The sequence below is a fragment of the Rattus norvegicus genome, chromosome 15 (genome assembly GCF_036323735.1).
Source record: "Rattus norvegicus strain BN/NHsdMcwi chromosome 15, GRCr8, whole genome shotgun sequence".
Lineage (NCBI taxonomy): Eukaryota > Metazoa > Chordata > Mammalia > Rodentia > Muridae > Rattus > Rattus norvegicus.
In genome coordinates this window covers 19,951,977-20,096,155 of record NC_086033.1, presented here as the reverse complement: position 1 = coordinate 20,096,155, position 144,179 = coordinate 19,951,977, and the positions used below count along the sequence as shown (strand labels likewise).

General features: G+C 43.5%; 5 protein-coding genes, 1 long non-coding RNA gene and 2 pseudogenes across 7 annotated transcripts in view; 2 read left to right on the top strand and 6 right to left on the bottom strand.

Moving 5' to 3' along the window:
* The window catches only part of LOC120093146 (disks large homolog 5-like), a 7,646-nt gene extending 4,519 nt beyond the window's left edge, over positions 1-3,127 (bottom strand). The window contains exons 1-3 of the mRNA XM_039093775.2: positions 2,740-3,127; positions 1,840-2,002; positions 556-687 (exon numbers count right to left, since the gene is read on the bottom strand). Of these exons, the coding sequence (XP_038949703.1) occupies positions 556-687; positions 1,840-2,002; positions 2,740-2,890 (446 nt within the window). The 5' untranslated portion in view covers positions 2,891-3,127. The remainder of the gene's footprint in view (positions 1-555; positions 688-1,839; positions 2,003-2,739) is intronic.
* Positions 3,128-19,631: 16,504 nt separating this feature from the next.
* On the bottom strand, positions 19,632-21,807 carry LOC120096939 (disks large homolog 5-like). Its single transcript, XM_039093776.2, has 2 exons — positions 21,127-21,807; positions 19,632-19,982 (listed from the first exon to the last, which is right to left on the bottom strand). Exons 1-2 carry the CDS (start codon positions 21,231-21,233, stop codon positions 19,847-19,849), a joined length of 243 nt encoding a protein of 80 aa, XP_038949704.2. The 5' UTR covers positions 21,234-21,807; the 3' UTR covers positions 19,632-19,846.
* A 15,530-nt stretch (positions 21,808-37,337) lies between these two features.
* Dlg5l9 (discs large MAGUK scaffold protein 5 like 9) lies at positions 37,338-44,528 on the bottom strand. Its single transcript, XM_063274776.1, has 5 exons — positions 44,354-44,528; positions 43,448-43,610; positions 42,163-42,294; positions 41,529-41,705; positions 37,338-37,927 (listed from the first exon to the last, which is right to left on the bottom strand). Exons 1-5 carry the CDS (start codon positions 44,502-44,504, stop codon positions 37,843-37,845), a joined length of 708 nt encoding a protein of 235 aa, XP_063130846.1. The 5' UTR covers positions 44,505-44,528; the 3' UTR covers positions 37,338-37,842.
* A 5,485-nt stretch (positions 44,529-50,013) lies between these two features.
* On the bottom strand, positions 50,014-54,024 carry LOC134478893 (uncharacterized). 2 transcript variants are annotated; one of them, XR_005493891.2, is made up of 3 exons: positions 53,683-54,024; positions 52,858-53,033; positions 50,014-50,774 (listed from the first exon to the last, which is right to left on the bottom strand). It is a non-coding gene; the product is annotated as an uncharacterized LOC134478893 (long non-coding RNA). The 2 variants fall into 2 exon arrangements; XR_010058253.1 differs by having other exon boundaries at positions 50,014-50,598; positions 53,683-54,006.
* Positions 54,025-66,230: 12,206 nt separating this feature from the next.
* Positions 66,231-69,035, bottom strand: LOC134478850 (disks large homolog 5-like). Its single transcript, XM_063274775.1, has 3 exons — positions 68,843-69,035; positions 67,940-68,102; positions 66,231-66,782 (listed from the first exon to the last, which is right to left on the bottom strand). Exons 1-3 carry the CDS (start codon positions 68,991-68,993, stop codon positions 66,647-66,649), a joined length of 450 nt encoding a protein of 149 aa, XP_063130845.1. The 5' UTR covers positions 68,994-69,035; the 3' UTR covers positions 66,231-66,646.
* Positions 69,036-69,306: 271 nt separating this feature from the next.
* Positions 69,307-76,829, top strand: Rrs1-ps5 (ribosome biogenesis regulator 1 homolog, pseudogene 5; annotated as a pseudogene).
* A 7,278-nt stretch (positions 76,830-84,107) lies between these two features.
* Positions 84,108-91,270, bottom strand: LOC120093162 (disks large homolog 5-like). The gene is made up of 4 exons (XM_063274774.1): positions 91,075-91,270; positions 90,170-90,332; positions 88,254-89,017; positions 84,108-84,706 (listed from the first exon to the last, which is right to left on the bottom strand). The coding sequence occupies exons 1-3, from the start codon at positions 91,223-91,225 to the stop codon at positions 88,882-88,884; spliced, it is 450 nt and encodes a 149-aa protein (XP_063130844.1). The 5' UTR covers positions 91,226-91,270; the 3' UTR covers positions 84,108-84,706; positions 88,254-88,881.
* A 10,016-nt stretch (positions 91,271-101,286) lies between these two features.
* On the top strand, positions 101,287-102,885 carry Galnt12-ps4 (polypeptide N-acetylgalactosaminyltransferase 12, pseudogene 4; annotated as a pseudogene).
* Positions 102,886-144,179: the final 41,294 nt, after the last annotated feature.

Genomic DNA, 144,179 nt, shown 5'->3' with positions numbered 1-144,179 from the left:
AGAGAGCCCCAGATTATAGTCCACGTCCACAGTAGCCATGGAGCATAACCTAGAGACAGGTCAAATGGAGAAAAGAGCAACATTCCAGAAGACTCAGGGCACTTCTCAAAAACCTGACACCATTGATTCAAGTTTTTCCTAGAAGTGGACTTAATCGTTATGTGTGCTTATATGTCCATTTTATTAGAATGTCCCTTGGAGGCCAATCTTTCTATGTGTCCTGTGTGTGTGTGTGTGTGTGTGTGTGTGTGTGTGTGTGTGTGTCCTGTCAGAGCCCCAGAGCATCAGGATTGATTGATGACTCCATCATTGTGCACACATTTTCTATGTACAGGATCCCTATTTGGGAAGGACAATGACTGATGAATCTCACAGTCTCTTTCCATTTGTTCAAACTATCTACAAGCGGTAAAAATCCTAGAGCCTTCCTTAGAGACAGGCTTCCTGGTCTGCTTCAAACACTATAAAGCCTGATCCTCACTTTACTTCAAAGATAAGAATGGGCTGACACATGCTGTGCCTAGTGCTGGGGTCACAACCTTGTAAGTTACTCACCAGTACCAGTCATTTTCCAGTGTAAGGTTTTTACATTTGACCAAAGCGGTATTGATCTGCTCGCTCATTTTCTTCATGTCGGTCATCACTTCCTCGTGCTGCATCATGAGCATCTCGGACTCAAACTTGTTCCTGTGGCAGGGCGTGGTCCAAGGATCAAATAACATTATGAATGAAGGATTCAAGAATTACATGAATTCAGACTGAATCCTGAACTACCCCAGCCTAGGACATGCCACGCCCTTACTCCTTGGTACTGGGTGCATTTGGTATTTATTCAGTTTATTATTATGAACACAGGGACAGCAGTGCCAGGAAACAAAAGCAGGGAGCTGATTTGCTTGAGCTCCCTGAGAGGGTTTGAAGGAATAGACTAGCTTGCCAAGAACTTTCGAGCGTCCTGTGCCACCATCCAGGCTCCAACTTAAACCCATGAAGACTATTCTCCTGTTCTTAGGTAACAATTCTCAATCATAGAATCTATTGCTACATGAAAACCCAAAGGAACATGGACAGTATTTACAGGGAAAAGAATTTATAGCACACACCAGGAGATTCCCATGTGTGTCCACCTGAGCAGATGTGAAATGTTGTACTGTTCAAAGTGAGGCTCTCACCCACATCATTATCATGCCATGGAAATTGACACAGGATAATTCTCAGGCCAAATCAGAACACAGAATACCCAGATCTTAAGTTATACACACAAACGCACTCACACATGCATACACACACATAAACTCACACAAAACACACTCTCTCTCTCTCTCTCTCTCTCTCTCTCTCTCTTTCATACAATTAGAATGCCAAATAAATACAAGAATGTGGCATTATCTCAAAATACAATGAATAAAATCAGAGAACAACAATGATACCCTGTTGACAGTCCAGTCACACACTGTGAGGCAGCAAGAGGGATTAGGCCCCTCCAGCTCTTCACAGGACCTATTGAACCCAAAGCACCTCCAGGTCAATTTCAACAATGATTGGTCATAATCAGAGCACCTAGAAATTCCCACAACCCAACACCTGTCCAGGCTACTTAAACCACACAATGAGAGCTCACACACTACTACCCTCATTCCCAGACTGTAATTCAGGCCACAGGCTATGATTTACGTTTGTAGGAATCAAAATAGCCTGTGCCACCACCATCTCATTCCCATCTGATCTTCACATTCTGATGCAATCAGGAAAGTGATTTTGACCATGAGGACACCCTGGAGTTGTAGCCTACTGTGATGTGAGGAAATGTGGATTTAACAGAACTTGCACTGTGACTACCTGTCATTTAAATTCTTTCCAGGGTAATCGGCCAGGATTCTCCTGAGTTCATCTCTCTCCTTCTGCACCTTGTGGAGAGCAATTTTGAGGTTCTCCAAACGCTTCATTCTCTCCTCCTCAACAGGTGTCGTGGAGGGTTGGGATGATGCTTTCTGATCAGACTCTGTAGGTAGATAAACACCAGTAAACAGGCATATATGTGGACATAGTGTCAAGAAAAACTATGCTTACTCTAAAACAGAAGTCTGAGGATGAACAGTCTACAGATACAGTGACTCCCTGACAGAGCAAGAAAGCGATCTTTAAGCTGAACTCAGCTCAGTCCCTGTTCCCCACCATCATAGACATATGGTGACATATGCCATCATAGATATAGACCACACCTCCTACAGCCATTCTTCTGCACTCAAATTCTAAAGCTGGCCTAAACAAGAAGAATTGGAGGACCTTCTCAGCTAATGTCTGATGTGAGGCCGGTAAGTCCTTGAGTCCAAACTGCTTAACATCTTGAATCCCTAGTCACGTGTGTTCAAGGACAAAGTAACTGAGACCTTGATATATGACCAGGAGAGTATCCCTCTTGGCATCAATGACCCACATAATCTACAGGACACTGCTGAGAGGAAGTGCTTCCACAGCCTATCCTGAGAGACACTTTGTTATTCTTACAGAGGCTCATCCTGGTATTCTTTGACACTGCCTATGACACTAAAGAGATCCAAGGAAAGCCCTTGACATATAACAGGTCTTGGTTCTCTGTCAAACTAATGATCAGAAATTGTTGAGTCTGGGTCAGCCATTTAGGAAGACTGAGGCTCTAAATCATACGTCCTACTCCTGGAAGGACCAGCTCAAGCCAACCTCCTCCAGGAAGCTCCCCTTGCCCTGCCCAGTACTCACTTGACCTCCTCAAGGACCTTTCCATTCGTCTTGTTCTCCAACGTGATAGAAGGCTGGCCTCCCTCTGCCTTGGTCTTGTCTCTGCATAGATATGATTGTCCCTCCGAAAGAGACTGAGGATCCTGGAGAACATGCCTCCTCGGGAACCCATTAGGAAATGAAGGGAAATGGCTCAGGCAGTTGGTGTCACCACAACACTGGTGACATCACAGAACATTCTAGTGTCTCCTGGATACAAGAGAATTTCGAGGGAAGACACCACCGGTGATATCACTGGGAAATGCCATAGCTTACTTGCTAACTACCTCTACCCAGACTGACCAGGTTCTGCAGTGGCTTTTCCAAGGACTCACTTTTGAGCTAGGGAACACCCATTCGCACACTCTCCTTCCACAACTTCAAAGTTCTCACTGCTTCATTACAGCTCAGTTCTGAGGACAGGGAGAGTTGGTTAAAGCCTTGATTTGGATAGAACATCTTTGTTAACAGCCAAAAATCTAAAGACCCTGGGTGAGGGAGATTCTTCTCCCTGAAATGTATACCCCAGGGTCCATGGATGTCACATATAGTCCAATTTCCACAGTTTTTACTGTTCCCAGGAGGCCAATATTTGTTCCTACACCTTTAATGTATGCAAGTTGGAGTACATTGTTTCATGGACTGTGCCTTGGGAGGGGGCATGGTTTCAATGTATTCACCCATGTTTTTTCCTGAAATCCCTGTCTTACAATCCCATTTTGTGCAATGAAAACTCCTGTTTCCTGAAAACATAGGTGCTCAGGTATAGGGCAAACAAGAACTGTAAACTTTCTGTCCATTCTTAAAAGTTAAAATCGCCAAAAATGAGGGAACTGAAACGCAAGCGAGAGCCATGGAGGGGCAGAATGCAGAGGTGCTGCTGGCCAAGAATGAGCAGGAAGAAGCAGAGAAGCTGTAGCACATCATGGTGTACAGGGAGCTAGAACTGGAGTTCTACCTGGGCAACCTGCTGGCTTCTGACAGCAACCCCTCGATGGTGCTGTGCCAGACCAGGGCCTTGCTGGAGGCCGAGCTGTGTGCCCTGGAGTGGGAAAACCCAGAACATCTCATCAACCAGCTGTGGAAGCTGCTGACCAAGGCATGGAGGAGGCGGTGGTAGTGTGCTTGCAGGAGCCTGTCACAGGCCTTCCCCGCAGGAAGCCACTGCCTGGCCAAGAGCTCTCCCTTGCTGGTAGCAGTAGTGAGCAGAGCTTTAAGGGCATCCATCCCAAAAAGAGGACCAACCTCATTTGGGATGAGGTAATGGTCAGTAGTGGTCCCTTGTGGCTACAAGCCCTCCCTGGATGACACTGACTCTGGTTTGCCTGAAGCCTCAGAGATAGTATTAACTTAACGTATGTATGTATGTATGTATGTATGTATGTATGTATGTATGTATGTATGTATGTGGGTGTGTGTATGTATTCATGTATGTGTGTATGTGTGTATGTATGTATGTATGTATGTATGTATGTATGTATGTATGTATGTACGTAAATATGGCAAAACTCAAAAAGCCAAACTAGGAATGAAGGAAAAATAAATTGAGAGTATGACACAGTTGAAAAAAGTTCTTGGTTTTGGTTTAACTTGTGTTTCTATGTTTAATGTAAAGAAGAATCTTTCTTCTTGTCTGAGTAGGTGTACCTTTTGTGTCCTACTGTCAGAAGGTGTGCTATGGTATTTGCTAGAGAATTTAATAAAGCGCCAGATGAATCCATAAATGTAATTTTATAAGGTTTTCAAAGAATGATGTTTTTTATGTAAAAGAAAAGCATCTGATATTGTTTCTATGAGCAAAGAATTGGCATCAATATTTCAATCTCTAGCTATGCAAGTGTAGATTTTCCAAAGTAGGTCTTAATATTACCTAAACAAAATTTCCTAGGCTTATCCAAGAGCTTAGAGTTCCTGTTTGTTTTACATGAAATGCTGATAAACTGCTCTGACGATAGCCATGTCCAGTTACAGTCCACTGGGCAGGGATCCTCACTGGTTGATCAGTAAAGTATTAAATCCCTGTCACAGACCTCATGCACAGCAGTTGGCTGGGTGCACTTTGCTCCTTGTCCACTAGAGGGAGACAAGCCTGAATGGTTTAATGTAAATGGAGATTCTCAGTAGCAATGGGCTCCTGCAGTGCTAAGATGTCCCCAGCAGAGCAAACCTGTCTGAAGAACTTCTCAGGGAGCAGGTGTTTCCTTAAAGCACTGAAAGGGGGTGCACAGGACACCTGAAAACTGACAGCACGTTCAAAGACAGTGCACAGAAGAAGGAACACATATCCTTGAGAAATGTAGAAAACCATGCAGCCTAATCACAGACATACAGACGCTGAATTAAATAATGGACGGCCAAGCAAAACTCTGTGACTTACAGGGAGGTTATTGAGATGTAAATATTCACGATCCTCTCGGAAGTTTGTCAATTTCTACATCCTTCCTGGATAACAGCCTTGCTACAGATACACTAAGAGCCTAAAAAGTCCTAGGGTGCCAGCATTTCCAACCTGAAATTCCATCCCAAAAGAAGAACTAGCGATGTTGTCAAAATTACATTTTAAATAATGGTAGCCTTACATTAAGTAGAAGAAAAGAAAGAAATGAAAGATAGTACCAGGATAAGGACTAAACAAACAAATTCAAACACACATTTATATACAAACTACTTACAGATGGGAATAATAAATATGTCTACAAAGATAATGTCTTGCAAAAATAAATCAAAAGCATGAATCACAGTTGCTCTTGTCCATAATTCTTTATGTTTTCCAAGATTTGAGAGAATAAGTATTCCTTTTACAAGAAAGTTCATTTGAAAAAGTGTCTAGAAGTAAACTGAGAAAATAGGAAGAAAAGGCAACCAGGGTGAGCTTTGGGTCTGAGGCATCAGAATGTGCAGAGGCAGGCAGACATGAATGAGGACAGCAGGCTTAGGAGCTTCATCTTGTCCCAAGTGTGGATTCATGACCCAAACCTCACAGAGAAGGTGCTGCAAGAGTGGCAGTTTTCACACTGGGGAGTAATGGGTGGGTCAGCAATAGGAGCTAGAGTACTGGCAGGCCCTGCCTTTTTATAACTGGGGGCTTTTAAATGAGGGCGGTTTGATAGATGGAGTTGGGGGCTCACACTGGGATGTGGACTCTGACCAGGGAGGGCAGGGGCAACAGGGTGCATGAGAGCATGTGTTACACCTGATACAGTGCTGCAGTCTTTGTACTGGACAAGGTCAGGAAGTAATGAATCTGTAAACAGCCTGGCCCTGGTTTTTCATGCCTTGAAACCAACCGAATCGGAGGGAGGGTTATTTTATGATTTATGTACTTGCAAGGGGACATAGAGACTCTATGTGCAGGGGCAGAGAAGCTTAGTTGAAAGACTCCCCTCAAAGATAAAAAGGAGTCAAAGGCTCTGTCCTCTAAATGTGAACAAAAACTAGTGTTAGGCACAGCAGAATTCAAACCACTAAGGGTAATGATTGAATTCAACTATGTGGCTATAGGATAGCACCAGGAGTAAATCCATCACAGCATGGTGGTTTTTGAACAAGCACCATGGCCATCAGAATACAAAGGGAAAGGCACAGAATCATGGGAAATCAAAGTGGTAATACCATGACACATGGCAGAAAGATTCAGGCAAGATAGAGCTGGATTCAGGTAGCAGGGGAAAAGGAGATAAGTACACAGTGGCTTAGGAAGCAGAGCTAATGGGATCTACCATGTGACTCATGGGAACCACCATGTGACTCATGGGATCTACCATGTGACTCATGGCATCTACCACGTGACTCATGGGATCCACCATGTCATTGGGGGCTGTGTACTTTAAGTTCCATTGCAGTTGACCACTTTTTGTCTCTGAGTGTCTGTGTTCCCATAAAATGCTTATGAATGGAGAAGCATGGTGAAAGAGTGTCTCTTCCCCTAAATTTCCAGTTTTCCTGGACAATAGCTTATGACTCCTGGCTGAGATTCCTGTGGATGTTCAGGAGCTTAAGTGACAGTTGATTGGCTTTGTCACTTCTCTGTTGCTGTGATTAAATATGTGTACAAAAGCAACAGTTAAGGGAGAGAAGTTTGTTTTGTTTTATAGTTGCAAGATGCACCACAGTGGAAAGTCAGGACAGCAGGAGCCTGAGAGCTGTTGTACTGACTGCAGGCAGAGAGCAGAGGAAGATGCTGGTCTTCAGATCACTTCATCCCTCTTATCCAGTCCACTGTCCCAGTTAACCACAGAGGGTGTGTCTTCACACTTCAATCAGTCTAATCAGAAGAGTTCTGCACAGCATGTCCCGAGGCTAACCTACATCTAGTAATGCCTTATATAATAGAGCTAATAATCAAATGATCTTCCACTTAGGTGCCTAGAGCTGTGTCTCCAGGGAGATTCCAGGTGCTGTCAAGTTGATGATCAACAAACACTAACCACCATGCAAACTATGAAGACGAGTTCTTCATTTAGACTCAAGCCTTCTTGCCATGTACTCCTAGAAGTTCAGGAAAGTAGAAATTCCATAAATATCAAAACCTGAATAACCTCCTCACTTACCAGTCAGGCATGCTAGACCAACACTTCTGAAACTGTGACCTGGACAAGCACCAGTAGCTTCATTACCTGGGAATTCTCAGAAATGCACATTTTAACCCTACTAAGTCTGTTCTCTGGATGAAGCCAATCACCTCCTCTCATTGGACTGCCTGGAATGGATGCTTTCTCTTCCCAGAATGGCCTCCAGGTGCAGCAAAGCTAAGTTCACAGCTAATTGCACTTGGGTGTTTGGGGAGTCCTTTTCTTGCCCTTCAAAATTACCTGACTTAGTAAAAAGAATCAGTAGGCGCCATCTGTTATTGACAAGGTGACCAATCCAGTCTTGAGAAAAGCAAGATTTAGAAATCACTTTAGTCTTGAAAATCAGTACTATGCAGGTATCTAGGTCTTACCATGCCCTGACAAAGAATCTACAAAATTCAAAAAGCTTGGTTTTTGTTGTTATTCCTATTACCAGAATGCTAAAACTGAGAAGGACTAAACAGGTGACCCAGGTGACATATAGAACAACATATTTAATTGGGGACTTTCAATTTCAGAGTTTTAGAGCAAGAAGATGTGGGATGAACAGCTGAGAGTTCCAGTGTTGATGAAGAAGTAGAAGAAACAAATGCTACCTGGGAATGGTGGGGGCCTTTGACGCCTCAAAATCCACTCCCACTAACTCACCTCCATCTTGAGTCCAGACCTTAAAGCTCTGGTGGTCTGGGAGTCCCCTGGAGCTGGAAAGAATGTAAAGGTCAAGAACTGCGATTGTTGTACAACCTGAGATGTTCCAGAGCCTCATGAATTCCCTTTGATGGTTTGCTGCCCAACACTTCTGAAGAATCTGACACCTCCACTCCACAAAAGGAACAAAGAAGGGCAAAAGGTGAGCTATGCTACAGGCATTCAAATGTTAAGAATGCTCTCCCTAAGGACTGGAGGAGAGCTAGCTGTCCCACACTGGAGCAATGCTCACAGCTGACTGCAGTTCAGAAACTGGAGATGATTGTCCCTGTGTTGCTGTGCAGAAAGGACTGGAACAGTAGCAAAGACAGTGGCTGCGCCCATTTCATTGGTGCTTTAGAGCAAGACACCTTCCGGAGAGGTTTCCAACTGAAAAAGTTCAAATGCTACCTCTGAGCCTTAAAATTTTATAGCTTAGGTAGAGTCAGATTTTTCTTGTTATTTTCAAATGAAGTTTTGAAGGTTTTCAAGTTGTTCCTCTAGAGGGAGCCCCAGGGCTTGAATATTCTGACAGTAAACCTCCCCAGGCATCTCCCCAGGGGTCAAGGTTTAATATGGGAACAGTTAGTGATTTTTACACAGCTCTTTTTGTTTGTGTGAGTGAGCTGTCCCTTGTCCACAACAGCTTTTTGTTTTCCTCAATGAGGAGAGTTGCTCATTTGTGAGCCATCATTAACTCAAAGTGAAATGCTTAAAAATATTTATCCTGTTAGAATAGGATGCATCTTTTTAACGACTCATTAAAAAATTAAAACAACAAAAACAAAACTCTGGCTTTTGAGATGTGTTATACTAATTCACATTGTTTACCTAGCTATAGTGCTACATAAACACTACTTAAAAGGAAAAATAAACTTGGTTTACATAAAAACAAAAAACAAAAAACAAAAACAACAAAAGGTTTCAGAGCTGCAGAGGAACAGCCTTGAAGGATGCTACTGACATGGAGACTCCAGGCTCAGCCTCAGCCCATGAAGAAGAGAACAAAACACAGAAATCTTCCTGTTCCTGCTAGCGCTGTGGCAGCCCACACCTGCCCTCCTGATGCTTGGGGAACTGAGACAGCAGAGCTGGAGTTTGAGGCTACAAAGGGAGGCCCTGTGCTTTCTCATTACCAAGCCTAGTACAGCACAACACAGCACAACTGTGAAATGGGTCTCTCCCGCTCTTGCAGTGGCAAAGGGAAATGGGATGCAGCTTTGGACAGTTCTCAGTTCCACCTGAGTCTCCCCTCTCCAGCTCTGAGCCCAGTCTCCCAGTTTGTTGGATGTGAATTCTATGATCCCAAATTCATGTGCAAAATCTTTTTCCTATAATTCAGCTTTTCATCAAAGACACTAAGACCCAGAAGCTAAACAAAAAGCCACAGCTTCTCAAGAACTTTTTACTTCTTTCATTTTCAAGGGCCCAGGCCACCATCAAGGAGACTAAAGCTGGGGTGGGAAGAGCATGAGAAAGACTCAGAGGTATTGGGCCTGTACTGGGAAGAGCTTTTCAGATAGCCCTGGAATGCTCTGAACTCACAGGCAGGGGATTTAAAAGTGGGACTCTTTATCCTGGTATCTAGATGTGGAAATGGCACTGGCAAGTCCTATTCGGGGATGGCTTGCCCAGGAAGCTTGGCTCAGTGGAGTGTAGAATGAATGCCAACATTAACAATATTCTCTTCCAAGTGAAAATGTCTGCATCAAGTTCTCAAAAAATCCTTTTGTGGTCCATTTGTAAACAAAAGACAGAAGTGAGCAGGGGCCAAGAACAGATGATATGAAAAACCTTTAATTATGTAATCCATTAATTAATCCATTGTCGTATTCTGTGCGCATATGTATATATGTGTTACTGTGCATATATGGAGGTCAGAGGACAATGAGTGAGGAGGTCCTCCTCCTACCACATGGGTTTTAGTGATAGAACTTGGATCCTCATGGTTGATGACATGTTCCTTATCCCCATTTCAAAAGTTACATTTATTATTTGTGTGTGGGGGGCAGTAGTTGTGTGTATACATGTTGTAGAAATTATTTAATCCCAACCTGGGGTTTCTCCCCTGCCTCTGACCACTTAGTTCCCAGGTAAAAGACACCCAAAAGCTTTATGCTTACATTAAGCCTTAATCAGCAAAGGACCTGGGCAGATATGGATCCTCTGGCTGTTATGTCTGTTTCCCAGCTAATAATCCCACTGTATAACTTGCTGTGTTTTGTCTGGGCTTCTCTTAACTCCAATTAGCCAACCACCTGACCCATGGTGGCTTCCTCCCCCCTTCACCTTCTTTCCCACTTGTGGTTCTTCTCTGATGCGGGAAGTCCTGGGAGGCTAAACCCTGCCTGTGCCCAGCTGTTGACTGTTGGCATCTTTATTCACCTACCAGAAATAATTTGAGGACACAAGTTTACATAGTATCACTTGGGTAAACATGTAGACTCTCCTGTCTCTGGGATAATCAGGCTGTGGAGGCCTGCAGTTATCATTACATTACAGAGCAATAGACCAAACCAAAGCATGGAGGTCAGGACCATCTGGTAGGAGTCAGGTTTCTGTGTAGGTCCCAGGAATTGAACTGATTACGTCAGGCTTGGCCACATAAGAACCTTTACCCATTGAGCTATCTTCCTGGCTCATGAAAAGCCTTTTACAGGCTAGTGTGGTCCCGTGGCTCTGCATGTGTGAGCTTGCATGTGTGCAGGCCAGAGGACAACCTTGGGGTTTACTCTACAGGTGCTGTCCACCATTTTTATAAAACGGGAGTTTTCATTGACTTGGAATAGGACAGCTCAGCTGGGCTGGCTGGCTAGGGAGGACATGGAGTCTCTGTCTCCCCAGCAAAGGTGTGTGCCACCAAACCAGGTTTATTTTTGATGGTATTTTAATTGGTTTCTTTTGTTTGGACTGAAGTTTATCATCTGAGTTTCTGACTCCATGGCTTCCCATGTGAGCAGGAGAGGACATGAAATGTCTGACTGATGTGTCTACTGCATATGACTGTCCTTGAGTCTAGTATAAAAGTGAACCAGAATGTTGCTTTTTGGCTTAGTCTTGCTTGGTCACACTCAAGGTTTAAGAGGAACTTCTTGAAGGTTTAGCTACACAACAAGGGTTGTATAATTCTATAAGTCCCTGATTCTTACATCTGAGATTACTAAGAATTTACCTCCTTTCACTTTTCCTGTTTTAGGCACAGTCTGAATTATGTACCTGAAATGTGGAATAAATTACTAATACTAAAATTGTTAAGTGTTTTTAAGTTAATTAGGGCACAGGCAAAGCTATTGGAAAAGACTGGATTGGCTGCAAATATTGAGACTTTTCCCTTGCCTGTGATAGCCCAAAATTAGGCAGCCAATCCACAGAGGGCAGAATTTCTTTGGCTATTCGGGGCCACAGGTCCCTCTGTCTGCTGAGCCATTCTCTAGGGTTTAGGGTTGACACTATTTTACTGTACTGTAGAGAAGTGTCATGAGGCGACTGCTCCTAGCTTGCCAGCGGCAGGGCACCCTAGGATGGTTCGCTCACTCTCACCACACTGAGATACAGTGAGGAAAATGTCCTCAAGCAAAGGATCCTGGTGCTATGTCTGCCAAGGGAGCTGCAAACCTGAGGACATGGACTTCATGGTCATTTTCTCATGAGAAAGTAACTTTCTTTATAGCTTAATTAGACAGCAGCACCTCGAACATGTCTAAGAGTGGATGGCTGACATGTTTCTCAGTCTGCAAGGAGGTTTGGGTCACTAAGATTCAAGATATGCTATGGCTAGGGAAACAGCTTCTGGAGAGAGCTAGAAACAGTGGGAAACTTTTATCCTGCTTTGTCTTTAAAAGAAGTTGAAACTGAATAAACTGTGCATTGGCTGACTGTGCTGTGTACCCTGTGTCCAGGTTAATACCTCCCTAACATGGGACCTCAATGTACCAGACTGTAGCAGTGAATTAATTAAACAGCTTTAGTGCAGTCATGGCACCTGCCCAAGAGTTCTCTGATTTTGAGAATGAAACACACACATACAGGCACACACACAATCAATGTCTGGACATTTCTAATCCTCCTGACAGCTACCATACACCTCCCTTCTACCCAGCATCCCAGGATTAACACCTTTTATATCTATGTTTTATCTTTGCTGCCTGTTACCTTCTGGGAAACACCCCATTCCCCCAATAGGGTCCTATTCCCTTCCACCTACATTGTAGGCTGCTTTCTCTCCTGTAGCTCTTACTCTGACCCTTCTAAGTCTGGATCATGGTGATTCCCTTCATCCTCCACTCCCTCCCAATCCCTTGCCCTGTCCTTCTGTCTTTCTGTCCAAACATTGGCAATGGCAACTCGGAGCCCTCAGGGACCCTCAGGTCTGGAAGTACAGCTTTTTGGGAGTCAAAATAAGACAATTATGAACACCGGATATTGATACTTTACACATACATTCTTTTTTTTTAAAGGAAAATTTGTTTGTATTGTTTATTTACATTTTGTATTTTTATACACAGTGTTAGGGGTCAGCATTTATTTTATCGGAGCTGGGGACCGAACCCAGGGCCTTGCGCTCGCTAGGCAAGCGCTCTACCGCTGAGCTAAATCCCCAACCCCACATACATTCTTGATATTGAATAAATCAACTATCTTTAAGAATATGGGAATTTGATCCTCAGTACTACGGAGGGTAAACATCATGAAGAAAATGGCAGACATTTTGCCTATGGACTCTGTTCATATGTTTCTGAACAAAACTTAGTCACATGCAAACTCTTGGTTTGAGAGGCACCTAGGAAATATAATTCATAGTTGCCAACTCTGTGCTCTATTGAAGATGTAGGAAATGGGAAGGGAAGCTAGAAAATAACAGTACAAACTCTCTCAAAATTCTCTGAGGCCTGTGGGTTTGTACTTCTAGGGTCCCTGGAGGCCTGCTCAAACCAGAGACCCAGGAGGCCCACCCAAAACAGAGACAGTACTACCTGACTCCCAGGAGACCAGCTGTCTCCCAGCTCACAGAGCTCTATATTCCTCCAATGAGGCTGGATCCAGTCAGAGACACTCATGACAGTTAACATCAGAGATAACCAGTTGGGGAGAGGCAAACCATAAACAACAGAACCCAATGCAAAATCTGCTGCTCACTCAGAGGACCTATAGGGCTCTTAGCAATCATCTATAACAGGATATCTCGTGCCCTCTTCTGGCCACTGAGAGAACTGCATGCAGAGAGACCACAGACAAAAGTCAGCCAAAGAACAATTCACCAATATAAATAAAAATGAATACATTTCTCTTTCAGAAAGGCATACAAATGTATGATCAAGGCAAACAGCACCGACAATGGGGACAGTCTGGCCCACGTCCCTTGACCCTTACACTAAACTGATCATACAGTTACACAGGTCGAACAATTAACATTCAGATTACAGTGAATATGTATCCCATTTGTCCTCATTGATCTGGATCACCTCATGCAGGATGATTTTACAAGACCCATTCATTGTCCTGAAAATTACATGCTTTCCCTTGTCCTTTTGTAGTTATTGATCAGCACTCCTGTCTGGAAATGCACCATGCTTTCTTTATGCACTCATCTCGTAAGGGACCACTTGGATATTTCCAAATTCTGAATATTATAAGAGAGCTTCACTGAACATGGTGGAGAAAGGGTGTCTATACTAGGATGAGTCTACATTAGGATATATGCCTTGGTGTTGTATCTTGAGGTTTACCCATTACCACCTTCCTGAAGAAACAGCATACTGGTTTCCAAAGTTGCTACAGAAATTTGCATTGCCACCAGGAGAATCTCAATGTTCCCCTTGCTCCATAAGCCAGTAGGAGTGAATTCTCTTATGTGTTACTATACTAAGTTATGAAAGGTATGAAAAAATATCTCAGAATAATTTTGATTGGCATTTCTGTAGTGTCCAAGGATAATAAATATTTAATATGAGTTTCTAAGTCATTTAAGTTTCTTCAACTGTATTATGCTTATGTATGTAGCCCATTTGAATTACGTTTTTTTAAATATAGTGTTTTAGTTTTTCAAATCTGTTTCAAATATGAGCCCATTAGTGAATGTGCACAGTGAAATAATGTTTACCAATTTCTGTAAATGGCCATTTAAAAAAAATCATTAATGACAAATTAGAAAATGCTCTCTCAATGAACTCACAGAATTGGCAGACAAGTTGTAAATAATAGAATTCATTACAAAAGTCCAGGACAGGGACTGGAGACATGGCTCATCTGTTTGAGAATTTGAATCCCAGAGGACCTAAGGGGCAATTAACAATTCTCTGTCACATCACATCCCAGTGAAATCCACTGCCCTCTGCTGGCCGCTGGCAGAATTGCATGAAAACGAATATGGGGAGGTGGGAGGGAGATGACAGGCATGTGGGGTAGCACCCACATAGAGGTAGGCATTCTGGGGAGAGAATAGGGATTGTATGGGATGAAACTGGAAAGGGACAGAATATTTGAAATATAGATAAAAATATCCACTACAAATTGCAAAAAAAGAAATAATTCAAAACTGTAAGACCTCTGCCCAAAAGAAGCTATGATATATATCAAAATGAACTCAGCAAAACATCATTATCAATAAAAGAAACAAACCAACAACAAAAATAGTAAAAATGTTCATTCCTCTACAATTGGTGGAATTCATTAAATGTTCAGTCATAGTTGATGCTATATTTCAAGGAATCCACAGGCATCAAACTCTGTGTGCCCTGAACATTTTATATTCCCTTACTGAATGTTTGTATTTCCTCTAATGTATTAGAGAAATACTTCTGTGTTTCTCCTTTGTTTGTCATTATGAAGGAAGCTAAATTTGTGAGCACAAGGATAAAGCAAGGATATTTTTCATCATGAAGGGGGGTTCCACAGAGTATGACACACTGTCTACATCAAGAGCACAGTTTCCTGTGCAGCTCTGGCTGGCTGTGAACTGATGATGAAGCCTACGCTGCAGGAAACTTGCAGAAAACCACTGTTGCCTTACACTTGGGCTGTTACAGGAGGAAGAACCACACACGACTAAGGACGGTCTTGTGAGTGAAGGGTTAAAGGTCACATTTTTATTTATAGACAAACATTAATTTATTCAAGAACATTTTAAATTGGGGAGTCAATGAGTTCAATGTATGTAGCCTAAGGAATATTGATTAATTAATATTAACTAAATACACTAAAGTTAACAAATGAATAACAAAACTTCAAACTTAAACAAATAAAACCAAATGCATAAAACCAAACTTCAAACTAAAAACCAAATATAACAAGTAAATTAGTCAGCATTCAATTCCTGCTGATTTTTCAACATATAACTCCAGCCTGTTGCTGGCCTTGGAAACACAGCAGAACGGCAGGTAAGATGGTAAAATCTCTTCAAGAGGAATGTAGACGCCTCATTCAGGGTGGTTGGTTGTTGATGGACAAGTCGTCAAAGGGTTAAACGTGAGGCGTGTTCCATGCCACATCTCAAGGTCTTTCAAATGCAGCCCAAGATTGGAACGGTTACAAGGACTGAGATGTGGGAGGAGTTGTCAATCTTTGCTCCCTCACTGCTCCTGGTGGACAGGTCTGTCTCTGAGAGCTGTAGTCCTGGTCTGGGCCATGGGCAAGCGTCTGCTGGAGTGTTCAGACCTAGGGGTGGAAAAGACCTGGTGAGGACCTGCCATGTCACTTCTCCCATACACAGCGCACAATTCAGCAGGATAATCCAGGATGATCTTTCATCTGAGGTCATTTTCTCATGCCCAAGACAGAAGGCTAAGAGATCCCACAGGCCTGCATATTTTCCCAGCTTTTAAAACTGCTAAAAATTGAACAGTAACAGCAGATAATTCCAAACGTCTATACATATTATATTTTAAAATCATTTAGCAATGTCTCAACGTCAGATGAGGAGAGATGTGACCAACCTAGAAAACAATAGGAAGGCCTTGGAGGCCTGTCCATCACTGAAATGAAGACTATCATTATTCCTCCAGTGCAGGAATATGCCTGGGGTCCAGTTAAAACCTCAATATCTGCAAAGACCCAGAGAAACAACATCTCAAGAAGTACATGCACACTGAAGTGATATTATATTTGGCAAGAATATCTGCATGGAAATCTTGCCAAGGGTAGGCATTGAACTCTAAAGGAAATACTCATGCCGAAAATAAACCACTCCTTTGTTTATGGGTATCGTAAAACTCTTTGTGGGGAGACTTAAAGTCACTGGGCTCAGGTAATACAAGAGAGCTCAGACTGGAGGGATCAGTACACAATAGCCAGAGTCTCTATGGATCTCATACACTTCATGGATGAAATTTCTTTTAAAATCGACAGGAATAATATTCTGAGCTGCTCCTAGCTGACAGATGCTGAGAACTATGGAGAAAGTCACACACCCAATAAGACAGTTTATAAGCACAGGGAATCTACTTGGGTCCTCTCATCCTATGCTTTCAATCATCTCAGTGACACCGAAATGATGCTGCATCTTCTCAGACAAGGCCTTTTGCTCAGTGACCAGTTTGTTCTGATTCAGGACGTCCTGCAGACTTTCCTCCATTCTCTCCTCATCCTGGTCATTAGAAGATTATATTGTCCATGGAGACATGCATGTATACAGACACAGACAGACAGACACCAAGACATACACACTTTTGAACTCACCCAAATATATTTGTTCACACAGACAAGCAGAGTATTTTGAAGAATGTGGTTAGTTTCCCAGTTAATGATAATAGAAGGGATCACCCGGTCTACTATTGTGCATAAGAAAAAAAAAACCTGGAATGGGGTAAGTACACAGTGAGCATAGGCTAAAGACAGCTCAGCCAATAAAGTGTATTCCCCTGAAAATCAGAAATTAGAAATGTGACATCTAGTCCTGGTAGCCAAGCCTGCTTAGCAAGGTCACAAGGCCGAGCACAAGAGGCTGATTCAGGCAACAGAGCACTGGGTGGGGGCAGGTGAGCCTCTTCAGTCCTCTGCTCACTGTTTCCCAGTGCATGCAAAGTGAGCTGCATTTTTCAATATGAGGTCCATTTAGGATACAGTACCTGACAGGGGAGCCAAAATACCAGCACAAACAGCTAGGAAATCTCCATAACCACAATCCAAGGTAAAACTTGTAATGGGATGCTATCAGATATATTTCGAGTGAGATAAGGCTGACTGATTCAAAGTCAAATGCTGGCAGGTATAATCAAACTCAGCCACAGTCCTTGGAAGGGCTGGACAACATTGTACCTTTTCACTTTCTGACTGGTGGACTTCTGGATAATTTTGCTTCATGGCTGCTCTGAGGTGAACCACTACCACACTAATGTGCCACAGTTTCTCTGCTGACACCTACTTCTTGTTCTGGAATCGCTGTGTCAAAGGTTGAACTTGCACAAAAGTTGTGCATGGCTTCTCACAGGGCTACCCATTTGACACCTCCAGCAATGTCTGAGGGTCATCACTTTCTAAACCCTCCTTATAGGTGATTTTCACTCAGTCAAATGATTTTGAATAACAATAGTTAAGAGCGCCACAACCCAACACAGGGTGAGTGCTGTGGACTATTCTGAGCCTAAGTTTCTGTCTGAGGCAAAGATGTGATTACACCTCAGCATAACTCCTGGACATCTTCTGCCTGCAGATTCAACTCTAAGCAAATTAATCTTTCAATTAACAATTTCCAGAGCAAACTCCAAAGCCAATGTATATTCAATCAAGTTTAGGCCGATCTAGAAAGAAAGTGGTGGCAGGTAACGATTAACATAACCAGGATGTTGAGAAGACACAACAAGCACGTGACCTTCCAGTGTTACTGCACACCGAGAGCAAAGGAGGCAGAAGAGCCCTGAGTCAGCACTTTCCACACTCAGGTACATGGATTTCACACAGCAGCCTCTCCTCAAATCCCTGTACCCCATTCCTGAGATCTCTCCAAGTATTGTCAATGTTGATGAATAGTTTTCCCACTGTAATAATTTCAATAGTAATCAAAACCCCATTAAGAACAGTTTAAACCTAATTGGAAACATTGTGTTTCCTCTTCTTCTCTCTTTTACATTTCTATATGTGTACATATAGACTAATACAATATATATAAATATGTGTCTGTGTTCAGAAACTTGTTGTGTTCACACACACACACACATATGCACAAACACACATATACACACACTTCTATATGTAAGCACCCATACCTCAAACACTTAAAACAAGCAACTCCCAATGTAACATATGTACCATAGCCATAACCATGTTCACACATCTGTGCCCAATGACACAAACACACACACACACATACACACACACACAGAGTCAGAGAGAAATGGAGAGGGGGAGGGAGGGAAGGAGGGAGGGAGAGAGAGAGAGAGAGAGAGAGAGAGAGAGAGAGAGAGAGAGAGAGAACAGAAATCACAAGTGAGAAGCAGAAAAGAATGAGGAGGCCATCCTTCAGGAAGCACAGTTGTTGAATACAGATTAGGCAAAGGAAATGTGTCAAGTGAGAGCGTAGACACTGCTGTCCATCCCTTATAGAGTAAACCTGTGTAGGGAATGCACTTCTTGGGCACACTAGGTTGAGAGAGTTGGAGAAAAATTTCCCTCTAACCCTCACATATCTCACACGAACCCTCACCCTGAGAGAAGCCTTTCTTACATCCCTGTTCATCCAGTCAGCTCCAGGACAGAAGCCACAGGAAAGAACACTAAAACACTGACATAGAACAGGACTGACACACTGCTTCTCAAGCTCTGTCACTGTAAACCATGATTTGGACAGGCAGAAGGGACCATTTTCAATGTACGGGGAAAAGGAGAGAAAGTCCACAAGCCCCATCAAACTGACAATGAGAGCCATTCTTTTGGCAATTGAACGGAACTCTAATCAGTTCTGTGCACTACACAGACGGCTACCACATGGCATCCCTCTAGCATAATGGCATGTAAGTGTGCAATGTGTGATCAACAGATCCCCCTTAAGGAAATGCATTTTCTAGTTGAGCAGGAGGACTTGGTTGTCAATCCTCCAGTTTCTTGCATGAAGCTAGGATCACAGAAAGTTTTGTAAATGGGCAAAGAAATGAACAACTGGATGAGACCTAGGAGAGTGTCTGGATAAGTTAGAGAAAGATTAAATTGGTTTGACTTGGTTTATGCTGAGATATCAGGAAAACCTGCCCTTGATGTTTCATTCATCCTACCTGAGGCTGCTTGTTACATGGATTTTCATACTGGCTTCCCCACAGAACCTTGTTGTTTCCTTAATGGATTCTTCCAGTGCAATCTGATCCCTTAGAAGCCCTTTGTACTCATTCCATGCTCTCTGGGCATTGTTCTTCAGCTCAAAACACTCAGTTAGGAGGGGGCAGAAGCTGCGGCTGAGACACAAAGAAAAAATGGTGAATCCCAGCCAGTCTCCAACTTCCTCCCACTTCTCCAAGTCCATTCCTCCTTCTAGGATCCTGATCTGAAGAGAGCCCCAGATTATAGTCCACGTCCACAGTAGCCATGGAGCATAACCTAGAGACAGGTCAAATGGAGAAAAGAGCAACATTCCAGAAGACTCAGGGCACTTCTCAAAAACCTGACACCATTGATTCAAGTTTTTCCCAGAAGAGGACTTAATCATTATGTGTGCTTATATGTCCTTTTTATTAGAATGTCCCTTGGAGGCCAATATTTCTGTGTCCTGTATGTCTTAGAGCCTTCCTTAGAGACAGGCTTCCTGGTCTGCTTCAAACACTATAAAGCCTGATCCTCACTTTATTTCAAAGATAAGAATGGGCTGACATATGCTTGCCTAGTGCTGGGGTCACAACCTTGTAAGTTACTCACCAGTACCAGTCATTTTCCAGTGTAAGGTTTTTACATTTGACCAAAGCGGTATTGATCTGCTCGCTCATTTTCTTCATGTCAGTCATCACTTCCTCGTGCTGCATCATGAGCATCTCGGACTCAAACTTGTTCCTGTGGCAGGGCGTGGTCCAAGGATCAAATAACATTATGAATGAAGGATACAAGAATTATATGAATTTAGACTGAATCCTGAACTACCCCAGCCTAGGACATGCCACACCCTTGCTCCTTGGTACTGGGTCCATTTGGTATTTATTAAATTTATTATTATGGCCGCGGGGACAGCAGTGCCAGGAAACAAAAGCAGGGAGCTGATTTGATTGAGCTCCCTGACAGGGTTTGAAGGAATAGACTAGCTTGCCAAGAACATTCGAGGGTCCTGTGCCACCATCCAGGCTCCAACTTAAACCCATGAAGCCTATTCTCCTGTTCTTAGGTAACAATTCTCAATCATAGAATCTATTGCTACATGAAAACCCAAAGGAACATGGACAGTATTTACAGGGAAAAGAATTTATAACACACACCAGGAGATTCCCATGTGTGTCCACCTGACCAGATGTGAAATGTTGTACTGTTCAAAGTGAGGCTCTCAGCCACATCATTATCATGCCATGGAAATTGACACAGGATAATTCTCAGGCCAAATCAGAACACAGAATACCCAGATCTTAAGTTATACACACAAACGCACTCACACATGCATACACACACACAAACTCACACAAAACTCTCTCTCTCTCTCTCTCTCTAACTCTCTCTCTCTCATACAATTAGAATGCCAAATAAATACAAGAATGTGGCATTATCTCAAAATACAATCAATAAAATCAGAGAAAAGCAATGATCCCCTGTTGACAGTGCAGTCACACACTGTGAGGCAGCAAGAGGGATTAGGTCCCTCCAGCTCTTCACAGGACCTATTGAACCCAAAGCACCTCCACGTCAATTACAACAATGATTGGTCATATCAGAGCACCTAGAAATTCCCACAACCCAACATCTGTCCAGGCTACTTAAACCACACACTGAGAGCTCACACACTACTACCCTCATTCCCAGTATGTAATTGAGGCCACAGGCTATGATTTACGTTTGTAGGAATTAAAATAGCCTGTGCCACCATCTCATTCCCATCTGATCTTCACATTCTGATGCAATCAGGAAAGTGATTTTGACCATGAGCCCACCCTGGAGTTGTAGCCTACTGTGATGTGAGGAAATGTGGATTTAACAGAACTTGCACTGTGACTACCTGTCATTTAAATTCTTTCCTGGGTAATCCGCCAGGATTCTCCTGAGTTCATCTCTCTCCTTTTGCATCTTGTGGAGGGCAATTTTGAGGTTCTCCAAACGCTTCATTCTCTCCTCCTCAACAGGTGTCGTGGAGGGTTGGGATGATGCCTTCTGATCAGACTCTGTAGGTAGATAAACACCAGTAAACAGGCATATATGTGGACATAGTGTCAAGAAAAACTATGCTTAGTCTAAAACAGAATCTGAGGATGAACATTTCTACAGATAGAGTGAATCCCTGATGGAGCAAGAAAGCTATCTTTAAGCTGCACTCAGCTCAGTCCCTGTTCCCCACCATCGTAGCCATTTGGTGACATATGCCGTCATAGATATAGACCACACCTCCTACAGCCATTCTTCTGCACTGAAATTCTAAAGCTGGCCTAAAGAAGAAGAATTCGAGGACCTTCTAAGCTAATGTATGATGTGAGGCAGGTAAGTCCTTGAGTCCAAACTGTTTAACATCTTGAATCCCTAGTCACGTGTGTTCAAGTACAAAGTAACTGAGACCATGATATATGACCAGGAGAGTATCCCTCTTGGCATCAATTACCCACGTAGTCTACAGGACACAGCTGAGAATGAAGTGCTTCAACAGCCTATCCTGAGAGAGACACTTTGTTATTCTTACAGACACTCATCCTGGTATTCTTTGACACTGCCCATGACACTAAAGAGATCCAAGGAAAGCCCCTTGACATATAACAGTTCTTGGTTCTCTGTCAAACTAATGATCAGAAATTGTTGTGTCTGGGTCCTCCATTTAGGAAAACTGAGGCTCAAAATCATACATCCTACTCCTGGAAGGACCAGCTCAAGCCAACCTCCTCCAGGAAGCTCCCCTTGCCCTGCCCAGTACTCACTTGACCTCCTCAAGGACCTTTCCATTCGTCTTGTTCTCCAACGTGATAGAAGGCTGGCCTCCCTCTGCCTTGGTCTGGTCTCTGCATGGATATGATTGTCCCTCCAAAAGAGACTGAGGATCCTGGAGAACATGCCTCCTCGGGAACCCATTAGGAAATGAACGGAAATCGCTCAGGCAGTTGGTGTCACCACAACACTGCTGACATCACAGAAGATTCTAGTGTCTCCTGGATACAAGAGAATTTCCAGGGAAGACACTACCGGTGATGTTACTGGGAAATGCCATAGCTTACTTGCTAACTACCTCCACCCAGACTGACCAGGTTCTTCAGTGACTTTCCCAGAGACTCACTTTTGAGCAAGGGAACATCCATTCGCACACTCTCCTTCCAGAGCTTCAGAGTTCTCACTGCTTCATTACAACTCAGTTGCTGAGGAGAGGGAGAGTTGTATCAGGCCTTGAAACGGATAGAACATATTTGTTAATAGCCAAAGATCTAAAGACCTTGGATGATGAATATTCTTCTTCCTGAAATGTATAAACCCAGGGTCCAGGGTCCATGTGTGTGACATATAATCCAATTCCCACAGTTTACACTGTTCCCTAGAGGCCAATATTTCTTTTCCTATACATTTAAATGTATGCAAGTTGGAGTACATTGTTTCATGGAGTGTGCCTTGGGAGGGGGCATGGTTTCAATATATTCACCCATGTTTTTTCCTGAAATCTCTGTCTTACATTCCCATTTTGTGCAATGGAACCTCACTTTTCCTGGCAACATAGGTGCTCACATCTAGGGCAAACATCAAATTGTAAACTTTCTCTCCATTCTTAAAAGTTAAAATCCCCAAAAGTCAGGGATCTGAGACCCAAGCGAGAGCCATGGAGGGGCAGAATGCAGAGGTGCTGCTGGCCAAGGAAGAGCAGGAGGAAGCAGAGAAGCTGTAGCACATCATGCTGCACAGGAGCTAGAACTGGAGTTTGACCTGGGCAACCTGCTGGCTTCACTCAGAGGACCTACAGGGTGCTTAACCATCATTTATAACTCGGTATCTGGTGCCCTCATCTGGCCACAGAGGGAACTGCATTCAGAGGAACCACAGACAAAAGTCATCCAAAGAACAATTCACCAAAATAAGTAAAAACGAATACATTTTTCTTTCAAAAAGACATACAAATGTATGGGCAAGTCAAACAAACCCAAGGAAACACAAGAAATGAAATATTTCACAACAACCCAAGAGTGCAAGAAACAGCATAAAAACAATCTCTTAAACCTATAATAATTCTATACGTATTTCTTGAAATAGCAGTTGCAGTAAGCAACCAGGCTGCAATGCTCTTATAAGTTCCATAGCCTCATCAACCCTTCGTAACAATCTCCACCTATTTGATTCTTCCTTAATTACAAATATGTGTGAGTTAGAATCCTGCATCTCTCTGTGATCGAACTGTAAACTGTAGCCAATGTAACACTGGCAATCATTAACCACACTCTTTAAGTTTCCCTTATAACACCTGAGCACAGCCATAACTTTGGAAAGCAAAACTCACCCTCCACCTAACTATCTATCCTCCAAAATCCAGTGTCTCCAAAACAACAAGTCCATTCCTCATGCTATAAAGTATGACGGCCAAGCCTTGCATATGAACGAACGATGCTGCAGGCTCTAATACCCCAACAAAGAGACATTGCCCTAAATTCTTTTATAAGTCCGGTTTCCATGATAAGAGTTATATTCAAATAGTATCCCAATCTAGACCTGTTCCCCTGGGTTGGCTCATGCCACGTGTTGTCTAGAATGACTCCAGTTTTAAGCCAACTTTCTGTTACCAATGTTACAAATTTTTAACCATACCTAATAACTTAAAAGCCAGTAACCTATAGCCAAGACATGTAGAGCATATTATACATTTAAAACCAAACAGAAAAAAATGAAGTGATTACACATATCTTTAGTATTTAGATCAAACACCATTCTTACTTTTTGTAGCTGTCATTTTTAAAAGAAGTACCTTATTACCTGTTGAATCCAGTAATCACAATCTAAGATTTTTCTAAGAGAAACAGACATCAGCTCCATTACCATGGAAGCTTTGAAGCTGCTGGCACCTTGAAGACCAGCTAGTGTAGACATTTAGCCAGCCCCCTGGGGAGCTTCCCCAGTGGACAGACCTATGCTCCTAGCTACATTCCTCCATTGAGGCCGGATTCAGTCACAGACACGCATGACAGTTAACACCAGAGATAACCAGTTATCTAGGATGCAGGGCTCCAAAGGTCAATTGAAACTGTTTTTATTTATTTGTTTCTTTCTTGAAAGGACTTAAAACTAAATCAAGGGGGGAATCAACCAGCATTTAAAGTTTTCACCATTTTTTCTCTTAAACATGAAACACAGAACATTCAAGCAACGAGAAGCAAAAACCCAGACATAAATTGACATCCGTGGACAGCTTGGTGCACCAAGGACAGACAATAGACATAGAGGGAAGGAGCTAGATGGTGTCCCACCAAAAGGTCCCAGATATCGTACTTAAAGGACCCAGAACCAGATATAAGCACTTCTCCAATAGGAGCCAGCAAGCAGCCAGGACGTCTGCCGCCCTCCTTCTGTCCCCAGGAGAGCTCCAAAAAAGCTTAAGCTCATTTTCCTTCTTTCACCAAAGCATCTGTGGAGAGTCCAGAAGGACTGTTTTTCTCTTAAACCCATTTTCTCTCTTGTCTAGGGTATAACCGGTCTCTAGTCAGGGTCCAAAGACTAAAAGAATGTATGAGCATTGACATCACTTCTTTAGGTTTTAGCATAACTCTAAAAGAACACATACACAAAAAACATCTTATCATCATTACCTTGTCGCTTTTTACAAGGTTTACTCACCACTAGCCCAAATCTTTATTTTTCGTTGCACGTGATTTCAATTCTGGTGGTCCTTCTGGATCTTGATTACTGGAGGCCTTTTGTGGCCCATTTTCCCCACTATATCCCTCCTTTTTCACCGGCCGGATTCCTGGCATGATCTCATTGAGTTGTCCTCTCCAATCCCAGTGGAACCTCCATTTGGGACTCCTGCATCATTACCACACTAGAACCGGTCGTGGGCCTGCGAGAAAGCCGTCCAGGCTTTACTGAGATTTCCTTATATACAAGAGGCAAAAGCAGTGGAAAAGTACTAGACACGTCTCAAAGTAGCAGTTGGAAGACCCCAACCAGGAACCAGGAAATAACATCCTGGAAAGTCCCCACCCCAAAACAGGGGCAAGAGCAGCTGCCAAGGTCATCAACAACCTCTGGCCACAGCAGGCTGAAAGGCTCAGCCAGGGGGAAGGGAAACACCCCAAGGTAGGGCCCAACACTTGTGTTTATAGCAAGATAAAAAGAGAGTTTTTTACAGAAAACATCAACCGCAAATCGTATTCAGTAAGTTAGGGTTAGTATTTGGTTTATTTTAGTAGTGGGACACTGTGTGTCATTATTTTCTCATATGTTCACTGAAGTGTCACACCTTACACGGTAAATGTTTTAATGCTGAAAGAAAGGTAGGTTCACAGAGTGCTACACCAATCACAGTACACTGGGCAGGCCATGTTCCCTTTTCTCTTTTATTGGATATTTTTTATGTGCATTTCAAATGTTATCCCTTTCCTGGATCCCCAAACAGAAGTCCCCTATTGAATCCCCCTTCCATTCTTCTCTAAGGGTTTTCCCTACCCGTCTGCCCACCTTCCTCCCCCCCATATTCCCCTACACTGGAAGGTCCAGCCTTGGCAGGACCAAGGGCTTCTCCTTCCATCGGTGCCCAACAAGGCCATCCTCTGCTACATATGCAGCTGGAGCCCTGGGTCAGTCCATGTACAGTCTTTGGGTAGTGGCTTAATCCCTGAAAGCTCTTGGTTGGCATGTTGTTCTTATCGGGTTGCAAGCCCTTTCAGCTCTTTGAATCTTTTCTCTAATTCCCCAACGGGGATCCTGCTTTCAGCTCAGTGGTTTGCTGCTAGCGTTGGCCTCTGTATTTGACATGCTCTGGCTGTGCCTCTCAGGAGACAGCTACATCTGACTCCTGTCAGCATGTACTTCTTAGCTTTATCAATCTTATCTAGTTTTGGTGGTCATATATATGGGCTGTATACCAATGTGAGGCAGTCTCTGCTCCAAACTTTGCTTCCATACTCCCTCCTATGAATGCTTTTGTTCCCCCATTTAAGAAAGAGTGAAGCATGTGCACTTTGGTTGTTCTTCTTGAGATTCATTTTGTCTGTGGATTGTAGCTTGTATAATTTAAGCTTTTGGGCTAATATCCACTTATCAGTGAGTGAATACCATGTTTGTTTTCCTGTGATTGGGTTACCTCACTCAGGATGATATTTTCTAGTTCAATCCATTTGCCTATGAGTTTCATGATGTCATCGTTTTTGATAGCTGAGTAGTAGTCCATTGTGTAGATGTACCACATTTCCCTTATCTATTCCTCTGTTGAAGGGGATCTGGGTTCTTTCCAGCTTCTGGCTATTATAAATAAGGCTGCTGTGAACATAGTGGAGCACGTGTCCTTCTTGCATGTTGGAGCATCTTTTGGGAATATGCCCAGGAGTGATATAGCTGGGTCCTCAGGCACTGCAATGTCCAATTTTCTGAGGAACCTCCAAACTGATTTTCAGAATGGTTGTACCAGTTTGGAATCCCACCAGCAATGAGGGGTGGTCCTCTTTCTCCACATCCTCACCAGCATCTGTTGCCATCTGAGTTTTTGGTCTTAGCCATTCTGACTGGTGTGAGGTGGAACTCAGGGTTGTTTTGATTTGCATTTCCCTGATGACTAAAGATGTTGAGCATTTCTTTAGGTGCTTCTCAGGAATTCGATATTCCTCAGCTGGGAATTCTTTGTTTAGCTTTGTACCCCATTTTTAATAGGGTTCTTTGGCTCTCTGCAGTCTAACTAGTTGAGTTCTTTATAGATTCTGGATATGAGCCCTGTATCAAATAAAGGATTGGTAAAGAATCTTTTCCTAATCTGTTGGTTGCTGTTTTGTCCTAATGACAGTGTCCTTTACCTTACAGAAGCTTTGCAGTTTTATGAGATCCCGTTTGTTGATTCTTGATCGTAGAGCATAAGTCATTGGTGTTTTGTTCAGGAAATTTTCCGCAGCGCCTATGTGATTGAGACTCTTCTTCATGGATTCTTCTAAATAGTAAGCAGAACTTACACTATGACTTCTGCAGTTGATGGTTTCTATACAAAACATTGTGTTTTTTGCTCTATAGAAATGGCCTCAGTCTGAGATATGTAAAGTTACCTGAAGAGGGGAATCAGATGAGGAACGCTGTCCCGGGTACCGGCACAGAGAGGACCACACAGGCTTGCTCAGTTCATTGTATTTTCTCTAGCATCTATGTTACATTAATTTGAGCAATAACAAATTATACTGCACTCTCTGAAATGTAGTAGTGAAGATATGGTAAAATAATGATGTAGGGTGTAACCCTAACATCGCTCATCAAACCCTGTTGTTCTCTGGGAGGAAGTTTGTGGAGTTTGCCAAGGAGCCAAGGTGGGTGCCTGGGAGGAGAGATAAACCTCTATGAGTGTCCTGGTGGGGAGTGGGAGCTCCAGTTGATGTCTCCCTAAACTCCCCTGGGTTGGTCTTCTTCTGCTGGTTCACACCCCTCACCCCCTCACTAGTAAAGCTGCTCTGGCCCTCCCCTCCCCCTCCATCTCTCATGCTGCATGGGCTGAGCTCCCAGTGTTGGCCTCCTTTTCATCCTGCTGATGCTGGCTGCAGTCCTGTGTCCTGTTCCCCATTGGTACACTCTCTCCTGCCTGCTGCAGGAGACGAAACATTTGTTAAAGGCTCAGAAAATTTCTCTTCTTTTTAGTATTGTTTTCATTGGTGTGTGTGTGTGTGTGTGTGTGTGTGTGTGTGTGTGTGTGTGTGTGTGCATGCACACAGGTGCACTCGTGTGCAGGAGAGAGGACAACCTTGAGTGTCAAGTTAGGGATGCCATCTACATGGTCTCCTGCTGGCTTAGAATTTACTTGCCACATAGTCTAGACTGCTGCCCAGAAAGTCCTCGGGAACTCACTGCCTCTCTTGGTTTTGTCTTTTTGTTTTTGATTTTGTTTTTTGTTGTTTTCAACATGAGTTCTGCAAATCCACCTCCGGTCCTAATGCTAGCAGAGCACATTCTTTATTGGTTGACCCATCTCCTCAGTCCTATAGATTATGTATGTATGTATGTATGTATGTATGTATGTATGTATGTATGTATTTATTTATTGTTGAGGCAGGGTCTCAATGGGTAGCCCTAGCTTTCTTGGAATCTGCAGTGTAGACTGGGCTATCCTCAGACCCACAGAGATCCACCTGCTTTTGTCTCCTGAGTGCCAGGATTAAAGTTGTGTAACACCTGGCCTGTCCACTTACAAGCCTTTTTTCTTTTTTTATCATATCCAGATTATTTTCAAATTCTGTCTGCACATATAAGTTCTAGCCTTTTATCCTTTGCTTAACTCTGTGTCATAACTCACAGAGCCAGCAGTGAGCCTGCAATGCAGCAGATGTGTGAGCCTCCTTTCTCTGAGGTGACTTGTGGGCCAGCCGGATGCTGCAGGGTTCATTAGCTTGGACAGGGATTGCATGACTACGGTGAGTGGTTACACACACTTTGCACTAACATTTCTTTCATGATCCTATGGATGAAAATGTTTGGAGACATATAGAAGTTCTATGATTGGAACCAAATCATCTGTCTGTAAAGCCTCAAAAATGTTTTGTACACTCTCCCTCCAGATTAGACACTTAGAGGCCTCCTATGGACAGGGCTACTTTGTTGGGAGGGTTAAAAGGACGACAGTTTATGTTATGGAACTGGTTACATAGTTTAACTGAACTTGACTTAACTTTGTACATGGTATCTGTGTATAATTTCACATTTTTTCTAGATTTCCCAGTTCTGGTGAGTCATGATTTTTTAGTTTCCTCATTTTCTGTTGGTATTTTTCCCCTTTCATTACAGATTGTGTTACTTTGGATACAATCGTTGTGACTTTGAATTAGTTTGTCTAAAGGTTTCTCTATCTTACTGAGGTTTTCAAAGAACCGGTTCTTGGTTTTCTTGATTCTTTGTATCTTTCTCTGTGTTTCTATTTCTTTTTCTTAATCTTTAGTACTGCATAACATTTTCTTTTAAAATACAGTCTCTTCTGAGGCAGACAGACCATAACTACAGAGCATCATCAGACAGGAGATAAACAGGATGTACAAGATACAGCAAAATGAGGTAGAAATGTGTCACAACTGAGAGAGGATCCCAAACCAATGTTAGCAAAGGGAATGGAGGGCCAGTGTGCCCTCCCCTGTGCTCTGTCCCTGGATTCTTTGCTATGACCCCAACATTGCTAGGGCTCAACCTGCCCTGCCATTCTGCCCTGCCATCCTGCCCCATGCTTGTGGGGTAGGTGCTGCCGCTGGGGACTATCTTCTTGTGAAAAGCTTCCAAACCTGGAAACAGAAAGAGCCCAGCAAAGCAAGTGTGGGGACCTTAGGTACTGGTCCATTATCTCTTACCTAGCCCCTTGTGATGCTGCTGCTTGAAAGGACAGCTGGGTTCCCAACCTCACTTCCCTGCCCTGGTATCCCCACCCCCACCCCGAGATCTTAGAGATTCCCCTACTCTGTGCCCCATGGAGGGTCATCTGCAGCATCACTCGAGGCTACTTTGAGGTATCCAGTCCTGCACTTGGTTGGCTGGCTCCAGAGAGTGGCTTGCAGAGAACAAACATGAAGGGGACACAGCAACTCCCCTGTTCACCCTCCTCTGCTCACATCTGCCCTCAGCACTCTGCCCCTGCCATGTCTCTCATGGCAGCCTCAGCATCCAGAAAATGAAGGGACCTAGGAGCTGGAGGGGCAAAGCAGGGAGGTTAAGGTGGGACAAAGATGGGGGGAGGGGTCCTTTCTTGCACCAAAGATTGTGAAATGGCCTGAGGGGTCAAGGAGGTGAAGCCTTGTCAAGAGAAGGAGCAGGAGGGATGTGATTTGCAGAGAAGGGCTCTGGACCAGAATCATAGGAAAACACTCAGTTCCCTCCAGGCCCTCCAGGTCTAGCCAGACCCAGCACTCCACAGGGACAAGTAGACAGCCCCACACAGACACACAGAAACCTTTCCAGGGCACTGCTCTGCCTTGTCACAGGTGGCCTGGGTCCTAGTAATCAATAGGTTGCCCAGCCAGACTTCTGGCCAGACCACATTCATGCCTGAGGAAATCCTCTTAGCTTTTTATTGAGCATCTCTGACAGAACCTACTTTCAGTCACATAGCCTGAGAACCTTCTGCCTGGGTCACCTCTAAGGCAGGAAATGGACAAGAGTACCCCAACTCTCTGGAAGGTTTGCAGACCACTGGAAGCTGAGGACTGGGGCCCAAGGTGGAGAATGGCAAGAAAGCAGCAAGCCCCTTCCTCTGGGGCCTCTGACCCATCCTCACCTCTTGCTTGCAAGCTAGTCCTGGGGAGGAAGCTCTTAGATACATTGTTTCTATCCCTGGAACAGCAGTATGGGGCTCTTGTCTGGTCTTCCTCATTAGCCCAAACCTCTCTGGTCTGGGAGAATCTACTCCCCAGGGACGGGGCTTGGGGTAATAGGAGAGCAGCCAAACTCAAACACTCTTTCTGAGGTCAGTTTCTTCCTGAATTGTCAAAATAAAACAAAACACATCAAATACAAAATAAATATTACAAAAATTAGAGACCTAAATTATTAAGCAACCTGCATTTCTGGGACTTCCCCTCAAAAAAAATGAACAAACCAAAGAGCAAAACAAAAGCCTTCTTTGGGTAGTTTTTATCCTTGTCCCACCCCTAAGACCCCAAGATTTCAGGTGGGCAGGGTACAGAGGAGGCCTGGGGCTACCTGGTCCACCTTTCTCAGCCTCCAGGCCAAAAGAACTTCTGCCAAGAGTCTCTGCAGTGTTAGTCAGAACAATGAGGGAGGGTGGGTTAAAGCACAGAGTCAGGGAGACACAGGGTGAGGCAGAGACAGAAGCAGAGGGTGATAGATGGGGGTGGGAAGGAGGAGCTGAAAAGGAAGGGGTAAGTGACAACACCCTGAGGAGGAAACTAGGCCAGTACTGAGAAAGTAGAATGGGAAAGGAGGGTGTGGTCCAGAGGACAAGAGACAGAGGCTAAGGAGAGAGAGCAGGAGTTCCTTAGGCCCCGATGCCAACTCATGTCAGGTGTGTCTGGTCTGCTGAGCAGAGATGGCGAACCTCCCGTCCACAATAATAGGAAAAACTTGAGTCCACCGGCGCTTACGGCATCAATCTGCAGGCATTTTCCTTCCCATAAAAAACAAATCCACAGGGAGAGCCTTTCTTCTCCAGCCCCACATTCATCACTCCTTTGGCCAAAGACATCTCCACCTCAGTCCCCCCACGCCCCAGGCAGAGTTGACTTCCTCTGCCACCCTCAGTGTCAGGACCCATACAGTTTGTCCCACTCAAATAATGAATACAGCTCCTTGGGAGGAGCCCGAGGGCCCACCTTGGCTAGAGCAGCCTCCATGTCTTTGTAGGAGAGGGACCTGTGCACTCTGGAGAGGCTGGCCTGGGCTGCTGCCTGCTGACACAACTGCCCCAGCTCACCCCAAAGAAGCCCTGGGTGCCCTGCACTAAGAGGCCAGCTCCAGCTCCCTCAGAGCACAGCAAAGGCTGCCTGCAGGAGGTGCACACCCTTGACAGGGCAGGAGGCCACCAGGCCTTTTCCCATGGGCTCAGCAGCGTGGCACCAAGCTGGGTGGCAAGGCAGTGCCCCAGCAGCTCCTTGAATCAGCCGCGGGACCTGAAGAACAGCACCGTCCGCGGAGGGAGCCCTGACCTGCCATGTCTAACCAATACACCAGGTGCCCACAGTCCACCATCCTGCCACTCACCAGCTCCAGCGCCCCGGGTCCACTCCTTTGGCGGGCTCCCCTGACTGCTCCTGGGAGCCTCTGTGCATGGCAGGAACATGCTCTGCAAACTTGTCACAGGGCTCCAGCTGCGGGTTGTAGGTGGGGGAGCCAGGGACCTTGAGAGCACCTCTGCTGCCATCCTCTGTCATCCCGGGTGGCTTCGCTTTCTCCCAACACTGGACATCTTCTGAGGCGGGCTAGTACCCGTACTTGCAGTAGCGGGCCTCCCCACCCTCGTCCACCCGCTTGTGCTTCAGCAACACTCCATGGGCTGGAAGCCATAGGGCGTGGACTGGGGTGGCATGGGCACAGGCAGGGGCCTGGGCCTTGCCCAGAGGGTAAGTAGGGCGTGAGCAGCAAGGCGGGTGGTGGGAGCGCCTCTTAGCCAGGCTAAGCAGCATAGCCGGCCACCAGGTAGTTAGTTGTAGAGTGGCGCTGAGGGCCCATAGCTGGTTGGTGCCACTGGAGGTAGGAGTGCAGCCCAGAGCCCTGTGCTTGTCTGAGCACCTTACCAGGACGCCAGGTTCCTGCTTCCGTGGCCTGCGGGTATGATTATGATAACCTGCCCAAAACATCCATTGTCATAGCATTTTATAATGAAGCCTGGTCCACACTCCTTCGGACAGTTTACAGTGTTCTAGAGACTTCCCCTGACATCCTGCTGGAGGAGGTCATTCTGGTAGATGACTACAGCGACAGAGATCACCTGAAGGAGCCCCTGGCCAAGAGCTGTCACAGCTGCCCAAGGTGCGCCTGATCCGTGCTAGCAAGAGAGGGCCTAGTGCAAGCCGGCTACTGGGAGCCTCTGCGGCCAGGGGCGAAGTGCTGACATTTCTGGACTGTCACTGTGACTGTCATGAGGGGTGGCTGGAGTCTGCTGCAGAGGATCCACGAGAAGGAGTCGGCCGTGGTGTGCCCCGTTATCGATGTCATTGACTGGAACACCTCTGAGTACCTGGGCAACTCCGGAGAGCCCCAGAGTCCCAAAGCATAGCAGTGGAGGAAGGGAAGGATCCTTATCCCGGGTCTCTGGAAAGATACCGTTCCAGAGAATCAAGAGTTCATCCTACAGGAGGACGGACGGCACGTTAGTCTACAAGCAGAGCGGGAAATGTGTGGAGGCCACAGAGGAGGAGTTCAACTCTGCCTTTGCTCCGAACTTGCGAGACTGTAGCAACTCAGACAGCTAGAGGTGGTCCTTCAAGGAGCACATGTCATAGTGCACGGCCTTGTCAGGGAAGGAGCCCACCGCAGCTGTGGGCTGTGTGCCCAGTGAGAGGGACAAAGTACGTGGTTGTCATCTGTGAATGTGTTGGAATCCACAACAATGTGAATTATATTTGTACAGATTTGGAAAACTTTAAAAATGTCTTCCAGTATCCCGTTTTCTAAGGGCCGTCCTAAGATGCTGCCTTTGGTATTTGGGAAGCTTAATGCACGATGTGCATTTTACCCACGGTGCCTTTTATTCTCATTAGCAGAAAGGGGAAATATTTTACTTTGTTACTTACGAAGCTTCCCGGGTGTTCAGTATACTTGACACAAACTGGTAATACCTCAAATGTCGACTGGTAATACCTCAATGTCATCAAGTTAGAGTTCTCTCAGGGGGATGAGATGGACACTAGAAATACTGTCTTAATTTCGTTTGGTGTGAGTGGGTGGGACAGTCTAGATTTATACAAGAAAGAATGCTTTTTGCTTATGTGCTGATGCCACAGTCAAACCTCCATCACAACGCTCATACTGACCCAAACAGGCTCACCATCTCTGAAAGCTCAAAGAAAGAATATGGTTTGCCAAGGTCCTACAAACTTGCGAGTGTACATTTCCAGCAATGTCTATGGGAGGATGTCTAGTGACTTAGGAGGACTTAACTACTGTGACTGGAAAAAGCATTCATATCACTTCTAGTTTTTAATCAAAGGACAGTTCCAGGGAGAAATGTAATGTTCTACATAAAACTCAACTTTAAAGTTTTTCCCTAAATACTATTTGATTGTTTAATAATATTATCTATAATAGTATTTGGTTATAGATATAATTATTAAAATAGTGTCTGATTATTGAGAGTTTGTCATGAAGCAGCTACTGTGGCCATGCTGGATAATTCTGATGTCCCAGTGGCTCTAGATCAGCTACAGTGACCTGAGGGTGTGGGTCCCTGGCTAGAGTGCCTGCCTACCACGTATGGAGCCCTGAGTTAAGTTCCCAGAACCCCATTTACAGAAATCAGCTTGTCTGCACACCCCTAATCCCTGCACTTGGGAAGTGGAGGCAGGAGAATCAGAAGGTTAGGGTTATCACTGGCCACACAGAGAGTTTGAGGTGAGGCTGCGCTACATGAGACCCTGTCTCAGGACAACATCAGTCAGAAGGTAGACTGCGGACCTTATTTTTGTCCCGGTCAATTGCAAAAACACAAGTGTGATTGATTAAAAGCGTCACTGCATTTCTCCAAAAAAAATATCTTGGCATAATTCGAAGCGAGCAAGTGAAAAGCCATATGGCAAGAAATAGAAGTCTCTTAGGAATGAAGTGAAAGAGGACCTCAGAGGATGGGAGGTTTCCTGTGTTCATGGATCATCGTGAAGGAGCATGGTTAAAAAAAGGTCATCTAAACAAAAGCAGTCTCCAGATTAAAAAATCTCCATCAAGGGGTTGGGGATTTAGCTCAGTGGTAGAGCGCTTGCCTAGGAAGCGCAAGGCCCTGGGTTCGGTCCCCGGCTCCAAAAAAAAAAAAGAACCAAAAAAAAAAAAAGTAAAAAAAAAATCTCCATCAAAATGCAACTCAATTCTTCACAAAAAAAAAAAAAAGAAAAAGAAAAAGAAAGAAAGAATGGCCCAAACAATTCTCAACAATATAAGAACTTCGGCGCGAATCGCCATTTCGGCATGAAGATGTACTGCAGAGAAACAGTGAGAAAAAGCTTAGTGGTGATGGTAACACAGACAGGTGGAGGAGTGAACTAGAATTGAAGACCCTTAAATAAACCCACACACCTATGATCACTTGATCTTTGACAATGATTCCAAAACAACTGAATGGAAAACAGAAAGCATTTTAAGAATGACGCTACCTTCAGTGGTGGTCTGCTTGTAGCAGAGTGCAAATTGATCCATTTCTATTTCTTTCTACAAATTTCAAGTCCAAGTGGATCAAGGACATTAACATAAACTCAGATCTGCAGAAGCTAATAGAAGGGAGAGTGTTGGACAGTGCCTAGAACACATTTGCACATTGATAATATATTTATGTTTTCAACAGAGATTTTGACATATGTCTCCATAAGGACCAGATATACATTGTCTGTTACATAGATTAACTGAAGATTGAACTCCATAATTTTTGTGACTCACTTTTATTGAAATTTCACATAGATGAACCCAATCGATATTTTATCTTCTGTCCTTGCACCCATAATAAATCTTTAGTTACCTCGATAAAAAATTTTGAAAAAATAATTTGTATTTTTACTCCATTAGGCTTCAATTCACTGCCTCAAATGACTCTCAATATCAGCTGTCCCTCTCTATGTTCCCTCCACTGCCGCCCTCTCCCTGTCTCTTCACATTCAACATTCCTGTCCTGACACTGTCCCTCAGCATCCATGAGTGAACTTGTACTTCCCTAAATGGGGACAGTCTGGCCCACGTCCCTAGACCCTCACACTAAACTGATCACACAGTCACACAGATTGAAGAGTTAACCTTCAGATTAAAGTGAATACGAATCCCATTTGTCCTCATTGATCTGGATCACCTCATCCAGGATGATTTTACAAGACCCATTCATTGTCCTGAAAATTACATGCTTTCCTTTTTCCTTTTGTAGTTATTGATCAGCAATCCTGTCTGGAAATGCACCATGCTTTCTTTATGCACTCATCTCGTAAGGGACCACTTGAATATTTCCAAATTCTGAATATTATAAGAGAGCTTCACTGAACATGGTGGAGAAAGGGTGTCTATACTAGGATGAGACAACATTAGGATATAGGCCTTGGTGTTGTGTCTTGAGGTTTACCCATTACCACCTTCCTGAAGACACAGCATTCTGATTTCCAAAGTTGCTACAGAAATTTGCATTGCAAATCTACAGGAGACTCTCAATGTTCCCCTTGCTCCATAACCCAGGAGGAGTGAATTCTCTTATGTGTTACTAAACTAAGTTATGAAAGGTATGAAAAAATATCTCAGAATAATTTTCATTGGCATTTCTGTAGTGTCCAAGGATGATAAATATTTAATATGAGTTTCTAAGTCATTTAAGTTTCTTCATCTGTGAGTATTATGCTTATATATATATAGCCCATTTGAATTATGTTTTTTAAATATAGTGTTTTAGTTTTTAAAATATGTTTTATATAAGCCCATTAGTGAATGTGCACAAGGAAATAATGTTTACCATTTCTGCAAATGGTCATTTAAAAAATTATTAATGACAAATTAGATAATGCTCTCTCAATGAACTCACAGAATTGGCAGACAAGTTGTAAATAATAGAATTCATTGCAAAAGTCCAGGACAGGGACTGGAGACATGGCCCATCAGTTTGAGAATTTGAATCTCAGAGGACCTAAGGGGCAATTAACAATTCTCTGTCACCTCAGGTCTGAGTGAAATCCACTGCCCTCTGCTGGCCGTTGGCAGAATTGCATGAAAACGAATATGGGGAGGTGGGAGGGAGAGGACAGGCACTTGGGGTAGCACCCACATGGAGGTGGGCGTTCTGGGGAGAGAATAGGGGTTTTCTGGGATGAAACTGGAAAGTGGCATAATGTTTGAAATATAGATAAAAATATCACTACAAATTACAAAAAGGAAATATTTCAAAACCGTGTACGACCTCCGCCCAAAAGAAGCTATGATATATATCAAAATGAACTCAGCAAAACATCATTATCAATAACAACAAACAAACCAACAACAAAAATAGTAAAAATGTTCATTCCCTTAAAATTGGTGGAATTCATTAAATGTGCAGTCATAGCTGATGCTGTATTTCAAGGAATCCACAGGCATCAAACTCTGTGTGTCCTGAACATTTTATATTCCCATAATCAATGTTTGTATGTCCTCTAATGTATTAGAGAAATACTTCTGTGTTTGTCATTATAAAGGAAGCTAAATTTGTGACCACAGGGATGAAGCGAGGACATTTTTCATCATGAAGGGGGTTCCACAGAGCATGACACACTGTCTACATCAAGAGCACAGTTTCCTGTGCAGCTCTGGCTGGCTGTGAACTGATGGTGAAGCCTACGCTGCATGAGACTTGCAGAAAACCACTGTTGCCTTACACTTGTGCTGTTACAGGAGGAAGAACCACACACGACTCAGGACGGCCTTGTGAGTGAAGGGTTAAAGGTCACATTTTTATTTATAGGCAAACATTAATTTATTCAAGAACATTTTAAATTGGGGAGTCAATGAGTTCAATGTATATAGCCTTAGGAATATGGCATATTAATTAAAAAAACTAAAGTTAACAAATGAAAAACAAAACTTCAAACTTAAACAAATAAAAACAAATGCATAAAACAACCAAACTTCAAACTAAAAACCAAATATAACAAGTAAATTAGTCAGCATTCAATTCATGCTGATTTTTCAACATATAACTCCAGCCTGTTGCTGGCCTTGCAAACACAGCAGAAAGGCAGGAAAGATGGTAAAATCTCCTCAAGAGGAATGTAGACCTGCCTATTTTGGGGTGGTTGGTTGTTGATGGACAAGTCGTCAAAAGGTTAAACGTGAGGCATGTTCCATGCCACATCTCAAGGTCTTTCAAATTAAGCCCAAGATTGGAACGGTGACAAGGACTGAGATGCGGGAGGAGTTGTCAATCTTTGCACCCTCAGTGCTCCTGGTGGACAGGTCTGTCTCTGAGAGCTGTAGTCCTGGTCTGGGCCATGGGCAAGCGTCTGCTGGAGTGTTCAGACCTAGGGGTAAAAAAAACCTGGTGAGGACCTGCCATGTCACTTCTCCCATACACAGCGCACAATTCAGCAGGATAATCCAGGATGATCTTTCATCTGAGGTCATTTTCTCATGCCCAAGACAGAAGGGTAAGAGATCCCACAGGCCTGCATATTTTCCCAGCTTTTAAAACTGCTAAAAATTGAACAGTGAACAGCAGATAATTCCAACCGTCTATATATATATATTATATTTTAAAATGATTTAGCAATATCTCAATGTCAGATGAGGAGACATGTGAACAACCTACAAAACAATAGGAAGGCCTTGGAGGCCTGGCCATCACTGAAATGAAGACTATTATTATTCCTCCAGTGCAGGAATATGCCTGGGGTCCACTTACAACCTCAATATCTGCAAAGACCCACAGAAACAATATCTCAAGAAGTACATGCACACTGAAGTGATATTATATTTGGCAAGAATATCTGCATGGAAATCTTGCCAAGGGTAGGCATTGAACTCTAAAGGAGATACTCATGCAGAAAATAAACTATACCATCCCTTTGTTTATGTGTATCGTAAAACTCTTTGTGGGGAGACTTAAAGGCACGGGGCTCAGATAATACAAGAGAGCTCAGACTGGAGGGATCAGTACACAAGAGCCAGAATCTCTATGGATCACACACACTTCATGGACAGAATTTCTTTTAAAATGGACAAGAATAATATTCTGAGCTGCTCCTGGCTGACAGATGGTGAGAACTATGGAGAAAGTCACACACCCAATAAGACAGTTCATAAGTACAGGGAATCTACTTGGGTCCTCTCATCCTGTGCTTTCAAATCATCTCAGTGACACCGAAATGATGTCGCATCTTCCCAGCCAAGGCCTTTTGCTCAGTGACCAGTTTGTTCTGACTCAGGGGGTCCTACAGACTTTCCTCCATTCTCTCCTCATCCTGGTCATTAGAAGATTATATTGTCCATGGAGACAGGCATGTATACAGAGACAGACAGACAGACATTCAGACATACACACCTTTGAACTCACCCAAATATATTTGTTCACACAGACAAGCAGAGTATTTTGCAGAATGTGGTTAGTTTCCCAGTTAATGATAATAGAAGAGATCACCCAGTCTACTATTGTGGCATAAGAAAAAAAACCTGGAATGGGGTAAGTACACAGTGAGCTTAGGCTAAAGACAGCTCAGCCAATAAAGTGTATTCCCCTGAAAATCAGAAATTAGAAATGTGACATCTAGGCCTGTTAGCCAAGCCGGCTTAGCACGTTCACAAGGCCGTGCACAGGAGGCTGATTTCAGGCAACAGAGCACTGGGTGGGGGCAGGTGAGCCTCTTCAGTCCTCTGCTCACTGTTTCCCAGTGCATGCAAAGTGAGCTGCATTTTTCAATATGAGGTCCATTTAGGATACAGTACCTGACAGGGCAGCCAAACTACCAGCACAAACAGCTAGGAAATCTCCACAACCACAATCCAAGGTAAAACATGTAATGGGATGCTATCAGATATAATTCAAGTGAGATAAGACTGACTGATTCAAAGTCAAATGCTGGCAGGTATAATCAAACTCAGACACAGTCCATTGAAGGGCTGGACAACATTGTACCTTTTCACTTGCTGACTGGTGGACTTCTGGATAATTTTGCTTCATGGCTGCTCTGAGGTGAACCACTACCACACTAATGTGCCACAGTTTCTCTGCTGACACCTACTTCTTGTTCTGGAATCGCTGTGTCAAAGGTTGAACTTGCACAAAAGTTGTGCATGACTTCTCACAGGGCGACCCATTTGACACCTCCAGCAATGTCTGAGGGTCATCAGTTTCTAAACCCTCCTTATAGGTGATTTTCACTCAGATCAAATGATTTTGAATAACAATAGTTAAGAGTGCCACAGTCCCAACACAGGGTGAGTGCTGTGGACTATTTTGAGCCTAAGTTTCTGTCTGAGGCAAAGATGTGATTCCACCTCAGCATAACTCCTGGACATCTTCTGCTTGCAGATTCAACTCTAAGCAAATTAATCTTTAAATTAACAAATTCCAGACCAAACTCCAAGCCAAGGTATATTCAACCAAGTTTAGGCAATTCTGGAGAGAAAGTGGTGGCAGGTAACGATTAACATAACCAGGATGTTGAGAAGACACAACAAGCACGTGACCTTCCAGTGTTACTGCACAGCGAGAGCAAAGGAGGCAGAAGAGCCCTGAGTCAGCAGTTTCCACACTCAGGTACATGGATTTCACACAGCAGCCTCTCCTCACATCCCTGTACCCCATTCCTGAGATTTCTCCAAGTAATGTCAATGTTGATGAATAGTTTTCACACTGTAATAATTTCAATAGTAATCAATACCCCATTAAGAACAGTTTAAAAATAATTGGAAACATTGTGTTTCCTCTTCTTCTCTCTCTCTCTCTTTATATATATGTATATATATATATACTTTTACATGCTTCTATATGTGTACATATAGACTAATAAAATATATATAAATATATGTGTCTGTGTTCATAAACTTGATGAGTTCACACACACACATATGCATGAACACACAAATACACACTTCTATATGTAAGCACCCATACCACAAACACTTAAAACAAGCGACTCCCAATGTAAAATATACACCATAGCCATAAACATGTTCACACATCTGTGCCCAAGGACACAAACACACACACACAGACACACACACAGAGAGTCAGAGAAAAATGGAGAGGGGGAGGGAGGGAACAAGGGAGGGATGGAGGGAGAGAGAGAGAGAGAGAGAGAGAGAGAGAGAGAGAGAGAGAGAGAGAGAGAGAAATCACAAGTGAGAAGCAGAAAAGAATGAGGAGGCCATCCTTCTGGAAGCACAGTTGTTGAATACAGATTAGGCAAAGGAAATGTGTCAAGTGAGAGCGTAGACACTGCTCTCCATCCCTTATAGAGTAAACCTGTGTAGGGAATGCACTTCTTGGGCACACGAGGTTGAGAGAGTTGGAGAAAAATTTCCCTCTAACCCTCACATATCTCACACAAACCCTCACCCTGAGAGAAGCCTTTCTTACATCCCTGTTCATCCAGTCAGCTCCAGGACAGAAGCCCCAGGAAAGAACACTAAAACACTGACATAGAACAGGACTGACACACTGCTTCTCAAGCTCTGTCACTGTAAACCACGATTTGGACAGGCAGAAGGGACCATTTTCAATGTACAGGGAAAAGGAGAGAAAGTCCACAAGCCCCATCATAACTGACAGTGAGAGCCATTCTTTTGGCAAGTGAACTGAACTCTAATCAATTCTGGGCACTACAAAGACGGCTACCACATGGCATCCCTCTAGCATAATGGCATGTAAGTGTGCAATGTGTGATCAACAGATCCCCCTTAAGGAAATGCATTTTCTAGTTGAGCAGGAGGATTTCGTTGTCAATCCTCCAGTTTCTTCCGTGAAGCCAACATCACAGAAAGTTTTGTAAATGGTCAAAGAAATGAACAACTGGATGAGTCCTAGGAGAGTGTCTGGATAAGTTGGAGAAAGGTTAAATTGGTTTGACTTGGTTTCTGCTTAGATATCAGGAAAACCTGCCCTTGATGCTTCATTCATCCTACCTTAGGCTGCTTGTTATGCAGATTTTCATACTGGCTTCCCCACAGAACCTTGTTGTTTCCTTAATGGACTCTTCCAATGCAATCTGATCCCATAGAAGCTCCCTGTTCTCATTCCTTGCTCTCTGGGCATTGTTCTTCAGCTCAAAAAACTCAGTTAGGAGGGGATAGAAGCTGTGGCTGAGACACAAAGAAAAAATGGTAAATCCCAGCCAGTCTCCAACTTCATCCCACTTCTCCAAGTCCATTCCCCCTTCTAGGGTCCTGATCAGAAGAGAGTCCTAGATTATAGTCCAAGTCCACAGTAGCCATGGAGCATAACCTAGAGACAGGTCAAATGGAGAAAAGAGCAACATTCCAGAACACTCAGGGCATTTCTCAAAAACCTGACACCATTGATTCAAGTTTTTCCCAGAAGAGGCCTTAATCTTTATGTGTGTTTATATGTCCATTTTATTAGAATTTCCCTTGGAGGCCAATCTTTCTGTGTCCTGTGTGTCCTAGAGCCTTCCTTAGAGACAGGCTTCCTGGTATGCTTCAAACACTATAAAGCCTGATCCTCACTTTACTTCAAAGATAAGAATGGGCTGATACATGCTGTGCCTAGTGCTGGGTCACAACCTTGTAAGTTACTCACCAGTACCAGTCATTTTCCAGTGTAAGGTGTTTACATTTGACCAAAGCATAATTGATCTGCTCACTCATTTTCTTCATGTCGGTCATCACTTCCTGGTGCTGCTTCATGAGCATCTCAGACTCAAAGTTGTTCCTGTGGTAGGGCATGTTCCAAGGATCAAATAACATTATGAATGAAGGATTCAAGAATTACATGAATTCAGACTGAATCCTGAACTAGCCCAGCCTTGGATATGCCACGCCCTTGCTCCTTGGTACTGGGTCCATTTGGTATTTATTCAATTTATTATTATGGACACAGGGACAGCAGTGCCAGGAAACAAAAGGAGGAAGCTGATTTGCTTGAGCTCCCTGACAGGGTTTGAAGGAATAGACTAGCTTGCCAAGAACATTCGAGGACCCTGTGCCACGATCCAGATTCCAGCTTTAACCCATGAAGACTATTCTCCTGTTCTTAGGTAACAATTCTCAATCATACAATCTATTGCTACATGAAAACCCAAAGGAACATGAACAGTATTCACAGGGAAAAGAATTTATAGCACACACCAGGAGATTCCCATGTGCGTCCACATGAGCAGATGTGAACTGTTCTACTGCTCAAAGTGAGGCTGTCAGCCTCATCATTATCATGCCATGGAAATTGACACAGGATAATTCTCAGGCCAAATCAGAACATAGAATACCCATATCTTAAGGGATACACACAAACACACTCACACATGCATACACACACACAAACTCACACAAAACTCTCTCTCTCTCTCTCTCTCTCTCTCTCTCTCTCTCTCTCTTTCATACAATTAGAATGCCAAATGAATATAAGGATGTGACATTATCTCAAAATACAATGAATAAAATCAGAGAAAACCAATGATACCCTGTTGTCAGTCCAGTCACACACTGTGAGGCAGCAAGAAGGATTAGGCCCCTCCAGCCCTTCACAGGATCTATTGAACCCAAAGCACCTCCGCGTCAATTACAACAATGACTGGTCATAATCAGAGCACCTAGAAATTCCCATAAACCAACACCTGTCCAGGCTACTTAAACCACACACTGAGAGCTCACACACTACTACCCTTATTCCCAGACTGTGATTCAGGCCACAGGCTATGATTTACGTTTGTAGGAATCAAAATAGCCTGTGCCACCATCTCATTCCCATCTGAACTTCACATTCTGATGCAATCAGGAAAGTGATTTTGACTATGAGGACACCCTGGAGTTGTAGCCTACTGTGATGTGAGGAAATGTGGATTTAACAGAACTTGCATTGTGACTACCTGTCATTTAAATTCTTTCCTGGGTAATCAGCCAGGATTCTCCTGAGTTCATCTCTCTCCTTCTGCATCTTGTGGAGATCAGTTTTGAGGTTCTCCAAACGCTTCATTCTCTCCTCCTCAACAGGTGTCGTGGAGCGTTGGGATGATGCCTTCTGATCAAACTCTGTAGGTGGATAAACACCAGTGAACAGGCATATATGTGGACATAGTGTCAAGAAAAACTATGCTTACTCTAAAACAGAAGTCTGAGGATGAACAGTTCTACAGATACAGTGAATCCCTGATGGAGCAAGAAAGCTATCTTTAAGCTGAACTCAGCTAGGTCCCTGTTCCCCACCATCATAGCCATATGGTGACATATGCCATCATGGATATAGACCACACCTCCTACAGCCATTCTTCTGTCACTGAAATTCTAAAGCTGGCCTAAACAAGAAGAATTGGAGGACCTTCTCAGCTAATGTCTGATGTGAGGCAGGTAAGTCCTTGAGTCCAAACTGCTTAACATCTTGAATCCCTAGTCATGTGTGTTCAAGGACAAAGTAACTGAGACCATGATATATGACCAGGAGAGTATCCCTCTTGGCATCAATTACCCACGTAATCTACAGGTCACAGCTGAGAATGAAGTGCTTCCACAGCCTATCCTGAGAGAGACACTTTGTTATTCTTACACAGGCTCATCCTGTTATTCGTTGGCACTGCCCATGACATTAAAGAAATCCAAGACAAGCCCCTTGACATATACCAGGTCTTGGTTCTCTGTCAAACTAATGATCAGAAATTGTTGAGTCTGAGTCAGCCATTTAGGAAGACTGAGGCTCTAAATCATACGTCCTACTCCTGGAAGGACCAGCTCAAGCCAACCTCCTCCAGGAAGCTCCCCTTGCCCTGCCCAGTACTCACGTGACCTCCTCAAGGACTTTTCCATTCGTCTTGTTCTCCAACGTGATAGAAGGCTGGCCTCCCTCTGCCTTGGTCTGGTCTCTGCATGGATATGATTGTCCCTCCGAAAGAGACTGAGGATCCTGGAGAACATGCCTCCTCGGGAACCCATTAGGAAATGAAGGGAAATCGCTCAGGCAGTTGGTGTCACCACAACACTGCTGACATCACAGAACATTCTAGTGTCTCCTGGATACAAGAGAATTTCTAGGGAAGACACCATCGGTGATGTCACTGGGAAATGCCATAGCTTACTTGCTAACTACCTCCACCCAGACTGACCAGGTTCTGCAGTGGCTTTTCCAGAGACTCACTTTTGAGCGAGGAACACCCATTCGCACACTCTCCTTCCAGAGCTTCAGAGTTCTCACTGCTTCATTACAGCTCAGTTGCTGAGGACAGGGAGAGTTGGTTAAAGCCTTGATATGGACAGAACATCTTTGTTAACAGCCAAAAATCTAAATATGCTTGGTGAGGGAGATTCTTCTCCCTGAAATGTATAAACCCAGGGTCCATGCATGTGACATATAGTCCAATTCCCACAGTTTTTACTGTTTGAACCTTTACAAAATATATTATGTTTATTCACCTCTCTCTCTCTCTCTCTCTCTCTCTCTCTCTCTCTCTCTCACTGTGTGTGTGTGTGTGTGTGTGTGTGCAATTGTGTACATGATTGCCACTGTGTACTATGTAGTAAAGTGTCACTTTTGGGAGGAGTTCTCTCCTTTGGATCTGATTCCAGGGATCACACTCAAGTCAGCAGGCTTGGTGGCAATCTCCTTTACCTGATGGGCTTGTTGGTCCAGTGTGAGCTGTCACTGATCCCTTAGCCCCTCTCTCACCACCAGCCACAAGAAAGCAATCTCTGCAGTATTACTTTGGGTCCTACGTGACTTTCTTGTGTCCCAACAACTGAACATTTTAATTAGAATTCACCATTGTAACTAAATTGCTAAATTTAATAGGAATTACAGAATGTGGGCTTTTCTGATTCTGTCTTGCTTTCCATATTCTTAATTAACAGTCTTCTATACAGTGGAAGAGTCATGATTTGGACCCATGTGGTTTCCTTAAGATACATTTTTAGGTAGATTTTGGGAAGTTTCGATGTTTAATTTGCTCCTCAAATACCTATTTTCAAACTAGGAAGTGAGTGTTCTATGAACTTCAAATGAGAACCCACTCAATAGATTTTTTAAAAACGCTTTTGAGTCATTCGAAAGCTGTTTCTACCTCCTTCTTTGCAGGCTTCAGAATTCCTGGGAGGCCTTTTGTTTACTAATGAGAAAGCAGACTGTGGTGGAGCAGTGGATGCACTGACACTGTCTCTCCTCTTGCTGTGCCTTCCATGCAGATGCCTGAAGCCTTGGAGGAGCTGAATGGTAGAGTTTCCTGTGTCTTCCAGAGGAGAAGGAAACACCATCCAGAATCCATCTTGCATGTGTGGGGGCCGGAGGACAACCTTGGTTGTTACTCTTCAGGTGCCGTCCACCATTTTTATAAAACGGGAGTTTTCATTGCCTCGGAATAGGACAGGTCAGCTGGGCTGGCTGGCTAGGGAGGACCTGGAGTCTCTGTCTCCCCAGCAAAGGTGTGTGCCACCACACCAGGGTTCTTTATTGTGGTTTTTTTAATTGGCTTCTTTTGTTTGGACTGAAGTTTATCATCTGAGTTTCTGGCTCCATGGCTTCCCATGTGAGCAGGAGAGGACATAAAATGTCTGACTGACTGTGTGTTGTATATGATTGTCCTTGAGTTGGTATAAAAGTGACCCAGAATGTTGCTTTCTGTCTTAGTCTTGCTTGGTCACACTCAAGGTTGAAGAGGAACTTCTTGAAGGTTTTGTCATACAACAAAGGTTGTAGAATTCTCTAAAGTCCCTGACTCTGACATCTGAGATTACTAAGAATTTACTTCCTTTCATTTTCCCCATGTTAGGCACAGTCTGGATTAGGTAGATGAAATGAGGAATAAATTACTAATACTAAAATTATTGTGTTCTTAAGTTAATTAGTGCCAAACTATTGGAAAAGGCTGGATCTGGTGCAAATATTGAGACTTTTGCCTTGTGTGTGATACCCCAGAGGTAGGCAGCCAATCCACAGAGGGCAGCATTTCTCTGGCTATTCAGGGCCACAGGTCCCTCTGTCTGCTGAGCCATCCTCTAGGGTTTAGGGTTGACACTATTTTACTGTACTGTAGAGAAGTGTCATGAGGCGACTGCTCCTAGCTTGCCAGCGGCAGGGCACCCTAGGATGACTTGCTCACTCTCACCACACTGAGATACAGAGAAGGTGAACGTCCTTAAGCAGAGGATCCTGGTGCTCTGTCTGCCAAGGAAGCTGCAAACCTGAGGACATGGATTTATGGTCATTTTCTCATGAGAATGTAAGTTTCTTTATAGCTTAATTAGACAGCAGCACCTCTAACACGTCTAAGAGTTGGACGGCTGACATGTTTCTCAGTCTGCAAGGAGGTTGGGGTCACTAAGATTCAAGATATGCTATGGCTAGGGAAACAGCTTCTGGAGAGAACTAGAAACAGTGGGAAACTTATATCCTGCTTTGTCTTTAAAAGAAGTTGAAACTGAATAAACTGTGCATTGGCTGACTGGGCTGTGTACCCCGTGTCCAGGTTAATACCTCCCTAACATGGGACCTCAATGTACCAGACTGTAGCAGTGAATTAATTAAACAGCTTTGGCTCCTTAGTGCAGTCATGGCACCTGCCAAAGAGTTCTCTGATTTTGAGAATGAAACACACACACACAGGCACACACACGGTCAATGTCTGGACATTTCTAATCCTCCTGACAGCTACCATACACCTCCCTTCCACCCAGCAGCCCAGGATTAACACCTTTAAATCTATGTTTTATCTTTGCTGCCTGTTACCTTCTGGGAAACACCCCAAACCCCAATAGGGTCCTATTCCCTTCCACCTACATTGTAGGCTGCTTTCTCTCCTGTAGCTCTTACCCTGACCCTTCTAAGTCTGGATCATGGTGATTCCCTTCATCCTCCACTCTCTCCCAATCCCTTGCCCTGTCCTTCTGTCTTTCTGTCCAAACATTGGCAATGGCAACTCGAAGCCCTCAGGGACCCTCAGGTCTGGAAGTGCAGCTTTTTGGGAGCCAAAATAAGACAATTATGAACACCAGATATTGATACCTTACACATACATTCTTGATATTGAATAAATCAACTAACTTTAAGAATATGGGAATTTGATCCTCAGTACTACGGAGGGTAAACATCATGAAGAAAATGGCAGACATTTTGCCTATGGACTCTGTTCATATGTTTCTGGCAAAAACTTAGTCACATGCAAACTCTTGATTTGAGAGGCACCTAGGAAATATAATTCATAGTTGTCAACTCTGTACTCTATTGAAGATGTAGGAAATGGGAAGGGAAGCTAGAAAATAACAGTACAGACTCTCACAAAATTCTCTGAGGCCTGTGGGTTTGTACTTCCAGGGACCCTGGAGGCCTGATCTAATGAGAGACGCAGGAGGCCCACCCTAAACAGAGATAGTACTACCTGACTCCCAGGAGACCAGCTGTCACCCAGCTCACAGAGCTCTATATTCCTCCAATGAGGCTGGATCCAGTCAGAGACACTCATGACAGTTAAAGCCAGAGATAACCAGTTGGGGAGAGGCAAACTCAGGACCATAAACAACAGAATCCAATGCAAAATCTGCTGCTCACTCGGAGGACCTATAGGGCTCTTACTCATCATCTATAACAGGATATCTCGTGCCCTCTTCTGGCCACTGAGAGAACTGCATGCAGAGGGACCACAGACAAGTCAGCCAAAGAACAATTCACCAATATAAATAAAAACGAATACATTTCTCTTTCAGAAAGGCATACAAATGTATGATCAAGGCAAACAACACCCAAAATGGGGACAGTCTGGCCCATGTCCCTAGACCCTTACACTAAACTGATCATAAGTTACACAGGTCGAACAATTAACATTCAGATTAAAGTGAATATGGATCCCATTTGTCCTCATTGGTCTGGATCACCTCATCCAGGATGATTTTACAAGATCCATTCATTGTCCTGAAAATTACATGCCTTCCTTTTTCCTTTTGTAGTTATTGATCAGCAATCCTGTCTGGAAAGGCACCATGCTTTCTTTATGCACTCATCTCTAAGGGACCACTTGAATATTTCCAAATTCTGAATATTATAAGAGAGCTTCACTGAACATGGTGGAGAAAGGGTGTCTATACTGGGATGAGTCAACATTAGGATATATGCCTTGGTGTTGTGTCTTGAGGTTTACCCATTACCACCTTCCTGAAGAAACTGCATTCTGATTTCCAAAGTTGCTACAGAAATTTGCATTGCAAATCTACAGGAGAATCTCAATGTTCCCCTTGCTCCATACCCAGTAGGAGGGAATTCTCTTATGTGTTACAGAACTAAGCTATTAAAGGTATGAAAAAATATCTCAGAATAATTTTGATTGGCATTTCTGTAGTGTCCAAAGATGATAAATATTTAACATGAGTTTCTAAGTCATTTAAGTTTCTTCAACTGTGAGTATTATGCTTATATATATGCCGCATTTGAATTATGTTTTTTATATAGTGTTTTAGTTTTTCAAATATGTTTTATATAAGCCCATTAGTGAATGTGCACAGGGAAATAATGTTTACCATTTCTGTAAATGGCCATTTAAAAACTCATTAATGACAAGTTAGATAATGCTCTCTCAATGAACTCACAGAATTGGCAGACAAGTTGTAAATAATGGAATTCATTGCAAAAGTCCAGGACAGGGACTGGAGACATGGCCCATCAGTTTGAGAATTTGAATCTCAGAGGACCTAAGGGGCAATTAACAATTCTCTGTCACCTCAGGTCTGAGTGAAATCCACTGCCCTCTGCTGGCCGCTGGCAGAATTGCATGCAAACGAATATGGGGAGGTGGGAGGGAGAGGACAGGCACTTGGGGTAGCACCCACATGGAGGTGGGCGTTCTGGGGAGAGAATAGGGGTTTTCTGGGATGAAACTGGAAAGGGGAATAATGTTTGAAATATAGATAAAAATATCACTACAAATTGCATAAAAGAAATAATTCAAAACTGTAAGACCTCCGCCCAAAGAAGCTATGAAATATATCAAAATGAACTCAGTAAAGCATCATTATCAATAACAACAAACAAACCAACAACAAAAATAGTAAAAATGTTCATTCCTCTAAAATTGGTGGAATTCATTAAATGTGCAGTCATAGCTGATGCTATATTTCAAGGAATCCACAGGCATCAAACTCTGTGTGTCCTGAACATTTTATATTCCCATACTGAATGGTTTTATTTCCTCTAATGTATTAGAGAAATACTTCTGTGTTTGTCATTATAAAGGAAACTAAATTTGTGAGCACAGGGATAAAGCAAGGATATTTTTCATCATGAAGGGGGTTCCACAGAGCATGATACACTGTCTACATCAAGAGCACAGTTTCCTGTGCAGCTCTGGCTGGCTGTGAACTGATGATGAAGCCTACGCTGCATGACACTTGCAGAAAACCACTGTTGCCTTACACTTGTGCTGTTACAGGAGGAAGAACCACACACGACTCAGGACGGTCTTGTGAGTGAAGGGTTAAAGGTCACATTTTTACTTATAGACAAACATTAATTTATTCAAGAACATTTTAAATTGGGGAGTCAATGAGTTCAATGTATATAGCCTTAGGAATATGGCATATTAATTTAAAAAACTAAAGTTAACAAATGAATAACAAAACTTCAAACTTAAACAAATAAATCCAAATGCATAAAACCAAACTTCAAACTAAAAACCAAATATAACAAGTAAATTAGTCAGCATTCAATTCCTGGTGATTTTTCAACATATAACTCCAGCCTGTTGCTGGCCTTGCAAACACAGCAGAACGGCAGGTAAGATGGTAAAATCTCTTCAAGAGGAATGTAGACGCCTCATTTGGGGTGGTTGGTTGTTGATGGACAAGTCGTCAAAAGGTTAAACGTTGAGGCATGTCCCATGCCACATCTCAAGGTCTTTCAAATTAAGCCCAAGATTGGAATGGTTACAAGGACTGAGATGCGGGAGGACTTGTCAATCTTTGCACCCTCAGTGCTCCTGGTGGACAGGTCTGTCTCTGAGAGCTGTAGTCCTGGTCTGGGCCCTGGGCAAGCTTCTGCTGCAGTGTTTCAGACCTAGGGGTAGAAAAGGCCTGGTGAGGACCTGCCATGTCACTTATCCCATACACAGCAGCACAATTCAGCAGGATAATGCAGGATGATCTTTCATCTGAGGTCATTTTCTCATGCTCAAGACAGAAGGGTAAGAGATCCCAATGTCTCAATGTCAGTTGAGGAGAGATGTGAACAACCTAGAAAACAAAGGAAGGCCTTGGAAGACTGGAGGGATCAGTACACATTACCCAGAATCTCTATGGATCACATACACTTCATGGATGAAATTTCTTTTAAAATGGACAGGAATAATATTCTGAGCTGCTGCTAGCTGACAGATGCTGAGAACTATGGAGAAAGTCACACACCCAATAAGACAGTTCATAAGCACAGGGAATCTACTTGGGTCCTCTCATCCTGTCCTTTCAAATCATCTCAGTGACACCGAAATGATGCTGCATCTTCTCAGACAAGGCCTTTTGCTCAGTGACCAGTTTTTTCTGATTCAGGGCGTCCTGCAGACTTTCCTCCATTCTCTCCACATCCTGGTCATTAGAAGATTATATTGTCCATGGAGACAGGCATGTATACAGAGACAGACAGACAGACACTCAGACATACACACCTTTGAACTCACCCAAATATATTTGTTCACACACACAAGCTGAGTATTTTGCAGAATGTGGTTAGTTTCCCAGTTAATGGTAATAGAAGAGATCACCCAGTCTACTATTGTGGCATAAGAAAAAAAAAAACAAAAACAACCTGGAATGGGGTAAGTACACAGTGAGCATAGGCTAAAGACAGCTCAGCCAATAAAGTGTATTCCCCTGAAAATCAGAAATTAGAAATGTGACATCTAGGCCTGTTAGCCAAGCCTGCTTAGCAAGGTCACAAGGCTGTGCACAGGAGGCTGATTTCAGGCAACAGAGCACTGGGTGGGGGCAGGTGAGCCTCTTCTGTCCTCTGCTCACTGTAATTGGAAATATTATGTTTCCTCTTCCTCTCTCTCTCTCTCTCTCTCTCTCTCTCTCTCTCTCTCTTCCTCTCTCTCTCTCAGAATATATATATACACACACATATATATATACTTTTACATGTTTCTATATATGTACATATAGACTTTTACAATATATATGAATATATGTATATGTGTCTGTTTTCAGAAACTTGATGAGTTCACACACACACACGTGCAAAAAAACACACATATACACACACTTCTATATATAAGCACCCCATACCACAAACAATTAAAACAAGCAATTTCCAATGTACAATATGCACCGTAGGCATAAACATGATCACACATATCAGTGCCCACAGACACAAACACACACACACACACACACACACACACACACAGAGTCAGAGAGATGTGGAGGGGGAAGGAGAGAGAGATAGACAGAGAGGGAGAGAGAGACAGAGAGACAGAGAGACAGACAGAGAGAGAGAGAGAGAGAGAGAGAGAGAGAGAGAGAGAGAACAGAAATCACAAGTGAGAAGCAGAAAAGAATGAGGAGGCCATCCTTCTGGAAGCACAGTTGTTGAATACAGATTTGGCAAAGGAAATGTGTCAAGTGAGAGCGTAGACACTGCTCTCCATCCCTTATAGAGTAAACCTGTGTAGGGAATGCACTTCTTGGGCACAGGAGGTTGAGAGAGTTGGAGAAAAATTTCCCTCTAACCCTCACATATCTCACACAAACCTTCACCCTGAGAGAAGCCTTTCTTACATCCCTGTTCATCCGGTCAGCTCCAGGACAGAAGCCACAGGAAAGAACACTAAAACACTGACATAGAACAGGACTGACACACTGCTTCTCAAGCTCTGTCACTATGAACCACCATTTGGAAAGGCAGAAGGGACCATTTTCAATGTACAGGGAAAAGGAGAGAAAGTCCACAAGCCCCATCATAACTGACAATGAGAGCCATTCTTTTGGCAATTGTACTGAACTGTAATCAGTTCTGTGCACTACAAAGACGGCTACCACATGGCATCCCTCTAGCATAATGGCATGTAAGTGTGCAATGTGTGATCAACAGATCCCCCTTAAGGAAATGCATTTTCTAGTTGAGCAGGAGGATTTGGTTGTCAATCCTCCAGTTTCTTGCATGAAGCTAACATCACAGAAAGTTTTGTAAATGGTCAAAGAAATGAACAACTGGATGAGTCCTAGGAGAGTGTGTGGATACGTTGGAGAAGGTTAAACTGGTTTGACTTGGTTTCTGCTTAGATATCAGGAAAACCTGCCCTTGATGCTTCATTCATCCTACCTTAGGCTGCTTGGTCCACGGATTTTCATACAGCTTCCCCACAGAACCTTGTTGTTTCCTTAATGGACTCTTCCAGTGCAATCTGATCCCATAGAAGCTCCCTGTTCTCATTCCTTGCTCTCTGGGCATTGTTCTTCAGCTCAAAAAACTCAGTTAGGAGGGGGCAGAAGCTGTGGCTGAGACACAAAGAAAAAATGGTGAATCCCAGCCAGTCTCCAACTTCCCCCCACTTCTGTAAGTCCATTACTGCTTCTAGGGTCCTGATCAGAAGAGAGCCCCAGATTATACTCCAAGTCCACAGTAGCCATGGAGCATAACCTAGAAACAGGTCAAATGGAGAAAAGAGCAACATTCCAGAGGACTCAGGGCATTTCTCAAAAACCTGACACCATTGATTCAAGTTTTTCCCAGAAGAGGACTTAATCCCTGTGTGTGCTTATATGTCCATTTTATTAGAATGTCACTTGGAGTCCAATCTTTCTATGTGTCTGTGTGTGTGTGTGTGTGTGTGTGTGTGTGTGTGTGTGTGTGTATCCTGTCAGAGCCCCAGATCATCAAGGTTGATTGACAACTCAGTCATTGTGCACACATTTTCTATGTACAGGATCCCTATTTGGGAAGGACAGAGATTGAAGAATCTCACAACCTCTTTCCATTTGTTCAAACTATCTACAAGAGGTAAAAATCCTAGAGCCTTCCTTAGAGACAGGCTTCCTGGTCTGCTTCAAACACTATAAAGCCTGATCCTCACTTTACTTCAAAGATAAGAATGGGCTGACACATGCTGCGCCTAGTGCTGGGGTCACAACCTTGTAAGTTACTCACCAGTATCAGTCATTTTCCAGTGTAAGGTTTTTACATTTGACCAAAGCATAATTGATCTGCTCGCTCATTTTCTTCATGTCGGTCATCAGTTCCTCGTGCTGCTTCATGAGCATCTTGGACTCAAAGTTGTTCCTGTGGTAGGGCATGTTCCAAGGATCAAATAACATTATGAATGAAGGATTCAAGAATTACATGAATTCAGACTGAATCTTGAACTACCCCAGCCTAGCACATGCCACGCCCTTGCTCCTTGGTACTGGGTCCATTTGGTATTTATTAAGTTTATTATTATGGACACAGGGACAGCAGTGCCAGTAAACAAAAGGAGGGAGCTGATTTGCTTGAGCTCCTTGACAGGGTTTGAAGGAATAGACTAGCTTGCAAAGAACATTCGAGGACACTGTGCCACCATCCAGGCTCCAACTTAAACCCATGAAGACTATTCTCCTGTTCTTAGGTAACAATTCTCAATCATAGAATCTATTCCTACATGAAAACCCAAAGGTACATGAACAGTATTTACAGAGAAAAGAATTTATAACACACACCAGGAGATTCCCATGTGCGTCCACCTGAGCAGATGTGAAATGTTCTACTGCTCACAGTGAGCCTCTCAGCCGCATCATTATCATGCCATGGAAATTGACACAGGATAATTCTCAGGCCAAATCACAACATAGAATACCCAGATCTTAAGGGATGCAGACAAACACACTCACACATGCATACACACACACAAACTCACACAAAACTCTCTCTCTCTATCTCTCTCTCTCTCTGTCTGTCTCTCAAATATAATTAGAATGCCAAATAAACACAAGAATGTGGCATTATCTCAAAATACAATGAATAAAATCAGAGAACACCAATGATACCCTGTTGACAGTCCAGTCACACACTGTGAGGCAGCAAGAGGGATTAGGCCCCTCCAGCTCTTCACAGGACCTATTGAACCCAAAGCACCTCCACGTCAATTGCAACAATGATTGCTCATAATCAGAGCACCTAGAAATTCCCACAAGCCAACACCTGTCCAGGCTACTTCACCACACACTGAGAGCTCACACACTACTACCCTTATTCTCAGACTGTAATTCAGGCCACAGGCTATGATTTACGTTTGTAGGAATCAAAATAGCCTGTGCCACCATCTCATTCCCATCTGAACTTCACATTCTGATGCAATCAGGAAAGTGATTTTGACCATGAGGACACCCTGGAGTTGTAGCCTACTGTGATGTGAGGAAATGTGGATTTAACAGAACTTGCATTGTGACTACCTGTCATTTAAATTCTTTCCCGGGTAATCCGCCAGGATACTCCTGAGTTCATCTCTCTCCTTTTGCATCTTGTGGAGAGCAATTTTGAGGTTCTCCAAACGCCTCATTCTCTCCTCTTCAACAGCTGTTTTGGAGGGTTGGGATGATGCCTTCTGATCAGACTCTGTAGGTAGATAAACCCCAGTGAACAGGCATATATGTGGACACAGTGTCAAGGAAAACTATGCTTAGTCTAAAACGCAAGTCTGAGGATGAACAGTTCTACAGATACAGTGAATCCCTGACAGAGCAAGAAAGCTATCTTTAAGCTGAACTCAGCTAGGTCCCTGTTCCCCACCATCATAGCCATATGATGACATATGCCATCAAAGATATAGACCACACCTCCTACAGCCATTCTTCTGTCACTGAAATTCTAAAGCTGGCCTAAACAAGAAGAATTGGAGGACCTTCTCAGCTAATGTCTGATGTGAGGCAGGTAAGTCCTTGAGTCCAAACTGTTTAACATCTTGAATCCCTAGTCACGTGTGTTCAAGGACAAAGTAACTGAGACCTTGATATATGACCAGGAGAGTATCCCTCTTGGCATCAATTACCCACGTAATCTACAGGACACTGCTGAGAGGAAGTGCTTCCACAGCCTATCCTGAGAGAGACACTTTGTTATTCTTACAGAGGCTCATCCTGGTATTCTTTGACACTGCCCATGACATTAAAGAGATCCAAGGAAAGCCCCTTGACATATAACAGGTCTTGGTTCTCTGTCAAACTAATGATCAGAAATTGTTGAGTCTGGGTCAGCCATTTAGGAAGACTGAGGCTCTAAATCATACGTCCTACTCCTGGAAGGACCAGCTCAAGCCAACCTCCTCCAGGAACCTCCCCTTGCCCTGCCCAGTACTCACTTGACCTCCTCAAGGACCTTTCCATTCGTCTTGTTCTCCAACGTGATAGAAGGCTCGCCTCCCTCTGCCTTGGTCTGGTCTCTGCATGGATATGATTGTCCCTCCGAAAGAGACTGAGGATCCTGGAGAACATGCCTCCTTGGGAACCCATTAGGAAATGAACGGAAATCGCTCAGGCAGTTGGTGTCAGCTCAACACTGCTGACATCACAGAAGATTCTAGTATCTCCTGGATACAAGAGAATTTCTAGGGAAGACACCATCGGTGATGTCACTTGGAAATGCCATAGCTTACTTGCTAACTACCTCCACCCAGACTGACCAGGTTCTGCAGTGGCTTTTCCAGAGACTCACTTTTGAGCGAGGGAACACCCATTCGCACACTCTCCTTCCAGAGCTTCAGAGTTCTCACTGCTTCATTACAACTCAGTTGCTGAGGACAGGGAGAGTTGGTTAAAGCCTTGATATGGATAGAACATCTTTGTTAACAGCCAAATATCTAGAGACCCTCAGTGAGGGAGATTCTTCTCCCTGAAATGTATGAACCCAGGGTCCATGCATGTGACATATACTCCAATTCCCACAGTTTTTACTGTTCCCCAGAGGCCAATATTTTTTCCTACACCTTTAAATGTATGCAAGTTGGAGTACATTGTTTCACGGACTGTGCCTTGAGAGGGGGCATGGTTTCAATGTATTCACCCATGTTTGTTCCTGAAATCTCTGTCTTACAATCCCATTTTGTACAATGAAAACTGCTGTTTGCTGGCACATAGGTGTTCAGGTATAGGGCATACATCAGATTGTAAACTTTCTGTCCATTCTTAAAAGTTAAAATCCCCAAAAGTGAGGGAACTGAGACCCAAGTGAGAGCCATGGAGGGGTTTGATTCTAAATCAATTTAAGGTTGTGGTCTGAGTCATGGCCATTTTGTAGATATGGGACCTCATCCTACCTACCTCATCCAGCACCCTGTAGCTGAGTGAGATACACAATGAGAAAAACATCCTATGCATCTGCACAGACTGTAAGGGAGAAGAATGATTAAGGCTAATGGAGAGCTTGGCAGATTAAAGGGGCACCTCGTGCTGAGCAAATGATACACGAGTTAATTATCAAGTGTTTATAATATCCCAGAACCTGTTCTTGAAGCCATCTTCACTCCATCTCATTCTGGCTTGAGAATCATGGAAAGCAGGTGCAGTGACTTTCCATAAAACTAGGAAAACTAGATGTAGATGTCTCCATCTTCCCTGAAAGCCACGACTCTGAAGAGAGGATTCTAACCTGGATGCTTAGACCTTTAGGCACCATCTCAAAGAGACTCCTAGAAAGGGTTCTATTTAAGCTGACTTGAAGGACAGTGCTGTTTGGCTGTTTAACGCATTTCTAGGTTTGTAAAATGAAGACAATGACTGTTTCCCCACAAGTCTTTTGGAAGAAGAACATGAAAACCTTAAAAGCCACAGGACTGTGCCAGGGAAGTGAAGGGTCTAAGTGGTCACGGTCACCACTGTTACTGTTGGCATCGTGAAGCAGGAATGAGAGACGGTGTCCACACAGCAGTGACAGGTGAGAGGTGAGTCTAATGGAAGTCAAGTTGCTCATGCTCTGGAGCTATCTTCCTGGCTCATGAAAAGCCTTTTACAGGCTAGTGTGGTCCCGTGGCTCTGCATGTGTGAGCTTGCATGTGTGCAGGCCAGAGGACAACCTTGGGGTTTACTCTACAGGTGCTGTCCACCATTTTTATAAAACGGGAGTTTTCATTGACTTGGAATAGGACAGCTCAGCTGGGCTGGCTGGCTAGGGAGGACATGGAGTCTCTGTCTCCCCAGCAAAGGTGTGTGCCACCAAACCGGGTTTATTTATCGTTGTTGTTGTTTTAATTGGCTTCTTTTGTTTGCACTGAAGTTTATCGTCTCAGTTTCTGGCTCCATGGCTTCCCATGTGAGCAGGAGAGGACATAAAATGTCTGACTGACTGTGTGTTGTATATGATTGTCCTTGAGTCTAGTATAAAAGTGACCCAGAATGTTGCTTTCTGTCTTAGTCTTGCTGGGTCACACTCGAGGTTTAAGAGGAACTTCTTGAAGGTTTAGTCACACAACAAAGGTTGTAGAATTCTCTAAAGTCCCTGACTCTGACATCTGAGATTACTAAGAATTTACTTCCTTTCATTTTCCCCATGTTAGGTACAGTCTGGATTAGGTAGATGAAATGATGAATAAATTACTAATACTAAAATGATTGTGTTCTTAAGTTAATTAGGGCCAAACTATTGGAAAAGGCTGGATCTGGTGCAAATATTGAGACTTTTCCCTTGCCTGTGATAGCCCAGAGGTAGGCAGCCAATCCACAGAGGGCAGCGTTTCTCCGGCTATTCAGGGCCACAGGTCCCTCTGTCTGCTGAGCCATCCTCTAGGGATTAGGGATGACACTATTTTACTGTACTGTAGAGAAATGTCATGAGGCGACTGCTCCTAGCTTGCCAGCAGCAGGGCACCCTAGGATGGTTCGCTCACAGAGGAGGAAAACGTCCTCAAGCAGAGGATCCTGGTGCTCTGTCTGCCAAGGAAGCTGCAAACCTGAGGACATGAACTTCATGGTCATTTTCTCATGAGAAAGTAAGTTTCTTTATAGCTTAATTAGACAGCAGCACCTCTAACACGTCTAAGAGTTGGACGGCTGACATGTTTCTCAGTCTGCAAGGAGGTTTGGGTCACTAAGATTCAAGATATGCTATGACTAGGGAAACAGCTTCTGGAGAGAACTAGAAACAGTGGGAAACTTATATCCTGCTTTGTCTTTAAAAGAAGTTGAAACTGAATAAACTGTGCATTGGCTGACTGGGCTGTGTACCCCGTGTCCAGGTTAATATGTCCCTCACCTGGTACCTTAATATACCAGACTGTAGCAGTGAATTAATTAAACAGCCATGGCTCCTTAGTGCAGTCAAGGCACCTGCCAAAGAGTTCTCTAATTTTGAGAATGAAACACACACACACACAGGCACACACACGGTCAATGTCTGGACATTTCTAATCCTCCTGACAGCTACCATACACCTCCCTTCCACCCAGCATCCCAGGATTAACAACTTTTAAATCTATGTTTTATCTTTGCTGCCTGTTACCTTCTGGGAAACACCCCAACCCCCAATAGGGTCCTAATCCCTTCCACCTACATTGTAGGCTGCTTTCTCTCCTGTAGCTCTTACTCTGATCCTTCTAAGTCTGGATTATGGTGGTTCCCTTCATCCTCCACTCCCTCCCAATCCCTTGCCCTGTCCTTCTGTCTTTCTGTCCAAACATTGGCAATGGCAACTCGAAGCCCTCAGGGACCCTCAGGTCTGGAAGTGCAGCTTTTTGGGAGCCAAAATAAGACCATTATGAACACCGGATATTGATACTTTACACATACATCCTTGATATTGAATAAATCAACTATCTTTAAGAATATGGGAATTTGATCCTCAGTACTACGGAGGGTAAACATCATGAAGAAAACGGCAGACATTTTGCCTATGGACTCCGTTCATATGTTTCTGGACAAAACTTGATTTGAGAGGCACCTAGGAAATATAATTCATAGTTGTCAACTCTGTGCTCTATTGAAGATGTAGGAAATGGGAAGGGAAGCTAGAAAATAACAGTACAGACTCTCTCAAAATTCTCTGAGGCCTGTGGGTTTGTACTTCCCGGGACCCAGGAGACCTGATCTAATGAGAGACCCAGGAGGCCCACCCTAAACAGAGACAGTACTACCTGACTCCCAGGAGACCAGCTATCACCCAGCTCACACAGCTCTACATTCCTGCAATGAGGCTGGATCCAGTCAGAGACACTCATGACAATTAACACCAGAGATAACCAGTTGGGGAGAGGCAAACTCAGGACCATAAACAACAGAACCCAATGCAAAGTCTGCTGCTCACTCAGAGGACCTATAGGGCTCTTAACAATCATCTATAACAGGATATCTCGTGCCCTCCTCTGGCCACTGAGAGAACTGCATGCAGAGGGACCACAGACAAAAGTCAGCCAAAGAACAATTAACCAATATAAATAAAAATGAATACATTTCTCTTTCAGAAAGGCATACAAATGTATGATCAAGGCAAACAACACCCAAAATGGGGACAGTCTGGCCCACGTCCCTTGACCCTTACACTAAACTGATCATACAGTTACACAGGTCCAACAATTAACATTCAGATTACAGTGAATATGTATCCCATTTGTCCTCATTGATCTGGATCACCTCATCCAGGATGATTTTACAAGACCCATTCATTGTCCTGAAAATTACATGCTTTCCTTTTTCCTTTTGTAGTTATTGATCAGCAATCCTGTCTGGAAATGCACCATGCTTTCTTTATGCACTCATCTCGTAAGGGACCACTTGAATATTTCCAAATTCTGAATATTATAAGAGAGCTTCACTGAACATGGTGGAGAAAGGGTGTCTATACTAGGATGAGTCAACATTAGGATATAGGCCTTGGTGTTGTATCTTGAGGTTTACCCATTACCACCTTCCTGAAGAAACAGCATACTGATTTCCAAAGTTGCTACAGAAATTTGCATTGCAAATCTACAGGAGAATCTCAATGTTCCCCTTGCTCCATAAGCCAGTAGGAGTGAATTCTCTTATGTGTTACTAAACTAAGTTATGAAAGGTATGAAAAAATATCTCAGAATAATTTTGATTGGCATTTCTGTAGTGTCCAAGGATGATAAATATTTAATATGAGTTTCTAAGTCATTTAAGTTTCTTCATCTTTGAGTATTATGCTTATATATATATAGCCCATTTGAATTACGTTTTTTTAAATATAGTGTTTTAGTTTTTAAAATATGTTTTATATAAGCCCATTAGTGAATGTGCACAAGGAAATAATGTTTCCCATTTCTGTAAATGGTCATTTAAAAAATTATTAATGACAAATTAGATAATGCTCTCTCAATGAACTCACAGAATTGGCAGACAAGTTGTAAATAATAGAATTCATTGCAAAAGTCCAGGACAGGGACTGGAGACATGGCCCATCAGTTTGAGAATTTGAATCTCAGAGGACCTAAGGGGCAATTAACAATTCTCTGTCACCTCAGGTCTGAGTGAAATCCACTGCCCTCTGCTGGCCGTTGGCAGAATTGCATGAAAACGAATATGGGGAGGTGGGAGGGAGAGGACAGGCACTTGGGGTAGTACCCACATGGAGGTGGGCGTTCTGGGGAGAGAATAGGGGTTTTCTGGGATGAAACTGGAAAGTGGCATAATGTTTGAAATATAGATAAAAATATCACTACAAATTACAAAAAGGAAATATTTCAAAACTGTGTAAGACCTCCGCCCAAAAGAAGCTATGATATATATCAAAATGAACTCAGCAAAACATCATTATCAATAACAAGAAACAAACCAACAACAAAAATAGTAAAAATGTTCATTCCTCTAAAATTGGTGGAATTCATTAAATGTGCAGTCATAGCTGATGCTGTATTTCAAGGAATCCACAGGCATCAAACTCTGTGTGTCCTGAACATTTTATATTCCCATAATCAATGTTTGTATGTCCTCTAATGTATTAGAGAAATACTTCTGTGTTTGTCATTATAAAGGAAGCTAAATTTGTGACCACAGGGATGAAGCGAGAACATTTTTCATCATGAAGGGGGATCCACAGAGCATGACACACTGTCTACATCAAGAGCACAGTTTCCTGTGCAGCTCTGGCTGCTGTGAACTGATGGTGAAGCCTACACTGCATGAGACTTGCAGAAAACCACTGTTGCCTTACACTTGTGCTGTTACAGGAGGAAGAACCACACACGACTCAGGACGGCCTTGTGAGTGAAGGGTTAAAGGTCACGTTTTTATTTATACACAAACATTAATTTATTCAAGAACATTTTAAATTGGGGAGTCAATGAGTTCAATATATATAACCTTAGGAATATGGCATATTAATTAAGAAAAACTAAAGTTAACAAATGAATAACAAAACTTCAAACTTAAACAAATAAAACCAAATGCATAAAACAACCAAACTTCAAAGTAAAAACCAAATATAACAAGTAAATTACTCAGCATTCAATTGCTGCTGATTTTTCAACATATAACCCCAGCCTCTTGCTGGCCTTGCAAACACAGCAGAACGGCAGGTAAGATGGTAAAAATCTCTTCAAGAGGAATGTAGACGCCTCATTCGGGTTGGTTGGTTGTTGTATGGTTACGAGGACTGAGATGCGGGAGGTGTTGTCAATCTTTGCTCCCTCAGTGCTCCTGGTGGACAGGTCTGTCTCTGAGAGCTGTAGTCCTGGTCTGGGCCATGGGCAAGCGTCTGCTGGAGTGTTCAGACCTAGGGGTGGAAAAGGCCTGGTGAGGACCTGCCATGTCACTTCTCCCATACACAGCAGCACAATTCAGCAGGACAATCCAGGATGATCTTTCATCTGAGGTCATTTTCTCATGCCCAAGACAGAAGGGTAAGAGATCCCACAGGCCTGCATATTTTCCCAGTTTTTAAAACTGCTAAAAATTGAACAGTGAACAGCAGATAATTCCAATCGTCCATACATATTATATTTTAAAATCATGTAGCAATGTCTCAATGTCAGAGGATAACAGATGTGAACAACCTAGAAAACAATAGGAAGGCCTTGGAAGCCTGGCCATCACTGAAATGAAGACTATCATTATTCCTCCAGTGCAGGAATATGCCTGGGGTCCACTTGACAACCTCAATATCTGCAAAGACCCAGAGAAACAATATCTCAAGAACTACATGCACACTGAAGTGATATTATATTTGGCAAGAATATGCTGCATGGAAATCTTGCCAAGGGTAGGCATTGAACTCTAAAGGAGATACTCATGCAGAAAATAAACTATACCACTCCTTTGTTTATGGATATCGTAAACTATTTGTGGGGAGACTTAAAGGCACTGGGCTCAGATAATACAAGAGAGCTCAGACTGGAGGGATCAGTACACACTAGCCAGAAACTCTATGGATCACATACACTTCATGGATGAAATTTCTTTTAAAATGGACAGGAATAGTATTCTGAGCTGCTCCTAGCTGACAGATGCTGAGAACTATGGAGAAAGTCACACACCCAATAAGACAGTTCATAAGCACAGGGAATCTACTTGGGTCCTCTCATCCTGTACTTTCAAATCATCTCAGTGACACCGAAATGATGCCGCATCTTCCCAGCCAAGGCCTTTTGCTCAGTGACCAGTTTTTTCTGATTCAGGGCATCCTGCAGACTTTCCTCCATTCTCTCCTCATCCTGGTCATTAGAAGATTATATTGCCCATGGAGACATGCATGTACACAGAGACAGACAGACAGACACTCAGACATACACGCCTTTGAACTCACCCAAATATATTTGTTCACACAGACAAGCAGAGTATTTTGCAGAATGTGGTTAGTTTCCCAGTTAATGATAATAGAAGAGATCACCCAGTCTACTATTGTGGCATAAGAAAAAAAAACCGGAATGGGGTAAGTACACAGTGAGCATAGGCTAAAGACAGCTCAGCCAATAAAGTGTATTCCCCTGAAAATCAGAAATTAGAAATGTGACATCTAGGCCTGTTAGCCAAGCCTGTTTAGCAAGTTCACAAGGCTGTGCACAGGAGGCTGATTTCAGGCAACAGAGGACTGGGTGGGGGCAGGTGAGCCTCTTCTATCCTCTGCTCACTGTTTCCCAGTGCATGCAAAGTGAGCTGCATTTTTTCAATATGAGGTCCCTTTAGGATACAGTACCTGACAGGGCAGCCAAACTACCAGCACAAACAGCTAGGAAATCTCCATAACCACAATCCAAGGTAAAACTTGGACTGGGATGCTATCAGATATAATTCAAGTGAGATAAGACTGACTGATTCAAAGTCAAATGCTGGCAGGTATAATCAAACTCAGCCACAGTCCATGGAAACGCTGGACAACATTGTACCTTTCCACTTTCTGACTGGTGGACTTCTGGATAATTTTGCTTCATGGCTGCTCTGAGGTGAACCACTACAACACTAATGTGCCACAGTTTCTCTGCTGACACCTACTTCTTGTTCTGGAATCGCTGTGTCAAAGGTTGAACTTTCACAAGAGTTGTACATGGCTTCTCACAGGGCTACCCATTTGACACCTCCAGCAATGTCTGAGGGTCATCACTTTCTAAACCCTCCTTACAGATGGTTTTCACTCAGATCAAATGATTTTGAATAACAATAGTTAAGAGTGCCACAGACCCAACACAGGGTGGGTGCTGTGGACTATGTTGAGCCTAAGTTTCTGTCTGAGGCAAAAATGTGATTCCACCTCAGCATAACTCCTGGACATCTTCTGCTTGCAGATTCAACTCTAAGCAAATTAATCTTTCAATTAACAAATTCCAGAGCAAACTCCAAAGCCAAGGTATATTCAACAAAGTTTAGGCGATTCTGGAGAGAAAGTGGTGGCAGGTAACGATTAACATAACCAGGATGTTGAGAAGACACAACAAGCACGTGACCTTCCAGTGTTACTGCACACCGAGAGCAAAGGAGGCAGAAGAGCCCTGAGTCATCAGTTTCCACACTCAGGTACATGGATTTCACACAGCAGCCTCTCCTCACATCCCTGTACCCTATTCCTGAGATTTCTCCAAGTAATGTCAATGTTGATGAATAGTTTTCCCACTGTAATAATTTCAATAGTAATCAAAACCCCATTAAGAACAGTTTGAAACTAATTGGAAACATTGTGTTTCCTCTTCTTCTCTCTTTTACATTTATATATGTGTACATATAGACTAATACAATATATATAAATATATGTGTCTGTGTTCATAAACTTGATGAGTTCAAACACACACACACATATGCACAAACACACATATATACACACTTCTATATGTAAGCACCCATACCGCAAACACTTAAAACAAGAAACTCCCAATGTAACATATGTACCATAGCCATAACCATGTTCACACATCTGTGCCCAACGACACAAACACACACACACACACACACACATACACACACACAGAGTCAGAGAGAAATGGAGAGGGGGAGGGAGGGAAGGAGGGAGAGAGGGAGGGAGAGACAGAGAGAGAGAGAGAGAGAGAGAGAGAGAGAGAGAGAGAGAGAGAGAGAGAGAGAGGACAGAAATCATAAGTGAGAAGCAGAAAAGAATGAGGAGGCCATCCTTCTGGAAGCACAGTTGTTGAATACAGATTAGGCAAAGGAAATGTGTCAAGTGAGAGCGTAGACACTGCTCTCCATCCCTTATAGAGTAAACCTGTGTAGGGAATGCACTTCTTGGGCACAGGAGGTTGAGAGAGTTGGAGAAAAATTTCCCTCTAACCCTCACATATCTCACACAAACCCTCACCCTGAGAGAAGCCTTTCTTACATCCCTGTTCATCCGGTCAGCTCCAGGACAGAAGCCACAGGAAAGAACACTAAAACACTGACATAGAACAGGACTGACACACTGCTTCTCAAGCTCCGTCACTATGAACCACCATTTGGAAAGGCAGAAGGGACCATTTTCAATGTACGGGGAAAGGAGAGAAAGTCCACAAGCCCCATCATAATTGACAGTGAGAGCCATTCTTTTGGCAATTGAACTGAACTCTAATCAGTTCTGTGCACTACAAAGACGGCTACCACATGGCATCCCTCTAGCATAATGGCATGTAAGTGTGCAATGTGTCATCAACAGATCCCCCTTAAGGAAATGCGTTTTCTAGTTGAGCAGGAGGATTTGGTTTTCAATCCTCCAGTTTCTTGCATGAAGCTAGAATCACAGAAAGTTTTGTAAATGGGCAACGAAATGAACAACAGGATGAGTCCTAGGAGAGTTTCTGGATAATTTGGAGAAAGGTTAAATTGGTTTGACTTGGTTTATGCTTAGATATCAGGAAAACCTGCCCTTGATGCTTCATTCATCCTACCTGAGGCTGCTTGTTACACGGATTTTCATACTGGCTTCCCCACAGAACCTTGTTGTTTCCTTAATGGATTCTTCCAGTGCAATCTGATCCCTTAGAAGCCCTTTGTACTCATTCCATGCTCTCTGGGCATTGTTCTTCAGCTCAAAACACTCAGTTAGGAGGGGGCAGAAGCTGCGGCTGAGACACAAAGAAAAAATGGTGAATCCCAGCCAGTCTCCAACTTCCTCCCACTTCTCCAAGTCCATTCCTCCTTCTAGGATCCTGATCTGAAGAGAGCCCCAGATTATAGTCCAAGTTCACTGTAGCCATGGAGCATAACCTAGAGACAGGTCAAATGGAGAAAAGAGCAACATTCCAGAAGACTCAGGGCATTTCTCAAAATCCTGACACCATTGATTCAAGTTTTTCCCAGAAGAGGACTTAATCCCTATGTGTGCTTATATGTCCATTTTATTAGAATGTCCCTTGGAGGCCAATCTTTCTATGTGTCCTGTGTGTGTGTGTGTGTGTGTGTGTGTGTGTGTGTGTGTGTGTGTGTGTGTCCTGTCAGAGCCCCAGAGCATCAGGATTGATTGATGACTCCATCATTGTGCACACATTTTCTATGTACAGGATCCCTATTTGGGAAGGACAATGACTGATGAATCTCACAGTCTCTTTCCATTTGTTCAAACTATCTACAAGACGTAAATATCCTAGAGCCTTCCTTAGAGACAGGCTTCCTGGTCTGCTTCAAACACTATAAAGCCTGATCCTCACTTTATTTCAAAGATAAGAATGGGCTGACATATACTTGCCTAGTGCTGGGGTCACAACCTTGTAAGTTACTCACCAGTACCAGTCATTTTCCAGTGTAAGGTTTTTACATTTGACCAAAGCGGTATTGATCTGCTCGCTCATTTTCTTCATGTCGGTCATCACTTCCTCGTGCTGCATCATGAGCATCTCGGACTCAAACTTGTTCCTGTGGCAGGGCGTGGTCCAAGGATCAAATAACATTATGAATGAAGGATACAAGAATTATATGAATTTAGACTGAATCCTGAACTACCCCAGGCTAGGACATGCCACACCCTTGCTCCTTGGTACTGGGTCCATTTGGTATTTATTAAATTTATTATTATGGCCGCGGGGACAGCAGTGCCAGGAAACAAAAGCAGGGAGCTGATTTGATTGAGCTCCCTGACAGGGTTTGAAGGAATAAACTAGCTTGCCAAGAACATTCGAGGGTCCTGTGCCACCATCCAGGCTCCAACTTAAACCCATGAAGCCTATTCTCCTGTTCTTAGGTAACAATTCTCAATCATAGAATCTATTGCTACATGAAAACCCAAAGGAACATGGACAGTATTTACAGGGAAAAGAATTTATAACACACACCAGGAGATTCCCAGGTGTGTCCACCTGACTAGATGTGAAATGTTGTACTGTTCAAAGTGAGGCTCTCAGCCACATCATTATCATGCCATGGAAATTGACATAGGATAATTCTCAGGCCAAATCAGAACACAGAATACCCAGATCTTAAGTTATACACACAAACGCACTCACACATGCATATACACACACAAACTCACACAAAACTCTCTCTCTCTCTCTCTCTCTCTCTCTCTCTCTCTCTCTCTCTCTCTCAAACAATTAGAATGCCAAATAAATACAAGAATGTGGCATTATCTCAAAATACAATGAATAAAATCAGAGAACACCAATGATACCCTGTTGACAGTGCAGTCACACACTGTGAGGCAGCAAGAGGGATTAGGCCCCTCCAGCTCTTCACAGGACCTATTGAACCCAAAGCACCTCCAGGTCAATTTCAACAATGATTGGTCATAATCAGAGCACCTAGAAATTCCCACAACCCAACAACTGTCCAGGCTACTTAAACCACACAATGAGAGCTCACACACTACTACCCTTATTCCCAGACTGTCATTCAGGCCACAGGCTATGATTTACCTTTGTAGGAATCAAAATAGCCTGTGCCACCATCTCATTCCCATCTGATCTTCACATTCTGATGCAATCAGGAAAGTGATTTTGACCATGAGCCCACCCTGGAGTTGTAGCCTACTGTGATGTGAGGAAATGTGGATTTAACAGAACTTGCATTGTGACTACCTGTCATTTAAATTCTTTCCTGGGTAATCCGCCAGGATTCTCCTGAGTTCATCTCTCTCCTTTTGCATCTTGTGGAGGGCAATTTTGAGGTTCTCCAAACGCTTCATTCTCTCCTCCTCAACAGGTGTCGTGGAGGGTTGGGATGATGCCTTCTGATCAGACTCTGTAGGTAGATAAACACCAGTAAACAGGCATATATGTGGACATAGTGTCAAGAAAAACTATGCTTACTCTAAAACAGAAGTCTGAGGATGAACAGTTCTACAGATACAGTGACTCCCTGACAGAGCAAGAAAGCTATCTTTAAGCTGAACTCAGCTCAGTTCCTGTTTCCCACCATCATAGACATATGGTGATATATGCCATCATAGATATAGACCACACCTCCTACAGCCATTCTTCTGTCACTGAAATTCTAAAGCTGGCCTAAACAAGAAGAATTGGAGGACCTTCTCAGCTAATGTCTGATGTGAGGCAGGTAAGTCCTTGAGTCCAAACTGTTTAACATCTTGAATCCCCAGTCACATGTGTTCAAGTACAAAGTAACTGAGACCATGATATGACCAGGAGAGTATCCCTCTTGGCATCAATTACCCACGTAGTCTACAGGACACAGCTGAGAGGAAGTGCTTCCACAGCCTATCCTGAGAGAGACACTTTGTTATTCTTACACAGGCACATCCTGGTATTCTTTGACACTGCCCATGACATTAAAGAGATCCAAGGAAAGCCCCTTGACATATAACAGGTCTTGGTTCTCTGTCAAACTAATGATCAGAAATTGTTGTGTCTGGGTCAGCCATTTAGGAAGACTGAGGCTCTAAATCATACGTCCTACTCCTGGAAGGACCAGCTCAAGCCAACCTCCTCCAGGAAGCTCCCCTTGCCCTGCCCAGTACTCACTTGACCTCCTCAAGGACCTTTCCATTCGTCTTCTTCTCCAACGTGATAGAAGGCTGGCCTCCCTCTGCCTTGGTCTGGTCTCTGCATGGATATGATTGTCCCTCCGAAAGAGACTGCGGATCCTGGAGAACATGCCTCCTCGGGAACCCATTAGGAAATGAAGGGAAATGGCTCAGGCAGTTGGTGTCACCACAACACTGCTGACATCACAGAACATTCCAGTGTCTCCTGGATACAAGAGAATTTCCAGGGAAGACACTACCGGTGATGTTACTGGGAAATGCCATAGCTTACTTGCTAACTACCTCCACCCAGACTGACCAGGTTCTGCAGTGACTTTCCCAGAGACTCACTTTTGAGCGAGGAACACCCATTCGCACACTCTCCTTCCAGAGCTTCAGAGTTCTCACTGCTTCATTACAACTCAGTTGCTGAGGACAGGGAGAGTTGGTTAAAGCCTTGATATGGACAGAACATCTTTGTTAACAGCCAAAAATCTAAATATGCTTGGTGAGGGAGATTCTTCTCCCTGAAATGTATAAACCCAGGGTCCATGCATGTGACATATAGTCCAATTCCCACAGTGTTTACTGTTCCCAGGAGGACAATAGTTTTTTTTCCTACACCTTTAAATGTATGCAAGTTGGAGCATATTGTTTCATGGACTGTGCCTTGGGAGGGGGCATGGTTTCAATATATTCACCCATGTTTTTTCCTGAAATCTCTGTTTTACAATCCCATTTTGTACAATGGAAACTCCTGTTTCCAGGCAACAAAGTGCTCAGGTATAGGGCAAACATCAAGTTGTAAACGTTCTGTCTATTCTTAAAAGTTAAAATCCCCAAAAGTGAGGGAACTGAGACCCAAGCAAGAGCCAAGGAGGGGCAGAATGCAGAGGTGCTGCTGGCCAAGGAAGAGCAGGAGGAAGCAGAGAAGCTGTAGCACATCATGGTGCACAGGGAGCTAGAACTGGAGATCGACCTGGGCAACCTGCTGGCTTCTGACAGCAACCCCTCAATGGTGCTGTGCCAGGCCAGGGCCTTGCTGGAGGCCGAGCTGTGTGCCCCGGAGTGGGAAAACCCAGAACATCTCAACAACCAGCTGTGGAAGCTGCTGACCAAGGGCATGGAGGAGGCAGTGGTAGTGTGCTTGCAGGAGCCTGACACAGGCCTTCCCCGCAGGAAGCCACTGCCTGGCCAAGGGCTCTCCCTTGCTGGTAGAAGTTGGTGAGCTTTAAGAGCATCCATTCCAAGAAGAGGACCAACCTCATGTGGGACGAGGTGAATGGCCAGTAGTGATGCCCTTGTAGCTACAAGCCCTCCCTGGATGACACTGAGGAGTGACTGATTGAGGTGCCTGGGTGTGCAAACTCCATGGAAGACCAGTTCTCCAAAAAGGATTTAGGCCAAGAAGAATGCATGGCCAAGAACTAGCTGAACCATCTGTGCAACTAGTCTGCATGCACAAGATGCAGATGCCCAGCTTAGCTGGCCTGCACCTTCCTGACACCAGAGTAAGGGGGAGCTGGGCTGCACCATGCAAGTGTCCAATGTCTCCAAAGCTTCCTTGGGACACTTCCAGGAGGGTTCTGTTCTACCAGGTCTCATGGGTATACACATATTCCACATTCTGGGGAAAAATAAAAGGTTTTCTAGTTCCAAACAATTTGGAGCAAATATGTATTTGTTCACCTATGAGCGTGTGAGTGTATATGCATGCCTGTGTGCTTGTGTATATGTACACCACAGAACGCAGTGTTGGCCTCACTAATTAATATCAGCATGGTTAATAACAGTGGCTCTCGTTTATTATTAGCACCTCGTGATTATAGCAAATTATCAGGAGTCTGACCTCCTCAGGAGACTTCATGCTAGCCTAAGGCAGCAGTCCGCAGACTTGTTTCTGAGGACCCCTTTTTTCTTTCCTCTTTCTTTTTTTCTTTCTTTGCTTTGCTTTTGTTTTTGAAGACAAGGTCATAGTCGAGGCTGCCTGAAAGTCAGAGATCCACTTGCCTCTGCCTCCCGAGTGCTGCGATTAAAGAGATGAGTCACAACTGCAGGCATCTAAGGACCTCTTCATGTTCTCAAAAATCACTAAGACACATACAACTTAATCTAAATGGATAGAATCTGAATCTCTATCTACTAATCATATAGTAAACATAGGAAGCTTATGAAATGTACTTGTAGGGTACTGGAGAGAAGGCGCAGTTAGTGAATCGCTTGCCATGCAAATGTGAGGACCAGAGTTTGAATCCCCATCATCCTTGTAAAGCATCATCAAGTTGACAACAAAAACTTTTACTCAATAAGTGTTGAACCCACCATAGGGCACTCTCTCAAACAAATGCTCTTTTTATATTCAGAACATTATTAATTACATGCATATATATGAGTGTGCATGAATTTACGGGCACACACACACACACACACACACACACACACACACAGACATGTACAAATGATTTGAAAATGCACATGTAGAAAGGAGAGAACAAACTCCCATGAGTTAACTTCTGATTTCCACATGTGTACAGTGATGCCTCTAACCCTAAACATATAAAATAAATAAATATATTTTTAATTTATAAGTATACTGTTTCTTTTAGTTATACAAGAACCATTCCTTTATCAATCATTCTTACATGGTTGGAATTTTGGTTGGAATTACATTTCACCACACCTCTCTCTGAGGACATAACCAAGAAATATATCCCACATCTGTGAAATGTTTGGTTCTAAATCAATTTAAGGTTGTGGTCTGAGTCCTATCCATTCAGTAGACATCAGACCTCATCCTACCTACCTCATCCAGCACCCTGTAGCTGAGTGAGATACACAATGAGAAAAACATCCTATGCATCTGCACAGACTGTAAGGGAGAAGAATGATTAAGGCTAATGGAGAGCTTGGCAGATTAAAGGGGCACCTCCTGCTTAGCAAATGATACACGAGTTAATTATCAAGTGTTTATAATATCCCAGAACCTGTTCTTGAAGCCATCTTCACTCCATCGCATTCCGGCTTGAGAATCATGGAAAGCAGGAGCAGTGACTTTCCCATAAAACTAGGAAAACTGGATGTAGATGTCTCCATCTTCCCTGAAAGCCACGACTCTGAAGAGAGGATTCTAACCTGGATGCTGAGACCTTTAGACACCATCTCAAAGAGACTCCTAGAAAGGGTGATATTTAAGCTGACTTGAAGGACAGTGCTGTTTGGCTGTTTAACCCATTCCTAGGTTTGTCAAATGAAGACAATGACTGAGTCTTTTGTAAGAAGAACATGAAAACGTTAAAAGCCACAGGACTGTGCCAGGGAAGTGAAGGGTCTAAGTGGTCACGGTCACCACTATTACTGCTGGCATCGTGAAGCAGAAATGAGAGAGACGGTGACCACACAGCAGTGACAGGTGAGAGGTGAGTCTAATGGAAGTCAAGTTCCTCATGCTCTGGACTGAAATAACCAAGACACTGACTGCTGTAGAGATTGGAGGCAGAGGCTAAGGAGATTCCTTCTAGGAATGTGCGTCTTTCCTGAGAGATGTTCCTGGGTGGCCTTCAGTGCTCTTAACCACAGTTACTCCTACTGATAATGATTTCTGAAGTTTGTGTCCCATTAGGGTCAATTTGTTTCATTGTGGATTTAGAATCTAGTAGGCATGGGAGGGCTAATGCTGTAAGAAAAAGTATCTAGTCTCAGAATGGTGGTCTGGGGTTGTTCTGATCTCGGTAGCAATGTGACCTGAAAGGCAGCAGAGAGAGTCATGATTTGAGGCACCTCACAGAACTCTGAGGAAACTACAGGAACCCAAGTGACATGAGGGCATAGATGGAGGCTGACACAGGAAAGTAGGGGTCTATCTTTAGGGTACCTCCTACTCCCACCTTATATAGAATCTACCTTAAGCAAAAGACTAATTCACATGAGATGGCCAGGTCTCTCATCTGATCACCTCCTAAATTTTAATAATCATGCTTCCTATCTTTTTACTTCTACTCAAAATCCCAATTCACTGGTGTGTCCATGTCTCTGCTAGTTACTTTTAAGCAAACAAATAATAGTGAATAGAAGCTAAACAGAACTGAATAAAGTATGCATATGAGGACACTAGCTAAAGATTTTGTGTGGGTTTGAGGGGCCAAGCTAGGAGAATGCTAGAGAGTGAGGTAGAAGAGGGTGGGTGGGTGGGGGAGCAGGGGCATGGGGCTAAAGGGTGGGATGGGGGCTTTTGGAGGGGAAACCAGGATAAGAGATTACATTAGAAATGTAAATAAAGTAACTAATACAAAAGTAAAAATATAAAATCAAAAGACGTGTGTGGGGAAGCCTGGGATCTTTGATCTGAGAATGCAGGCCTTGAGGGAGTCAATAAGCTGCGTCTCCCTGATGCTCCTCAGGCTTCTCTTTACAGGCTCCTTGTCCATATCCATCAGCCACAGGCTGAAAATTTCAGGATAAGACAAACAAAATAATGGAAATCCTTCCTTCTCAAAGCCTTTATCTTTATCTGTGGGATGATTTTTCTCCCCAACAGTACCGTGCTCACTATGAAACCTTTAAACTTGTGGACAGAGCTGAAGAAGACTTCCAAGTAGGTGTAATTTTTTGTGTTCTACTGTTAGAAGGTGTGCTATGGTATTTGTTAGAGAATTTAATAAAGCGCCAGATGAATCCATAAATGTAATTTTATAAGGTTTTCAAAGAATGATGTTTTTTATGTAAAAGAAAAGCATCTGATATTGTTTCTATGAGCAAATAATTGGCATCAATATTTCAATCTCTAGCTATGCAAGTGTGGATTTTCCAAAGTAGGTCTTAATATTACCTAAACAAAATTCCCTAGGCTTATCCAAGAGCTTAATGTTCCTGTTTGTTTTACATGAAATGCTGACAAACTGCTCTGATGACAGCCATGTCCAGTTACAGTCCACTGGGCAGGGATCCTCACTGGTTGATCAGTAAAGTATTAAACCCCTGGCACAGACCTCATGCACAGCACTTGGCTGGGTGCACTTTGCTCCTTGTCCACTAGAGGGAGACAAGACTGAACGGTTTAATGTAAATGGAGATTCTCAGTAGCAATGTGCTCCTGCAGTGCTAACATGTCCCCAGCAGAGCAAACCTGTCTGAAGAACTTCTCAGGGAGCAGGTGTTTCCTTAAAGCACTGAGAATGGCTACACAGGACAACTGAAAACTGACAGCACGTTCAAAGACAGTGCACAGAAGAAGGAACACATATCCTTGAGAAATGTAGAAAACCATGCAGCCTAATCACAGACATACAGACGCTGAATTAAATGATGGACGGCCAAGCAAAACTCTGTGACCTACAGGGAGGTTATTGAGATGTAAATATTCACGATCCTCTGGGAAGTTTGTCAATTTCTACATCCTTCCTTGATTACAGCCATGCTACAGATACACTAAGAGCCTAAAAATTCCTAGGGTGCCAGCATTTCCAACCTGAAATTCCATCCGAAAAGAAGAACTAGAGATATTGTCAAAATTACAGTTTAAAAAATTGTAGCCTTATGATAAGTAGAAGAAAAGAAAGAAATGAAAGATACTACCAGGATAAGGACTAAACAAACAAAATCAAACACAGATTTATATACAAACTACTTACAGATGGGAATAATAAATATGTCTACAAAGATAATGCCTTGCAAAAATAAATCAAAAGTATGAATCACAGTTGCTCTTGTCCATAATTCTTTATGTTTTCCAAGATTTGAGAGAATAAGTATTCTTTTTACATGAAAGTTCATTTGAAAAAGTGTCTAGAACTAAACTGAGAAAATAGGAGAAAAAGGCAACCAGGGTGAGCTTTGGGTCTGAGGCATCAGAATGTGCAGAGGCAGGCAGGCATGAAGGAGGGCAGCAGGCTTAGGAGCTTCATCTTGTCCCAAGTGTGGATTCATGACCCAAACCTCACAGAGAAGGCGCTGCAAGAGTGGCAGTTTTCACACTGGGGAGTAATGGGTGGGTCAGCAGTAGGAGCTAGAGTACTGGCAGGCCCTGCCTTTTTATAACTGGGGGCTTTGAAATGAGGGCAGTTTGATAGATGGAGTTGGGGCCTCACACTGGGATGTGGACTCTGACCAGGGAGGGCAGGGGCAACAGGGAGCATGAGAGCATGTGTCACACCTGATACAGTGCTGCAGTCTTTGTACTGGACAAGGTAAGGAAGTAATGAATCTGTAAACAGCCTGGCCCTGGTTTTTCATGCCTTGAAACCAACCGAATCGGAGGGAGGGTTATTTTATGATTTATGTACTTGCAAGGGGGCATAGAGACTCTATGTGCAGGGGCAGAGAAGCTTAGTTGAAAGACTCCCCTCAAAGATAAAAAGGAGTCAAAGGCTCTGTCCTCTAAATGTGAACAAAAACTAGTGTTAGACTCAGCAGAATTGAAACCACTAAGGGTAATGATTGAATTCAACTATGTGGCTATGGGATAGCACCAGGAGTAAATCCATCACAGCTGGTGGTTTTTGAACAAGCACCATGGCCATCAGAATACAAAGGGAAAGGCACAGAATCATGGGAAATCAAAGTGGTAATACCATGACACATGGCAGAAAGATTCAGGCAAGATGGAGCTGGATTCAGGTAGCAGGGGAAAAGGAGATAAGTACACAGTGGCTTAGGAAGCAGAGCTAATGGGATCTACCATCTGACTTATGGGAACCACCATGTGACTCATGGGATCTACCATGTGACTCATGGCATCTACCACGTGACTCATGGGATCCACCATGTCATTGGGGGCTGTGTACTTTAAGTTCCATTGCATTTGACCACTTTTTGTCTCTGAGTGTCTGTGTTCCCATAAAATGCTTATGAATGGAGAAGCATGGTGAAAGAATGTCTCTTCCCCTAAATTTCCAGTTTTCCTGGACAATAGCTTATGACTCCTGGCTGAGATTCCTGTGGATGTTCAGGAGCTTAAGTGACAGTTGATTGGCTTTGTCACTTCTCTGTTGCTGGGATTAAATATTTGTACAAAAGCAACAGTTAAGGGAGAGAAGTTTATTTTGTTTTATAGTTGCAAGATGCACCACAGTGGAAAGTCAGGACAGCAGGAGCCTGAGAGCTGTTGTACTGACTGCAGGCAGAGAGCAGAGGAAGATGCTGGTCTTCAGATCACTTCATCCCTCTTATCCAGTCCACTGTCCCAGTCAACCACAGAGGGTGGGTCTTCCCACTTCAATCAGTCTAATCAGAAGAGTTCTGCACAGGCATGTCCCGAGGCTAACCTACATCTAGTAATGCCTTATATAATAGAGCTAATAATCAAATGATCTTCCACTTGGGTGCCTAGAGCTGAGTCTCCAGGGAGATTCCAGGTGCTGTCAAGTTGACGATCAACAAACACTAACCACCATGCAAACTATGAAGACAAGTTCTTCATTTAGACTCAAGCCTTCTTGCCATGTACTCCTAGAAGTTCAGGAAAGTAGAAATTCCATAAATATCAAAACCTGAATAACCTCCTCACTTACCAGTCAGGCATGCTAGACCAACACTTCTGAAACTGTGACCTGGACAAGCACCAGTAGCTTCATTACCTGGGAATTCTCAGAAATGCACATTTTAACCCTACTAAGTCTGTTCTCTGGATGAAGCCAATCACCTCCTCTCATTGGACTGCCTGGAATGGATGCTTTCTCTTCCCAGAATGGCCTCCAGGTGCAGCAAAGCTAAGTTCACAGCTAATTGCAGTTGGGTGTTTGGGGCGTCCTTTTCTTGCCCTTCACAATTACCTGACTTAGTAAAAAGAATCAGTAGGCGCCATCTGTTATTGACAAGGTGACCAATCCAGTCTTGAGAAAAGCAAGATTTAGAAATCACTTTAGTCTAGAAAATCATCACATAGAAGGTAGCATGTCTTACCATGCCCTGACAAAGGATCTATAAAATTCAAAAAGCTTGGTTTTTGTTGTTATTCCTATTAACAGAATGCTAAAACTGAGAAGGACTAAACAGGTGACCCAGGTGACATATAGAACAACATATTTAATTGGGGACTTTCAATTTCAGAGTTTTAGAGCAAGAAAATGTGGGATGAACAGCTGAGAGTTCCAGTGTTGATGAAGAAGTAGAAGAAACAAATGCTACCTGGGAATGGTGGGGGCCTTTGACGCCTCAAAATCCACTCCCACTAACTCACCTCCATCTTGAGTCCAGACCTTAAAGCTCTGGTGGTCTGGGAGTCCCCTGGAGCTGGAAAGGATGTAAAGGTCAAGAACTCCGATTGTTGTACAACCTGAGATGTTCCAGAGCCTCATGAATTCCCTTTGATGGTTTGCTGCCCAACACTTCTGAAGAATCTGACACCTCCACTCCACAAAAGGAACAAAGAAGGGCCAAAGGTGAGCTATGCTACAGGCATTCAAATGTTAAGAATGCTCTCCCTAAGGACTGGAGGAGAGCTAGCTGTCCCACACTGGAGCAATGCTCACAGCTGACTGCAGTTCAGAAACTGGAGATGATTGTCCCTGTGTTGCTGTGCAGAAAGGACTGGAACAGTAGCAAAGACAGTGGCTGCGCCCATTTCATGGGTGCTTTAGAGCAAGAAACATTCCGGAGAGGTTTCCAACTGAAAAAGTTCAAATGCTACCTCTGAGCCTTAAAATTTTATAGCTTAGGTAGAGTCAGATTTTTCTTGTTATTTTCAAATGAAGTTTTGAAGGTTTTCAAGTTGTTCCTCTAGAGGGAGCCCCAGGGCTTGAATATTCTGACAGTAAACCTCCCCAGGCATCTCCCCAGGGGTCAAGGTTTAATATGGGAACAGTTAGTGATTTTTACACAGCTCTTTTTGTTTGTGTGAGTGAGCTGTCCCTTGTCCACAACAGCTTTTTGTTTTCCTCAATGAGGAGAGTTGCTCATTTGTGAGCCATCATTAACTCAAAGTGAAATGCTTAAAAATATTTATCCTGTTAGAATAGGATGCATCTTTTTAACGACTCATTAAAAAATTAAAACAACAAAAACAAAACTCTGGCTTTTGAGATGTGTTATACTAATTCACATTGTTTACCTAGCTATAGTGCTACATAAACACTACTTAAAAGGAAAAATAAACTTGGTTTACATAAAAACAAAAAACAAAAAACAAAAACAACAAAAGGTTTCAGAGCTGCAGAGGAACAGCCTTGAAGGATGCTACTGACATGGAGACTCCAGGCTCAGCCTCAGCCCATGAAGAAGAGAACAAAACACAGAAATCTTCCTGTTCCTGCTAGCGCTGTGGCAGCCCACACCTGCCCTCCTGATGCTTGGGGAACTGAGACAGCAGAGCTGGAGTTTGAGGCTACAAAGGGAGGCCCTGTGCTTTCTCATTACCAAGCCTAGTACAGCACAACACAGCACAACTGTGAAATGGGTCTCTCCCGCTCTTGCAGTGGCAAAGGGAAATGGGATGCAGCTTTGGACAGTTCTCAGTTCCACCTGAGTCTCCCCTCTCCAGCTCTGAGCCCAGTCTCCCAGTTTGTTGGATGTGAATTCTATGATCCCAAATTCATGTGCAAAATCTTTTTCCTATAATTCAGCTTTTCATCAAAGACACTAAGACCCAGAAGCTAAACAAAAAGCCACAGCTTCTCAAGAACTTTTTACTTCTTTCATTTTCAAGGGCCCAGGCCACCATCAAGGAGACTAAAGCTGGGGTGGGAAGAGCATGAGAAAGACTCAGAGGTATTGGGCCTGTACTGGGAAGAGCTTTTCAGATAGCCCTGGAATGCTCTGAACTCACAGGCAGGGGATTTAAAAGTGGGACTCTTTATCCTGGTATCTAGATGTGGAAATGGCACTGGCAAGTCCTATTCGGGGATGGCTTGCCCAGGAAGCTTGGCTCAGTGGAGTGTAGAATGAATGCCAACATTAACAATATTCTCTTCCAAGTGCAAATGTCTGCATCAAGTTCTCAAAAAATCCTTTTGTGGTCCATTTGTAAACAAAAGACAGAAGTGAGCAGGGGCCAAGAACAGATGATATGAAAAACCTTTAATTATGTAATCCATTAATTAATCCATTGTCGTATTCTGTGCGCATATGTATATATGTGTTACTGTGCATATATGGAGGTCAGAGGACAATGAGTGAGGAGGTCCTCCTCCTACCACATGGGTTTTAGTGATAGAACTTGGATCCTCATGGTTGATGACATGTTCCTTATCCCCATTTCAAAAGTTACATTTATTATTTGTGTGTGGGGGGCAGTAGTTGTGTGTATACATGTTGTAGAAATTATTTAATCCCAACCTGGGGTTTCTCCCCTGCCTCTGACCACTTAGTTCCCAGGTAAAAGACACCCAAAAGCTTTATGCTTACATTAAGCCTTAATCAGCAAAGGACCTGGGCAGATATGGATCCTCTGGCTGTTATGTCTGTTTCCCAGCTAATAATCCCACTGTATAACTTGCTGTGTTTTGTCTGGGCTTCTCTTAACTCCAATTAGCCAACCACCTGACCCATGGTGGCTTCCTCCCCCCTTCACCTTCTTTCCCACTTGTGGTTCTTCTCTGATGCGGGAAGTCCTGGGAGGCTAAACCCTGCCTGTGCCCAGCTGTTGACTGTTGGCATCTTTATTCACCTACCAGAAATAATTTGAGGACACAAGTTTACATAGTATCACTTGGGTAAACATGTAGACTCTCCTGCCTCTGGGATAATCAGGCTGTGGAGGCCTGCAGTTATCATTACATTACAGAGCAATAGACCAAACCAAAGCATGGAGGTCAGGACCATCTGGTAGGAGTCAGGTTTCTGTGTAGGTCCCAGGAATTGAACTGATTACGTCAGGCTTGGCCACATAAGAACCTTTACCCATTGAGCTATCTTCCTGGCTCATGAAAAGCCTTTTACAGGCTAGTGTGGTCCCGTGGCTCTGCATGTGTGAGCTTGCATGTGTGCAGGCCAGAGGACAACCTTGGGGTTTACTCTACAGGTGCTGTCCACCATTTTTATAAAACGGGAGTTTTCATTGACTTGGAATAGGACAGCTCAGCTGTGCTGGCTGGCTAGGGAGGACATGGAGTCTCTGTCTCCCCAGCAAAGGTGTGTGCCACCAAACCAGGTTTATTTTTGATGGTATTTTAATTGGTTTCTTTTGTTTGGACTGAAGTTTATCATCTGAGTTTCTGACTCCATGGCTTCCCATGTGAGCAGGAGAGGACATGAAATGTCTGACTGATGTGTCTACTGCATATGACTGTCCTTGAGTCTAGTATAAAAGTGAACCAGAATGTTGCTTTTTGGCTTAGTCTTGCTTGGTCACACTCAAGGTTTAAGAGGAACTTCTTGAAGGTTTAGCTACACAACAAGGGTTGTATAATTCTATAAGTCCCTGATTCTTACATCTGAGATTACTAAGAATTTACCTTCTTTCACTTTTCCTGTTTTAGGCACAGTCTGAATTATGTACCTGAAATGTGGAATAAATTACTAATACTAAAATTGTTAAGTGTTTTTAAGTTAATTAGGGCACAGGCAAAGCTATTGGAAAAGACTGGATTGGCTGCAAATATTGAGACTTTTCCCTTGCCTGTGATAGCCCAAAATTAGGCAGCCAATCGACAGAGGGCAGAATTTCTTTGGCTATTCGGGGCCACAGGTCCCTCTGTCTGCTGAGCCATTCTCTAGGGTTTAGGGTTGACACTATTTTACTGTACTGTAGAGAAGTGTCATGAGGCGACTGCTCCTAGCTTGCCAGCGGCAGGGCACGCTAGGATGGTTCGCTCACTCTCACCACACTGAGATACAGAGGAGGAAAATGTCCTCAAGCAAAGGATCCTGGTGCTATGTCTGCCAAGGGAGCTGCAAACCTGAGGACATGGACTTCATGGTCATTTTCTCATGAGAAAGTAACTTTCTTTATAGCTTAATTAGACAGCAGCACCTCGAACATGTCTAAGAGTGGATGGCTGACATGTTTCTCAGTCTGCAAGGAGGTTTGGGTCACTAAGATTCAAGATATGCTATGGCTAGGGAAACAGCTTCTGGAGAGAGCTAGAAACAGTGGGAAACTTTTATCCTGCTTTGTCTTTAAAAGAAGTTGAAACTGAATAAACTGTGCATTGGCTGACTGGGCTGTGTACCCTGTGTCCAGGTTAATACCTCCCTAACATGGGACCTCAATGTACCAGACTGTAGCAGTGAACTAATTAAACAGCTTTAGTGCAGTCATGGCACCTGCCCAAGAGTTCTCTGATTTTGAGAATGAAACACACACATACAGGCACACACACAATCAATGTCTGGACATTTCTAATCCTCCTGACAGCTACCATACACCTCCCTTCTACCCAGCATCCCAGGATTAACACCTTTTATATCTATGTTTTATCTTTGCTGCCTGTTACCTTCTGGGAAACACCCCACTCCCCCAATAGGGTCCTATTCCCTTCCACCTACATTGTAGGCTGCTTTCTCTCCTGTAGCTCTTACTCTGACCCTTCTAAGTCTGGATCATGATGATTCCCTTCATCCTCCACTCCCTCCCAATCCCTTGCCCTGTCCTTCTGTCTTTCTGTCCAAACATTGGCAATGGCAACTCGGAGCCCTCAGGGACCCTCAGGTCTGGAAGTGCAGCTTTTTGGGAGCCAAAATAAGACAATTATGAACACCGGATATTGATACTTTACACATACATTTTTTTTAAAGGAATATTTGTTTGTATTGTTTATTTACATTTTGTATTTTTATACACAGTGTTAGGGGTCAGCATTATTTTTATCGGAGCTGGGGACCGAACCCAGGGCCTTGTGCTCGCTAGGCAAGCGCTCTACCGCTGAGCTAAATCCCCAACCCCACATACATTCTTGATATTGAATAAATCAACTATCTTTAAGAATATGGGAATTTGATCCTCAGTACTACGGAGGGTAAACATCATGAAGAAAATGGCAGACATTTTGCCTATGGACTCTGTTCATATGTTTCTGAACAAAACTTAGTCACATGCAAACTCTTGGTTTGAGAGGCACCTAGGAAATAAAATTCATAGTTGCCAACTCTGTGCTCTATTGAAGTTGTAGGAAATGGGAAGGGAAGCTAGAAAATAACAGTACAGACTCTCTCAAAATTCTCTGAGGCCTGTGGATTTGTACTTCCACGGTCCCTGGAGGCCTGCTCAAACCAGAGACCCAGGAGGCCCACCCAAAACAGAGACAGTACTACCTGACTCCCAGGAGACCAGCTGTTGCCCAGCTCACAGAGCTCTATATTCCTCCAATGAGGCTGGATCCAGTCAGAGACACTCATGACAGTTAACATCAGAGATAACCAGTTGGGGAGAGGCAAACCATAAACAACAGAACCCAATGCAAAATCTGCTGCTCACTCAGAGGACCTATAGGGCTCTTAGCAATCATCTATAACAGGATATCTTGTGCCCTCTTCTGGCCACTGAGAGAACTGCATGCAGAGAGACCACAGACAAAAGTCAGCCAAAGAACAATTCACCAATATAAATAAAAATGAATACATTTCTCTTTCAGAAAGGCATACAAATGTATGATCAAGGCAAACAGCACCGAAAATGGGGACAGTCTGGCCCACGTCCCTTGACCCTTACACTAAACTGATCATACAGTTACACAGGTCGAACAATTAACATTCAGATTACAGTGAATATGTATCCCATTTGTCCTCATTGATCTGGATCACCTCATGCAGGATGATTTTACAAGACCCATTCATTGTCCTGAAAATTACATGCTTTCCCTTGTCCTTTTGTAGTTATTGATCAGCACTCCTGTCTGGAAATGCACCATGCTTTCTTTATGCACTCATCTTGTAAGGGACCACTTGGATATTTCCAAATTCTGAATATTATAAGAGAGCTTCACTGAACATGGTGGAGAAAGGGTGTCTATACTAGGATGAGTCTACATTAGGATATATGCCTTGGTGTTGTATCTTGAGGTTTACCCATTACCACCTTCCTGAAGAAACAGCATACTGGTTTCCAAAGTTGCTACAGAAATTTGCATTGCCACCAGGAGAATCTCAATGTTCCCCTTGCTCCATAAGCCAGTAGGAGTGAATTCTCTTATGTGTTACTATACTAAGTTATGAAAGGTATGAAAAAATATCTCAGAATAATTTTGATTGGCATTTCTGTAGTGTCCAAGGATAATAAATATTTAATATGAGTTTCTAAGTCATTTAAGTTTCTTCAACTGTATTATGCTTATGTATATAGCCCATTTGAATTACGTTTTTTTAAATATAGTGTTTTAGTTTTTCAAATCTGTTTCAAATATGAGCCCATTAGTGAATGTGCACAGTGAAATAATGTTTAACAATTTCTGTAAATGGCCATTTAAAAAAAATCATTAATGACAAATTAGAAAATGCTCTCTCAATGAACTCATAGAATTGGCAGACAAGTTGTAAATAATAGAATTCATTACAAAAGTCCAGGACAGGGACTGGAGACATGGCTCATCTGTTTCAGAATTTGAATCCCAGAGGACCTAAGGGGCAATTAACAATTCTCTGTCACATCACATCCCAGTGAAATCCACTGCCCTCTGCTGGCCCCTGGCAGAATTGCATGAAAACGAATATGGGGAGGTGGGAGGGAGATGACAGGCATGTGGGGTAGCACCCACATAGAGGTAGGCATTCTGGGGAGAGAATAGGGATTGTATGGGATGAAACTGGAAAGGGACAGAATATTTGAAATATAGATAAAAATATCCACTACAAATTGCAAAAAAAGAAATAATCCAAAACTGTAAGACCTCTGCCCAAAAGAAGCTATGATATATATCAAAATGAACTCAGCAAAACATCATTATCAATAAAAGAAACAAACCAACAACAAAAATAGTAAAAATGTTCATTCCTCTACAATTGGTGGAATTCATTAAATGTTCAGTCATAGTTGATGCTATATTTCAAGGAATCCACAGGCATCAAACTCTGTGTGCCCTGAACATTTTATATTCCCTTACTGAATGTTTGTATTTCCTCTAATGTATTAGAGAAATACTTCTGTGTTTCTCCTTTGTTTGTCATTATGAAGGAAGCTAAATTTGTGAGCACAGGGATAAAGCAAGGATATTTTTCATCATGAAGGGGGGTTCCACAGAGTATGACACACTGTCTACATCAAGAGCACAGTTTCCTGTGCAGCTCTGGCTGGCTGTGAACTGATGATGAAGCCTACGCTGCAGGAAACTTGCAGAAAACCACTGTTGCCTTACACTTGGGCTGTTACAGGAGGAAGAACCACACACGACTAAGGACGGTCTTGTGAGTGAAGGGTTAAAGGTCACATTTTTATTTATAGACAAACATTAATTTATTCAAGAACATTTTAAATTGGGGAGTCAATGAGTTCAATGTATGTAGCCTTAGGAATATTGATTAATTAATATTAACTAAATACACTAAAGTTAACAAATGAATAACAAAACTTCAAACTTAAACAAATAAAACCAAATGCATAAAACCAAACTTCAAACTAAAAACCAAATATAACAAGTAAATTAGTCAGCATTCAATTCCTGCTGATTTTTCAACATATAACTCCAGCCTGTTGCTGGCCTTGGAAACACAGCAGAACGGCAGGTAAGATGGTAAAATCTCTTCAAGAGGAATGTAGACGCCTCATTTGGGGTGGTTGGTTGTTGATGGACAAGTCGTCAAAGGGTTAAACGTGAGGCATGTTCCATGCCACATCTCAAGGTCTTTCAAATGCAGCCCAAGATTGGAACGGTTACAAGGACTGAGATGTGGGAGGAGTTGTCAATCTTTGCTCCCTCAGTGCTCCTGGTGGACAGGTCTGTCTCTGAGAGCTGTAGTCCTGGTCTGGGCCATGGGCAAGCGCCTGCTGGAGTGTTCAGACCTAGGGGTGGAAAAGACCTGGTGAGGACCTGCCATGTCACTTCTCCCATACACAGCGCACAATTCAGCAGGATAATCCAGGATGATCTTTCATCTGAGGTCATTTTCTCATGCCCAAGACAGAAGGCTAAGAGATCCCACAGGCCTGCATATTTTCCCAGCTTTTAAAACTGCTAAAAATTGAACAGTAACAGCAGATAATTCCAAACGTCTATACATATTATATTTTAAAATCATTTAGCAATGTCTCAACGTCAGATGAGGAGAGATGTGACCAACCTAGAAAACAATAGGAAGGCCTTGGAGGCCTGTCCATCACTGAAATGAAGACTATCATTATTCCTCCAGTGCAGGAATATGCCTGGGGTCCAGTTAAAACCTCAATATCTGCAAAGACCCAGAGAAACAACATCTCAAGAAGTACATGCACACTGAAGTGATATTATATTTGGCAAGAATATGCTGCATGGAAATCTTGCCAAGGGTAGGCATTGAACTCTAAAGGAAATACTCATGCAGAAAATAAACCACTCCTTTGTTTATGGGTATCGTAAAACTATTTGTGGGGAGACTTAAAGTCACTGGGCTCAGATAATACAAGAGAGCTCAGACTGGAGGGATCAGTACACAATAGCCAGAGTCTCTATGGATCTCATACACTTCATGGATGAAATTTCTTTTAAAATCGACAGGAATAATATTCTGAGCTGCTCCTAGCTGACAGATGCTGAGAACTATGGAGAAAGTCACACACCCAATAAGACAGTTTATAAGCACAGGGAATCTACTTGGGTCCTCTCATCCTATGCTTTCAATCATCTCAGTGACACCGAAATGATGCTGCATCTTCTCAGACAAGGCCTTTTGCTCAGTGACCAGTTTGTTCTGATTCAGGACGTCCTGCAGACTTTCCTCCATTCTCTCCTCATCCTGGTCATTAGAAGATTATATTGTCCATGGAGACATGCATGTATACAGACACAGACAGACAGACACTCAGACATACACACTTTTGAACTCACCCAAATATATTTGTTCACACAGACAAGCAGAGTATTTTGAAGAATGTGGTTAGTTTCCCAGTTAATGATAATAGAAGGGATCACCCGGTCTACTATTGTGCATAAGAAAAAAAAAACCTGGAATGGGGTAAGTACACAGTGAGCATAGGCTAAAGCAGCTCAGCCAATAAAGTGTATTCCCCTGAAAATCAGAAATTAGAAATGTGACATCTAGTCCTCGTAGCCAAGCCTGCTTAGCAAGGTCACAAGGCCGAGCACAAGAGGCTGATTCAGGCAACAGAGCACTGGGTGGGGGCAGGTGAGCCTCTTCAGTCCTCTGCTCACTGTTTCCCAGTGCATGCAAAGTGAGCTGCATTTTTCAATATGAGGTCCATTTAGGATACAGTACCTGACAGGGGAGCCAAACTACCAGCACAAACAGCTAGGAAATCTCCATAACCACAATCCAAGGTAAAACTTGTAATGGGATGCTATCAGATATATTTCGAGTGAGATAAGGCTGACTGATTCAAAGTCAAATGCTGGCAGGTATAATCAAACTCAGACACAGTCCATTGAAGGGCTGGACAACATTGTACCTTTTCACTTTCTGACTGGTGGACTTCTGGATAATTTTGCTTCATGGCTGCTCTGAGGTGAACCACTACCACACTAATGTGCCACAGTTTCTCTGCTGACACCTACTTCTTGTTCTGGAATCGCTGTGTCAAAGGTTGAACTTGCACAAAAGTTGTGCATGGCTTCTCACAGGGCTACCCATTTGACACCTCCAGCAATGCCTGAGGGTCATCACTTTCTAAACCCTCCTTATAGGTGATTTTCACTCAGTCAAATGATTTTGAATAACAATAGTTAAGAGTGCCACAACCCAACACAGGGTGAGTGCTGTGGACTATTCTGAGCCTAAGTTTCTGTCTGAGGCAAAATGTGATTACACCTCAGCATAACTCCTGGACATCTTCTGCTTGCAGATTCAACTCTAAGCAAATTAATCTTTAAATTAACAAATTCCAGACCAAACTCCAAGCCAAGGTATATTCAACCAAGTTTAGGCGATTCTGGACAGAACGTGGTGGCAGGTAACGATTAACATAACCAGGATGTTGAGAAGACACAACAAGCACGTGACCTTCCAGTGTTACTGTACACCGAGAGCAAAGGAGGCAGAAGAGCCCTGAGTCAGCAGTTTCCACACTCAGGTACATGGATTTCACACAGCAGCCTCTCCTCACATCCCTGTACCCCATTCCTGAGATCTCTCCAAGTATTGTCAATGTTGATGAATAGTTTTCCCACTGTAATAATTTCAATAGTAATCAAAACCCCATTAAGAACAGTTTAAACCTAATTGGAAACATTGTGTTTCCTCTTCTTCTCTCTTTTACATTTCTATATGTGTACATATAGACTAATACAATATATATAAATATGTGTCTGTGTTCAGAAACTTGTTGTGTTCACACACACACACATACACACATATGCACAAACACACATATACACACACTTCTATATGTAAGCACCCATACCTCAAACACTTAAAACAAGCAACTCCCAATGTAACATATGTACCATAGCCATAACCATGTTCGCACATCTGTGCCCAACGACACAAACACACACGCACACATACACACACACACAGAGTCAGAGAGAAATGGAGAGGGGGAGGGAGGGAAGGAGAGAGGGAGGGAGGGAGAGAGAGAGAGAGAGAGAGAGAGAGAGAGAGAACAGAAATCATAAGTGAGAAGCAGAAAAGAATGAGGAGGCCATCCTTCTGGAAGCACAGTTGTTGAATACAGATTAGGCAAAGGAAATGTGTCAAGTGAGAGCGTAGACACTGCTCTCCATCCCTTATAGAGTAAACCTGTGTAGGGAATGCACTTCTTGGGCACACTAGGTTGAGAGAGTTGGAGAAAAATTTCCCTCTAACCCTCACATATCTCACACAAACCCTCACCCTGAGAGAAGCCTTTCTTACATCCCTGTTCATCCGGTCAGCTCCAGGACAGAAGCCACAGGAAAGAACACTAAAACACTGACATAGAACAGGACTGACACACTGCTTCTCAAGCTCTGTCACTGTAAACCATGATTTGGACAGGCAGAAGGGACCATTTTCAATGTACGGGGAAAAGGAGAGAAAGTCCACAAGCCCCATCATAACTGACAATGAGAGCCATTCTTTTGGCAATTGAACGGAACTCTAATCAGTTCTGTGCACTACACAGACGGCTACCACATGGCATCCCTCTAGCATAATGGCATGTAAGTGTGCAATGTGTGATCAACAGATCCCCCTTAAGGAAATGCATTTTCTAGTTGAGCAGGAGGACTTGGTTGTCAATCCTCCAGTTTCTTGCATGAAGCTAGGATCACAGAAAGTTTTGTAAATGGGCAAAGAAATGAACAACTGGATGAGACCTAGGAGAGTGTCTGGATAAGTTAGAGAAAGATTAAATTGGTTTGACTTGGTTTATGCTGAGATATCAGGAAAACCTGCCCTTGATGTTTCATTCATCCTACCTGAGGCTGCTTGTTACATGGATTTTCATACTGGCTCCCCACAGAACCTTGTTGTTTCCTTAATGGATTCTTCCAGTGCAATCTGATCCCTTAGAAGCCCTTTGTACTCATTCCATGCTCTCTGGGCATTGTTCTTCAGCTCAAAACACTCAGTTAGGAGGGGGCAGAAGCTGCGGCTGAGACACTAAGAAAAAATGGTGAATCCCAGCCAGTCTCCAACTTCCTCCCACTTCTCCAAGTCCATTCCTCCTTCTAGGATCCTGATCTGAAGAGAGTCCCAGATTATAGTCCACGTCCACAGTAGCCATGGAGCATAACCTAGAGACAGGTCAAATGGAGAAAAGAGCAACATTCCAGAAGACTCAGGGCACTTCTCAAAACCTGACACCATTGATTCAAGTTTTTCCCAGAAGAGGACTTAATCATTATGTGTGCTTATATGTCCTTTTTATTAGAATGTCCCTTGGAGGCCAATATTTCTGTGTCCTGTATGTCTTAGAGCCTTCCTTAGAGACAGGCTTCCTGGTCTGCTTCAAACACTATAAAGCCTGATCCTCACTTTATTTCAAAGATAAGAATGGGCTGACATATGCTTGCCTAGTGCTGGGGTCACAACGTTGTAAGTTACTCACCAGTACCAGTCATTTTCCAGTGTAAGGTTTTTACATTTGACCAAAGCGGTATTGATCTGCTCGCTCATTTTCTTCATGTCAGTCATCACTTCCTCGTGCTGCATCATGAGCATCTCGGACTCAAACTTGTTCCTGTGGCAGGGCGTGGTCCAAGGATCAAATAACATTATGAATGAAGGATACAAGAATTATATGAATTTAGACTGAATCCTGAACTACCCCAGCCTAGGACATGCCACACCCTTGCTCCTTGGTACTGGGTCCATTTGGTATTTATTAAATTTATTATTATGGCCGCGGGGACAGCAGTGCCAGGAAACAAAAGCAGGGAGCTGATTTGATTGAGCTCCCTGACAGGGTTTGAAGGAATAGACTAGCTTGCCAAGAACATTCGAGGGTCCTGTGCCACCATCCAGGCTCCAACTTAAACCCATGAAGCCTATTCTCCTGTTCTTAGGTAACAATTCTCAATCATAGAATCTATTGCTACATGAAAACCCAAAGGAACATGGACAGTATTTACAGGGAAAAGAATTTATAACACACACCAGGAGATTCCCATGTGTGTCCACCTGACCAGATGTGAAATGTTGTACTGTTCAAAGTGAGGCTCTCAGCCACATCATTATCATGCCATGGAAATTGACACAGAATAATTCTCAGGCCAAATCAGAACACAGAATACCCAGATCTTAAGTTATACACACAAACGCACTCACACATGCATACACACACACAAACTCACACAAAACTCTCTCTCTCTCTCTCTCTCTCTCTCTCTCTCTCTCTCTCTCTCATACAATTAGAATGCCAAATAAATACAAGAATGTGGCATTATCTCAAAATACAATCAATAAAATCAGAGAAAAGCAATCATCCCCTGTTGACAGTGCAGTCAGACATGTGAGGCAGCAAGAGGGATTAGGTCCCTCCAGCTCTTCACAGGACCTATTGAACCCAAAGCACCTCCACGTCAATTACAACAATGATTGCTCATAACCAGAGCACCTAGAAATTCCCACAACCCAACAACTGTCCAGGCTACTTAAACAACACAATGAGAGCACACACACTACTACCCTTATTCCCAGTATGTAATTGAGGCCACAGGCTATGATTTACATTTGTAGGAATTAAAATAGCCTGTGCCACCATCTCATTCCCATCTGATCTTCACATTCTGATGCAATCAGGAAAGTGATTTTGACCATGAGCCCACCCTGGAGTTGTAGCCTACTGTGATGTGAGGAAATGTGGATTTAACAGAACTTGCACTGTGACTACCTGTCATTTAAATTCTTTCCTGGGTAATCCGCCAGGATTCTCCTGAGTTCATCTCTCTCCTTTTGCATCTTGTGGAGGGCAATTTTGAGGTTCTCCAAACGCTTCATTCTCTCCTCCTCAACAGGTGTCGTGGAGGGTTGGGATGATGCCTTCTGATCAGACTCTGTAGGTAGATAAACACCAGTAAACAGGCATATATGTGGACATAGTGTCAAGAAAAACTATGCTTAGTCTAAAACAGAAGTCTGAGGATGAACATTTCTACAGATAGAGTGAATCCCTGATGGAGCAAGAAAGCTATCTTTAAGCTGAACTCAGCTCAGTCCCTGTTCCCCACCATCATAGCCATATGGTGACATATGCCGTCATAGATATAGACCACACCTCCTACAGCCATTCTTCTGCACTGAAATTCTAAAGCTGGCCTAAAGAAGAAGAATTCGAGGACCTTCTAAGCTAATGTATGATGTGAGGCAGGTAAGTCCTTGAGTCCAAACTGTTTAACATCTTGAATCCCTAGTCACGTGTGTTCAAGTACAAAGTAACTGAGACCATGATATATGACCAGGAGAGTATCCCTCTTGGCATCAATTACCCACGTAGTCTACAGGACACAGCTGAGAATGAAGTGCTTCAACAGCCTATCCTGAGAGAGACACTTTGTTATTCTTAAAGACACTCATCCTGGTATTCTTTGACACTGCCCATGACACTAAAGAGATCCAAGGAAAGCCCCTTGACATATAACAGTTCTTGGTTCTCTGTCAAACTAATGATCAGAAATTGTTGTGTCTGGGTCTGCCATTTAGGAAAACTGAGGCTCAAAATCATACATCCTACTCCTGGAAGGACCAGCTCAAGCCAACCTCCTCCAGGAAGCTCCCCTTGCCCTGCCCAGTACTCACGTGACCTCCTCAAGGACCTTTCCATTCGTCTTGTTCTCCAACGTGATAGAAGGCTGGCCTCCCTCTGCCTTGGTCTGGTCTCTGCATGGATATGATTGTCCATCCAAAAGAGACTGAGGATCCTGGAGAACATGCCTCCTCCGGAACCCATTAGGAAATGAACGGAAATCGCTCAGGCAGTTGGTGTCACCACAACACTGCTGACATCACAGAAGATTCTAGTGTCTCCTGGATACAAGAGAATTTCCAGGGAAGACACTACCGGTGATGTTACTGGGAAATGCCATAGCTTACTTGCTAACTACCTCCACCCAGACTGACCAGGTTCTGCAGTGACTTTCCCAGAGACTCACTTTTGAGCGAGGGAACACCCATTCGCACACTCTCCTTCCAGAGCTTCAGAGTTCTCACTGCTTCATTACAACTCAGTTGCTGAGGAGAGGGAGAGTTGTATCAGGCCTTGAAACGGATAGAACATATTTGTTAATAGCCAAAGATCTAAAGACCTTGGATGATGAATATTCTTCTTCCTGAAATGTATAAACCCAGGGTCCAGGGTCCATGTGTGTGACATATAATCCAATTCCCACAGTTTACACTGTTCCCTAGAGGCCAATATTTCTTTTCCTATACCTTTAAATGTATGCAAGTTGGAGTACATTGTTTCATGGAGTGTGCCTTGGGAGGGGGCATGGTTTCAATATATTCACCCATGTTTTTTCCTGAAATCTCTGTCTTACATTCCCATTTTGTGCAATGGAACCTCACTTTTCCTGGCAACATAGGTGCTCACATCTAGGGCAAACATCAAATTGTAAACTTTCTCTCCATTCTTAAAAGTTAAAATCCCCAAAAGTCAGGGATCTGAGACCCAAGCGAGAGCCATGGAGGGGCAGAATGCAGAGGTGCTGCTGGCCAAGGAAGAGCAGGAGGAAGCAGAGAAGCTGTAGCACATCATGGTGCACAGGAGCTAGAACTGGAGTTTGACCTGGGCAACCTGCTGGCTTCACTCAGAGGACCTACAGGGTGCTTAACCATCATTTATAACTTGGTTTCTGGTGCCCTCATCTGGCCACCGAGGGAACTGCATTCAGAGGAACCACAGACAAAAGTCATCCAAAGAACAATTCACCAAAATAAGTAAAAACGAATACATTTTTCTTTCAAAAAGACATACAAATGTATGGGCAAGTCAAACAAAACCCAAGGAAACACAAGAAATGAAATATTTCACAACAACCCAAGAGTGCAAGAAACAGCATAAAAACAATCTCTTAAACCTATAATAATTCTATACGTATTTCTTGAAATAGCAGTTGCAGTAAGCAACCAGGCTGCAATGCTCTTATAAGTTCCATAGCCTCATCAACCCTTCGTAACAATCTCCACCTATTTGATTCTTCCTTAATTACAAATATGTGTGAGTTAGAATCCTGCATCTCTCTGTGATCGAACTGTAAACTGTAGCCAATGTAACACTGGCAATCATTAACCACACTCTTTAAGTTTCCCTTATAACACCTGAGCACAGCCATAACTTTGGAAAGCAAAACTCACCCTCCACCAAACTATCTATCCTCCAAAATCCAGTGTCTCCAAAACAACAAGTCCATTCCTCATGCTATAAAGTATGACGGCCAAGCCTTGCATATGAACGAACGATGCTGCAGGCTCTAATACCCCAACAAAGAGACATTGCCCTAAATTCTTTTATAAGTCCGGTTTCCATGATAAGAGTTATATTCAAATAGTATCCCAATCTAGACCTGTTCCCCTGGGTTGGCTCATGCCACGTGTTGTCTAGAATGACTCCAGTTTTAAGCCAACTTTCTGTTACCAATGTTACAAATTTTTAACCATACCCAATAACTTAAAAGCCAGTAACCTATAGCCAAGACATGTAGAGCATATTATACATTTAAAACCAAACAGAAAAAAATGAAGTGATTACACATATCTTTAGTATTTAGATCAAACACCATTCTTACTTTTTGTAGCTGTCATTTTTAAAAGAAGTACCTTATTACCTGTTGAATCCAGTAATCACAATCTAAGATTTTTCTAAGAGAAACAGACATCAGATCCATTACCATGGAAGCTTTGAAGCTGCTGGCACCTTGAAGGCCAGCTAGTGTAGACATTTAGCCAGCCCCCTGGGGAGCTTCCCCAGTGGACAGACCTATGCTCCTAGCTACATTCCTCCATTGAGGCCGGATTCAGTCACAGACACGCATGACAGTTAACACCAGAGATAACCAGTTATCTAGGATGCAGGGCTCCAAAGGTCAATTGAAACTGTTTTTATTTATTTGTTTCTTTCTTGAAAGGACTTAAAACTAAATCAAGGGGGGAATCAACCAGCATTTAAAGTTTTCACCATTTTTTCTCTTAAACATGAAACACAGAACATTCAAGCAACGAGAAGCAAAAACCCAGACATAAATTGACATCCGTGGACAGCTTGGTGCACCAAGGACAGACAATAGACATAGAGGGAAGGAGCTAGATGGTGTCCCACCAAAAGGTCCCAGATATCGTACTTAAAGGACCCAGAACCAGATATAAGCACTTCTCCAATAGGAGCCAGCAAGCAGCCAGGACGTCTGCCTCCCTCCTTCTGTCCCCAGGAGAGCTCCAAAAAAGCTTAAGCTCATTTTCCTTCTTTCACCAAAGCATCTGTGGAGAGTCCAGAAGGACTGTTTTTCTCTTAAACCCATTTTCTCTCTTGTCTAGGGTATAACCGGTCTCTAGTCAGGGTCCAAAGACTAAAAGAATGTATGAGCATTGACATCACTTCTTTAGGTTTTAGCATAACTCTAAAAGAACACATACACAAAAAACATCTTATCATCATTACCTTGTCGCTTTTTACAAGGTTTACTCACCACTAGCCCAAATCTTTATTTTTCGTTGCACGTGATTTCAATTCTGGTGGTCCTTCTGGATCTTGATTACTGAGGCCTTTTGTGGCCCATTTTCCCCACTATATCCCTCCTTTTTCACCGGCCGGATTCCTGGCATGATCTCATTGAGTTGTCCTCTCCAATCCCAGTGGAACCTCCATTTGGGACTCCTGCATCATTACCACACTAGAACCGGATCGTGAGCCTGCGAGAAAGCCGTCCAGGCTTTACTGAGATTTCCTTACATACAAGAGGCAAAAGCAGTGGAAAAGTACTAGACACGTCTCAAAGTAGCAGTTGGAAGACCCCAACCAGGAACCAGGAAATAACGTCCTGGAAAGTCCCCACCCCAAAACAGGGGCAAGAGCAGCTGCCAAGGTCATCAACAACCTCTTGCCACAGCAGGCTGAAAGGCTCAGCCAGGGGGAAGGGAAACACCCCAAGGTAGGGCTCAACACTTGTGTTTATAGCAAGATAAAAAGAGAGTTTTTTACAGAAAACATCAACCGCAAATCGTATTCAGTAAGTTAGGGTTAGTATTTGGTTTATTTTAGTAGTGGGACACTGTGTGTCATTATTTTCTCATATGTTCACTGAAGTGTCACACCTTACACGATAAATGTTTTAATGCTGAAAGAAAGGTAGGTTCACAGTACACTAGGCAGGCCATGTTCCCTTTTGTCTTTTATTGGATATTTTTTATGTGCATTTCAAATGTTATTCCCTTTCCTGGATCCCCAAACAGAAGTCCCCTATTGAATCCCCCTTCCATTCTTCTCTAAGGGTTTTCCCTACCCGTCTGCCCACCTTCCTCCCCCCCATATTCCCCTACACTGGAAGGTCCAGCCTTGGCAGGACCAAGGGCTTCTCCTTCCATCGGTGCCCAACAAGGCCATCCTCTGCTACATATGCAGCTGGAGCCATGGGTCAGTCCATGTACAGTCTTTGGGTAGTGGCTTAATCCCTGAAAGCTCTTGGTTGGCATTGTTGTTCTTATGGGGTTGCAAGCCCTTTTAGCTCTTTGAATCTTTTCTCTAATTCCCCAACGGGGATCCTGCTTTCAGCTCAGTGGTTTGCTGCTAGCGTTGGCCTCTGTATTTGACATGCTCTGGCTGTGCCTCTCAGGAGACAGCTACATCTGACTCCTGTCAGCATGTACTTCTTAGCTTTATCAATCTTATCTAGTTTTGGTGGTCATATATATGGGCTGTATACCAATGTGAGGCAGTCTCTGCTCCAAACTTTGCTTCCATACCCCCTCCTATGAATGCTTTTGTTCCCCCATTTAAGAAAGAGTGAAGCATGTGCACTTTGGTTGTTCTTCTTGAGATTCATGTTGTCTGTGGATTGTAGCTTGTATAATTTAAGCTTTTGGGCTAATATCCACTTATCAGTGAGTGAATACCATGTTTGTTTTCCTGGGATTGGGTTACCTCACTCAGGATGATATTTTCTAGGTCAATCCATTTGCCTATGAGTTTCATGATGTCATCGTTTTTGAGAGCTGAGTAGTAGTCCATTGTGTAGATGTACCACATTTCCCTTATCTATTCCTCTGTTGAAGGGGATCTGGGTTCTTTCCAGCTTCTGGCTATTATAAATAAGGCTGCTGTGAACATAGTGGAGCACGTGTCCTTCTTGCATGTTGGAGCATCTTTTGGGAATATGCCCAGGAGTGATATAGCTGGGTCCTCAGGCACTGCAATGTCCAATTTTCTGAGGAACCTCCAAACTGATTTTCAGAATGGTTGTACCAGTTTGGAATCCCACCAACAATGGAGGGGTGGTCCTCTTTCTCCACATCCTCACCAGCATCTGTTGCCATCTGAGTTTTTGGTCTTAGCCATTCTGACTGGTGTGAGGTGGAACTCAGGGTTGTTTTGATTTGCATTTCCCTGATGACTAAAGATGTTGAGCATTTCTTTAGGTGCTTCTCAGGAATTCGATATTCCTCAGCTCGGAATTCTTTGTTTAGCTTTGTACCCCATTTTTAATAGGGTTCTTTGGCTCTCTGCAGTCTAACTAGTTGAGTTCTTTATAGATTTTGGATATGAGCCCTGTATCAAATAAAGGATTGGTAAAGAATCTTTTCCAAATCTGTTGGTTGCTGTTTTGTCCTAATGACAGTGTCCTTTACCTTACAGAAGCTTTGCAGTTTTATGAGATCCCGTTTGTTGATTCTTGATCTTAGAGCATAAGTCATTGGTGTTTTGTTCAGGAAATTTTCCGCAGCGCCTATGTGATTGAGACTCTTCTTCATGGATTCTTCTAAATAGTAAGCAGAACTTACACTATGACTTCTGCAGTTGATGGTTTCTATACAAAACATTGTGTTTTTTGCTCTATAGAAATGGCCTCAGTCTGAGATATGTAAAGTTACCTGAATAGGGGAATCAGATGAGGAGTGCTGTCCCGGGTACCAGCACAGAGAGGACCACACAGGCTTGCTCAGTTCATTGTATTTTCTCTAGCATCCATGTTACATTAATTTGAGCAATAACAAATTATACTGCACTCTCTGAAATGTAGTAGTGATGATATGGTAAAATAATGATGTAGGGTGTAACCCTAACATCGCTCATCAAACCCTGTTGTTCTCTGGGAGGAAGTTTGTGGAGTTTGCCAAGGAGCCAAGGTGGGTGCCTGGGAGGAGAGATAAACCTCTATGAGTGTCCTCGTGGGGAGTGGGAGCTCCAGTTGATGTCTCCCTAAACTCCCCTGGGTTGGTCTTCTTCTGCTGGTTCACACCCCTCACCCCCTCACTAGTAAAGCTGCTCTGGCCCTCCCCTCCCCCTCCATCTCTCATGCTGCATGGGCTGAGCTCCCAGTGTTGGCCTCCTTTTCATCCTGCTGATGCTGGCTGCAGTCCTGTGTCCTGTTCCCCATTGGTACACTCTCTCCTGCCTGCTGCAGGAGACGAAACATTTGTTAAAGGCTCAGAAAATTTCTCTTCTTTTTAGTATTGTTTTCATTACTGTGTGTGTGTGTGTGTGTGTGTGTGTGTGTGTGTGCATGCACACAGGTGCACTCGTGTGCAGGAGAGAGGACAACCTTGAGTGTCACGTTAGGGATGCCATCTACATGGTCTCCTGCTGGCTTAGAATATACTTGCCACATAGTCTAGACTGCTGGCCAGAAAGTCCTCGGGAACTCACTGCCTCTCTTGGTTTTGTCTTTTTGTTTTTGATTTTGTTTTTTGTTGTTTTCAACATGAGTTCTGCGAATCCACCTCCGGTCCTAATGCTAGCAAAGCACATTCTTTATTGGTTGACCCATCTCCTCAGTCCTATAGATTATGTATGTATGTATGTATTTATTTATTTATTTATTTATTTTTGAGGCAGGGTCTCAATGGGTAGCCCTAGCTTTCTTGGAATCTGCAGTGTAGACTGGGCTATCCTCAGACCCACAGAGATCCACCTGCTTTTGTCTCCTGAGTGCCAGGATTAAAGTTGCGTAACACCTGGCCTGTCCACTTACAAGCCTTTTTTCTTTTTTTATCATATCCAGATTATTTTCAAATTCTGTCTGCACATGTAAGTTCTAGCCTTTTATCCTTTGCTTAACTCTGTGTCATAACTCACAGAGCCAGCAGTGAGCCTGCAATGCAGCAGATGTGTGAGCCTCCTTTCTCTGAGGTGACTTGTGGGCCAGCCAGATGCTGCAGGGTTCATTAACTTGGACCGGGATTGCATGACTACGGTGAGTGGTTACACACACTTTGCAGTAACATTTCTTTCATGATCCTATGGATGAAAATGTTTGGAGACATATAGAAGTTCTATGATTGGAACCAAATCATCTGTCTGTAAAGCCTCAAAAATGTTTTGTACACTCTCCCTCCAGATTAGAGGCTTAGAGGCCTCCTATGGACAGGGCTACTTTGTTGGGAGGGTTAAAAGGACGACAGTTTATGTTATGGAACTGGTTACATAGTTTAACTGAACTTGACATAACTTTGTACATGGTATCTGTGTATAATTTCACATTTTTTCTAGATTTCCCAGTTCTGGTGAGTCATGATTTTTTAGTTTCCTCATTTTCTGTTGGTATTTTTCCCCTTTCATTACAGATTGTGTTACTTTGGATACAATCGCTGGGACTTTGAATTAGTTTGTCTAAAGGTTTCTCTATCTTACTGAGGTTTTCAAAGAACCGGTTCTTGGTTTTCTTGATTCTTTGTATCTTTCTCTGTGTTTCTATTTCTTTTTCTTAATCTTTAGTACTGCATAACATTTTCTTTTAAAATACAGTCTCTTCTGAGGCAGACAGACCATAACTACAGAGCATCATCAGACAGGAGATAAACAGGATGTACAAGATACAGCAAAATGAGGTAGAAATGTGTCACAACTGAGAGAGGATCCCAAACCAATGTTAGCAGAGGGGATGGAGGGCCAGTGTGCCCTCCCCTGTGCTCTGTCCCTGGATTCTTTGCTATGACCCCAACATTGCTAGGGCTCAACCTGCCCTGCCATTCTGCCCTGCCATCCTGCCCCATGCTCGTGGGGTAGGTGCTGCCGCTGGGGACTATCTTCTTGTGAAAAGCTTCCAAACCTGGAAACAGAAAGAGCCCAGCAAAGCAAGTGTGGGGACCTTAGGTACTGGTCCATTATCTCTTACCTAGCCCCTTGTGGTGCTGCTGCCTGAAAGGACAGCTGGGTTCCCAACCTCACTTCCCTGCCCTGGTATCCCCACCCCCACCCTGAGATCTTAGAGATTCCCCTACTCTGTGCCCCATGGAGGGTCATCTGCAGCATCACTCAAGGCTACTTTGAGGTATCCAGTCCTGCACTTGGTTGGCTGGCTCCAAGGAGCGGCTTGCAGAGAACAAACATGAAGGGGACACAGCAACTCCCCTGTTCACCCTCCTCTGCTCACATCTGCCCTCAGCACTCTGCCCCTGCCATGTCTCTCATGGCAGCCTCAGCATCCAGATAGTGACAGGTAGGAGCTGTAGGGGCAAAGCAGGGAGGTTAAGTTGGGACAAAGATGGGGGGAGGGGGTCCTTTCTTGCACCAAAGATTGTGAAATGGCCTGAGGGGCCAAGGAGGTGAAGCCTTGTCAAGAGAAGGAGCAGGAGGGATGTGGTTTGCAGAGAAGGGCTCTGGACCAGAATCATAGGAAAACACCCAGTTCCCTCCAGGCCCTCCAGGTCTAGCCAGACCCAGCACTCCACAGGGACAAGTAGACATCCCCACACAGAGACACAGAAACCTTTCCAGGGCACTGCTCTGCCTTGTCACAGGTGGCCTGGGTCCTAGTAATCAATAGTTTGCCCAGCCAGACTTGTGGCCAGACCACATTCATGCCTGAGGAAATCCTCTTAGCTTTTTATTGAGCATCTCTGACAGAACCTACTTTCAGTCACATAGCCTGAGAACCTTCTGCCTGGGTCATCTCTAAGGCAGGAAATGGACAAGAGTACCCCAACTCTCTGGAAGGTTTGCAGACCACTGGAAGCTGAGGACTGGGGCCCAAGGTGGAGAATGGCAAGAAAGCAGCAAGCCCCTTCCTCTGGGGCCTCTAACCCATCCTCACCTCTTGCTTGCAAGCTAGTCCTGGGGAGGAAGCTCTTAGATACATTGTTTCTATCCATGGAACAGCAGTATGGGGCTCATGTCTGGTCTTCCTCATTAGCCCAAACCTCTCTGGTCTGGGAGAATCTACTCCCCAGGGACGGGGCTTGTGGTAATAGGAGAGCAGCCAAACTCAAACACTCTTTCTGAGGTCAGTTTCTTCCTGAATTGTCAAAATAAAACAAAACACATCAAATACAAAATACATATTACAAAAATAAGAGACCTAAATTATTAAGCAACCTGCATTTCTGGGACTTCCCCTCAAAAAAAAATGAACAAACCAAAGAGCAAAACAAAAGCCTTCTTTGGGTAGTTTTTATCCTTGTCCCACCCCTAAGACCCCAAGATATCAGGTGGGTAGGGTACAGAGGAGGCCTGGGGCACCTGGTCCACCTTTCTCAGCCTCCAGGCCAAAAGAACTTCTGCCAAGAGTCTCTGCAGTGTTAATCAGAACAATGAGGGAGGGTGGGTTAAAGCACAGCGTCAGGGAGACACAGGGTGAGGCAGAGACAGAAGCAGAGGGTGATAGATGGGGGTGGGAAGGAGGAGCTGAAAAGGAAGGGGTAAGTGACAAAACCCTGAGGAGGAAACTAGGCCAATACTGAGAAAGTAGAATGGGAAAGGAGGGTGTGGCCCAGAGGACAAGAGACAGAGGTTAAGGAGAGAGAGTAAGAGTTCCTTAGGCCCCGATGCCAACTCACATCAGGTGTGTCTGGTCTGCCCAGCAGAGATGGCGAACCTCCCGTCCACAATAAATAGGAAAAACTTGAGTCCACCGGCGCTTACGGCATCAATCTGCAGGCAATTTCCTTCCCATTTAAAAAAAAAATCCACCAGGAGAGCCTTTCTTCTCCCACCCCACATTCATCACTCCTTTGGCCAAAGACATCTCCACCTCAGTCCCCCCACTCCCCAGGCAGAGTTGACTTCCTCTGCCACCCTCATTGTCAGGACCCATACAGTTTGTCCCACTCAAATAATGAATACAGCTCCTTGGGAGGAGCCCGAGGGCCCACCTTGGCTAGAGCAGCCTCCATGTCTTTGTAGGAGAGGGACCTGTGCACTCTGGAGAGGCTGGCCTGGGCTGCTGCCTGCTGACACAACTGCCCCAGCTCACCCCAAAGAAGCCCTGGGTGCCCTGCACTAAGAGGCCAGCTCCAGCTCCCTCAGAGCACAGCAAAGGCTGCCTGCAGGAGGTGCACACCCTTGACAGGGCAGGAGGCCGCCAGGCCTTTTCCCATAGGCTCAGCAGCGTGGCACCAAGCTGGGTGGCAAGGCAGTGCCCCAGCAGCGCCTTGCATCAGGCACGGGACCTGAAGAACAGCACCGTCCGCGGAGGGCGCCCTGACCCGCCATGTCTAACCAATGCACCAGGCGCCCACAGTCCACCATCCAGCCACTCACCAGCTCCAGCGCCCTGGGTCCACTCCTTTGGCGGGCTCCCCTGACAGCTCCGGGAAGCCTCTGTGCCTGGCAGGAACATGCTCTGCAAACTTGTCACAGGGCTCCAGCTGCGGGTTGTAGGCCGGGGAGCCAGGGACCTTGAGAGCACCCCTGCTGCCATCCTCTGTCGCCCCGGGTGGCTTAGCTTTCTCCCAACACTGGACATCTTCTGAGGTGGGCTACTACCCTTACTTGCGGTAGCGGGTCTCCGCGCCCTCGTCCACCCCCTTGTGCTTCAGCAAAACTCCATGGGCTGGAAGCCGTAGGGCGTGGACTGGGGTGGCATGGGCACAGGCAGGGGCGTGGGCCTTGCCCAGAGGGTAAGTAGGGCGCGAGCGGCAAGGCGGGTGGTGGGAGCGCCTCTTAGCCAGGCTAAGCAGCATAGCCAGCCACCAGGTAGTTAGTTGTAGAGTGGTGCTGAGGGCCCATAGCTGGTTGGCGCCACTGGAGGTAGGAGTGCAGCCCTGAGCCCTGTGCTTGTCTGAGCACCTTTCCAGGATGCCAGGTTCCCGCTTCCGTGGCCTGCGGGTATGATTATGATAACCTGCCCAAGACATCCGTTGTCATAGCATTTTATAATGAAGCCTGGTCCACACTCCTTCAGACAGTTTACAGTGTTCTCGAGACTTCCCCTGATATCCTGCTGGAGGAGGTCATTTTGGTAGATGACTACAGTGACAGAGATCACCTGAAGGAGCCCCTGGCCAAGAGCTGTCACAGCTGCCCTAGGTGCACCTGATCCCTGCTAGCAAGAGAGGGCCTAGTGCAAGCCGGCTACTGGGAGCCTTTGCGGCCAGGGGCGAAGTGCTGAGGTTTCTGGACTGTCACTGTGACTGTCATGAGGGGTGGCTGGAGTCCCTGCTGCAGAGGATCCACGAGAAGGAGTCGGCCGTGGTGTGCCCGGTTATCGATGTCATTGACTGGAACACCTCTGAGTACCTGGGCAACTCCAGAGAGCCCCAGATTGGTGGCTTTGACTGGCGCCTAGTATTCACGTGGCACGTGGTCCCTTGGCGGGAGCGGAAGTTGATGCGGACTCCTATTGACATTATCAGGTCTCCAACTATGGCTGGGGGACTGTTTGTTGTGAGTAAGAGATATTTTGAATACCTGGGGTCTTATGATACCGGAATGGAAGTCTGGGGAGGAGAAAACCTTGAATTCTCCTTTAGGATCTGGCAGTGTGGTGACTCAGGAAACACACCCTTACTCCCACGTGGGCCATTTCTTCCCTAAGCAAGCTCCCTATTCACGCAGCAAGGCTCTAGCCAACAGTGTCCGAGCTGCAGAAGTGTGGACGGATGAACTTAAAGAACTCTACCACCCCCGAAACCCCCAGCCCGCCTGGAACCCTCTGGGGAGCTGACAGAGAGAAAGAAGCTTCAGCCCAAGCTCCAGTGTGAAGACTTAAAGCGGTTCCTGGCTACAATGTACCCAGAACTGCATGTGCCAGAGGACAGGCCTGGTTTCTTCGGGAAGCTTGAGAACAGAGGACGACGGGGGTACTGCCTGGACTATAATCCTCCCAGTGAAAACAGTGTGGAAGGCCACCAGGTCCTTTTGTACCTCTGCCACGAGATGGGTCAGAACCAGTTTTTCGAGTGTACATCCCGGCAAGAAATACGGTATAACACCCGCCAGCCCCAGGTCTGCATAGCAGTGGAGGAAGGGAAGGATCCTTATTCCGGATCTCTGGAAAGATACGGTTCCAGAGAATCAAGAGTTCATCCTACAGGAGGACGGACAGCACGTTAGTCTACAAGCAGACCGGGAAATGTGTGGAGGCCACAGAGGAGGAGTTCAACTCTGCCTTTGCTCCGAACTTGCGAGACTGTAGCAACTCAGACAGCCAGAGGTGGTTCTGCCAGGAGCTCATGTCATAGTGCAGGGCCTTGTCAGGGAAGCAGCCCACCGCGGCCGGGGGCTGTGTGCCCAGTGAGAGGGACAAAGTACGTGGTTGTCATCTGTGAATGTGTTGGACTCCACAACAATGTGAATTATATTTGTACAGATTTGGAAAACTTTAAAAATGTCTTCCAGTATCCCGTTTTCTAAGGGCCGGCCTAAGATGCTGCCTTTGGTATTTGGGAAGCTTAATGCACGATGTGCATTTTACCCATGGTGCCTTTTATTCTCATTAGCAGAAAGGGGAAATATTTTACTTTGTTACTTACGAAGCTTCCCGGGTGTTTAGTATACTTGACACAAACTGGTAATACCTCAAATGTGGACTGGTAATACCTCAATGTCATCAAGTTAGAGTTCTCTCAGGGGGATGAGATGGACACTAGAAATACTGTCTTAATTTCGTTTGGTGTGAGTGGGTGGGACAGTCTAGATTTATACAAGAAAGAATGCTTTTTGCTTATGTGCTGATGCCACAGTCAAACCTCCATCATAACGCTCAGACTGACCCAAACAGGCTCACCATCTCTGAAAGCTCAAAGAAAGAATATGGTTTGCCAAGGTCCTACAAACTTGCGAGTGTACATTTCCAGCAATGTCTATGGGAGGATGTCTAGTGACTTAGGAGGACTTAACGACTGTGACTGGAAAAAGCATTCATATCACTCCTAGTTTTTAATCAAAGGACAGTTCCAGGGAGAAACGTAATGTTCTACATGAAACTCAACTTTAAAGTTTTTCCCTAAATACTATTTGATTGTTTAATAATATTATCTATAATAGTATTTGGTTATAGATATAATTATTAAAATAGTATCTGATTATTGAGAGTTTGTCATGAGGCAGCTGCTGTGGCCATGCTGGACAATCCTGATGTCTCAGTGGCTCTAGATCAGCTACAGTGACCTGAGGGTGTGGGTCTCTGGCTAGAGTGCCTGCCTACCACGTATGGAGCCCTGGGTTAAGTTCCCAGAACCCCATTTACAGAAATCAGCTTGTCAGCACACCCCTAATCCCTGCACTTGGGAAGTGGAGGCAGGAGAATCAGAAGGTTAGGGTTATCACTGGCCACACAGAGAGTTTGAGGTGAGGCTGCGCTACATGAGACCCTGTCTCAGGACAACATCAGTCAGAAGGTAGACTGCGGACCTTATTTTTGTCCCGGTCAATTGCGAAAACACAAGTGTGATTGATTAAAAGTGTCACTGCATTTCTCCAAAAAAAAAAAAAAATCTTGGCATAACTTGAACCGAGCAAGTGAAAAACCATATGGCAAGAAATAGAAGTCTCTTAGGAATGCAATGAAAGAGGACCTCAGAGGATGGGAGGTTTCCTGTGTTCAGGGATCATCGTGAAGGAACATGGTTAAAAAAAGGTCATCTAAAAAAAAAACAGTCTCCAGATTAAAAAATCTCCATCAAAATGCAACTCAATTCTTCACAAAAAAAAAAAAAAAGAAAAAGAAAAAGAAAGAAAGAACAGCCCAAACAATTCTCAACAATATAAGAACTTCGGCGCGAATCGCCATTCCGGCAGGAAGATGTACTGCAGACAAACAGTGAGAAAAAGCTTAGTGGTGATGGTAACACAGACAGGTGGAGGAGTGAACTAGAATTGAAGACCCTTAAATAAACCCACACACCTATGATCACTTGATCTTTGACGATGATTCCAAAACAACTGAATGGAAAACAGAAAGCATTTTAAGAATGACGCTACCTTCAGTGGTGGTCTGCATGTAGCAGAGTGCAAATTGATCCATTTCTATTTCTTTCTACAAATTTCAAGTCCAAGTGGATCAAGGACATTAACATAAACCCAGATCTGCAGAAGCTAATAGAAGGGAAAGTGTTGGACAGTGCCTAGAACACATTTGCACATTGATAATATATTTATGTTTTCAACAGAGATTTTGACATATGTCTCCATAAGGACCAGATATACATTGTCTGTTACTTAGATTAACTGAAGATTGAACTCCATAAGTTTTGTGACTCATTTTTATTGAAATTTCACATAGATGAACCCAATCGATATTTTATCTTCTGTCCTTGCACCCATAATAAATCTTTAGTTACCTCGATAAAAATTTTGAAAAAATAATTTGTATTTCTACTCCATTAGGCTTCAGTTCACTGCCTCAAATGACTCTCAATATCAGCTGTCCCTCTCTATGTTCCCTCCACTGCCACCCTCGCCCTGTCTCTTCACATTCAACATTCCTGTCCTGACACTGTCCCTCAGCATCCATGAGTGAATTTGTACTTCCCTAAATGGGGACAGTCTGGCCAACATCCCTAGACCCTCACACTCAACTGATCACACAGTCACACAGATTGAAGAATTAACATTCAGATTAAAGTGAATACGAATCCCATTTGTCCTCATTGATCTGGATTACCACATCCAGGATGATTTTACAATATCCATTCATTGTCCTGAAAATTACATGCTTTCCTTTTTCCTTTTTGTAGTTATTGATCAGCAATCTAGTCTGGAAATGCACCATTCTTTCTTTATGCACTCATCTCGTAAGGGACCACTTGAATATTTCCAAATTCTGAATATTATAAGAGAGCTTCACTGAACATGGTGGAGAAAGGGTGTGTATACTAGGATGAGTCAACATTAGGATATATGCCTTGGTGTTGTGTCTTGAGGTTTACCCATTACCACCTTCCTGAAGAAACTGCATTCTGATTTCCAAAGTTGCTACAGAAATTTGCATTGCAAATCTACAGGAGACTCTCAATGTTCCCCTTGCTCCATACCCAGTAGGAGTGAATTCTCTTATGTGTTACTAAACTAAGTTATGAAAGGTATGAAACAATATCTCAGAATAATTTTGATTGGCATTTCTGTAGTGTCCAAGGATAATAAATATTTAATATGAGTTTCTAAGTCATTTAAGTTTCTTCAACTGTATTATGCTTATGTATATAGCCCATTTGAATTACGTTTTTTTAAATATAGTGTTTTAGTTTTTCAAATCTGTTTCAAATATAAGCCCATTAGTGAATGTGCACAGGGAAATAATGTTTAACAATTTCTGTAAATGGTCATTAAAAAAAATCATTAATGACAAATTAGAAAATGCTCTCTCAATGAACTCACAGAATTGGCAGACAAGTTGTAAATAATAGAATTCATTACAAAAGTCCAGGACAGGGACTGGAGACATGGCTCATCTGTTTCAGAATTTGAATCCCAGAGGACCTAAGGGGCAATTAACAATTCTCTGTCACATCACATCCCAGTGAAATCCACTGCCCTCTGCTTGCCGCTGGCAGAATTGCATGAAAACGAATATGGGGAGGTGGGAGGGAGACAACAGGCATGTGGGGTAGCACCCACATAGAGGTAGGCATTCTGGGGAGAGAATAGGGATTTTATGGGATGAAACTGGAAAGGGACAGAATATTTGAAATATAGATAAAAATATCCACTACAAATTGCAAAAAAAGAAATAATTCAAAACTGTAAGACCTCCACCCAAAAGAAGCTATGATATATATCAAAATGAACTCAGCAAAACATCATTATCAATAACAACAAACAAGCCAACAACAAAAATATTAAAAATGTTCATTCCTCTACAATTGGTGGAATTCATTAAATGTGCAGTCATAGTTGATGCTATATTTCAAGGAATCCACAGGCATCAAACTCTGTGTGTCCTGAACATTTTACATTCCCATACTGAATTGTTCTATTTCCTCTAATGTATTAGAGAAATACTTCTGTGTTTCTCCTTTGTTTGTCATTATAAAGGAAGCTAAATTTGTGAGCACAAGGATAAAGCAAGGATATATTTCATCATGAATGGGGGTTCCACAGAGCATGACACACTGTCTACATCAAGAGCACAGTTTCCTGTGCAGCTCTGGCTGGCTGTGAACTGATGATGAAGCCTACCCTGCATGAGACTTGCAGAAAACCACTGTTGCCTTACACTTGGGCTGTTACAGGAGGAAGAACAACACACGACTCAGGACGGTCTTGTGAGTGAAGGGTTAAAGGTCACATTTTTATTTATAGACAAACATTAATTTATTCAAGAACATTTTAAATTGGGGAGTCAATGAGTTCAATGTATATAGCCTTAGGAATATTAATTAATTAATATTAATTAAGTACACTAAAGTTAACAAATGAATAACAAAACTTCAAACTTAAACAAATAAAACCAAATGCATAAAACAACCAAACTTCAAACTAAAAAACAAATAGAACAAGTAAATTAGTCAGCATTCAATTCCTGCTGATTTTTCAACATATAACTCCAGCCTGTTGCTGGCCTTGCAAACACAGCAGAACGGCAGGTAAGATGGTAAAATCTCTTCAAGAGGAATGTAGACGCCTCATTCAGGGTGGTTGGTTGTTGATGGACAAGTCGTCAAAGGGTTAAACGTGAGGCGTGTTCCATGCCACATCTCAAGGTCTTTCAAATTCAGCCCAAGATTGGAACGGTTACAAGGACTGAGATGCGGGAGGTGTTATCAATCTTTGCACCCTCAGTGCTCCTGGTGGACAGGTCTGTCTCTGAGAGCTGTAGTCCTGGTCTGGGCCATGGGCAAGCGTCTGCTGGAGTGTTCAGACCTAGGGGTGGAAAAGGCCTGGTGAGGACCTGCCATGTCACTTCTCCCATACATAGCGCACAATTCAGCAGGATAATCCAGGATGATCTTTCATCTGAGGTCATTTTCTCATGCCCAAGAGAGAAGGGTAAGAGACCCCACAGGCCTGCATATTTTCCCAGCTTTTAAAACTGCTAAAAATTGAACAGTGAACAGCAGATAATTCCAATCGTCCATATATATTATATTTTAAAATCATGTAGCAGCGTCTCAATGTCAGATGAGGAGACATGTGAACAACCTAGAAAACAATAGGAAGGCCTTAGAGGCCTGGCCATCACTGAAATGAAGACTATCATTATTCCTCCAGTGCAGGAATATGCCTGGGGTCCACTTACAACCTCAATATCTGCAAAGACCCACAGAAACAATATCTCAAGAAGTACATGCACACTGAAGTGATATTATATTTGGCAAGAATATGCTGCATGGAAATCTTGCCAAGGGTAGGCATTGAACTCTAACGGAAATACTCATACAGAAAATAAACTATACCACTCCTTTGTTTATGGTTCTCAAAAAACTCTTTGTGGGGAGACTTAAAGGCACTGGGCTCAGATAATACAAGAGAGCTCAGACTGGAGGGATCAGTACACAGTAGCCAGAATCTCTATGGATCACATACACTTCATGGACGGAATTTCTTTTAAAATGGACAGGAATAATATTCTGAGCTGCTCCTAGCTGACAGATGCTGATAACTATGATGAAAGTCACACACCCAATAAGACAGTTCATAAGTACAGGGAATCTACTTGGGTCCTCTCATCCTGTGCTTTCAAATCATCTCAGTGACACCGAAATGATGCCGCATCTTCTCAGCCAAGGCCTTTTGCTCAGTGAACAGTTTGTTCTGATTCAGGGCGTCCTACAGACTTTCCTACATTCTCTCCTCATCCTGGTCATTAGAAGATTATATTGTCCATGGAGACAGGCATGTATACAGAGAGAGACAGACAGACAGACAGACATACACACCTTTGAACTCACCCAAATATATTTGTTCACACATACAAGCAGAGTATTTTGCAGAATGTGCTTAGTTTCCCAGTTAATGGTAATAGAAGAGATCACCCAGTCTACTATTGTGGCATAAAAAAAAAAACCTGGAATGGGGTAAGTACACAGTGAGCATAGGCTAAAGACAGCTCAGCCAATAAAGTGTATTCCCCTGAAAATCAGAAATTAGAAATGTGACATCTAGGCCTGTTAGCCAAGACTGCTTAGCAAGGGCACAAGGCTGTGCACAGGAGGCTGATTTCAGGCAACAGAGCACTGGGTGGGGGCAGGTGAGGCTCTTCTGTCCTCTGCTCACTGTTTCCCAGTGCATGCAAAGTGAGCTGCGTTTTTCAATATGAGGTCCCTTTAGGATACAGTACCTGACAGGGGAAACAAACTACCAGCACAAACAGCTAGGAAATCTCCACAACCACAATCCAAGGTAAAACTTGTAATGGGATGCTATCAGATATAATTCGAGTGAGATAAGGCTGACTGATTCAAAGTCAAATGCTGGCAGGTATAATCAAACTCAGCCACAGTCCATGGAAGGGCTGGACAACATTGTACCTTTTCACTTTCTGACTGGTGGACTTCTGGATAGTTTTGCTTCACGGCTGCTCTGAGGTGAACCACTACAACACTAATGTGCCACAGTTTCTCTGCTGACACCTACTTCTTGTTCTGGAATCGCTGTGTCAAAGGTTGAACTTTTACAAGAGTTGTGCATGGCTTCTCACAGGGCTACCCATTTGACACCTCCAGCAATGTCTGAGGGTCATCACTTTCTAAACCCACCTTACAGATGATTTTCACTCAGATCAAATGATTTTGAATAACAATGGTTAAGAGTGCCACAACCCAACACAGGGTGAGTGCTGTGGACTATTTTGAGCCTAAGTTTCTGTCTGAGGCAAAGATGTGATTCCACCTCAGCATAACTCCTGGACATCTTCTGCCTGCAGATTCAACTCTAAGCAAATTAATCTTTCAATTAACAATTTCCAGAGCAAACTCCAAAGCCAATGTATATTCAATCAAGTTTAGGCCGATCTAGAAAGAAAGTGGTGGCAGGTAACGATTAACATAACCAGGATGTTGAGAAGACACAACAAGCACGTGACCTTCCAGTGTTACTGCACACCGAGAGCAAAGAAGGAAAAAGAGCCCTGAGTCAGCAGTTTCCACACTCAGGTACATGGATTTAACACAGCAGCCTCTCCTCAAATCCCTGTACCCTATTCCTGAGATTTCTCCAAGTATTGTCAATGTTGATGAATAGTTTTCCCACTGTAATAATTTCAATAGTAATCAAAACCCCATTAAGAACAGTTTAAAAAAACTAATTGGAAAAATTGTGTTTCCTCTTCCTCTCTCTCTCTCTCTCTCTCTCTCTCTCTTTCTCTCTCTCTCTTTATATATATATGTATATATATATATGTATATATATATATACTTTTACATGCTTCTATATGTGTACATATAGACTAATACAATATATATAAATATGTGTCTGTGTTCAGAAACTTGATGAGTTCACACACACACACATATGCACGAACACACATATACACACACTTCTATATGTAAGCACCCATAGCGCAAACACTTAAAACAAGCAACTCCCAATGTAACATGTGTACCATAGCCATAACCATGTTCACACATCTGTGCCCAACGACACAAACACACACACACACATACACACACACACAGAGTCAGAGAGAAATGGAGAGGGGGAGGTAGGGAAGGAGGGAGGGGAGAGAGAGAGAAAGACAGAGAGAGAGAGAGAGAGAGAGAGAGAGAGAGAGAGAGAGAGAGAGAGAGAGAGGGAACAGAAATCATAAGTGAGAAGCAGAAAAGAATGAGGAGGCCATCCTTCTGGAAGCACAGTTGTTGAGTACAGATTAGGCAAAGGAAATGTGTCAAGTGAGAGCGTAGACACTGCTGTCCATCCCTTATAGAGTAAACCTGTGTAGGGAATGCACTTCTTGGGCACACGAGGTTGAGAGAGTTGGAGATAAAATTTCCCTCTAACCCTCACATATCTCACACAAACCCTCACCCTGAGAGAAGTCTTTCTTACATCCCTGTTCATCCAGTCAGCTCCAGGACAGAAGCCCCAGGAAAGAACACTAAAACACTGACACAGAACAGGACTGACAAACCGCTTCTCAAGCTCCGTCACTATGAACCACCATTTGGAAAGGCAGAAGGGACCATTTTCAATGTACAGGGAAAAGGAGAGAAAGTCCACAAGCCCCATCATAATTGACAATGATAACCATTCTTTTAGCAAGTGAACTGAACTCTACTCAGTTCTGGGCACTACAAAGACGGCTACCACATGGCATCCCTCTAGCATGTAAGTGTGCAATGTGTGATCAACAGATCCCCCTTAAAGAAATGCATTTTCTAGTTGAGCAGGAGGATTTGGTTGTCAATCCTCCAGTTTCTTGCATGAAGCTAGAATCACAGAAAGTTTTGTAAATGGGCAAAGAAATGAACAACTGGATGAGACCTAGGAGAGTGTCTGGATAAGTTGGAGAAGGTTAAATTGGTTTGACTTGGTTTCTGCTTAGATATCAGGAAAACCTGCCCTTGATGCTTCATTCATCCTACCTGAGGCTGCTTGTTACACGGATTTTCATACTGGCTTCCCCACAGAACCTTGTTGTTTCCTTAATGGATTCTTCCAGTGCAATCTGATCCCTTAGAAGCCCTTTGTACTCATTCCATGCTCTCTGGGCATTGTTCTTCAGCTCAAAACACTCAGTTAGGAGGGGGCAGAAGCTGCGGCTGAGACACAAAGAAAAAATGGTGAATCCCAGCCAGGCTCCAACTTCCTCCACTTCTCCAAGTCCATTCCTCCTTCGAGGGTCCTGATCAGAAGAGAGCCCCAGATTATAGTCCACGTCCACAGTAGCCATGGAGCATAACCTAGAGACAGGTCAAATGGAGAAAAGAGCAACATTCCAGAAGACTCAGGGCACTTCTCAAAAACCTGACACCATTGATTCAAGTTTTTCCTAGAAGTGGACTTAATCGTTATGTGTGCTTATATGTCCATTTTATTAGAATGTCCCTTGGAGGCCAATCTTTCTATGTGTCCTGTGTGTGTGTGTGTGTGTGTGTGTGTGTGTGTGTGTGTGTCCTGTCAGAGCCCCAGAGCATCAGGATTGATTGATGACTCCATCATTGTGCACACATTTTCTATATACAGGATCCCTATTTGGGAAGGACAATGACTGATGAATCTCACAGTCTCTTTCCATTTGTTCAAACTATCTACAAGCGGTAAAAATCCTAGAGCCTTCCTTAGAGACAGGCTTCCTGGTCTGCTTCAAACACTATAAAGCCTGATCCTCACTTTACTTCAAAGATAAGAATGGGCTGACACATGCTGTGCCTAGTGCTGGGGTCACAACCTTGTAAGTTACTCACCAGTACCAGTCATTTTCCAGTGTAAGGTTTTTACATTTGACCAAAGCGGTATTGATCTGCTCGCTCATTTTCTTCATGTCGGTCATCACTTCCTCGTGCTGCATCATGAGCATCTCGGACTCAAACTTGTTCCTGTGACAGGGCGTGGTCCAAGGATCAAATAACATTATGAATGAAGGATTCAAGAATTACATGAATTCAGACTGAATCCTGAACTACTCCAGCCTAGGACATGCCACGCCCTTACTCCTTGGTACTGGGTGCATTTGGTATTTATTCAGTTTATTATTATGAACACAGGGACAGCAGTGCCAGGAAACAAAAGCAGGGAGCTGATTTGCTTGAGCTCCCTGAGAGGGTTTGAAGGAATAGACTAGCTTGCCAAGAACTTTTGAGCGTCCTGTGCCACCATCCAGGCTCCAACCTAAACCCATGAAGACTATTCTCCTGTTCTTAGGTAACAATTCTCAATCATAGAATCTATTGCTACATGAAAACCCAAAGGAACATGAACAGTATTTACAGGGAAAAGAATTTATAGCACACACCAGGAGATTCCCATGTGTGTCCACCTGAGCAGATGTGAAATGTTGTACTGTTCAAAGTGAGGCTCTCACCCACATCATTATCATGCCATGGAAATTGACACAGGATAATTCTCAGGCCAAATCAGAACACAGAATACCCAGATCTTAAGTTATACACACAAACGCACTCACACATGCATACACACACACAAACTCACACAAAACACTCTCTCTCTCTTTCTCTCTCTCTCTCTCTCTCTCTCTCTCTCTCTCTCTCTTTCTTTCATACAATTAGAATGCCAAATAAATACAAGAATGTGGCATTATCTCAAAATACAATGAATAAAATCAGAGAACAACAATGATACCCTGTTGACAGTCCAGTCACACACTGTGAGGCAGCAAGAGGGATTAGGCCCCTCCAGCTCTTCACAGGACCTATTGAACCCAAAGCACCTCCACGTCAATTGCAACAATGATTGCTCATAATCAGAGCACCTAGAAATTCCCACAACCCAACACCTGTCCAGGCTACCTAAACCACACAATGAGAGCTCACACACTACTACCCTCAATCCCAGACTGTAATTCAGGCCACAGGCTATGATTTACGTTTGTAGCAATCAAAATAGCCTGTGCCACCATCTCATTCCCATCTGATCTTCACATTCTGATGCAATCAGGAAAGTGATTTTGACCATGAGGACACCCTGGAGTTGTAGCCTACTGTGATGTGAGGAAATGTGGATTTAACAGAACTTGCACTGTGACTACCTGTCATTTAAATTCTTTCCAGGGTAATCGGCCAGGATTCTCCTGAGTTCATCTCTCTCCTTCTGCACCTTGTGGAGAGCAAATTTGAGGTTCTCCAAACGCTTCATTCTCTCCTCCTCAACAGGTGTCGTGGAGGGTTGGGATGATGCTTTCTGATCAGACTCTGTAGGTAGATAAACACCAGTAAACAGGCATATATGTGGACATAGTGTCAAGAAAAACTATGCTTACTCTAAAACAGAAGTCTGAGGATGAACAGTCTACAGATACAGTGACTCCCTGACAGCAAGAAAGCGATCTTTAAGCTGAACTCAGCTCAGTCCCTGTTCCCCACCATCATAGACATATGGTGACATATGCCATCATAGATATAGACCACACCTCCTATAGCCATTCTTCTGCACTCAAATTCTAAAGCTGGCCTAAACAAGAAGAATTGGAGGACCTTCTCAGCTAATGTCTGATGTGAGGCAGGTAAGTCCTTGAGTCCAAACTGCTTAACATCTTGAATCCCTAGTCACGTGTGTTCAAGGACAAAGTAACTGAGACCTTGATATATGACCAGGAGAGTATCCCTCTTGGCATCAATGACCCACATAATCTACAGGACACTGCTGAGAGGAAGTGCTTCCACAGCCTATCCTGAGAGACACTTTGTTATTCTTACAGAGGCTCATCCTGGTATTCTTTGACACTGCCTATGACACTAAAGAGATCCAAGGAAAGCCCTTGACATATAACAGTTCTTGGTTCTCTGTCAAACTAATGATCAGAAATTGTTGAGTCTGGGTCAGCCATTTAGGAAGACTGAGGCTCTAAATCATACGTCCTACTCCTGGAAGGACCAGCTCAAGCAAACCTCCTCCAGGAAGCTCCCCTTGCCCTGCCCAGTACTCACTTGACCTCCTCAAGGACCTTTCCATTTGTCTTGTTCTCCAACGTGATAGAAGGCTGGCCTCCCTCTGCCTTGGTCTTGTCTCTGCATAGATATGATTGTCCCTCCGAAAGAGACTGAGGATCCTGGAGAACATGCCTCCTCGGGAACCCATTAGGAAATGAAGGGAAATCGCTCAGGCAGTTGGTGTCACCACAACACTGGTGACATCACAGAACATTCTAGTGTCTCCTGGATACAAGAGAATTTCGAGGGAAGACACCACCGGTGATATCACTGGGAAATGCCATAGCTTACTTGCTAACTACCTCTACCCAGACTGACCAGGTTCTGCAGTGGCTTTTCCAAGGACTCACTTTTGAGCTAGGGAACACCCATTCGCACACTCTCCTTCCACAACTTCAAAGTTCTCACTGCTTCATTACAGCTCAGTTCTGAGGACAGGGAGAGTTGGTTAAAGCCTTGATTTGGAGAGAACATCTTTGTTAACAGCCAAAAATCTAAAGACCCTGGGTGAGGGAGATTCTTCTCCCTGAAATGTATACCCCAGGGTCCATGGATGTCACATATAGTCCAATTTCCACAGTTTTTACTGTTCCCAGGAGGCCAATATTTTTTCCTACACCTTCAATGTATGCAAGTTGGAGTACATTGTTTCATGGACTGTACCTTGGGAGGGGGCATGGTTTAATGTATTCACCCATGTTTTTTCCTGAAATCCCTGTCTTACAATCCCATTTTGTGCAATGAAAACTCCTGTTTCCTGAAAACATAGGTGCTCAGGTATAGGGCAAACATCAAACTGTAAACTTTCTGTCCATTCTTAAAAGTTAAAATCGCCAAAAATGAGGGAACTGAAACGCAAGCGAGAGCCATGGAGGGGCAGAATGCAGAGGTGCTGCTGGCCAAGAAAGAGCAGGAAGAAGCAGAGAAGCTCTAGCACATCATGGTGTACAGGGAGCTAGAACTGGAGTTCTACCTGGGCAACCTGCTGGCTTCTGACAGCAACCCCTCGATGGTGCTGTGCCAGACCAGGGCCTTGCTGGAGGCCGAGCTGTGTGCCCTGGAGTGGGAAAACCCAGAACATCTCATCAACCAGCTGTGGAAGCTGCTGACCAAGGCATGGAGGAGGCGGTGGTAGTGTGCTTGCAGGAGCCTGTCACAGGCCTTCCCCGCAGGAAGCCACTGCCTGGCCAAGAGCTCTCCCTTGCTGGTAGCAGTAGTGAGCAGAGCTTTAAGGGCATCCATCCCAAAAAGAGGACCAACCTCATTTGGGATGAGGTAATGGTCAGTAGTGGTCCCTTGTGGCTACAAGCCCTCCCTGGATGACACTGACTCTGGTTTGCCTGAAGCCTCAGAGATAGTATTAACTTAACGTATGTATGTATGTATGTATGTATGTATGTATGTATGTATGTATGTATGTATGTATGTGGGTGTGTGTATGTATTCATGTATGTGTGTATGTGTGTATGTATGTATGTATGTATGTATGTATGTATGTATGTATGTACGTAAATATGGCAAAACTCAAAAAGCCAAACTAGGAATGAAGGAAAAATAAATTGAGAGTATGACACAGTTGAAAAAAGTTCTTGGTTTTGGTTTAACTTGGGTTTCTATGTTTAATGTAAAGAAGAATCTTTCTTCTTGTCTGAGTAGGTGTACCTTTTGTGTCCTACTGTGAGAAGGTGTGCTATGGTATTTGCTAGAGAATTTAATAAAGCGCCAGATGAATCCATAAATGTAATTTTATAAGGTTTTCAAAGAATGATGTTTTTTATGTAAAAGAAAAGCATCTGATATTGTTTCTATGAGCAAATAATTGGCATCAATATTTCAATCTCTAGCTATGCGAGTGTAGATTTTCCAATGTAGGTCTTAATATTACCTAAACAAAATTTCCTAGGCTTATCCAAGAGCTTAGAGTTCCTGTTTGTTTTACATGAAATGCTGATAAACTGCTCTGACGATAGCCATGTCCAGTTACAGTCCACTGGGCAGGGATCCTCACTGGTTGATCAGTAAAGTATTAAATCCCTGTCACAGACCTCATGCACAGCAGTTGGCTGGGTGCACTTTGCTCCTTGTCCACTAGAGGGAGACAAGCCTGAATGGTTTAATGTAAATGGAGACTCTCAGTAGCAATGGGCTCCTGCAGTGCTAAGATGTCCCCAGCAGAGCAAACCTGTCTGAAGAACTTCTCAGGGAGCAGGTGTTTCCTTAAAGCACTGAAAGGGGGTGCACAGGACACCTGAAAACTGACAGCACGTTCAAAGACAGTGCACAGAAGAAGGAACACATATCCTTGAGAAATGTAGAAAACCATGCAGCCTAATCACAGAAATACAGACGCTGAATTAAATGATGGACGGCCAAGCAAAACTCTGTGACTTACAGGGAGGTTATTGAGATGTAAATATTCACGATCCTCTGGGAAGTTTGTCAATTTCTACATCCTTCCTGGATAGTAGCCTTGCTACAGATACACTAAGAGCCTAAAAAGTCCTAGGGTGCCAGCATTTCCAACCTGAAATTCCATCCCAAAAGAAGAACTAGAGATGTTGTCAAAATTACATTTTAAATAATGGTAGCCTTACATTAAGTAGAAGAAAAGTAAGAAATGAAAGATAGTACCAGGATAAGGACTAAACAAACAAATTCAAACACACATTTATATACAAACTACTTACAGATGGGAATAATAAATATGTCTACAAAGATAATGTCTTGCAAAAATAAATCAAAAGCATGAATCACAGTTGCTCTTGTCCATAATTCTTTATGTTTTCCAAGATTTGAGAGAATAAGTATTCCTTTTACAAGAAAGTTCATTTGAAAAAGTGTCTAGAAGTAAACTGAGAAAATAGGAGGAAAAGGCAACCAGGGTGAGCTTTGGGTCTGAGGCATCAGAATGTGCAGAGGCAGGCAGACATGAATGAGGACAGCAGGCTTAGGAGCTTCATCTTGTCCCAAGTGTGGATTCATGACCCAAACCTCATAGAGAAGGTGCTGCAAGAGTGGCAGTTTTCACACTGGGGAGTAATGGGTGGGTCAGCAATAGGAGCTAGAGTACTGGCAGGCCCTGCCTTTTTATAACTGGGGGCTTTTAAATGAGGGCGGTTTGATAGATGGAGTTGGGGGCTCACACTGGGATGTGGACTCTGACCAGGGAGGGCAGGGGCAACAGGGTGCATGAGAGCATGTGTTACACCTGATACAGTGCTGCAGTCTTTGTACTGGACAAGGTCAGGAAGTAATGAATCTGTAAACAGCCTGGCCCTGGTTTTTCATGCCTTGAAACCAACCGAATCGGAGGGAGGGTTATTTTATGATTTATGTACTTGCAAGGGGACATAGAGACTCTATGTGCAGGGGCAGAGAAGCTTAGTTGAAAGACTCCCCTCAAAGATAAAAAGGAGTCAAAGGCTCTGTCCTCTAAATGTGAACAAAAACTAGTGTTAGGCACAGCAGAATTCAAACCACTAAGGGTAATGATTGAATTCAACTATGTGGCTATAGGATAGTACCAGGAGTAAATCCATCACAGCATGGTGGTTTTTGAACAAGCACCATGGCCATCAGAATACAAAGGGAAGAGCACAGAATCATGGGAAATCAAAGTGGTAATACCATGACACATGGCAGAAAGATTCAGGCAAGATAGAGCTGGATTCAGGTAGCAGGGGAAAAGGAGATAAGTACACAGTGGCTTAGGAAGCAGAGCTAATGGGATCTACCATCTGACTCATGGGAACCACCATGTGACTCATGGGATCTACCATGTGACTCATGGCATCTACCACGTGACTCATGGGATCCACCATGTCATTGGGGTCTGTGTACTTTAAGTTCCATTGCATTTGACCACTTTCTGTCTCTGAGTGTCTGTGTTCCCATAAAATGCTTATGAATGGAGAAGCATGGTGAAAGAGTGTCTCTTCCCCTAAATTTCCAGTTTTCCTGGACAATAGGTTATGACTCCTGGCTGAGATTCCTGTGGATTTTCAGGAGCTTAAGTGACAGTTGATTGGCTTTGTCACTTCTCTGTTGCTGTGATTAAATATGTGTACAAAAGCAACAGTTAAGGGAGAGAAGTTTACTTTGTTTTATAGTTGCAAGATGCACCACAGTGGAAAGTCAGGACAGCAGGAGCCTGAGAGCTGTTGTACTGACTGCAGGCAGAGAGCAGAGGAAGATGCTGGTCTTCAGATCACTTCATCCCTCTTATCCAGTCCACTGTCCCAGTCAACCACAGAGGGTGTGTCTTCACACTTCAATCAGTCTAATCAGAAGAGTTCTGCACAGCATGTCCCGAGGCTAACCTACATCTAGTAATGCCTTATATAATAGAGCTAATAATCAAATGAGCTTCCACTTGGGTGCCTAGAGCTGAGTCTCCAGGGAGATTCCAGGTGCTGTCAAGTTGATGATCAACAAACACTAACCACCATGCAAACTATGAAGACGAGTTCTTCATTTAGACTCAAGCCTTCTTGCCATGTACTCCTAGAAGTTCAGGAAAGTAGAAATTCCATAAATATCAAAACCTGAATAACCTCCTCACTTACCAGTCAGGCATGCTAGACCAACACTTCTGAAACTGTGACCTGGACAAGCACCAGTAGCTTCATTACCTGGGAATTCTCAGAAATGCACATTTTAACCCTACTAAGTCTGTTCTCTGGATGAAGCCAATCACCTCCTCTCATTGGACTGCCTGGAATGGATGCTTTCTCTTCCCAGAATGGCCTCCAGGTGCAGCAAAGCTAAGTTCACAGCTAATTGCAGTTGGGTGTTTGGGGCGTCCTTTTCTTGACCTTCAAAATTACCTGACTTAGTAAAAAGAATCAGTAGGCGCCATCTGTTATTGACAAGGTGACCAATCCAGTCTTGAGAAAAGCAAGATTTAGAAATCACTTTAGTCTAGAAAATCATCACATAGAAGGTAGCATGTCTTACCATGCCCTGACAAAGAATCTACAAAATTCAGAAAGCTTGGTTTTTGTTGTTATTCCTATTAACAGAATGCTAAAACTGAGAAGGACTAAACAGGTGACCCAGGTGACATATAGAACAACATATTTAATTGGGGACTTTCAATTTCAGAGTTTTAGAGCAAGAAGATGTGGGATGAACAGCTGAGAGTTCCAGTGTTGATGAAGAAGTAGAAGAAACAAATGCTACCTGGGAATGGTGGGGGCCTTTGACGCCTCAAAATCCACTCCCACTAACACACCTCCATCTTGCCTCCAGACCTTAAAGCTCTGGTGGTCTGGGAGTCCCCTGGAGCTGGAAAGGATGTAAAGGTCAAGAACTCCGATTGTTGTACAACCTGAGATGTTCCAGAGCCTCATGAATTCCTTTGATGGTTTGCTGCCCAACACTTCTGAAGAATCTGACACCTCCACTCCACAAAAGGAACAAAGAAGGGCAAAAGGTGAGCTATGCTACAGGCATTCAAATGTTAAGAATGCTCTCCCTAAGGACTGGAGGAGAGCTAGCTGTCCCACACTGGAGCAATGCTCACAGCTGACTGCAGTTCAGAAACTGGAGATGATTGTCCCTGTGTTGCTGTATAGAAAGGACTGGAACAGTAGCAAAGACAGTGGCTGTGCCCATTTCATGGGTGCTTTAGAGCAAGACACCTTCCAGAGAGGTTTCCAACTAAAAAAGTTCAAATGCTACCTCTGAGCCTTAAAATTTTATAGCTTAGGTAAAGTCAGATTTTTCTTGTTATTTTCAAATGAAGTTTTGAAGGTTTTTAAGTCGTTCCTCTAGAGGGACCCCCAGGACTTGAATATTCTGACAGTGAACCTCCCAGGGCATCTCCCCAGGGGTCAAGGTTTAATATGGGAACAGTTAGTGATTTTTACACAGCTCTTTTTGTTTGTGTGTGTGAGCTGTCCCTTGTCCACAACAGCTTTTTGTTTTCCTCAATGAGGAGAGTTGCTCATTTGTGAGCCATCATTAACTCAAAGTGAAATGGTTAAAAATATTTATCCTGTTAGAATAGGATGCATCTTTTTAACGACTCATTAAAAAATTAAAACAACGAAAACAAAACTCTGGCTTTTGAGATGAGTTATACTAATTCACATTGTTTACCTAGCTATAGTGCTACATAAACACTACATAAAAGGAAAAATAAGCTTGGTTTACATAAAAAACAAAAACAAAAACAACAAAAGGTTTCAGAGCTGCAGAGGAACAGCCTTGAAGGATGCTTACTGACATGGAGACTCCAGGCTCAGCCTCAGCCCATGAAGAAGAGAACAGAACACAGAAATCTTCCTGTTCCTGCTAGCGCTGTGGCAGCCCACACCTGCCCTCCTGATGCTTGGGGAACTGAGACAGCAGAGCCTGGAGTCTGAGGCTACAAAGGGAGGCCCTGTGCTTTCTCATTACCAAGCCTAGTACAGCACAACACAGCACAACTGTGAAATGGGTCTCTCCCGCTCTTGCAGTGGCAAAGGGAAATGGGATGCAGCTTTGCACAGTTCTCAGTTCCACCTGAGTCTCCCCTCTCCAGCTCTGATCCCAGTCTCCCAGTTTGTTGGATGTGAATTCTATGATCCCAAATTCATGTGCAAAATCCTTTTCCTATAATCTAGCTTTCCATCAAAGACAGCAAGTACCAGAAGCTAAACAAAGAGCCACAGCTTCTCAAGAACTTTTTACTTCGGGGCTGGGGATTTAGCTCAGTGGTAGAGCGCTTACCTAGGAAGCGCAAGGCCCTGGGTTTGGTCCCCAGCTCTGAAAAAAAAATAACCAAAAAAAAAAAAAAGGAACTTTTTACTTCTTTCATTTTCAAGGGCCCAGGCCACCATCAGGGGACTAAAGCTGGGGTGGGGAGAGCATGAGAAAGTCTCAGAGGTGTTGGGCCTGTACTGGGAAGATCTTTTCAGATACCCCTGGAATGCTCTGAACTCACAGGCAGGGGATTTAAAAGTGGGACTCTTTATCCTGGTATCTAGATGTGGAAATGGTGCTGGCAAGTCCTGTTTGGGGATGGCTTACCCAGGAAGCTTGGCTCAGTGGAGGGTAGAATGAATGACAACATTAACAATAATTCTGGTCCAAGTGCATATGTCTGCATCAAGTTCTCAAAAAATCCTGTTATGGTAAACAAAAGACAGAAGTGAGCAGTGGCCAAGAACAGATGATTTGAAAAACCTTTAATTAAGTAATCCATTAATTAATCCATTGTCGTATTCTGTGCGCATATGTCTATATGTGTTATTGTGCATATATGGAGGTCAGAGGACAATGAGTGAGGGGGTCCTCCTCCTACCACATGGGTTTTAGTGATAGAACTTGGATCCTCATGGTTGATGACAAATTCCTTATCCCCATTTCAAAAGTTACATTTATTATTTGTGGGGGGGGCAGTAATTGTGTGTATACATGTTGTAGAAATTATTTAATCCCAACCTGGGGTTTCTCCCCTGCCTCTGACCACTTAGTTCCCAGGTAAAAGACACCCAAAAGCTTTATGCTTACATTAAGCCTTAATCAGCAAAAGACCTGGGCAGATATGGATCCTCTGGCTGTTATGTCTGTTTCCCAGCTAATAATCCCACTGTATAATTTGCTGTGTTTCGTCTGGGCTTCTCTTAACTCCAATCAGCCAACCCACCTGACCCATGGTGGCTTCCTCCTCCCTTCACCTTCTTTCCCACTTGTGGTTCTTTTCTGATGCGGGAAGTCCTGGGAGGCTAAACCCTGCCTGTGCCCAGCTGTTGACTGTTGGCATCTTTATTCACCTACCAGAAAAGATTTGGTGACACAAGTTTACATAGTATCACTTGGGTAAACATGTAGACTCTCTTGTCTCTGGGACAATCAGGCCGTGGAGGCCTGCAGTTATCATTCCATTACAGAGCAACAGACCAAACCTCAAAGCATGGAGGTCAGGGCCATCTGATAGGAGTCAGGTTTCTGTGTAGGTCCCAGGTATTGAACTGATTACGTCAGGCTAGGCCACACAAGAGCCTTTTCCCATTGAGCTATCTTCCTGGCTCATGAAAAACCTTTTACAGGCTCGTGTGGTCCTGTGGCTCTGCATGTGTGAGCTTGCGTGTGTGCAGGCCAGAGGACAACCTTGGTTGTTACTCTTCAGGTGCTGTCCACCATTTTTATAAAACGGGAGTTTTCATTGACTTGGAATAGGACAGGTCAGCTGGGCTGGCTGGCTAGGGAGGACATGGAGTCTCTGTCTCCCCAGCAAAGGTTTGTGCCACCAAACCAGGTTTATTTTTGTTGTTATTTTAATTGGTTTCTTTTGTTTGGACTGAAGTTTATCATCTGAGTTTTTTGGCTCCATGGCTTTCCATTTGAGCAGGATAGGACATAAAATGTCTGTGAATGATGTGTGTATTGCATATGACTGTCCTTGAGTCTAGTATAAAATGAACCAGAATGTGGCTTTTTGGCTTAGTCTTGCTTGGTCACACTCAAGGTTGAAGAGGAACTTCTTGAAGGTTTAGCTACACAACAAGGGTTGTATAATTCTCTAAGTCCCTGATTCTTACATCTGAGATTACTAAGAATTTACCTCCTTTCACTTTTCCTGTTTTAGGCACAGTCTGAATTATGTACCTGAAATGTGGAATAAATTACAAATACTAAAATTGTTAAGTGTTCTTAAGTTAATTACGGCACAGGCAAAGCTATTGGAAAAGACTGGATTGGCTGCAAATATTGAGACTTTTCCCTTGCCTGTGATAGCCCAAAATTAGGCAGCCAATCCACAGAGGGCAGCATTTCTCTGGCTATTCGGGGCCACAGGTCCCTCTGTCTGCTGAGCCATTCTCTAGGGTTTGGGGTTGACACTATTTTACTGTACTGTAGAGAAGTGTCATGAGGCGACTGCTCCTAGCTTGCCAGCAGCAGGACACCCTAGGATGGTTCGCTCACTCTCACCACACTGAGATACAGAGGAGGCAACTTCCTCAAGCAGAGGATCCTGGTGCTCTGTCTGCCAAGGAAGCTGCAAACCTGAGGATGTGGACTTCATGGTCATTTTCTCACGAGAAAGTAACTTTCTTTATAGCTTAATTAGACAGCAGCACCTCTAACACGTCTAAGAGTTGGACGGCTGACATGTTTCTCAGTCTGCAAGGAGGTTGGGGTCACTAAGATTCAAGATATGCTATGGCTAGGGAAACAGCTTCTGGAGAGAACTAGAAACAGTGGGCAACTTTTATCCTGCTTTGTCTTTAAAAGAAGTTGAAACTGAATAAACTGTGCATTGGCTGACTGGGCTGTGTACCCCGTGTCCAGGTTAATACCTCCCTAACATGGGACCTCAATGTACCAGACTGTGGCAGTGAATTAATTAAACAGCTTTGGCTCCTTAGTGCAGTCATGGCACCTGCCCAAGAGTTCTCTGATTTTGAGAATGAAACACACACACACAGGCACACACACAATCAATGTCTGGACATTTCTAATCCTCCTGACAGCTACCATACATCTCCCTTCCACCCAGCATCCCAGGTTTAACACCTTTTATATCTATGTTTTATCTTTGCTGCCTGTTACCTTCTGGGAAACACCCCACTCCCCAATAGGGTCCTATTCCCTTCCACCTACATTGTAGGCTGCTTTCTCTCCTGTAGCTCTTACTCTGACCCTTCTAAGTCTGGATCATGGTGATTCCCTTCATCCTCCACTCCCTCCCAATCCCTTGCCCTGTCCTTCTGTCTTTCTGTCCAAACATTGGCAATGGCAACTCGGAGCCCTCAGGGACGCTCAGGTCTGGAAGTGCAGCTTTTTGGGAGCCAAAATAAGACAATTATGAACACCGGATATTGATACTTTACACATACATTCTTGATATTGAATAAATCAACTAACTTTAAGAATATGGGAATTTGATCCTCAGTACTACGGAGGGTAAACATCATGAAGAAAACCGCAGACATTTTGCCTATAGACTCCGTTCATATGCTTCTGAACAAAACTTAGTCACATGCAAACTCTTGGTTTGAGAGGCACCTAGGAAATATAATTCATAGTTGTCAACTCTGTGCTCTATTGAAGATGTAGGAAATGGGAAGGGAAGCTAGAAAATAACAGTACAGACTCTCTCAAAATTCTATGAGGCCTGTGGGTTTGTACTTCCAGGGACCCTGGAGGCCTGCTCAAACCAGAGACCCAGGAGGCCCACCCTAAACAGAGACAGTACTACCTGACTCCCAGGAGACCAGCTGTCACCCAGCTCACAGAGCTCTATATTCCTCCAATGAGGCTGGATCCAGTCAGAGACACTCATGACAATTAACACCAGAGACAACCAGTTGGGGAGAGGCAAACTCAGGACCATAAACAACAGAATCCAATGCAAAATATGCTGCTCACTCAGAGGACCTATAGGGCTCTTACCCATCATCTATAACAGGATATCTCCTGCCCTCTCCTGGCCACTGAGAGAACTGCATGCAGAGGGACCACAGACAAAAGTCAGCCAAAGAACAATTAACCAATATAAATAAAAATGAATACATTTCTCTTTCAGAAAGGCATACGACTGTATGATTAAGGCAAACAACACCGAAATGGGGACAGTCTGGCCCACGTCCCTTGACCCTTACACTAAACTGATCATACAGTTACACAGGTCGAACAATTAACATTCAGATTACAGTGAATATGTATCCCATTGGTCCTCATTGATCTGGATCACCTCATCCAGGATGATTTTACAAGACCCATTCATTGTCCTGAAAATTACATGCTTTCCTTTTTCCTTTTGTAGTTATTGATCAGCAATCCTGTCTGGAAATGCACCATGCTTTCTTTATGCACTCATCTCGTAAGGGACCACTTGAATATTTCCAAATTCTGAATATTATAAGAGAGCTTCACTGAACATGGTGGAGAAAGGGTGTCTATACTAGGATGAGTCAACATTAGGATATAGGTCTTGGTGTTGTATCTTGAGGTTTACCCATTACCACCTTCCTGAAGAAACTGCATTCTGGTTTCCAAAGTTGCTACAGAAATTTGCATTGCAAATCTACAGGAGACTCTCAATGTTCCCCTTGCTCCATACCCAGTAGGAGGGAATTCTCTTATGTGTTACTGAACTAAGTTATGAAAGGTATGAAAAAATATCTCAGAATAATTTTGATTGGCATTTCTGTAGTGTCCAAGGATGATAAATATTTAATATGAGTTTCTAAGTCATTTAAGTTTCTTCAACTGTATTATGCTTATGTATATAGCCCATTTGAATTACGTTTTTTTAAATATAGTGTTTTAGTTTTTCAAATCTGTTTCAAATATAAGCCCATTAGTGAATGTGCACAGGGAAATAATGTTTAACAATTTCTGTAAATGGCCATTTAAAAAAATCATTAATGACAAATTAGAAAATGCTCTCTCAATGAACTCACAGAATTGGCAGACAAGTTGTAAATAATAGAATTCATTACAAAAGTCCAGGACAGGGACTGGAGACATGGCTCATCTGTTTGAGAATTTGAATCCCAGAGGACCTAAGGGGCAATTAACAATTCTCTGTCACATCACATCCCAGTGAAATCCACTGCCCTCTGCTGGCCCCTGGCAGAATTGCATGAAAACGAATATGGGGAGGTGGGAGGGAGACAACAGGCATGTGCGGTAGCACCCACATAGAGGTAGGCATTCTGGGGAGAGAATAGGGATTTTATGGGATGAAACTGGAAAGGGACAGAATATTTGAAATATAGATAAAAATATCCACTACAAATTGCAAAAAAAGAAATAATTCAAAACTGTAAGACCTCCACCCAAAAGAAGCTATGATATATATCAAAATGAACTCAGCAAAACATCATTATCAATAACAACAAACAAACCAACAACAAAAATATTAAAAATGTTCATTCCTCTACAATTGGTGGAATTCATTAAATGTGCAGTCATAGTTGATGCTATATTTCAAGGAATCCATAGGCATCAAACTCTGTGTGTCCTGAACATTTTACATTCCCATACTGAATTGTTTTATTTCCTCTAATGTATTAGAGAAATACTTCTGTGTTTCTCCTTTGTTTGTCATTATAAAGGAAGCTAAATTTGTGAGTACAGGGATAAAGCAAGGATATTTTTCATCATGAAGGTGGGTTCCACAGAGCATGACACACCGTCTACATCAAGAGCACAATTTCCTGTGCAGCTCTGGCTGGCTGTGAACTGATGATGAAGCCTACGCTGCATGAGATTTGCAGAAAACCACTGTTGCCTTACACTTGTGCTGTTACAGGAGGAAGAACCACACACGACTCAGGACGGTCTTGTGAGTGAAGGGTTAAAGGTCACATTTTTATTTATAGACAAACATTAATTTATTCAAGAACATTTTAAATTGGGGAGTCAATGAGTTCAATGTATATAGCCTTAGGAATATTAATTAATTAATATTAATTAAGTACACTAAAGTTAACAAATGAATAACAAAACTTCAAACTTAAACAAATAAAACCAAATGCATAAAACAACCAAACTTCAAACTAAAAAACAAATAGAACAAGTAAATTAGTCAGCATTCAATTCCTGCTGATTTTTCAACATATAACTCCAGCCTGTTGCTGGCCTTGCAAACACAGCAGAACGGCAGGTAAGATGGTAAAATCTCTTCAAGAGGAATGTAGACGCCTCATTCAGGGTGGTTGGTTGTTGATGGACAAGTCGTCAAAGGGTTAAACGTGAGGCGTGTTCCATGCCACATCTCAAGGTCTTTCAAATTCAGCCCAAGATTGGAACGGTTACAAGGACTGAGATGCGGGAGGTGTTATCAATCTTTGCACCCTCAGTGCTCCTGGTGGACAGGTCTGTCTCTGAGAGCTGTAGTCCTGGTCTGGGCCATGGGCAAGCGTCTGCTGGAGTGTTCAGACCTAGGGGTGGAAAAGGCCTGGTGAGGACCTGCCATGTCACTTCTCCCATACATAGCGCACAATTCAGCAGGATAATCCAGGATGATCTTTCATCTGAGGTCATTTTCTCATGCCCAAGAGAGAAGGGTAAGAGACCCCACAGGCCTGCATATTTTCCCAGCTTTTAAAACTGCTAAAAATTGAACAGTGAACAGCAGATAATTCCAATCGTCCATATATATTATATTTTAAAATCATGTAGCAGCGTCTCAATGTCAGATGAGGAGACATGTGAACAACCTAGAAAACAATAGGAAGGCCTTGGAGGCCTGGCCATCACTGAAATGAAGACTATCATTATTCCTCCAGTGCAGGAATATGCCTGGGGTCCACTTACAACCTCAATATCTGCAAAGACCCACAGAAACAATATCTCAAGAAGTACATGCACACTGAAGTGATATTATATTTGGCAAGAATATGCTGCATGGAAATCTTGCCAAGGGTAGGCATTGAACTCTAAAGGAGATGCTCATGCAGAAAATAAACTATACCACTCCTTTGTTTATGGGTATCAAAAAACTCTTTGTGGGGAGACTTAAAGGCACTGGGCTCAGATAATACAAGAGAGCTCAGACTGGAGGGATCAGTACACCATAGCCAGAATCTCTATGGATCACATACCCTTCATGGATGGAATTTCTTTTAAAATGGACAGGAATAATATTCTGAGCTGCTCCTAGCTGACAGATGCTGATAACTATGATGAAAGTCACACACCCAATAAGACAGTTCATAAGTACAGGGAATCTACTTGGGTCCTCTCATCCTGTGCTTTCAAATCATCTCAGTGACACCGAAATGATGCCGCATCTTCCCAGCCAAGGCCTTTTGCTCAGTGAACAGTTTGTTCTGATTCAGGGCGTCCTACAGACTTTCCTACATTCTCTCCTCATCCTGGTCATTAGAAGATTATATTGTCCATGGAGACAGGCATGTATACAGAGACAGACAGACAGACAGACAGACAGACAGACAGACAGACAGACATACACACCTTTGAACTCACCCAAATATATTTGTTCACACATACAAGCAGAGTATTTTGCAGAATGTGCTTAGTTTCCCAGTTAATGGTAATAGAAGAGATCACCCAGTCTACTATTGTGGCATAAAAAAAAAAACCTGGAATGGGGTAAGTACACAGTGAGCATAGCCTAAAGACAGCTCAGCCAATAAAGTGTATTCCCCTGAAAATCAGAAATTAGAAATGTGACATCTAGGCCTGTTAGCCAAGACTGCTTAGCAAGGGCACAAGGCTGTGCACAGGAGGCTGATTTCAGGCAACAGAGCACTGGGTGGGGGCAGGTGAGGCTCTTCTGTCCTCTGCTCACTGTTTCCCAGTGCATGCAAAGTGAGCTGCGTTTTTCAATATGAGGTCCCTTTAGGATACAGTACCTGACAGGGGAAACAAACTACCAGCACAAACAGCTAGGAAATCTCCACAACCACAATCCAAGGTAAAACTTGTAATGGGATGCTATCAGATATAATTCGAGTGAGATAAGGCTGACTGATTCAAAGTCAAATGCTGGCAGGTATAATCAAACTCAGCCACAGTCCATGGAAGGGCTGGACAACATTGTACCTTTTCACTTTCTGACTGGTGGACTTCTGGATAGTTTTGCTTCATGGCTGCTCTGAGGTGAACCACTACAACACTAATGTGCCACAGTTTCTCTGCTGACACCTACTTCTTGTTCTGGAATCGCTGTGTCAAAGGTTGAACTTTTACAAGAGTTGTGCATGGCTTCTCACAGGGCTACCCATTTGACACCTCTAGCAATGTCTGAGGGTCATCACTTTCTAAACCCACCTTACAGATGATTTTCACTCAGATCAAATGATTTTGAATAACAATGGTTAAGAGTGCCACAGACCCAACACAGGGTGAGTGCTGTGGACTATTTTGAGTCTAAGGTTCTGTCTGAGGCTAAGATGTGATTCCACCTCAGCATAACTCCTGGACATCTTCTGCCTGCAGATTCAACTCTAAGCAAATTCATCTTTCAATTAACAATTTCCAGAGCAAACTCCAAAGCCAATGTATATTCAATCAAGTTTAGGCCGATCTAGAAAGAAAGTGGTGGCAGGTAACGATTAACATAACCAGGATGTTGAGAAGACACAACAAGCACGTGACCTTCCAGTGTTACTGCACACCGAGAGCAAAGGAGGCAGAAGAGCCCTGAGTCAGCACTTTCCACACTCAGGTACATGGATTTCACACAGCAGCCTCTCCTCACATCCCTGTACCCTATTCCTGAGATTTCTCCAAGTAATGTCAATGTTGATGAATAGTTTTCCCACTGTAATAATTTCAATAGTAATCAAAACCCCATTAAGAACAGTTTAAAAAAACTAATTGGAAAATTTGTGTTTCCTCTTCCTCTCTCTCTCTCTCTCTCTCTCTCTCTCTCTCTTTCTCTCTCTCTTTATATATATATATGTATATATATGTATATATATATACTTTTACATGCTTCTATGTGTGTACATATAGACTAATACAATATATATAAATATGTGTCTGTGTTCAGAAACTTGATGAGTTCACACACACACACACATATGCACGAACACACATATACACACACTTCTATATGTAAGCACCCATAGCGCAAACACTTAAAACAAGCAACTCCCAATGTAACATGTGTACCATAGCCATAACCATGTTCACACATCTGTGCCCAACGACACAAACACACACACACACACATACACACACACACAGAGTCAGAGAGAAATGGAGAGGGGGAGGTAGGGAAGGAGGGAGGGGAGAGAGAGAGAAAGACAGAGAGAGAGAGAGAGAGAGAGAGAGAGAGAGAGAGAGAGAGAGAGGACAGAAATCATAAGTGAGAAGCAGAAAAGAATGAGGAGGCCATCCTTCTGGAAGCACAGTTGTTGAATACAGATTAGGCAAAGGAAATGTGTCAGTGAGAGCGTAGACACTGCTGTCCATCCCTTATAGAGTAAACCTGTGTAGGGAATGCACTTCTTGGGCACACGAGGTTGAGAGAGTTGGAGAAAAATTTCCCTCTAACCCTCACATATCTCACACAAACCCTCACCCTGAGAGAAGTCTTTCTTACATCCCTGTTCATCCAGTCAGCTCCAGGACATAAGCCACAGGAAAGAACACTAAAACACTAGAACAGGACTGACAAACCGCTTCTCAAGCTCCGTCACTATGAACCACCATTTGGAAAGGCAGAAGGGACCATTTTCAATGTACAGGGAAAAGGAGAGAAAGTCCACAAGCCCCATCATAATTGACAATGATAACCATTCTTTCAGCAAGTGAACTGAACTCTAATCAGTTCTGGGCACTACAAAGACGGCTACCACATGGCATCCCTCTAGCATGTAAGTGTGCAATGTGTGATCAACAGATCCCACTTAAGGAAATGCATTTTCTAGTTGAGCAGGAGGATTTGGTTGTCAATCCTCCAGTTTCTTGCATGAAGCTAGAATCACAGAAAGTTTTGTAAATGGGCAAAGAAATGAACAACTGGATGAGACCTAGGAGAGTGTCTGGATAAGTTGGAGAAGGTTAAATTGGTTTGACTTGGTTTCTGCTTAGATATCAGGAAAACCTGCCCTTGATGCTTCATTCATCATACCTGAGGCTGCTTATTACACGGATTTTCATACTGGTGTCCCCACAGAACCTTGTTGTTTCCTTAATGGATTCTTCCAGTGCAATCTGATCCCTTAGAAGCCCTTTGTACTCATTCCATGCTCTCTGGGCATTGTTCTTCAGCTCAAAACACTCAGTTAGGAGGGGACAGAAGCTGCGGCTGAGACACAAAGAAAAAATGGTGAATCCCAGCCAGTCTCCAACTTCCTCCCACTTCTCCAAGTCCATTCCTCCTTCGAGGGTCCTGATCAGAAGAGAGCCCCAGATTATAGTCCACGTCCACAGTAGCCATGGAGCATAACCTAGAGACAGGTCAAATGGAGAAAAGAGCAACATTCCAGAAGACTCAGGGCACTTCTCAAAAACCTGACACCATTGATTCAAGTTTTTCCTAGAAGTGGACTTAATCGTTATGTGTGCTTATATGTCCATTTTATTAGAATGTCCCTTGGAGGCCAATCTTTCTATGTGTCCTGTGTGTGTGTGTGTGTGTGTGTGTGTGTGTGTCCTGTCAGAGCCCCAGAGCATCAGGATTGATTGATGACTCCATCATTGTGCACACATTTTCTATGTACAGGATCCCTATTTGGGAAGGACAATGACTGATGAATCTCACAGTCTCTTTCCATTTGTTCAAACTATCTACAAGCGGTAAAAATCCTAGAGCCTTCCTTAGAGACAGGCTTCCTGGTCTGCTTCAAACACTATAAAGCCTGATCCTCACTTTACTTCAAAGATAAGAATGGGCTGACACATGCTGTGCCTAGTGCTGGGGTCACAACCTTGTAAGTTACTCACCAGTACCAGTCATTTTCCAGTGTAAGGTTTTTACATTTGACCAAAGCGGTATTGATCTGCTCGCTCATTTTCTTCATGTCGGTCATCACTTCCTCGTGCTGCATCATGAGCATCTCGGACTCAAACTTGTTCCTGTGACAGGGCGTGGTCCAAGGATCAAATAACATTATGAATGAAGGATTCAAGAATTACATGAATTCAGACTGAATCCTGAACTACTCCAGCCTAGGACATGCCACGCCCTTACTCCTTGGTACTGGGTGCATTTGGTATTTATTCAGTTTATTATTATGAACACAGGGACAGCAGTGCCAGGAAACAAAAGCAGGGAGCTGATTTGCTTGAGCTCCCTGAGAGGGTTTGAAGGAATAGACTAGCTTGCCAAGAACTTTCGAGCGTCCTGTGCCACCATCCAGGCTCCAACTTAAACCCATGAAGACTATTCTCCTGTTCTTAGGTAACAATTCTCAATCATAGAATCTATTGCTACATGAAAACCCAAAGGAACATGGACAGTATTTACAGGGAAAAGAATTTATAGCACACACCAGGAGATTCCCATGTGTGTCCACCTGAGCAGATGTGAAATGTTGTACTGTTCAAAGTGAGGCTCTCACCCACATCATTATCATGCCATGGAAATTGACACAGGATAATTCTCAGGCCAAATCAGAACACAGAATACCCAGATCTTAAGTTATACACACAAACGCACTCACACATGCATACACACACACAAACTCACACAAAACACACACTCTCTCTCTCTCTCTCTCTCTCTCTCTCTCTCTCTCTCTTTCATACAATTAGAATGCCAAATAAATACAAGAATGTGGCATTATCTCAAAATACAATGAATAAAATCAGAGAACAACAATGATACCCTGTTGACAGTCCAGTCACACACTGTGAGGCAGCAAGAGGGATTAGGCCCCTCCAGCTCTTCACAGGACCTATTGAACCCAAAGCACCTCCACGTCAATTGCAACAATGATTGCTCATAATCAGAGCACCTAGAAATTCCCACAACCCAACACCTGTCCAGGCTACTTAAACCACACACTGAGAGCTCACACACTACTACCCTCATTCCCAGTATGTAACTGAGGCCACAGGCTATGATTTACGTTTGTAGGAATCAAAATAGCCTGTGCCACCATCTCATTCCCATCTGATCTTCACATTCTGATGCAATCAGGAAAGTGATTTTGACCATGAGGACACCCTGGAGTTGTAGCCTACTGTGATGTGAGGAAATGTGGATTTAACAGAACTTGCACTGTGACTACCTGTCATTTAAATTCTTTCCAGGGTAATCGGCCAGGATTCTCCTGAGTTCATCTCTCTCCTTCTGCACCTTGTGGAGAGCAATTTTGAGGTTCTCCAAACGCTTCATTCTCTCCTCCTCAACAGGTGTCGTGGAGGGTTGGGATGATGCTTTCTGATCAGACTCTGTAGGTAGATAAACACCAGTAAACAGGCATATATGTGGACACAGTGTCAAGAAAAACTATGCTTACTCTAAAACAGAAGTCTGAGGATGAACAGTCTACAGATACAGTGACTCCCTGACAGAGCAAGAAAGCGATCTTTAAGCTGAACTCAGCTCAGTCCCTGTTCCCCACCATCATAGACATATGGTGACATATGCCATAATAGATATAGACCACACCTCCTACAGCCATTCTTCTGCACTCAAATTCTAAAGCTGGCCTAAACAAGAAGAATTGGAGGACCTTCTCAGCTAATGTCTGATGTGAGGCCGGTAAGTCCTTGAGTCCAAACTGCTTAACATCTTGAATCCCTAGTCACGTGTGTTCAAGGACAAAGTAACTGAGACCTTGATATATGACCAGGAGAGTATCCCTCTTGGCATCAATGACCCACATAATCTACAGGACACTGCTGAGAGGAAGTGCTTCCACAGCCTATCCTGAGAGACACTTTGTTATTCTTACAGAGGCTCATCCTGGTATTCTTTGACACTGCCTATGACACTAAAGAGATCCAAGGAAAGCCCTTGACATATAACAGGTCTTGGTTCTCTGTCAAACTAATGATCAGAAATTGTTGAGTCTGGGTCAGCCATTTAGGAAGACTGAGGCTCTAAATCATACGTCATACTCCTGGAAGGACCAGCTCAAGCCAACCTCCTCCAGGAAGCTCCCCTTGCCCTGCCCAGTACTCACTTGACCTCCTCAAGGACCTTTCCATTCGTCTTGTTCTCCAACGTGATAGAAGGCTGGCCTCCCTCTGCCTTGGTCTTGTCTCTGCATAGATATGATTGTCCCTCCGAAAGAGACTGAGGATCCTGGAGAACATGCCTCCTCGGGAACCCATTAGGAAATGAAGGGAAATGGCTCAGGCAGTTGGTGTCACCACAACACTGGTGACATCACAGAACATTCTAGTGTCTCCTGGATACAAGAGAATTTCGAGGGAAGACACCACCGGTGATATCACTGGGAAATGCCATAGCTTACTTGCTAACTACCTCTACCCAGACTGACCAGGTTCTGCAGTGGCTTTTCCAAGGACTCACTTTTGAGCTAGGGAACACCCATTCGCACACTCTCCTTCCACAACTTCAAAGTTCTCACTGCTTCATTACAGCTCAGTTCTGAGGACAGGGAGAGTTGGTTAAAGCCTTGATTTGGAGAGAACATCTTTGTTAACAGCCAAAAATCTAAAGACCCTGGGTGAGGGAGATTCTTCTCCCTGAAATGTATACCCCAGGGTCCATGGATGTCACATATAGTCCAATTTCCACAGTTTTTACTGTTCCCAGGAGGCCAATATTTGTTCCTACACCTTTAATGTATGCAAGTTGGAGTACATTGTTTCATGGACTGTGCCTTGGGAGGGGGCATGGTTTCAATGTATTCACCCATGTTTTTTCCTGAAATCCCTGTCTTACAATCCCATTTTGTGCAATGAAAACTCCTGTTTCCTGAAAACATAGGTGCTCAGGTATAGGGCAAACATCAAACTGTAAACTTTCTGTCCATTCTTAAAAGTTAAAATCCCCAAAAATGAGGGAACTGAAACGCAAGCGAGAGCCATGGAGGGGCAGAATGCAGAGGTGCTGCTGGCCAAGAATGAGCAGGAAGAAGCAGAGAAGCTGTAGCACATCATGGTGTACAGGGAGCTAGAACTGGAGTTCTACCTGGGCAACCTGCTGGCTTCTGACAGCAACCCCTCGATGGTGCTGTGCCAGACCAGGGCCTTGCTGGAGGCCGAGCTGTGTGCCCTGGAGTGGGAAAACCCAGAACATCTCATCAACCAGCTGTGGAAGCTGCTGACCAAGGCATGGAGGAGGCGGTGGTAGTGTGCTTGCAGGAGCCTGTCACAGGCCTTCCCCGCAGGAAGCCACTGCCTGGCCAAGAGCTCTCCCTTGCTGGTAGCAGTAGTGAGCAGAGCTTTAAGGGCATCCATCCCAAAAAGAGGACCAACCTCATTTGGGATGAGGTAATGGTCAGTAGTGGTCCCTTGTGGCTACAAGCCCTCCCTGGATGACACTGACTCTGGTTTGCCTGAAGCCTCAGAGATAGTATTAACTTAACGTATGTATGTATGTATGTATGTATGTATGTATGTATGTATGTATGTGGGTGTGTGTATGTATGCATGTATGTGTGTATGTGTTTATGTATGTATGTATGTATGTATGTATGTATGTACGTAAATATGGCAAAACTCAAAAAGCCAAACTAGGAATGAAGGAAAAATAAATTGAGAGTATGACACAGTTGAAAAAAGTTCTTGGTTTTGGTTTAACTTGTGTTTCTATGTTTAATGTAAAGAAGAATCTTTCTTCTTGTCTGAGTAGGTGTACCTTTTGTGTCCTACTGTCAGAAGGTGTGCTATGGTATTTGCTAGAGAATTTAATAAAGCGCCAGATGAATCCATAAATGTAATTTTATAAGGTTTTCAAAGAATGATGTTTTTTATGTAAAAGAAAAGCATCTGATATTGTTTCTATGAGCAAATAATTGGCATCAATATTTCAATCTCTAGCTATGCAAGTGTAGATTTTCCAAAGTAGGTCTTAATATTACCTAAACAAAATTCCCTGAGCTTATCCAAGAGCTTAGAGTTCCTGTTTGTTTTACATGAAATGCTGATAAACTGCTCTGACGATAGCCATGTCCAGTTACAGTCCACTGGGCAGGGATCCTCACTGGTTGATCAGTAAAGTATTAAATCCCTGTCACAGACCTCATGCACAGCAGTTGGCTGGGTGCACTTTGCTCCTTGTCCACTAGAGGGAGACAAGCCTGAATGGTTTAATGTAAATGGAGATTCTCAGTAGCAATGGGCTCCTGCAGTGCTAAGATGTCCCCAGCAGAGCAAACCTGTCTGAAGAACTTCTCAGGGAGCAGGTGTTTCCTTAAAGCACTGAAAGGGGGTGCACAGGACACCTGAAAACTGACAGCACGTTCAAAGACAGTGCACAGAAGAAGGAACACATATCCTTGAGAAATGTAGAAAACCATGCAGCCTAATCACAGACATACAGACGCTGAATTAAATGATGGACGGCCAAGCAAAACTCTGTGACTTACAGGGAGGTTATTGAGATGTAAATATTCACGATCCTCTGGGAAGTTTGTCAATTTCTACATCCTTCCTGGATAACAACCTTGCTACAGATACACTAAGAGCCTAAAAAGTCCTAGGGTGCCAGCATTTCCAACCTGAAATTCCATCCCAAAAGAAGAACTAGAGATGTTGTCAAAATTACATTTTAAATAATGGTAGCCTTACATTAAGTAGAAGAAAAGAAAGAAATGAAAGATAGTACCAGGATAAGGACTAAACAAACAAATTCAAACACACATTTATATACAAACTACTTACAGATGGGAATAATAAATATGTCTACAAAGATAATGTCTTGCAAAAATAAATCAAAAGCATGAATCACAGTTGCTCTTGTCCATAATTCTTTATGTTTTCCAAGATTTGAGAGAATAAGTATTCCTTTTACAAGAAAGTTCATTTGAAAAAGTGTCTAGAAGTAAACTGAGAAAATAGGAAGAAAAGGCAACCAGGGTGAGCTTTGGGTCTGAGGCATCAGAATGTGCAGAGGCAGGCAGACATGAATGAGGACAGCAGGCTTAGGAGCTTCATCTTGTCCCAAGTGTGGATTCATGACCCAAACCTCACAGAGAAGGTGCTGCAAGAGTGGCAGTTTTCACACTGGGGAGTAATGGGTGGGTCAGCAATAGGAGCTAGAGTACTGGCAGGCCCTGCCTTTTTATAACTGGGGGCTTTTAAATGAGGGCGGTTTGATAGATGGAGTTGGGGGCTCACACTGGGATGTGGACTCTGACCAGGGAGGGCAGGGGCAACAGGGTGCATGAGAGCATGTGTTACACCTGATACAGTGCTGCAGTCTTTGTACTGGACAAGGTCAGGAAGTAATGAATCTGTAAACAGCCTGGCCCTGGTTTTTCATGCCTTGAAACCAACCGAATCGGAGGGAGGGTTATTTTATGATTTATGTACTTGCAAGGGGACATAGAGACTCTATGTGCAGGGGCAGAGAAGCTTAGTTGAAAGACTCCCCTCAAAGATAAAAAGGAGTCAAAGGCTCTGTCCTCTAAATGTGAACAAAAACTAGTGTTAGGCACAGCAGAATTCAAACCACTAAGGGTAATGATTGAATTCAACTATGTGGCTATAGGATAGCACCAGGAGTAAATCCATCACAGCATGGTGGTTTTTGAACAAGCACCATGGCCATCAGAATACAAAGGGAAAGGCACAGAATCATGGGAAATCAAAGTGGTAATACCATGACACATGGCAGAAAGATTCAGGCAAGATAGAGCTGGATTCAGGTAGCAGGGGAAAAGGAGGTAAGTACACAGTGGCTTAGGAAGCAGAGCTAATGGGATCTACCATCTGACTCATGGGAACCACCATGGGACTCATGGGATCTACCATGTGACTCATGGCATCTACCACGTGACTCATGGGATCCACCATGTCATTGGGGTCTGTGTACTTTAAGTTCCATTGCATTTGACCACTTTTTGTCTCTGAGTGTCTGTGTTCCCATAAAATGCTTATGAATGGAGAAGCATGGTGAAAGAGTGTCTCTTCCCCTAAATTTCCAGTTTTCCTGGACAATAGCTTATGACTCCTGGCTGAGATTCCTGTGGATGTTCAGGACCTTAAGTGACAGTTGATTGGCTTTGTCACTTCTCTGTTGCTGGGATTAAATATGTGTACAAAAGCAAAAGTTAAGGGAGAGAAGTTTACTTTGTTTTATAGTTGCAAGATGCACCACAGTGGAAAGTCAGGACAGCAGGAGCCTGAGAGCTGTTGTACTGACTGCAGGCAGAGAGCAGAGGAAGATGCTGGTATTCAGATCACTTCATCCCTCTTATCCAGTCCACTGTCCCAGTCAACCACAGAGGGTGGGTCTTCCCACTTCAATCAGTCTAATCAGAAGAGTTCTGCACAGGCATGTCCAGAGGCTAACCTACATCTAGTAATGCCTTATATAATAGAGCTAATAATCAAATGATCTTCCACTTGGGTGCCTAGAGCTGTGTCTCCAGGGAGATTCCAGGTGTTGTCAAGTTGACGATCAACAAACACTAACCACCATGCAAACTATGAAGACGAGTTCTTCATTTAGACTCAAGCTACTTGCCATGTATTCCTAGAAGTTTGGGAGAGTAGAATTTCCATAAATATCAAAACCTGAACAACCTCCTCACTTACCAGTCAGGCATGCTAGACCAAAACTTCTGAAACTGTGACCTGGACAAGCACCAGTAGCTTCATTACCTGGAAATTATCAGAAATGCACATTTTAGCTCTACTGAGTCTATTCTCTGGATGAGGCCAAACACCTCCTCTCATTGGACGGCCTGGAATGGATGCTTTCTCTTCCCAGAATGGCCTCCAGGTGCAGCAAAGCTAAGTTCACAGCTAATTGCACTTGTGTGTTTGGGGCTTCCTTTTCCTGCCCTTCACAATTACCTGACTTAGTAAAAAGAATCAGCGGGCCCCATCTGTTATTGACAAGGTGACCAATCCAGTCTTGAGAAAAGCAAGATTTAGAAATCACTTTAGTCTTGAAAATCAGTACTATGCAGGTAGCTAGGTCTTACCATGCCCTGGCAAAGAATCTACAAAATTCAGAAAGCTTGGTTTCTGTTGTTATTCCTATTAACAGAATGCTAAAACTGAGAAGGACTAAACAGGTGACCCAGGTGACATATAGAACAACATATTTAAATGGGGACTTTCAATTTCAGAGTTTTAGAGCAAGAAGATGTGGGATGAACAGCTGAGAGTTCCAGTGTTGATGAAGAAGTAGAAGAAACAAATGCTACCTGGGAATGGTGGGCGCCTTTGACGCCTCAAAATCCACTCCCACTAACACACCTCCATCTTGCCTCCAGACCTTAAAGCTCTGGTGGTCTGGGAGTCCCCTGGAGCTGGAAAGGATGTAAAGGTCAAGAACTCTGATTGTTGTACAACCTGAGACGTTCCAGAGCCTCATGAATTCCTTTGATGGTTTGCTGCCCAACACTTCTGAAGAATCTGACACCTCCACTCCACAAAAGGAACAAAATTGAAAGTTGCCTGGTTTGTCACCTCTAGAGTTAAGTCTGGTGAAGGCACCTTCTGTTTAGGGGGCCAATGTGATGCAGGAGGTGAGGATGTATGACTGAGGTCCTTATGGTCTCTTCAGGTGCATGAATGTATGTTGGGACCCTGATAATCTTCTCTATGTATTTATCTCTCTGTATATTTCTGTCACTTCTACTGATTCGAGTCAAAGATCTAAAAAAGAAGGGAAGTGTGCCCTCCTGGGACAACAGCTACTGCTGCCCCTGGGATGATTCACAACTTCCCATAGGCTCACTGATCATGCTGGCCCATTCATGCTGTACCCCTCTTCTGGCATCAACTGTGGCTGCAGGTCGGTGCTACTGTTGCTATGGTGATGCAGGCAGTAAGGACTCCTGAGTAGTATTGTGGGTGATGGACACAGGCCCAGAAGGAGTTTTGTGGAGTAGGATGGCTATGATGGATGTCTCCGGCACTGTGACCCTGGAGGAGGCTAGTGGCCTCTCTACCCAAAAGTCTTGATTGTGTTAGGCCTGCTTTTTTGTGAGCAGTTGGGGCTACAACCACACTAATAAATACATTGACTTTGTGACAGGAACTGTTTTTAACTTACATCTCCATCATTGTAATGGACCTCCTGAGGGGAACTGCAGTAAGTGGATGCATAACATTGAAATAACCCATTATGAGGCAGGTCTTCTGGGCCAGACCTATATCTGACTTAATAAAATGATAGCCGTCAGCCCAGCCAGCCCACTACCAGATGATAACCCAAAGGAGCCACTCCAAGACAGCAGCCAAGTTCAGGTCATCAGACTGCCCCGAACAGAGGAGGGACATAGCCGTGGATGTGGATAGGACCCTACCAACCCTCATAAGGTCAAATGTACTCCAGGAACTGCCCTGGCTCTGGCTCCTCCAGTTCTGATCAACAGGAGGTCAAAGCTCAGATCCTGCAGGCAGGGTCTGACAATACAGAAACACCCACAGCTGTGGTAGAAGGTGGATGTGAGCAGCTTCAACTCCCGTCTTAAGCAGGAACCCAGCCCTGATTGCTGCTACCTCTGCAATTGTGGCTGCTACATCCTGCTCTGCTCTGGGGCTGGCTGGAGGCTCTGGCTCCACTCTGGGCTCCACTGTAGCTGCACTCTGCCCTTCCTAAAGGTGATTGATGCAGTCCAATGTCACACATGGAGAGGTTTATATGGAGCAGTTTTCTTCAACATGGAATCAGGTACACTAGGTTGCAGGGGTCACCGACCCAGGATGGTATAGGCCCAGTCCCTCAGCCAATGGACTTAGCACAAAGGGCTGACCTTCTGGCTTCATCCCATTCATTTTACTGGGAGAAGGGCAAAGACATGCACACTATGAACAGTTGACATGCATTTGCCAATGCCAGTGTCCATGGGCCCTCTTTAGAGAGAGGGGACCCCTCACCTTCACAGAAGAACACAGGAAGAAATGAAGTGACAAAAAGAAACAGGAGGCAAATGGATCGCAGTTCTTGTTGAACAAGAGACCCATACTCTGCTGTTATCAGAAGACAAAAAATTCTGTATATGGGTTGCCTCTACCTCTGAGATTTGAAAAAGCACTCACCTTCATGACCAAAGTTTCCCCTAAATCTGGCAAAGGCCCTAAATGTTCATCTAAAATTACGTTGTGCATAGAGGCTGCAAAACTCAGGAACGGTAAAATAAATGTGTCCATGAAACCAATGAAAATTAGGCTAACCTCCTACCTTTTGCCCTCCTAAGGGTCAGATGCTCCCCATATTGAGATGTTTACTAGGTAAACGTCACTAGCCGTTCCCCCATCACATTCTTGGAGACCCTGCAACAGACCCAGAGGACTATTCACAAGGCTGAACCCTTGCTCATGTCTGAGCTTGACCAAATGTTCCAGACTGGAAACCTTATGTGGACAGAGAGGATCCTGACACAGAGCTTGGAACCAACAGTGAAAGCCCATACATTGTGGTCCTCAGCACCCACTGTCACCACACCCAGCTAAACGGGGCTACAGAATATAGGTCACCCCCAGAGTCTCTAACCCACTGAAGACAAAACAGACACAGTTCTTATAATGAAAGTTTTCTTATTTTATTTAGATTTATGTTTCACTAATTGTTTCATTAATCCATACGTGTTTGAACACATAAAACATTTTAAAATAATATTTGTATGATTATATCAACTTTCCAAGCATAAAACTATAAAATCGTATGTTAAGTTACCAAATATTTTCTATTTCTTCATCTCGCTTGTCTTGATCACTCAGCAAACTTGTTTTGGCACAAATTACCACATGAATGCTAGAGCCCAGTTTTATATGCCATTCACAGAATGGTGCCATGGCAATGATGCCAGCCAGAGTGGGCTTCCAACCTCAATAAACTGTAGTTTTCTTATGTTGTCTTTTTTTGTAGGAAACTCATCAAACCCTGATAATCCAAAAGATCAGAAGCAGGGAGCCCATAGCCAATCTAAGCTCTACCTCCAATTCTATCAGCTAGAAATGGGACCAATCTAAGGTCAACCTGGGGAATCTCCAGGCAAAGGGTACATGTTTAATGTCACCAAGATACCGGCTAGTAGTTCCTGGGTGCAGATGCTTTTAGCCATGCACAGCAGATTAATTCCAAGAATGACAGTCAAATGTTTTCCAGGCCCCAGAGACTACATAGCCTGCTCGCACTAAGAACTTAACTAAGGGTTAAGGAGCCAAATCTGGACCATTAGTAGCTGATTCCCTCAAGAATTGCAGGATTGAGGGGGATCCACAGCACTTATGGCTGCGGACTCACCCTGCAGGCTCACCCTGCAGCCAGTGTGGCTGTGTTTCCTGCATCTTAAAATGCAGGTTTTGGGTCTGAGAAGGCAGATCCTCTAATGCAGTGTACACAGGCCTGTGACTTCAGGATCACAGGGGATGGGCACACCTAGTTTTATTGGTATAAAAATGTTTTCCAACTTACACCACATCCCAGGATTTTGGGTGCTTCCTATCAGTCTGCGTCCTCAGTAACACTCCTATTGTTGGACGTTTCTGTTTATCTATTCTGGACTTGTTATCTCACTGAAAAACAACTTCTTTTTGGACAAACTCTAGGGTGGCTTTGAACTGACTATGTAGTCCTTGCTGACCCAAACTCACAGAGATCCACCTGCCTCATCTTCCCAAGTGCTGGGATTACACACATGTGCCACCACGACTAGAATATCTCTCCTTGAAATTTGGATGTGTTTTACTTGTTAATGTTGGTGTTGTACATACAGTATACTTAAGGACTGCAATTTGGAAATTTTCTTGTTTATGAAGCTTCCTCTGGAGCCTTTCCCTACTTTTTTTTTTTCCGGAGCTGAGGACCGAACCCAGGGCCTTGTGCTTGCTAGGCAAGTGCTCTACCACTGAGCTAAATCCTCAACCCCCCTTTTCCTACTTTTAACATGCCTGCCTTTTCACACTGATTTGTACATGTCTTACCACATGAGTTTCTTCTCCATTACTAAAACACATGCCGGAGAATCAACTTAATGAAGGGGTATATGTTGGCCAACAATTGGAGGCCACAGTCTACCATGACAGGTTGAGCAGCTGTCTATATGGTATCCACCCTGAGAACTCAGAGAGCAATGAATGCTTATGGTCCACCCCCATTCTCTTTATATTCAGTCAAGGCCTATTGATTGATCAGTGCTGTTCACTGTTAAGATTTATTGTGCAACTAGCCTGACCCCAGTAATCCCTCAGGGTATCCAGAAGGTTATATAATCAAGGTGTGATCCATTTCCTCAGGCTCTTGTTTTTTTGTTTTTCTTGTGTGTGTGTGTGTGTGTGTGTGTGTGTGTGTGTGTGTGTGTGTGTGTGTTTCTTTGAGACAGGGTCTCACTATGGGCTGAAGTTGGTCTTCAACATGACTGATCCTCTGTCTCCAGGGTGTTAGAATTATAGGGCCTAACCACCACATTTGCCTGAAACAGGAAAACTTCACAGATCTAAATCTATTTGTTTCTTGCTGATCAAAAAGAGAAAATGACAATGACAAGCTAGGCCCAATGTCTTTGCTCCCTTCCTGCTGCCTGCTGACTGGACTGTGGAATTCTCAGCTGTCTCTCCAGTACCATGACTTCCTGCGAGCCCCCCTCCCCCGCTCCCCATGACAATAAAAGACTGGACCCCTGAAAATGTTAAGCCAGTCCCAATTTAAAGTTTTCCTTTGTAAGAGTTGTCATGGTCATGGTGTCTCTTCATAGCAATAGAACATTGACTACAACACTGGTACTATGTCTGATCTTAAACAACTGTAACTCAACCAGGCATGATGTTAGTAGAACATCCAGGTGAGATGATGTTGGTGCTAGAAGCTCACAGAGAACCCCAACCAACAGGTACCTGTAAGGTCTCATGGGCAGGTCTCTGTTTTCTTTAGTGTCCTCTTTCTGTCTATCTTACTGAATTTTATTCTCCCCATGAACAGAGTGTAAAAATACGTTGTCTTTACTCCTAATTCCTTAGCCTTTCCTTTAAGCCTGAGTTTATGGGACAAGGTTCCTTTTTTTAAAGATATATTTATTTATTTTATAAATACATAAATCTTTATATATTTTTACAGTGTATATGAGTACACTGTAAATTCAGACACACCAGAAGAGGGTATCAGATCCCATTACAGATGGTTGTGAGCCACCATGTGGTTGCTGGGAATTGAACTCAGGACCTGTGGAAGAGCATTCAGTGCTCTTCACTGCTGAGCCATCTCTCCAGCCCGGGGGCAAGGTTTCTTACTAGAATCTTCACCTTTGGAATATTTCTAATCTCTGGACTCTTGGGCCCTGAAGAACAAAATAAGAACCAGGTTCTCAGAGACTCTCAAAGAGAAGAAATGAAGTCCATGAAGTCAGTGAAAATTTTTACCAACCCAAAGCCAAACTGATTCAAATCAATGCTGGCCCACTAAATTATCAGACCGTCTTCAAGAGAGAAAGTTCCCAGTACTAGGGAGATATGTTGAAATTTGAGCTTTGAAT

What these genes read in the sequence shown, in the direction of transcription:
- LOC120096939 (XM_039093776.2), bottom strand. Translation starts at nt 21,233, where the DNA reads ATGAAGCGTTTGGAGAACCTCAAAATTGCCCTCCACAAGATGCAAAAG. An exon ending in GGAAAGAATTTAAATGACAG is followed by an intron (nt 19,983 to 21,126) that starts GTAGTCACAGTG and finishes GCCCTGCCACAG; the next exon opens with GAACAAGTTTGAGTCCGAGA.
- Dlg5l9 (XM_063274776.1), bottom strand. Translation starts at nt 44,504, where the DNA reads ATGGGTTCCCGAGGAGGCATGTTCTCCAGGATCCTCAGTCTCTTTCGG. An exon ending in AAAGTCCTTGAGGAGGTCAC is followed by an intron (nt 43,611 to 44,353) that starts GTGAGTACTGGG and finishes ATCCACCTACAG; the next exon opens with AGTTTGATCAGAAGGCATCA. An exon ending in GGAAAGAATTTAAATGACAG is followed by an intron (nt 42,295 to 43,447) that starts GTAGTCACAATG and finishes GCCCTACCACAG; the next exon opens with GAACAACTTTGAGTCTGAGA.
- LOC134478850 (XM_063274775.1), bottom strand. Translation starts at nt 68,993, where the DNA reads ATGGGTTCCCGAGGAGGCATGTTCTCCAGGATCCGCAGTCTCTTTCGG. An exon ending in AAGGTCCTTGAGGAGGTCAA is followed by an intron (nt 68,103 to 68,842) that starts GTGAGTACTGGG and finishes ATCTACCTACAG; the next exon opens with AGTCTGATCAGAAGGCATCA. An exon ending in GGAAAGAATTTAAATGACAG is followed by an intron (nt 66,783 to 67,939) that starts GTAGTCACAATG and finishes GCCCTGCCACAG; the next exon opens with GAACAAGTTTGAGTCCGAGA.
- LOC120093162 (XM_063274774.1), bottom strand. Translation starts at nt 91,225, where the DNA reads ATGGGTTCCGGAGGAGGCATGTTCTCCAGGATCCTCAGTCTCTTTTGG. An exon ending in AAGGTCCTTGAGGAGGTCAC is followed by an intron (nt 90,333 to 91,074) that starts GTGAGTACTGGG and finishes ATCTACCTACAG; the next exon opens with AGTCTGATCAGAAGGCATCA. An exon ending in GGAAAGAATTTAAATGACAG is followed by an intron (nt 89,018 to 90,169) that starts GTAGTCACAGTG and finishes GCCCTGCCACAG; the next exon opens with GAACAAGTTTGAGTCCGAGA.